This window comes from Lissotriton helveticus, chromosome 4_1 (assembly GCF_964261635.1).
Source record: "Lissotriton helveticus chromosome 4_1, aLisHel1.1, whole genome shotgun sequence".
Classification (NCBI taxonomy): domain Eukaryota; kingdom Metazoa; phylum Chordata; class Amphibia; order Caudata; family Salamandridae; genus Lissotriton; species Lissotriton helveticus.
Window position 1 is genome coordinate 79121245 of NC_136063.1, and position 144179 is coordinate 79265423.

Below are 144179 nucleotides of genomic sequence, written 5' to 3' on the forward strand. Positions count from 1 at the left end.
TAGCCAAAATATTTGGCTCCGCGTTGAGCAGCGAGATTGGTCTATATGAGGCACAGGACTCTCTAGGTTTCCCTTCTTTAGGTATGGTCACTATAGTTGCTAGACGTTGGTCTCGTGGCAACAGTCCCGCCTCATTGCTCTTTTCGAACATGTGTTTTAGGAGCTTACTGAGGGCTACCGGCTTTAGCATGAAGAGCTCTATTGGGAGGCAGTTGGGTCCTAGGGCTTTGCCCGGACGGAGGTCGGCTATGGCACGTTGAAGCTCAGTGACATCGAGTGGGTTCTCAAGGGCCGCTCGGTCCTCATCCGATAGGCAAGGCATAGGGATATCCGTCAGGAGTGCCACTGAGTCCTCCTCCGGGCGATCCGACTCCCGACTGTAAACCTGTTTATAATGTCGTGCAAATTCCGCCACTATCTCCCGGGGTTCAGTCACAACAGTCCCTGAGGCCGTTTGTATTTCCGGCACCACTCTACTGGCCTGTTGTTTTTTGTCGAGCCATGCTATAAGTTTCCCGGCCTTGTCGCCCTGGTCATATAGCCTTCCCATCTTGTGTCTGGCAACTGTTCGAGCTTCCTGCGTAACTAGTGCCCTATATTCTGTTGTTTTGAGCTGCAGTCTATGTTGTACGTCTGTGGCCCCATTTTCACGCGCTTCCCTCTCTAGCACCGCCAGATCTGCTTCCACTGTGGCTACTTGCTTTTCTCTGTCTTTCCGCTTACCAGCGATGGCCGACAACGCCTCCCCCCTGATCACGGTTTTAAAGGCCTCCCACAGGGTAACTGGGGAGTCCACCGACCCTACATTATTGTCAAAGTATTGGGTAATGGACTTAGCTAGCTTCCTCCTAGTCTCCTCATTCTTTAAATGCCAGGCGCTTATTGGTGCGACGCAGCCCTCACGTCGAGTCCCGAATGTTATATGTGTAAAAACCGGCGAGTGGTCAGATATGCCACGGGTTAGGTGTGATGCTTCTTGTATTGTTATGTCAGGTTGTAGTAGAGTGAGGATGTAATCCAGGCGGGAGAAGGAGCGATGTGGCCCGGAAAAGAAGGTGAAGTGACTATCAGCTGGGTGTAGTAGCCGCCAGACGTCTGTGAGCCCAAAGGCTTCCAAGAAGTCCGCCAGCCATTTCTGTCCTTGTGGTATGTCTCTGGGGGGATGTCTGTTCAGGGTCCCTGACACTACGGCGTTATAATCTCCTCCCATCACCAGTTGACCGTCGGGGAGGGAGAGTAGCAGTTTGCCCTGATCTGTGTATGCTTGAGTTTGGAGGCCAGGTGGGATGTATACAGAGAGCAGGTTCAGATGGTACCCTTCCCATCATCCGGTCACTACTGCAAAGCGGCCCTGAGGGTCTGACTCAGTGTGGTCTATGTGGAGGGGCAGTGAGCGGCGCAACAGGATCCCTACCCCCCTGGAGCCTGAGGTGAAGCCGGAGTGAGTTGCAAGGGTGTACCCCCATCTGTTGAGTGCCTGACAGGCGTTCCGCATCAGATGTGTTTCCTGCAGCAGGACTGCGTCCGGCTGGTACCTTTTAATAAATTGCAGGACTATGGTGCGTTTGAGACTATCCCCTAGCCCATTGACATTCCAGCTTAGAACCTTGAGGCTCTTCTCTCATCTCCTAGCCATAACCGTTGCTGTGTGACATGACTTGTACCTGCATTCTGGTGCCCGGGTCGACTCTGACACTGCAAATTACAAATGACCGTAAAACCGTCCCAACTCCCCTACCCTGCCAGCTACCCCCCCAACATTCATGTTTAATACACACATTAATCATTTCAGCAGTTGTAGAACCTCCGTTCCCCCCCCAACTTTGTGTACTTTACCCTCCCCCCCCTGTGAAACAGACCCCCCTACACTGCTCCCTGCTCTGTGGGTTCTCAAACTACCCACCACCCCAATCAGCAGAGCGCCTGTCGCCCAACCCCACCCCCGGAGAGAGGCAGGCCCCCTCCGAGAAAACTTCATGGGAAAACGTTGGCCGGCCCCCTCCTAGGCTGCCATCCCCGTGCTGCCCCAGTATGTTAATTCCTCAGGTCTGAACCACAGTTAAATACTGGTAGAAGTCTCAGAGTCCCAGGTCAGACAGGTGTGCTACCCAGCCTCATCAGCCCCAACGTTCCAAAGACTACATTATACGTTACTGTTCGAAGAGTCATGGCGCCAATGTCTGTGTCTTCATCTCGCTGTATTGTCCCTGGTCGAGTCCCAGCGGGGACTGTTTGACCTGGAACGCCAGGATCGCTGGCTATGTTCATCTCCTTCCTTTCTCCCAATCGCTGAACCAGGGGAGGAAGCCCCGGTGTCGATGTCTCGCCCTTCCTGTGCCACCGGTGCCGCGGCGTCCAACCACTCCTGGACTGCCGCTGGCGACGTGAAGAAGAGGGATTTGCCTCCTGAAATTATTTTCAGCTTAGCTGGAAAGAACATCATGTATTTGAATCCCCATTCACGAAGCTTCGCCTTGACCCCCTGGAAGGAGCGTCTTTCCTGCTGCACTTGCAGTGTGAAGTCAGGGATGAATCGGACTGTAGCCCCTTCGTATTGCAGGTCTCCCTGTTGTCTGGCGACCTGGAGGATCGCATCGCGGTCCCTATAGTTGAGCACTTTGGCGATGATTGTTCTCGGTGGGAGACCCGGTTTGGGTTTAGGGATCGGGGCTCGGTGGGCCCGTTCGATGGTGAAGATCTTCGATAGTCTCTTGGGCTTTAGGTGGCGGAGGATCAGATCTTCCAGAAACAGCTCCATGCTGTCCCCCTCCAGTCCTTCCGGTACACCTACCACGTGGATGTTGCTCCTTCGGGCCCTCCCTTCTGGTCCTCGAGCTTCAAAGCCATTTGTTGGTGTTGGTGAACGAGCTCGTTTACCCTGTCCTCCAGCCATTTTCCGGAGGCCTGTAGCGTCTTGATGTCTCTTTCATTGGTCTTGGACTGCTCAGTGGTTTTTCCCAGGTCTTTGCGTAACAAATTTACCTCGATGGAGATCTTGTCCATTTTTGTCTCGAGGTTGGTGCCCAAGGTCTGGATTGCGGTCATGATGGAAGTCAGGGAGGGTTCTGTTGGATCCTTACTGTCCTTCGCCACCCCCCCAAATTGCTCCTGCGTTCTTGCCACTGCATATTGGTCCAGCTTGTTAGTTTGGGTCACCGTTCCCCTTTGGGCCGCATGGCGGAGCAGGGCATTCTGGCGTCGGGCGTTCGCGCCTCCCGCTGGGGACAATGGCCGTCTGTGGGCCCGTGCCGGCTCAGGATCCGATTCCAAAGGTGGCCAGCGACCGCCATCGCCACGCGTCTCTCTCAGGGTATAGGTCCGGGCCTAGGTCCACCCACTGACGTCCCGCAGTGCCCTGGTTTGTATTTCACGCAGGTAGGCCACCCAGTGGTCGAGAAGCCCGAGCCTCAGATGTCCAGTAGTGCCCACTAGTGTTTCGGGCCCTCGTCCTCCACTGAGCACGGCCGCTTCCGCCCCGCAGCAGACCCTCTGGGGTTCTATACGCCACTCCAGTAATTTGCTTTGTGCCCAGCAGGACCCCTGCCCGATCTGACATTTACTGGCCTTGATTGTCAAGCCAGCCTGTTTCAGGGCCTGGAGAACAGCTTGTAAGTGACACAAATGGTCCTCCCAACTGCTGCTGAAGACGGCAATGTCATCCAGATAAGCAGCGGAGAAGACCTCCATCCCGGAGAGGACCTGGTTCATCAGCCGCTGAAAGGTGGCAGGGGCGTTCTTGAGCCCAAAGGGCATTACGCAGAAGTGGTAGTGGCCCTCAGGCGTGGAGAAGGCTGACCTTTCCTTTGCTCCATCTGTAAGGGAGATCTGCCAGTACCCTGAAGTGAGGTCAAAGGTACTCAAGTATTGGGCAGCTCCCAGCCGGTCAATAAGTTCATCCGCCCTAGGGATCGGATGAGCATCAGTTTTGGTCACTGAATTCAGTCCCCGGTAATCCACACAGAACCTTAGTTCTGGAGTGGTGCCCGGTGGGGTAGCTTTTGGTATCAGAACCACCGGACTGGACCAGGGGCTACTAGAAGGTTCAATTACTCCTAGCTCCAGCATTTTAGTGACTTCACTGTGGATGCTGGCCTTCACCTTATCTGACAGCCGGCAGGTCTTAGACTTCACTGGTGGGCTGTCTCCTGTGTCCACATCATGGGTACACAGGTGGGTCCTTCCCGGGATAAGGGAGAACAGCGAGGAGTACTGCACCAGGACCTGGCGGCAGTCCTCCCGCTGTTCAGGAGTTAGGGATGGAGAGAGAATCACTCCCTCCACCGACCCATCCTTTTCCTGAGACGAAAATAGATCAGGGAGAGGTTCACTTTCCTCTTCCTCTGCTCCATCAGTCACCATCATCAAGATGACCTCAGGCCTCTCATGGTGGGGTTTGAGGTGATTGGCATGGAGCACCCGATGGGGCTGTCTAGGGGTCTTAAGATCCACTAAGTAGGTGACCTTGCCCTTCTTCTCAATCACTTCAAAGGGGCCTGTCCAGCGATCCTGTAGAGCGCTCAACTCTCCAGGTTCCATCACCCACACTTTCTGGCCAGGCTCCAACTCCACAGGGTGAGCATTGTGGTCATACCGCTCCTTCATCACTGCTTGGCTGGTTTCCAAGTTGTCAGAAGCTTGCTTCCACAACTTAGCCATTTGGCTCCGGAAGGCCAGCATATAGCTCACCACATCCTGGGGAAGTTTCCTGGGAGTCTTTTCCCATCCGTCTTTCACCAGGCTGAGAGGTCCACGCACAGGGTGCCCATACAGAAGCTCGAAGGGGCTGAAGCCCACTCCCTTCTGTGGCACTTACCTGTAGGAAAACAACAGACTGGGTAGGAGGACGTCCCATTTCCTCCGCAGGCTCTCAGGCAGACTTCTGATCATGCCTTTCAAGGTTTTGTTGAACCTTTCCACTAGACCATTGGTCTGTGGGTGGTAAGGAGTGGTGAACCGGTAGGCAACCCCACACTCCTTCCACATAGCCCGCATGTAAGCTGACATGAAGTTGGTCCCCCTGTCGGACACAACTTCCTTGGGGAAACCCACTCGGGTAAAGATCCCCATCAGGGCCCTCGCCACTGCAGGTGCAGTAATGATCCTCAGAGGAATTGCCTCTGGGTATCGTGTGGCGTGATCCACCAGAACCAGGATGAACCTGTGACCAGTTGAAGGTGGTGGATTCAATGGCCCCACAATGTCGATGCCCACCCTTTAAAAGGGGGTGCTAACGACAGAAAGTGGTTCCAGGGGAGCTTCCAGCTTCACCCCTGTTTTCCCACTGGCTTGGCAAGACACACATGTCCGGCAGTAAGTGTCGGACGCCACCTTCATCTGAGGCCAATAAAAGTGGGGGACAAGCCGGGCAAAGGTCTTGTCCTGACCTAAGTGTCCTGCCAAGGGTATCTCATGAGCCAGTTCTAAAAGAAAGGCTCGGTAATGCTGAGGGACAACCAAGGCCCGTGACGAACCGTGCACTGGTGCCTTTGGCTAACTGTAGAGGAGACCATCCTCCCAGTAAATATGGTAGTTCCCCGTAACGTTACCTGCTGCCTGGGCTTCGGCCTGTCGCCTGAGTCCCTCATGGGTAGGGCACTCCATCTGGCCCTTACAAAACTCCTCCCTGGTAGGCCCTCCTTCCACATGCCACTCAGCAGGGATAGGTAGGTTCTCCAGGGAGATAACATCCCCCTCCGTGGACTCCTGGTCCACCACCGCAGGTGGCCTATCCGTCTCACGGGGCGTGGATGCCGAGGCAGGCTTCTCCTGTCCCCGCATCTTTCCCTTTCTGGCAGCTGGCTGTGCCTTTGTTCCAGGCTCCAGCCCAAGCGAACTACCCCTCCGGGTAGTCGCGGACCTTGTGCTAGCACAGGCCCAGTCAGGTGTACCCAGCATCTCAGAATGAGTCCGGTATTCCACCTCCTTCCAAGCATTGTGCTCCATATCATTCCCCAACAGACAATCAACTGGCACGGCAGGGCTTACGGCAACTCGAAGTAGACCACCAACCCCTTCCCACTCAAATGGAACCTCGGCCACTGGATAGTAGCCCATTCTGCCGTCAGCCATCGCGGCGGGGTGGAGTACATGTGGAATCACCTGCTCTGGAGACACCAGATGACTTCTTACCATAGTCATACTGGCTCCTGTATCTCTCAGAGCATCCCCTCTTTGGCCATTGATGGTGACCCATTGCCCATACTTAATAGCATTTGAGGACACCTGGATCTTAGGAACCATCTTCCGATCTCCCAGGGACACTAAGGTGACACCCGCCCACTCCCCCCCCCTTATCTAAAGGCAACACCTCCCTGAGCACTACACTAGCTACTCCCGGGGCTTTTCCTCCAGTGGGAGGGGGTGGTCTCTTTGGGCACTAGACATCACCTTTATAGTGCCGAACCCCATCACACTCATAGCAGCGGACAACCCTTGGCTGCTGACTATGGTCAGGATGAGGGTTTCTTGGCGGTTTATGTTTTGGGGGCCTCTTGAGAACTCCCTCTTTTTATCTCCCCCCTTTTTCTTCTGGGGAGCGCCCTGTCAGGTCCTTTGGGAATCACCTCCAGTCCCCTGTGAGGACACCCGGGTACTAGCCCAGATGTCCGCCTCCTCAGCAAGCTTCCGGGGGCTGGTCAGCTTGCTGTCCACCAGGTGTTGTCGCAGCTCGGGAAAACATTTCTCGAGTAGGTGCTCCTTGAGGATGAGGTCATACAACCCCTCATAGTCCCCTACCTCGCTGCCTTGCACCCAACCCTCTAGGGCCTTCTTTGCATAGTCTAGGAAATCCACCCAATTCTGTGTGCCTAGCTTGTGACTACTCCTAAACTTCTGTCTGTATTTTTCCGGAGTCAGCCCAAACTTTTTTATCAGCGCAACTTTCATGGTGGGGTAGTGGGTCTGCTCTTCCTGCCCTAGGGCCAAAAGGGTATCCCTTCCTGCAGGAGGCATGTATTTATACAAGCCACCCCCCCAGTGTCTTTCCAATATCCCATGGGCTCTTAAAGAGACCTCATAGGCAGCCAGCCACTTTGCAATGTCATCCCCTGCGCTGTAGCTGGCGACTACGTCCTTGGGTAAATAAGGTCTGGGTTCCCTGGTTAGGTCTTTGAATTCGCTGCCACCAACAGGAGCACTGGGAGTCCCTATTTGCAGGGCCTTGAGGTCTAACTCTCTGAGACTCAACTCATGAGCCATTCTCTTTTCCTCCCTCTCCTTTTCCAACCAAGCTAGCTCCCACTTCAACTGCCTTTTCTCTCTTCGGTCAGCTAATTCGGCTTCGGTCAAACTCCTTACAGAGACACTGCTGCCCTCCCTTGAAAGTGTCCTAGGACCTGTTAGTAGGTTCCCCACCTCAGGTTGGTACAGTCCATCCACTCCGATGACAGTGTCCCGATCCCCCTCTTCCTCCTCCTCCTTCCCATCTGGATGAGCTGCCACCCACGCTCTCAAGCTGGTTTGGAGTTCCCCCTTTTTAGCACCACGCTTGAAAAACACTCCCATACTTTGGCACAATTCCCTGAGTTGGGCCACAGTATAGGTCTCCAATTCTTCCAGATCAAATTCCATTTTGCCAATTAGGGTCAGGGACAGCCACTTGGAAGAAGATAAGAAAAGAGGGTAAACTGTGAGTTACCTCCGCCCACCACCAGGAGTAAATTTAGAAAAGCAAAAATATTAATTAGGGAGTCCGCTAGGAGAAAACTCCAGGTGTAGATCTGTGGAGTACACTAAGCCACTGCTAAGTAGACGCAAACACAAGCTCTAATCCCACCACTGTACACCAATTATGTTGGACCCCGGGGTTACCAGTCCACCTAGGGTAACCTGGCACAAGTAGTAAGGACTATACTCAGAGACCTTTGTGTTGTGATTGCGTCACACTTTTCACAGCAACCCAGCGCCCATCCACTAAAAATGACACCACACCAGATTAGAAAATATGGAATGCTTTATAAAAAATTTCTCAAGTTATCCTATTATGACCGTCAAGAATTGTTTAAATACATTAAGCACATCCACATTTGATTACCTGCATCATTAAGCACACGACATTACATTTAGTACCAGGTCTAGGTTTTCTAGGGGAGAATGAATTTAGTAATTTACTTAATGCTTTATATTTCAGGCAATACTTTTTGTGATTCAAATCAACCTTAGCAGGAAAACATTCTACTTCACTTTAAAGAAGCAAGTTTACACATTACCGCCGTCTGGAGACCATCTATGAATCTCTTTTCTAGTAAAATAAGAATATGCCAAGACACAGCAGTAGACAGTATAGTTCACTCCTGGTAAAATGTAAATGTAAATGTAAATGTCATGGTACTTATAGAGCGCACTGTCACCAGACGGTCACCTTGCGGTGTCGCGTATACGGCTTCCTGGCGCTGATACTCATACCGCTGTGGAACCCCTCCTGGCTTTCCCTGTGAAGTGTCCACTCCTGGCCACTCCCAGGGTAAAGCCAGGCATCCTTAGCGCTGTTGGGGCCGGTGTGGAGGCTAAGCAAGCTATTGCCCAGGGTTGCAGTGTGGGGCCCGTGATTAGAATAGGCACTGAGGCGAGAATTAACAGGTCCGAGGAAATTGAGCCCGAGACCCTGCCGAGGCGGGAATCGAACCCTGGTCCCTGGCCAGAACTCTGCATCAGGGTCTGCCGCTCTAAGCATTGAGCCACACTCCTCCACCAATAAGAACAGGCATCAATTTTCATCTGAAACAGGCAATAGAACTGGTCATGTGAATTGTTCTAGCTTTTGGTTGAACTTTGGATGAAAGCCAGCAATAGTTCTAGGTCTGGTAAGTCTCAATATAGTGGTTCTGTCACTCGAGCTCCCTGGGCTACACGACAGAGTTAACTCATATTCCAGAGATCAGACCGCCCACTAGGCCCTAAATCGTTCTCTCTGGGTTTATAACCCGCACCAGCCCCCAGACCCCTGCTTACTTGTGGCCGTAGGGCAATTTGTTTTTGTTTCAGTCATCTCAGGTGGCTGGAGTTAACTGAGCCGCCCCTAGAGCTTTAAGATGTAGCGTCTATTCCCTCACACGCACGGCCGTCTCACACACTGGGCCTGCGTGGGGAAAATACGCTCTAGTGATGATGCAGCCGCCTATGTTCTGGCCCTACCGAATGTCGAGGCCACCACTTTGCCTCCTTGAGAGCCGCGCTCTACTGGGCCTGCGCGGGAAATCAGCGGCCGCACTGCCGTGCCGCCGCCTCAGCGCCGCCGTCAGGATCCTCTTCAGATCTGCACGTTGTCAGGGACGCGTCATCGCTGCTCCGCCCCCTCTGCGCCGCCGAATCCCCCACCGCGACTGCGCTGCAGTCGGACGCCTCAGTGACCGGCCACAACACCGGCGCGCCTCCAATACCGAGGCCGAGAGTCGGGCAATTCCCCCACCTCAGCGGGTCCTCGCACCACCCGCCCCCGAAAGGAGGGAAGAAGGAGCGACCTTGGTGCAGCGCTTCCGCACACAGGTAGGAAGGGACAGGCCAGGGCAGGAGTGAGCACGTGAAGGAACCAGGGGGAGAGAAAAGGGGATCGGACTCTCACCGTCTCCCCCAGAGGTTGTCAAAGTTCCCAGTCAGCTCTTCCTCCCAATGGGGAAATTCAACTGATCGATCCGCTTGACGTGGGCCCAGCAGTCTCCCTTGTCCATCCAGTGAAAGGGTCAGTCCTTCCCTTTTTACTACGACTCTCTCAGTCAGAGTCCAAAAGGAGAAAATTTCGGGTAAGGCCAGATCTATGGCCAGAAGGGGGGAATTACAGAAATAAGGGAGCAACCCTCTAGAGAAGTCAACCCTCACAATGTTCTAACCCCCCCTGATGCCACAACCTGCACTCCCACCAACTCCTTGCTGAACAAAATGGCCTCCAAGGTTCTGGCCTTTTATACCCTAGGTCCAGTTCACCAGAATGGGCCATAAGGTTCTAGATTCCTCCCAGTGTAATCCTATGGCTCAGGTCCCTGAGGTAAAAATGTGGCAGTTACCAGCCACCATTTTGTGTCTCTGTATTCACTAATTCTGAAAAGTGCGACAAGGCCTCAAAAAGTTACGGAATGAGGTAGCACCTAACCCCAAGAACAACACCAAAAAGTCAAGTGGACATAAAGATGAAAGGAGTTGGAAGGCAAAAAGGGGACAAAAATAAATAAATAATAGGAGGGACCACCCAAAGGGCTGACAGGTCTAACACCAGCAGACGACTTTAAAACCGTTGTCCAATCGCTTGTCCTTTCCCGTATTGACTATGGTAACGCCACACTCGCAGGCACCCCTAAAGCCCACCTAGCACCGCTCAAATCTGTCCTCAACCTTGCCGCCAGACTTATCTCCGATTGTAAAAAATTGGACCACATCTCTCCGGTCCTAAAAACCTCAATTGGCTCCCAATAGAAGGTAGATCCACCTATAAGATTGAATGTATCACGCACAAAGCCCTTCACCTAAACACCCCCTCCTACCTGGCTGAGAAACTGCAAAAAGCTGGATGCTCCAGGTGCTTTTTCTGGGAACGCCCCCACAATCTGGAACTCTCTCCCCAAAGATCTTCGATGCAACCCCTCCTACCCTCTCTTCAAAAAAAGACTGAAAATACTCCTTCACAACAAATATTGGGGAACCTAACCTCACTGATGTCTGACTCTCTACACTCCTTGCTCCCTGATTCTCGCCTCCTCCTTAACCCCACTCCCCGTCTCTCATTCTGCATCTGCCCTTTTCTTCACTCCCTTCTCCCTCTGAACTTCAACACCCCCACCCACTATTGATCTCCATCGCCCCTAAACACCCAGCACATTCTATTACCCTATTTTATGTTTTTCATGCACTTTGTTTTACTTTATTGCAATTGTTTACCTATCTTGTAAAGCGCTCTGATACCCCCGGGTCCAGTAGCGCTATATAAAACCTTGGAAATAAATACGTAATAAATAGTTTTTAGATTGTATAATGGCACAACCTATTGTTTGCAGTGCTTAGAAACAGCAGACTTGAGGTATACTGCGCTATATAAAAAGAAAATGATAATTGTCAGAAAGGGTGGACAACGGACTGGAGGGATGCTTATGCTAACGGGCCTCATTTACATAAGACAGCAGCAGGCACCATCACACTATTTGAGTTGGTAGCTGAAAGGGAAAGCTTGCTGCCAACTCTTGACTTCCTCATCCCATCACTGGCTCACTCTGACGCCACAGTGTGGCCCCAGGGCTAAAAACCATCCAGCTGAGGCCATCCACCCATTTTGGGCTCCCAATTGAAGCAGCTGTCGTGTTGTGAGGATGACTTCATATCGGAGGGCGGAGGGCCTTGCACTGGCTCCCGTGCTAACTGGCAGACATTAGACAGCATGAGAGCAATGTTCAATTGGAGTTCTTCTCCTGGCTGCCCACCGGCACCGAACACGTTCGTTCACCAGCATCCAGAGTGCAGTGTCCGCACATCTGGACTCCACTTCTGAACCAGCAGCTCAGAACCCTGCTGTCAAACCCGTTCATTCACCAGCATCCAGAGTGCAGTGTCCGCACATCTGGACTCCACTTCTGAACCAGCAGCTTAGAACCCTTCTGCCAACTTAGGCTGCCGGCTGCTTTGACAGGGAACACACCTGGTGCACTAGCCGGGCACAACTAGGCCCCCAGCACCATTTGGCAATTGGTAGAATACAGTGAGAGAGCGCTCAGCTCATTTTCCTGCAGTTAGAGATATTGGGCCATATGTATAAAGCAAGATTGCAATCGCAAACGCTGAAATTCGCAATTTGGCTTAATGGTATGTTTTATGGCAAAACTGCCTCGCAAAATAAGGAATTGCAAAATTTGCGATTCCCTATTTTGCAATTGCATTTAAGGAATCGCAAATTGCGATTCCTTAAATGCAATGTAAGAAGCACCAAAAAAGTGCAATTTGGCCTTAAGGAATCGCTAACTTCAAGTTGGTGGTAATTTGCGATGTGGAGAACATACATGCCCTCAGGGCATGCATGTGCGCCAAATGTGCACCCATGCTTATTTCAGGGATGCAACAGGGTGTCCTTTTGACACCTTTGCACACTTGAAATTGCGTTCTCAATTTGCGATTCTCTAATTGCTAATCGCAAATTGAGAATGTCTTCCCATTCATTCCTATGGGCTTCCTGGCCTATAGGAATGAATGGGGGGGGGGGTTCCTTAATTGTGAATCACAATTTGCGATTCGCAATTAAGGAATATGCAGGATTCGCAATTTTTTTTGCAAAATCTACATACATCTCATTTTGCGATTCTTAATTAGCGATTCTCAAAAATTTGCTATTTGAGAATCGCAAAACCCAACATTGATACATATGGCCCATTGTCTATAAGCCCCAAAAAGGGTCACAAGAGCTACTAACGTAGCTTAGCAAGTTGACTGCCTTCGGCAGAGATGTGTGATTAGGGTGTCTGTATGGACTTGTTATCTTTAATGTCAATATTTACTGTTGTAAAGCGCTCTGATCCCTTTGGGTCTAGTTAGCGCTAAATAAAATCTCAAATAAATAAATGGTCAGGGTCTTGAAGAAACACTGATAAGGTTGAAAGTTCCAAAAACAACACATTAGCTCGCTGATAGGCAATAGCAATGAGGGCAAGCAGTTCTTTGAAAGACATTTTCATGCACACCATATAGGTTAGAGGCTAGCAGCGTCCTATAGTGTGCATCTATTCAAATAAATCAGTAATTTGGAAGCCATTTTTAGACACTTCCAGCCATCTGAAGAAAATAAAAGGAGTAGATGCTTTGGCATCAAAGCTAATAAATCCTTTATTGACATGATGATGCCTGAGAACTATATTTGCTTTCTTGTAGTGGAATCTTGGCAGCCGCTTCTGTAATGAAAGGTGTATATATTGTTGAATATGTGCAGCTCAGCACAACTTATGAATTTGGCAAGACCATCTGTGAGGAACATTTGATCAAGACAAAGGAGGGAAAAGCAGATGATGTGATCTGCACAACTGCATAGTATGGAGGCTCCTGAGGGATGAAGGGAGAATGTCACAGCAAAATAAGAATTTCTCCTTGCAAAGTGCCTCCTATTCGGATGGTCTTTTGGTGGCAGACCTGGTGTTGCGCAATCACACGAGGCGCTCCGGTTGTTTCCTTCTTGATGTTGTATTGTCCCAACCTCCTCACGAACTAGCCAACTTAGCAAGGATATAAACTCTTTATAAGCTAACTCGTCCACAAGGGAAAGGGGTAGTGGAGAGAGAAACAAAACAAAACACTGGTCTTCGTCCAGGTACAGTTTCTCTTTGAAGTGCTCTGGGCCTTGATCGTGCTTTTGCTGTCTGCAAGCATTCCTCTGTTTTTACAACAAAGTCAAAAGACTTTTACTAGAATGTCTCATGAACAACTCTCTCTTCTGATACAAGTATATGGAATATTTCACACCATTTATCAACAGGCCCATGCCTTCACTTCACTGGGTCTCAAGTACAGTCTGACTCTTGTCTTGGACTTCAGCCCTTTAAAACAATACAAAAAGATTATCTTGTCTTTTCCAACACAATGATCATGCTCAGGTTATTAGCAAGGTTAGTGATTACTTGCAAGCGTTAACTCAACAGTTCAACATGAACACATACCTGAAGACCCTGGAAGAAGAGTCTTCAACTGGGGTTCTATTCTGGAAAAGACAATAAAAAAAGGCACAAACACCCTACTAATCTGTACACTACTAAAAGAGTAATGGCTGACCTCTCTTAAACCTTTACAATGACTTTACTGAGAATACAGTGTTCACGCACACTGTACGTTGTAAATAATCACAATTCACAGTTGACTTGTCTGTGTTTCTTTATCTCTGCAAGCCTTAAATTGTCCGGTGCTTGTTTATTCTAATTGTCCCAGTGCCTATTTGCACATCTTATTAGCATAATATAACATTATTCACATGATTATGCCCCAACACTGTAACTTTTCATTTGCATTGACTTATGCTTGTTAAATTCAATTGCAGTTAAAATGTCCAAGGCTTATTTACTATTGCTGAAGTTAACATACAAGAACTGGATATGTAAGATTTCCGAATGTCTTTTTACAGTCTCATTCCTAGGCAAGGTAGTTGCTAAGCAACTCAAGGCTTACTGTCCTTATTTCCGTGTCTGCAGCTGCTGGCTGGGTTTCCTGTGAGGAGGGGCCGGTTCCGGTGACATCCGAGGTTCCTTAGACTGCAGACGAATCCAGACAGCCGCGCAGGATCAGGTAAGTGGGGAATAATACTCTAGGGGCTGGGAGAAGGGAAAGGGAGGCGTACGCGGGACTCAGGGGGACTGGAGAAGAACGGAGGAATAACCAGAAAAGGAGCTGGATCCAGAGCGCTTGTGGTGACGCGATGCAATGAAGCGAAGCACCGTCACGTTCACGAGCGCTCCCTTTTATAGTGTCGGCGAGCGGCAGTTGTTCATTTGCATGCACTGCACGCGGAGCCTGCCTCGTCAGTGCAATGCATGAAAATTGTACATTGGGCAACAATAAATAAAACAAGCATTGCTACCTGTAATTAATAAACTGTGCATTAAAAGAAACAAGCAAAAGGTACTCCAATACACATAACTTTATAGACAGCTTGAATGGTAAGTGGGAGGAGAAGATTTAACAAATAGCAGCGTGAGCTCCCTTAACAGTTCCTCCCCCCAAAAGGCTCACAGGATGAGGTTTGTCCGGATGTAGCGCATGGAATGACCTAATTAACTTTGGGGCATGCACATTACTTTCAGGTTCCCATGATCTTTCAGAAAGATTGTAACCCTTCCAGTCAATAAGGTAATAGAGACGACCTCGAACACGTTTTGAATCTAATATCTTTTTCACCTCATATTCAAGATGATCTCCAACTAGAACTGGAGGTGGAGGGTTGTCAGGTCGTGTTGTTGGGTCATGGGGTTTCAAGAGGGAAACATGGAAAACTGGGTGAATTGCATAATTTTCAGGAAGAATCAACCTAACAGAAACTGGATTCAGGACTTTCTCAATTGCAAATGGGCCAATATATCTTGGTTTTAGTTTTTTGGGACCCTCTAGTTGGATATTTCTAGTAGATAACCAGACTAATTGCCTCTCCTTATATGAGGGAGCTGATAACCTATGTTTGTCAGCTGAGGTTTTCATTCTTACTTTTTTCTTAGTCCAATTTTTCATAACTCGTTCCTGAATGTCTAACAATTTTGTCAATCTGTCAGTAACTGCCGGCATAGCTTGTTGTTTTTCTGGTATGATTACAGGAATGGATCGAGGGTGTTGACCAGTTAAAAAATAAAAGGGAGAACATCCTAATGCAGCATGTGAGGTGTTATTGTATGAAAATTCTGCCCATGGTAATACCTCGTCCCAGTTATTAGTCATGGTAGAAAATAAACAACGCAAACCCTGTTCTAGATACTGGTTTACTTTTTCAGTTTGGCCATCTGTCTGGGGATGGAAAGATGATGACAAGGCCAATTCAATTCCCAGTTGTTTACTGAGTTGCGTCCAAAATTTTGAAATAAATTGCGGGCCTCTGTCTGAAATAATTTTACTTGGGAGGCCATGAAGTTTTACAATATTGGCCAAGAAAACATCACTATATTCAGCTGCTGTTGGCATTTTACGCAATGGAATAAAGTGTCCCATTTTAGACAATAAATCTACCACAACTAGTATAGTAGTGAAACCATTCGATTTGGGCAAATCAGTAATAAAATCTAAACTAATTGTGTGCCATGGATGTGGAGGAATTACCATAGGTTGAAGCAATCCCGTTGGAGCTGTGTGTAGGGCTTTTTGACGTGTACATACCGGACAAGCTTTGATGTATTGTTGAACGTCTGAAGTCATTCAATCCCACAAGAAATATTGTTGACATAGTTCAAGAGTTTTGTTTACTCCTGGGTGAGCTGCCATAGCTAAATCATGAGTCCATTGCAATACTTGATTCTGTAATTCCTTTGTAGGAACAAAAAGTTTGTTCGTATGAAAGAAAAAACCCTCACTTGTCGTGTTATTTTTCTGTGATAACCATTGTTGTGGATCAAGAGTCCCAATTTGGTTCTTGATCAATTCAAGGAAAGTGTCTGAATGAATTTCAGCTATAATCCTTTATTTTGGAATGATACTTTGTGATTCTTTATTCTGATCCTGATGCTTGTTACAAACCAAACGTGATAAGGTATCAGATAACAGTTGTTTGTTTCCTGGACGATAAGTAATTAAGAAATCAAATTCACTAAAAAAAATGGCAACCACTGCATTTGTCTAGGAGTAAACGCTTTCACCGTAGAATAAAATTGCAAATTTTTGTGATCAGAATAAATGGTGATGGTGTGTTTAGCTCCTAAGAGATGGTGCCTCCATTCTTGGAACACATCTTTAATCGCCAACAATTCACGTTCGGCAATGGTGTAAATCTGTTCTGCTAACAGAAGTTTACGAGTATGAAAAGCTATTGGATGTAAATGCCCAGTTTCTGGATCTTTTTGCATTAATACACCACCTAGAGCGGTTTGTGAGGCATCCGCCTCAACAAAAAACGGTCTATCCGGATCAGGATGCACCAAAATGGGTGCTGAGGTGAATGCTTTCTTTAAACTGTTAAAAGCTTTTTCAGCCTCCTCTGTCCATTGGAACTTTTTCCCTTTCTTAAGTAAATGAGTGATTGGTGCTACAATTTCAGTAAATCGTGAGATGAACCGTCTGAAGAAATTCGCAAATCCCAAAATTCTTTGTGTATCTTTAATTGAGGTTGGTGCTGGCCAATTCAGAATTGCTTCCACCTTTTTTGGATCCATAAGAATCCCCTCAGGGGACAACCAGTATCCCACGAATTCCACGTTAGCTGTGTTTAACACACATGTTTCTAATTTCACATATAATGCATTGTCTCTTAATCTTTTCAGAACTGATCAGACATGCTGCACATGATCTTCAGTATTCTTTGAATATATTAAGATATCATCTATGTACACAATGCAACAGACATCCAAGAGATCATGTAATACTCCATTTATGAAGTATTGAAACGCAGCCGGACCAAACGGCATAACCGTATATTCAAAGAGCCCAAATTTTGTTCGGAAGGCAGTTTTCCACTCATCGCCCTCCTTAACGCAAATTAGGTGGTAAGCCCCTCTTAGATCTAACTTAGTGTAAACACTGGAGCCTTTAACCTGATTGAGTAGTACTGGAATTAATGGTAGTGGACATCTGTTTTTGATTGTCGCCTTATTCACAGCGCGATATTCGATGCACGCTATCAAGTCACCAGTCTTCTTAGCCACGAAGAAAAGTGGCGATGCGACTGGTGATGTGGAGTGGCGAATGAACCCTATTTCTAATAGGTCATCCAAATACGTTCTTAAGTATTCATTCTCGGATTCAGTCAGAGCATATATCCTACTACACGGTAACACTGCTCCGGGAATTAAATCAATTCGGCAATCGTAGACCCTGTGAGGAGGCAATTTTGTAGCCTTAACTGGGTCAAATACATCAGAAAAGACCTGGTACTCAGTAGGAATACATGTTATCTCAAGACCCACAGCTGCACAGAAAAGGGGCATCACTGGGTCTTTTGTTTCCTGATAATAATGCAGTTTACAATACGATGACCCTAGGGAGACTGTTCGTTTAATCCAATCGATTTTTGGATTGTGCAATTCAAGCCATGGAATGCCAAGAATCACCCCAAAGGTAGGGATATCGATGAGATCCAATACAGTGGTCTCGGTATGACCATTGTCTGCCACAATAGTTTTTTTTTTTTAAATCTTTTTATTGAGCAAAATAAGCAATCCACTTTTGCACATAAAAAAATCAAATAGGCCTCCAACAGGCCCCATATGTAACATTGTTCAGGTAACCAGCATTCGCGCAAAGGGATCACGGTAAGTGAGCATATCGCATTGCATATTTCCATTTCTGCTTTCAGTGACATCATAAACATAGCAATATGTGAAAGAAAATAAAGAAATAAAATAAACGCAAGAGACAAATCATAACTGTGAGCACATGAGAACATAGGAGCAGAACAATTAGCACAATAATTTGTTAAGTACAGGACAATAATCAAGAGTATGCAAGCATCACTATAGTCCGCTGCAGTTCAGGCCACTGCAGGTAGCACTAAAGAAGGAAGGTGTTACCAGTCGAGTAATAGGCACAAATTAGGTCGAGACATTCAGCACACAAGTTATTCCATTCACCACCATTGTCCGCTTCCGTGTGTGCGGTCTTGATGCAACATCTTTAAAAAAAAAAACAGCAAAGCGGATGGGAACAGCACCCTCCCACAAACCACCTCAGGCCACACCCTCAGGCACAATGGAGCCAATCACCTGGGTTTGCGCTTCCTTGGTAAGTTTCGCAACATATGAGCGATATGGCCCCCAAATGTCCAATGGCCGGGAAGCAGACGGAAGCTGTTCGCAGTATTCCACACTGTTAACGTTGCAATAGGCCAGGCTGCGGAGCCAAGCCTGTACGGTGGGGGGACGTCTAGCACACACTATCTCCCTTTTTGCCAATAGAAAGCCAATGGCAGCCAGTTTACGGAGTGGACGCTGGAAATTGACCACATAACCAAGCAGTGCAATTTCCAGAGTGGGTACCAATGTCAGGCCCAAAATGTCGCCCTGAGTCTTGTGCACCTGGAGCCAATATTCCTGCAAAAGCGGGCACGTCCAGGACAGGTGTGTGAAGTCAGCTTGTGGGGCCTTGCATTTGGGGCAGGAGTGCAGTTTGTTGGCATCTATCTTATGAGCAAGTGCCGGAGTGTGATAAACCCGCCTCAAAAAATTTAAAATGTATAAGCTTATGCCTGCTGTTAATTGACACTTTCCTAGTGGCAGTGCAGCATGCCGCCCATTGGTCGTCTGTAATCTGGGTGCCAAGGTCGTCTTCCCACGCGGTCCGCACCGCTGCATCCGAGAAAGGAAGCGAGGCCAGACAGAGTTTGTAGAGCTTCGAGACCACATGCGATCCTGTCTGATTCTGAATTATGAATGTGAGCATGTCAGCGTTTTCAGGGGGGAGTGGGAATGTGCGAAACTCAGCACGAAGCATGGATCTAACCCTAGTCAGTGTGAAAGAGTCCATAAACGTTCGATCCGTAAATCGCTGGTCTTCTGTTATGGAAAAAACATGGCCATCCGGGATGTGGCCAGATGGAATTTGGATAGTGTGCGTCGCACCACCGGCTCACCAGTGATCGGGAACTAGTGAGAGTTAGGCAGCGGAAGGGCAGGGGAATATAGCTTTTCGAGTCGCAGTAGCCGTCGCAGCTTTTCCCAGGCCCAGCACGTAGTGGAGACTGTTTGTATGTCTTGGGGGTCTCGGGGAGGATCGAAGCAAGGGCCACAGGAAGCGTCAGATCGGCCTCAGGTCTCAGATAAAGAATCCTGGCGTCCGGGTGAAAACAGGAGTAGGCATACGAGCACTGTGCAACTAGATAATAAAGGAAAAAATCGGGCACCCCGAAGCCGCCCCGCTCATAAGGAAGCGATAGTGTACGCCAGGCTACTCGGGGGTTTTTCCGCCCCATACTAAACGTAACAAGACGGATCGAAGTTGTGAAAAAAAGATCCTGGTAAGGGGGATAGGGATATTGTTAAATAAATACAAAAACCGAGGGAGTACGATCATTTTGATAATAGCAATCCGGCCAGCCATAGACAAGGGAAGTCGAAGCCAACGTTCCGTATTGTCTTCCAAAAAGTCTAGGGAACGGCCATAGTTTAAGCGGACGATAGATACCGTGTCCAAATGGACATGGATTCCCAGATATTTCACGGAGTCCGTGTTCCATTCAAGAGGGAAAGCACTCATCCATTGCGAGGTGGAGGGGGTTAGCGGAAAAATTACAGATTTGTGCAAATTTATGCGAAGGCCTGAGAATTCGCCAAATCGGGCTATCTCCAGCAACAAGGGGTCCGAATTGGTCTGAGGCGTCCGAACATATAAAATTGTGTTGTCCGCATATAAAGAGACGAGTAGAGGTCCAGTGCGAAACTGAAGTCCATGGTGGATGGGTTTCTCTTGAAAATGGCGCACCAGAGGGTCCATCGCAAGGATGAACAGCAGAGGGGATAAGGGGCATCCCTGACGGGTGCCCTGTGAGAGAGTGAAGTTCGCAGAGAGGGTGCCATTTAAACGGATCAGGGCAGTGGGGGCTGTGTACAGCAGTTCAACCGTCGCCACAAACAGCTCCGGCATACCCATACGCCTCATAACCGATAGAAAAAAGGGCCACTCCAAAGTGTCGAATGGCTTTTTGGCATCCAAAAACACCGCTGCAGCGGGGTTAGAAGGGTCGATTCTATGCAAAACCGAGAACAGTGTCCGCAGTTTGAGGGAGGTAGACCTGTGCGGAACAAAACCGGATTGGGCCGGTGAAATAATGGATTCCATCAGCAGTGACAGACGGATCGCAAGAACTTTAGCCAAAATCTTATCGTCCAAATTTAATAGGGACAGGGGCCTATAAGAGCTGCATAAGGAGGCGTCGCGGTCCGGCTTGGGAAGAAGCACAATTACCGCCTCCCGGAGCGTGGGAGGGAGAACGCCAGACTCAAGAGCCTCCGCGTAGACCTCAACCAGTTTTGGCACAAGTTCTTCTTTGTACTCCTTATAAAAATCAGCAGAGTAACCGTCAAGGCCAGGGGCCGAGGTGCCTCTCAATGAATCTATAGCCTCAACAATGCTATCCGGAGTTATGGGCATGGCTAGAAATTCCTGCATGTGTTTCTCGAGAAACACCATGGCAATCTCATTCAGATATGGGCCGGGGTTGCGCCGCTCATCCACAAGCGAGGAGGTGTATAAGGTTTTGTAGTATGACAAGAAAGTGTTGCATATAGCGGGAGTGGAGTAATGTCGTGTGCCCTAAGGTGTCCACAATGTCTGATATATAGGCCGCTTGGCGAGGAGGACGGAGCATCTGCGCTAACAGTTTGCCCGGTCATTCACCTTCACCATATTGACGTGCCGTGTAGTGTTTGCCCATGAGTCGCAGTTCCCTGTCTGCAGTGTCCCGGAACTCCAAAAGCAATGCCAGCCGTCTGGCCTCCCTGGATGTCGATGGGGATGCAAGTATTTCCCTTTCTAGTGCGGAAATATCGGTTTCAATGCGGGTCAAGGTGGAGCGGATCTCCCGCAGAGCCCCCACGTGTTTAGTAATACAAACCCCGTGAATGGTGGCTTTGAAACCCTCCCATAACGTGGCCCAGGAATCCACTGTGCCGCTGTTAATATCGAAGTACTCATCAATGGCGCCACGGATCTCCTCCTTAAAAACCGGATCTTGTAGGGCTCTACCAGGGAAGCGCCACTGTCTTTCATAGCCCCCCAGCCTAGGGACCAATAGATTTAAAACAATGGGGGAGTGGTCTGACAGCATACGCGGCAGGGTAGAGAGGCCGTCCACCCAACCAGCGATGCCAGGGGAGAGGAGCCAGTAGTCAATTCTAGTGCTAGTGTTGTGGAAGCCTGAGTGATGTGTATACTCTGGAGCAGTAGGATGCAGTCGAGCCTCTATATCAATGAGGGAAAAATGTGTACAAATTTCTGCAAGTACTGATCTGGCTTGACTCTTGCAGTCCGGGGAAGGGGAGGTACTGTCTCTACTCGGGTTCATTAACAGGTTAAAGTCTCCACCCATCACTAAAAGATCAATGTCAGAGTGAAGCAGCGTCAGTTGGAGGCCCTGAAAAAAGGCGGGAGAGTCTACGTTGGGACCATAAACCCCTACCAGTGCAATCTTGTACCCCATCAGCACTCCAGTGATCAGCACATACCGGCCCTCTTTGTCCGACTTACTACCAGTTAATACAAAGGGAACACGTCTGTGCACAAGTATTGCAACACCCCTGGCATATCTACTGTAATTCGAAAAAACTCTGTGTGCCCCCATCCCTGAGCCATCGAGGAAGCATCAGCCTGCGCCAAGTGAGTTTCTTGCAGAAAAAGGACATCAACCTTGTGTCGTGCCGCATAGTTCAGCACCTGTTTGCTCTTTCATGTGTTGTTCAAGCCGCGAACATTCCATGACATAAGCGTGAGTCTGGACAGGCCAGACTGCAGACCTAACCTGGCCATAGCGCCATCCCAAAAAAGAGGGACAATCAAGCTTGCATCGAACAGTCCGCTCCCATGAGTCCCACCAATACTCACAATCAAAAATGACCAAACAAAAAAAACATTCCCCACCCACCACCCGCCACCCAGCCTCCCAGTATCCCCAAAGAGGCAATCCCCAAACAAGCGCTGAGAGAAGTTACAAAACTGAAAAGGTAATGGTCATGCCATTAATCGAAAATGCAGCGAAAAAAACAAAACCCCAAAGAAGTAAGACAAAAAGGCGTTCGCCAAAGGGAGTAGCAACGCCACACCATGCGGGCATCCCGGTTAAAGCGACCTCAGTAGCGGTGACAATTGAACAAGTGTCAGAAAAGGCCACATCAAATCAGCAACACTGCAAGCAGGTCCCAAAAGTTAGCCAATAGAGAGAGTTCAGCCTTGGCCAGCCTCAGCAAATAAGTCTGCGCTGGACTGTGTGTCATTGCGGGCCGGTGAATGTGCTGCGGATCCTGAAGCTGATTGGTAGCCCTGCCGTCTGTAACCCAGACAAAAGTCCAGAGCCTCCGTGGGGGAGTAAAAGATGCGATATCTGCTGTTAACATCGACCTTCAATCTGGCCGGATACAGCATACCGTACTTTAAACCAAGATTACGAAGAGTTGCTTTGACCCCATTATATTTGCGGCGGACCTCCTGCACCATGAGCGTGAAATCTGTGAAGAAGGATAAGACGCTGCCCTGCCACCTCACCTCGCCGGCCTCGCAGGCAGCACGAAGCGCGGCATCGCGATCCCGGAAGTTCATGATCCTGGCGATTATGGGCCTTGGGGGTTGACCAGGGCGAGGCTTAGGACCCCGAGATCTATGCGCCCGTTCAACCACAAAGCCAGCCGTGAAGGTATCCTTGCCGAACAGTTCAATGAAGAGATGCTCAACAAAAGTGTCAAAACGGCCCGTCGCTGTCGTCTCCGCCACACCAAGAATTCGGATATTGTTGCGCCGACCACGTTCTTCCGAGTCCTCATTTTTCATGGCCACGTCCTTAAGTATTTTCTCAACTCGTTCCAGTCATTTAAGTGCTTTAGCGGCACCATCTTCCGCATCAGATATCCTGGATTCAGCCAAGTCCAGTCGCCGGTCGTGGGCCTGCACTTTGGTGCCCATATCCGCAATTTTCTGGTCTAGGTTGTCGAAGCCGGTATCAAGCGCCTTGAAGCCTGCTCGCATTTCACTCATCAAGGCAGCTACCACGGCGGCGGTGTCTCCCATGTCTGCGGAGCCGGTGGAGCCGGTAGCCCCGGTAGATGATCCTGGTGGAGGGTCTGTAACAATGGGGGGTGTCTTGTCAAAACTTAGTTTTCTCTGATTCGGGTCCCTCTTCCCCATGATCAAGCAGTGGGAATAGCGTTGACTCCAGTGAAAGAATGCGCTGCGGCCTATAGCGCAGAAGAATGTAGCAGTGCAGTACTAGGCCTCAGGCTGAAGCAAGTCGAACCAGGTCGCAATGTGTGGCGCCGGACTGGGCGGTGGAGTGACCAAGCGTTGGCGTGAGTAAGCATTCCTGCGTCCACCTCCGACAGCATCAGGGTACAGTGACCTCCGTGGCCCGCTGCTCCAAAGCCCGTCGGCGAAGCAGGTCTCACGGTGGGCAGAGCAGTGTGGGAGCGTCCCTCCCGCTGAGTCCAGCACAGGAGGGTAAGTGGGAGATGAGGATCCCCACGTGTAGTGCCCAGGCGGGGCCGTCAGCGGGCAAAAGGAAGCGCCCCGTGGCGCCGCAGCCGCTGCCGCCACCCACCCCCACCGCCGGGCGAATGGTCCCGCTCCCCGCCCCAGTCCCGCAAATCAAGGCCCTGGCTCCGGTGCGCACACAGGCCCGAGGGCCGCTGCTGCACCCCGGAAACCGGCGCCCCCACCCAAGAGCCCACGGAGGTCCAGCGGCAAGCGCGAGCGCCCACACACAGCGCGCGGAGGGGCGGCGGCCCGGTAGAAGAGCGCCACGGAGGTCCACGGGTCTGCTGCGATGTGTCAGCTTGACCCTTGGACCTCCGAGCCAGCGGTCAACTCCCCTTCACAACTTGGAAGAGGATCTCAAGGCCATTGAGCCTCAATCTTCACAGGCGATTAAAAACGACCTGCTCTCTGTGGACTGTCGTGCAGCACACCTTGTCTTGAAAAAGACCCAACGCGACCTTAGACAGAGGCGCAGAAGGGTTGAAACGTCGACATCTCACAACAAACCATTGATATCTAGGATTCCAAAACTTAAAGAAATTGCTTATCTCTAGACATCCATCAGGAATGGCCTTCGAAAAATTGATTGTGTATATATGTATATATTGAATGTATAGATTTGTAATCCCCACATCTGTCACCACTTGATCACTATTCACTACTGTCACTTTTTTTTGCACAAAAATGTATTTTGACAGTCGTCTACCTGTATTACATGAAATATTAGTGAATGACTTTAATTCATATAAATATGAGAATGAAATGAATAAGACCCCGAGTCATTAATTGTGGGGTTCTGACTTGTGTTGTCATTTGAGGGGGGTCCTCAACTACAATAATAGTATTCTTTGAATCACTCATGAATCGCAGCCTCACGCCAGTGGGTGTGAGTCTGTTAGGCCTGCAGTACTTTTTCCTTGCTTGCCCTTTATCCATGGGTGTGGTTATGTTTGTTAGGCCTGCGGTGCTTTCTTTTTTTTGCTTGCCTAACGGTGGAGTGAGGGATGGAGGCGGGTGTGCTGATTCTTTAAGAAGTCTTTAGCTTATGATTGATGTAAGAGTGTGGTTGATGTTGTGTATGGATACCGTTGTGTTTATTGTCATGGGTCTCTTTTATCATCCACTTCCCTTTTGGCTTATTCTTAGTGAGAGGACCAAGGCTCTCACTGACCTTTTGATATGTAAACTAAGCAAGGAAAAGGACTAAAAGCTTCCCTGGGCATTAAATATTTAGCACTTTAGAATATAATCTAAAGATTGTAGTGTAAATATGTAATCACTTTGATCATTTGGAGTGCTTACATTTTTTGTGTGTAATTCCAAATCAGTCTACTAATGGGTATATTTGTTTTATAACTTTAGCAGAAACGATTTTTGCAGGTTGTAAATTATCTATGTATTTCTGGGACATTTTAAGGACTGGATTGTTGACAAAGCTGATTGCCTTTGTCACTCAAGGTGTGCTACCGGTTACGACAGGTGACCAAAACACTTTCCTTTGTGTTCGCTTCTCTTAGGCATTTCCTGTTCCTTTGAAAATCTGTGGGCGAGTTTGGGTGCTTTAGGCACGTGTTATGGAAATTACTAAATCTCTTTCTGGCTTTTGTACAGGAACAACAAACATCTGTTGAATTTTGGTACTGGGTTGGGTGGCATGAGGTTTTTGCTTGTTTAATGCTCTCACATCGAAAGGGACATCTGCAGCATTGTACAATAGGCGGACAGGCAGTCCCAAAAGTAGTTGTACCTAAATCCAAACAAGGCTGAATTGTTTTCTGGGAAAACTAATTTATCTAGGCAGATGTGACTGAAAAAATATGCACTCGGTCTTGCATTCATGCGAGTTTAAGCTATTGGCATTGAAAAAACAAAAACATAATTACATAAATAAAAGGCATTGTCATTTACAATGCCAAAAGCTCAAACTTGTGTAAATGCGAGACCTATTGCATTGCAACTGCTTGTTTTTAACATTAACATGGCTTTTCTGTCTTTTTAGGCAACGCATGCGCTGTTCTGCAAGCCATGCTGTATTGGAGTATGTACTTGAAGGCCCGGCCACTCTCCGCCCATATTTGTCATTAGCTTGTGTCATTGTCCTTCCTAAATGCTGGCTACTGATTCGTTATTAGGCTTGTTACTCCCTCCTTGGTACCGCTTTTTCATTGGTAACCTCCCATGAGGACTGGCCCTTTTACTTTGGGTCTTACACTGTATGTCATATTTATTCTGTTAGCACTATTTTCTTTCATGAGTTTCTCTTACTGCGGGAGGGTCAAGCATTTGGAATGCAATAGCTCTTGCATTTGCGAGTTTCGGCTGTTGGCATTGTAAATGACAATGCCTTTTATTTATGTTTTAAAGGCCCAGAAATAAAAAAAGGCATTGTCATTTACAATGCCAATTGCTCAAACTTGCGTAAACGCGAGACCTATTGCATTGCTGTTTTCTTTATTGAGTCTCTCCAGTAGGCGGCGCCACGAGGAGCTTGCTTTCACTTTCGAAACAGCCGGGATAATGGCGGCAGTTTGCTTGTTGACCGTTTTTTTTTTGTGTGTGTATATTTTATATAGCGCGAACTCGACCAGAAGGTATTGGAGCGCTTTACATGAGCACCGTATTTACATTACACATTCAAGCACGGGGAGATTAAATGATTTGCCCAGAATCACAGGATGTGGACGCGACCTCAAGGCTCGAACCCTGGTTTCCAGCAACAGCGTCGGGCGCTTATGCCGATGGACCACATCCATGCTGAAAATTGTCCATTGTGAGACATTTAACAAAGGCGGCCGACCTGGGCACTTATCTGTTTATAATCCCCGGTTGTCGCCCACAGGAGATGATGTGTGAGCATTGTAGATAGTTTACGTGCAGCGTCGCAGCTGTCGGACCCGTGCGTGCCCGGGCTGCTCCCACCGCTCCTGCCCTTCCTCTCAAACTGGCTGTGAGAGGGCCTGGCAGGCACTGGTGCTGCCGCTGCCGCATGCGGCCTCACTCCTCATACACTTCCGGGCTGCAGCAGGCAGAGCCCATGCGGCACGCGCCCTCTGCCAAACTGAACACTCGCCCCTGCTTCCGCCTCTTGGAGCCGGACCCGGAAGCAGTACGGAGCTGGGCTCTGCCTGCTACCCGGAAGTGTATGTGCAGTGAGGCTGCGCGCGGCAGCAGCACCAGTGGCAGTGCCAGTTTGGGAGGAAGGGCACGGGCGGGGCCGATCCTCTGAGTGTCGGAGGAAGGACGGACAAGAGAGGGGGGACGGAGCGGCGCCAATCCTCTGAGTCTCGACCGGAGCGGCGGGAGCAGCCTGGGCGCGCACGGAGCGGTGCCAATCCCACGGTGAGTCATTCTGTGCCGGGGATGGCCTCGTATCACATCTAACTGGAAGGCCGGCGGCTGCCCCGAGCAGCGGAGCTCCTCAGAGCCGACATTACATTATCCCGGATTTACTGCAATGACAAATGGGCCGCTGCCCCCTCTTTGCACTTCCTGCCCCCTTTCACAGGATCAGCCGATCTGGTTCTTGCGCTCACCATTTCCCCAGACAACTTTCGGGCAGTAGCAGGATTCAGTTGCACAAAGCGTCATAAGGAAAGTAAACAAACACATCGAATACACAACAACGCAAGACTCGCAGGTGAGACGAGCTGCACTAAGAGCAATCAAATCCATAATTACCAAAGCTGTGCCATGCCCCCTACCTTAGTTGAGAGTGGTGTGTGTCTCCTTTTACTCCTTTGTCTTTTACCGTGAAATGAAAACCACTGCCAGTATTGAAAGCGAAGGTTGCCTGGCAGAAAATCCTAGACAGAGAAAGAGAGAGCCAGGGAGTCTGGTATCTAAGAACAGGGGCAAAGATTCATTGGGGTGTTGCACCTCCTTAATAAATATATTTTCTGATAAATTGTTGGGTACAGGTGCTTTCAGTTATGCATGGCAAGGTGTCTATCGGATTTCACCAGGAATTTTACATGCACACCCTTTCTCTGTTTTGAAAGTCGTCAAAAATGTTGGGTATTATGCAAAATATTTAGTTTTCTCTCTCTTAATACACCTACCAACCTGCATTCATTTCCCTTTCTTTCCACTAGCCTTTAAGCCCCTCTCTTGCACCCTGCTTATCATATAATGTATTTAACATTTTATGCCAGCGTGATTGTTGGACAAAATGAATCTCACTCATCAAGCCCCTCAAATCTTACTGACCAGGCTACGTCTCTGTCGAAGAACAATATTTGATTTACATAAAGGGGTGAGGGCAGGAGGGTAACATGAGGTAGAACACCCTGCTATTGCACTGTCATGGGAGCAAACGACAAAGTGCTTTGTCTCTCACCCTCTTATGTGTATTGTTTCAGCTTAGATAAGTTCTGAGCCGTGATGTGGCTTGGGCTTGCCTGACTGGTGGGCCTTTGGAAGCATGAGAGTGGCATGGGGTGCAAACTCCTGCTCAAAACGTTGATTTCCTGTGGCCTAGCAGGAGTAGGTGGATTCTGGGTCTTTGGGCTGAAAGCAGTGTTGGTTTTTCACAGTGCCCGTCAGTGTGTCAAAAAATGTGTTCAGAATACATGTTCATCCTATTCTTGATCCTAGCAGAATACACAGAGCAGTGGTCCTGTGTTCCAGTTGTGATTCTGTACAGATGTGTGTGCAGGAGGAACATTGTTGTCATAATATTAATATTGCGAACGTAATAGAAAATACAGTGCTCACAGGTGAATGAGAATTTAGTTTGTATGTTTAAGCCACACCCTTAATTGCATTGTCCACACCCTATTTTGTTCATCCCACTTAATGCCCTCCCCGTGACAACCCCTACCTAGACAGCCAAAACACATCTCTGTAGTTGTCACTGCCGTCTCTGTTTTGCAGTCTAGTGAGCCCCAGAGATACAGGGGTACGTAATGCCTTCTACAGTCACGGACATAGGGTGGTTGTATGTCTTGGGGCAGAACTGGATGCATGCGTGTGGCGACACATTGGTAGAAATTTGAGTACTGCACATTTTATGTTGATGTTATGCAGATCTGTAGAGTGCACTATCACCCGGGAGGATATCCTGGTGCTGCTGAACTGGTGTGATTATATCCAAACCTAGGGCCTAATGGGACTACTTGAAAAGCCATGTCTTCAGCTTCTTGCAGAATTTAAGGTAAGGAGATGTTAATCTCCTGGCCCTTATTATAGATGGCAAGTGCCTCTATATTAGGTTCTAGATCAAGTTATCTGACATCTGATGGTTGAGCACTAGCATTTCCTCTTCGTTCTTTGACCTCGTGCTATAAAAGCCGGACTCTCTCAGTAAACTCTGAGCCTGCCGTAAGTTTGTATGATCGCCTCTCCAATTAATCCCTTATTGCTTTCTCTGTGAACAGCTGTTCCCTTCCTCTTGCTCTGGGGATTTTGTGTTTAAAAAAAAAAATGTTTTGGGAAGTGCTGGTTTGTTTCACTCTGGTGCTAGACTCCTTTTTGTGGTGGTGGCTATGTCAATTCCACACCTATTCTTTGTTGATTCACATCTTGCTGTTTCGCGAAAAAGTACGTTTTTTCACCCTTAATTTCTCAATGGTGCATAAGAAGAAATCCCATATATTTCATACCTGCCTCTCTTAAGTGCCTCTTCATATACATAAACGAGCCCCCGTGCTGTTCCAGTACTTCCATATAACCGGGAAAGAGCCTCATTTTGCAATTTTCACCTATGAAATGTCCCGACCTCCTAGCACGTTGCAGCTGAATATTTGTCACAGTAGTTGAATATGCGCAGCTACATCAGTCGTGGGGAAGATCCCAGAGGGTGCTTTAACGCTGGAACGCTATTTGCTATTCCCAATACCTATGGGCCAGAGAGACCTGGTGCCACTGTCTTGTTTCAGCTATTCTTTCAAATGCTTGACAATATTTATTTCTTTTATGTTCTTTGGTAGACCAGTAACCCTTATGTTATGATGGGGACAGCCTCCCATGTCTTCTGCTCTGTATCCCAGATATATTTCCATTCTCTGTCAGTACAATTACTTGTTTTTGCAGGTAGGTTTTTAAAGTCAATAGTTTCTCCTGATTCCCCTTGACCCTATCTGCCAGTATGTTGGTTTTCACTAAGCAGTGACATGTTGTCAGGTACTAATACAATGCCTCCCCCTGGCTAGGGAGAAGCGACTCAAAGCACAACGTGGGGAGACACTGTGCTGTGTGACGCGTGTGTGTTGTGTGACGCGTCTGCTCGTTTTTTCACAGTGGGAACTCTTCGGAGCCCGCGTTTCGTTAACTTTCACAGTGATCCCCTGAAGAAGGGCAGAGCCCGAAGTGCATCGGGAATGGGAATTAATATAGCTGTGTACTTTACTCTGCACCTAAGCATGAAGCACCCAATGCTTATGAAATAACGCATTTTGAAATGTGGACACGCTTAATTAAAACGTGAAACCTTGAATCTCACCATTTGGAGTATATTTGTTTATGGAATAAGACCGGTGTGTCTCCCCACGTTGTGCTTTGAGTCGCTTCTCCCTAGCCAGGGGGAGGCATTGTATTAGTTCTTATTGAATTGTCGCTGTCAGGCCAGGCAACGACTTTCTCAGAGCACACCACAGATCATCACCTGTACGCCCCAGCCAGATTTACCCTGCAGCTGTGCGAGTTCCACAATCCACATGTTGTCAGGTACCCCACAAGACTCACCTGGGCTTGTGGAGTAATTCTGCAGAGACGACAGAGACCTCCGCCCCTGATCCCAACCAACCCCCGCGGGGAGTAACACCCGACAAGGATGGGATGGATCCAGGGATGGGGGCCAAACGAACAGGAGGAGTGGCCTTTGGTGGTAGGGACGTTGGGCAGGGTCTTGGCGCAACTGAGGGAACAAGAAAGACCCGATTAGGACTCAACACTAGGCTTGCGCCGAATACACCCCATAAAACACATGCAGACAGGAGCCCCTGTCCCTGGCACTCACCACTGGCTGTTGCTCGGGTGGGCTCAATGAAGATGGAAAAGCCGAAGTGTCCCGGAGCCTGGAGGCCTTGGCAAATGAAAACGAAATGGGGCGCTACTTCGCCGGAACCACCAAAGAACCAAAGGAAACAAGGAGGCGCTTCTGCGCCTGGGGTGGCAAACTGGAACTCCAGGGTAAGCGCTATAGCGCGGCCCGATGTAGAGAACTTCCACGCTGTAAGCGTGATGGCAAGTAGCAGTAGCGCTCCTGCGCGGCTGCCAAAACTAAATACGAACAAAGTACTGCAATGACAAGCGCTCCTGCGCGATTGCCTAACCTAATGCAAAATCAAAAGTGCAGAAATGTCAAAGCGCACCTGCGCTTCTGAATGTAAATGGCGGTAGCGCACCTGCGCCACGGCCAAGCATCCGAAGAAATGTAGAAAGGAACAATGGCACAATCCCGAGTACAGCAATGTCAAGCGCTCCTGCGCCGCTGTATCGTGATTATCAAAACACGGCAAGAAGTCACGTAACGCATGAGGCCCAGGAAGCGTTACCGTGACACGAAGTATTGCCGTCCATCCTGATGAGATGAAATGCCGAAGACTGGACCTCAGACGGCAGCTGGGCTCCGCATGTGCAGATGAATCAGAAGCACCGCTCCGGTGGGTTTCACGCATTTTAAGCGTGTTCCCCCGGAAGTGCTTGGTGAGGCAACGAGGTGGAGGACTAGACCGGGACACCACTTCCGGCCGGAAGTGAGTACCCGATGCCTGCATGTGTTCCGTGGGCGGCGCTCTGAACAGCAGAAAGCCGCCACCCGACACATGTCTACCACTGCAGAGTTAATTTGTTCCTTGGGTACTTTTGGTTTAGTTTGGGTGTTATCTCCTCTGTCCTATAGAGTTTGTGCTTGAACGGCTTGCCTCCTAGGGTCTCATTGGATGGTGCATTCGTTGGTACTGGGTTGTTATTAATCATCTGTACTTAATGTTGTGCCTCTTTTCCAGGTCCATGTCCTGGTGTGTTTGGGCTTGCTCAAGGGCACTTGTTAACCATACTCTGAATCTCACTCTATCTTTCCTTCGCTGTCTGGTATTTCCCTACTCTCTACCCAGCCAGGCAATGTACTTCCACCCTGATAATCTCTTCATTTTTACAGGGCTCTGTTTACTGGTCCACTGGACCAACTGCTGCGAGTTATGACGTGCTGAGTTGTTATTGCATTGCCAGCTATTACGCAATGTGGAGCTGCACTTCTTGGTACATGGTCCATTCTCAACAAGCTGGCATGGCATGGCCTCGTCGCATTCACTCACTGTTGTTTTTTGCAGCCCCAAAGTTTGCCTCTGCAGTCACCACTGACCCGTAGGAAGGTAAAAAACCAATGTGTTATAGTTGATGAGAAACTAACCGTTAAAGATCAAGTTTATCCGGTCAATTTTTCTTCTTTCTATACTCTTAAGACAATAAAGAAAATTGCTCACTACATTCCCTTTGACTTACCGAAGACAGTTGTCATTGCCCTAGACCTATCTAGACAACATTACTGCAGAGGCCTTTATCAAAAGTTGTTAAAGAGATCCTTGAACAAACTTCTAACATGCAAAATACTGCAGCGCGGATGCTTCTGAACATACCTAGATTGCAATCCGCATCCCAGGCTATAGGTAGGTTACATTGGCTCCCCATTCAGCAGTGAATTAACTTCAAGACCCATTGCATTGCATTTAAAATTCTCCATGGACTTGGCCATGACTATTTGAAAGAAAGCTTCAAATAGTATTTTCCTAGTAGAACGGTACGGTCTAGTTCATTCAGAAACTTGATTGTTCCCTCCTTGAAAAGTTCCTCTTTGGGAGGCAGGAGCTTTGTTATCTGCACTGCCTTAAAATGAAAGTCTTCCCTTTAAATCTGAAATCTGCTGCTGCTTTATTACCCATCAGGAAATCCTTACAAACCTGGCTATTTAGAAATTAATAGGGGCTCTCTGACCGTAGTTACTTACAGTGACAAGACACCTTACATTCACTTTCTCTACAAGTTCTCTCATCATCATCGTGAAATAATGTTCCTTATGGATATTTCACTGACTTACTCAGGCCAGAGTGCGATTGTGTTCTCTGCTGTGACCGAACTGTGATTGTTTTTTTCCCTTATCCCCTTGGTGTCATTTGCCACCAGACATCTCGCGCCAATGGCTGTATCTTTTGGTTTTTTGATAAAGTGGGGGCAGGAGAGGCCAGAACAAGGGGAGCAAAGAAAGGGAGCTCTAGGCTACAACCCACTTCAAAATGTCTTCTGGGCTTCTCCTTCAGCCTCTTGCTGAGGCGCCTCATCTCTTGGGGCCTTTCCCATACGCAAGTACCATCAGCTGATAATAGTTCATCAATTCTATCTCCCAAATTCTCAAGTAGCGGACCGAGCAGCACCTGCTGGGTCCACGGAGTCTGCACTTGTCTCAAAGAAATCCCAGGCCAGTTTTTTCCAATGTCTACTCTAGTTTCGGCTGGGAGTGTGAAAGGGTCTTGCGTGCTGTCACCTGTGTCCCACAATCTTTATTTACAAACTGTCTCAAGCTCTGTAAATTAGTCTTTTCCAGCCCATTAGCCACAAACTGAGCACTCAAGTGGATGCCCTGCACTCCAGCAGATACCCTTCTACCCCTGCATTCAGGTTTAGGGGCAGTATGTTGTGTCATATCACTTAGGGGTGACTTGTGGAAAGATGTCAAGGAAAATGTGTCTTACTCCATTTGACTTAAGCCAACCACCCCACAAATCCTGGCCACTTTATTGATGAAGTCCCTGTTCATCAGCATTCTCTGCCTTGTAGCTCCTTTGCCGAAATTGAGCTGGCACTTGTCCTTTACCGGAGTATAGTCTAGGTACAAAGAGGTGGCACAGCAGTGTAACTGGTTCCAGAGATGTAGACTGTAGCTATACATGATGGTGTTGGCATTCTCTTGTCATGGGGAGAGAACACTGAGCCTAGGCGGTAAATTCCGTTCCGCTCGCGGAGTTTGCGGAATTTCGCGTGCCGCGGAGAACGCAAAATTGTCCAAAATTCTGCGTTCCGCTGCTTCTCAGAATTTTTTGCTTGTTGGTGTTCTCAAAATGCATGTTCGCGAGATGTTTCTCCCCGAGCACGCAAACAGCGATCGCGAACAGGCGAACTTTGCATAGCGCGACTACGCAAATTCCGCCCACCATTAGAGAACACTACACTGTGACGTTTTCTTGCCATACGTCTTAGAAATTGTCCTGATTGTCCAGGTGGTATGATGTGATTTATTCTTCAAGGAATCTGCCATCACCACCACAGACTGAGCAGTACAAATCCCAGATTCAAAGACTGAACTGTGCTTGTGTGCCAGTATTTGTTGTCTCTATACTTTAAGATGGCACACTTGTAGAAAGGCTTCCACCAAATGTAAGCATCTGCCCCGATGTGCCACTGCTGACTCTGGGCCCAAGGAGACGCTGTGATAACCACATAGAAGCTCTCATTCTTTGCTTTGTTGGGGTGTTAATAGACAGCACTTCCCAAAGCTTTTGTCATTACAATGTGGTGTTTCCTGACTAGATTCAGTTCCTGTGGTCACTAATATGTGTATGTAGGAGCTGTACTGTACAATATAGGAGCTGCACTTGCGCAAACTGGACCTGCAGTAGCATTAAGGTGAGGTCTGGGTGGGGAGGAGGCAGTGATTCTCAATGTTCTATAAGTGTGAGCTCAGAGCATCATGGGAGGAGTCTTATCTAGGTCTTGAGGACTGGAGGATTAGTCAAATATCTCAGTGTCAAATTTGGCAGCTGTCTTTGTTTTCAACCACAAACTCATTCTGTGGTAGGCTCTTGCTTTGATCTGCTCTGCTTTCTGAAGACATTTCTGCATTTTTTGCCAGAAAATCTTACGTCCAGGCACTTATCACATCGAGATTAGACTATATGAATGCTTTGTATCTGGGACTGCCTGACTGCCTGGTTAAATAGACTCCAGGGGGTCCAGATTACGGACAAAACACAATGAAATTTTGATTAGGGTCAGAGGCCAAAGTTTAAAGACTACACGGGATATCTAGCCCCTCAAGACAATAACCGATATACAATATATATCCCGTGGTCTAATTGTGAAGAGCACTAATTACAAAAAACAAACCAAGACTTCTTCCAAAAAATACAATAAATTTGTATGGGTTCCCATCTCCACCTGATTTTTTCTTTATTCTTTGATTGGAATTGAACTGTATCGAAAATGCAGATATTGTGCAAATGTACATATGAAATGTTCTGATTTATGTCTTATGTAATGTTGTTGTGATTAAGTATAGTCATTTTAAGTATGTTCTTTTTTTGAATAAGTGTATGTATATGGCATGTCTTTTCGTATGAACTATTTTCTAACTAAAAAACAAATGATTTAAAAAGGTATAAATAAACAATACCAAACAAATCTTCAATTCAAGTTGATTTGTTACTCCAAATAAGGAGGTGTCATAAATTTCATGTATGGGCAGCACTATTTTTTTTCAAAAAGCACAAGGCTATTGGCATGTATTGACATGGCAAGCTTCTGAAGAGACCAGCCCCGCTGCAACACGACCATTGACCGTCAAATCATTGAAAACAATGGGGGACACCCAATAAGTCAAAGGACCTGGGTAATAGTATATAAAAGAAGGTGGTCCTAGACAAAAGTTCCAAAAGTCAATTGATGTAAATCTTAGTTTTTTAACAGACAGATTGAATCTGATACCAAAAAGGAGATGTATTACTTGCATATGATGCTATAAATGCAATGTAACCAACACAACAAAGAAAAACATTTGTATCGCAATTTTATTTACACATTCATAAAATGAAGAGAGGATAGAAAAGGGGTGCTCAAGTGGTAAGGAAAGGAAACTCAAGACACAAAATGTACAATAAGTCTATACAACATAAAGGCAATTTGTATTGCACAAGCAAAGCCTATCCATACAATTCTATGTACATTATTTCACAAGGGAGGGGGAATAATGGTAAAGGCTTTTAAAATTATAAAGGGGGGGGCGTAATCGTCGACGTTTCGACCCTGGCGCAATACGGGAAATTCACGACGTCTGCTGCGGGTCTTCTTCAGTTGGATAGCGCGATTTCCACTCAGTGAGAGACGGGACGTGCCTTGAACTCCCTGCAAACTGACTCGGCTGGAGTGTTTTCCGTTTCTTAAAGAACTCCACGGAGGAATTATTAAATATCTAACGACCGGACACAAGTACAGGTCCTCTAAACAGTGCTCCCTCCTTGAACAAACAGCTTTGTGTCGATCGTGTCATCTGCCAAGGAACCTTTCATTGCGCTATCCAACTAAAACTTCTCTTCTGATTGAAACACAACGGACTCACCAGTCAGAGGTGGCCCACCCATTGGATCTGGCCTGACACACCTCAATAAAATACGTGTGGTGCTCCTCTTCCCCCCCGCCTCCCCCTCCCCTTTTTACGTCCTGAAGAAGACCCGCAGCAGAGGTCGTGAATTTCCCGTATTGCGCCAGGGTCGAAACGTCGACGATTACGCCCCCCTTTATAATTTTAAAAGCCTTTACCATTATTCCCCCTCCCTTGTGAAATAATGTACATAGAATTGTATGGATAGGCTTTGCTTGTGCAATACAAATTGCCTTTATGTTGTATAGACTTATTGTAAATTTTGTGTCTTGAGTTTCCTTTCCTTACCACTTGAGCACCCCTTTTCTAGCCTCTCTTCATTTTATGAATGTGTAAATAAAATTGCGATACAAATGTTTTTCTTTGTTGTGTTGGTTACATTGCATTTATAGCATCATATGCAAGTAATACATCTCCTTTTTGGTATCAGATTCAATCTGTCTGTTAAAAAACTAAGATTTACATCAATTGACTTTTGGAACTTTTGTCTAGGACCACCTTCTTTTATATACATTGACCGTCAAAGGCATTTTATAATGTTTCTTTGAGCCACTTTCACACCCTGGTGTATGGCGTTGAAACTCTGATTAAGTGGGCTGTTCCCGGAGTTTGCAGCTATGGCCCAGCGAGGCGCAGTGAGGTAGACTAGAGTAAGCAGTGCAGCAGCAGTGGCCAGGATTGTCACTGGACTGGACAGGCCTGGCCGAGAGGTCTCCCTCAGGAGGCGGGCAGCAAGCGGTAACTGCATGGCGGTGCTTGGCGGCCTGGACCTGTCTGCCAGTGAAGCTGAGAGGTCAGAGAGATCCAGGGGTGCAGTACAGCCTCCGAGTGTGTGTCTTTAATTATTACATTAATTCCTGCAGTCTGTGCGCGTTTGCAGCTGCCTGCGGTCAGGGTGCCAGTCAGAATGTAGTAATGGCCCGACAGTGACCCGTTGTGTGCAAGAGCAAGCCTGCTAGATTCAGCCATGAGCCATCAGCATCAAGGAAATGAGGGTGAAAAAAAAGCCATTGTTTTTCTTAATTTGATGAAGTGCGGGAAAGTCGACATTCAATTGATCTTACTTCGTTTTATTTTAGTTATTTTAGTTATGTTCTGCTTTGTTCCCAGATTGAAATGTTTTTTTTCCAGTGGCCCTCTCCCTGTGCTAATCAATCAATCAATCACATGTTTGTTAAGCACCACTACTCACCCATATGGGTATCAAGGCGCTGGGGAGATGGGGAGGTGCAGGTTCCAGTCCATCAAAGAGGGGGTCTGTCGAAGAGCCAAGTTTTGAGGTTTCTCGTGAAGATGGGGAGTGATGTTGTCTGTCTGAGATGGAGCGGTAGGGCGTTCCAAGCTCTGGCCGCGGGGAAGGAGATGGAGCGGCCTCCCGATATGGTCTGTCTGACACGGGGGACTATGGCGTAGTAGACCTGGGCTGATTGTAGGGTCCTTTGTTGTGCGTGGAATTTGAGTTTGCTGTTCAGGTATGCTGGTCTGGTGCTTGTTTGAGGATCTAGAAGGTGATTCTAGTCTTGACGGGGAGCCACTGGAGTGTGCGCAGGTGCTGGGAGATGTGGCAGTGTCTTGACCGGTTGAGTACCAGTCTTGCAGCACCGTTCTGGATGTTTTGTAGCTTGCGGGTGAGGTTTTTGTTTTGTTTTTGTTTTGTTTGTTCAGGTGTAGAGTGCATTGCTGTAGTCAAGTCTGCTGGTGACGAGAGCGCGAGTGACGGTCTTTCTGTGTTCGAGGGGGATTCATTTGAAGGTCTTCTGTAGGAGGCGGAGGATGTGGAAGCAGGAGGACGAGACGAAGTTGATCTGGTGGTCCATTTTGAGCTTGGAGTCCAGGATGATTCCAAGGTTGCGTGCATGGTCAGTCAGGGTGGGTGGGCTTCTGAGGGCGGGGGGCTACCAGGTGTTTTTCCAGGCGTTGGGGTATGGGCCCATGACGAGTATTTCTGTTTTGTCGATGTTGAGTTGTCAGCAGCTGATTCATGAACTTCTTTGCACACTTTTTTCAATTAGAGTAGTAAATCAAAAATAAGGAAAAATGATGTGTATGATAATAAACTGAAATTCAGACAATTGTGTTATTTGAAACAATAAGTCATGAAATCATTTGAAATGTATCTACTGTCCAAGGAAGAACATACATGTGGTTCGTAAAATATTATTGAGATTGTTAATCTATTTATTATTGTTCATATATTTATTTAAAAAAAACATTTTCTATGTGAAAAAGATATAAGAATATTCAAAAGAAAATAAACTATTTATATGTCATGTACAGTAGTACTTATATCTTGACTATATGTACATCAAGCTATTCTAGAGTTTACATGCCAACCTCAGTTTAAATACACTGTGCCCGGTGTTTCTGTTTCCCAATGAGGCAGCTGCTTTTCATCCATTTGGCAACATGTTCCATGCCTTTTTAGGTCTCGGTCCTAGCGTCACACTGCGTAAGCAGAGTGGGCGGAGCCCGAGATTTAATGTTTTCCTACAGTGGGGCTTGAACCCGCCCCTCTTCTCGATTGGCTGGTCTCGTAAACGGAGGCCAGCCATTGGAGGAGAGGGGCGTCACTCTGTTCAAACCCCGTCTTTTTGGGACTGAGGGGTGTGTTTTTTGTGTTCTCTCCCTGACGTCATAGATCCAACACATGCCCCCCACCACGCTGCCTGCACGCTCAAGTCGGCTCCGATAGGTTTACAACTCCCCAAAGACACTACCGTTGGTCTCCCTTATGAACCAATCAGAGGACTGACTGGTGCGTGCAGGCAGCGTTAGCAGACAACAGGCATATGGATACCGCGTCATCCCTCTCACGGTGCCTCCCCCTCCCTCAGTCGGAGGTTGCCGCTGGATACCGCGTCACCCCTCTCACGGTGCCTCCCACTCCCTCAGTCGGAGCCTGCCGCAGTCCGAGATCTCCCTGATCGGCGCCCCGCGGACCAGCGATGTCTTCGAACTGTAAAGAAATCCATTGGACACTTTCAATTAAGAGCTCACTCGGCTTTTATTCAGTTACGCGCGCTGAGGCACATGCGCTGGTAATGTTTACTTTCAATTGCTGGCTTCGCGCTTGGCTGCACGCGCTGAAGCTCTCTCTCCTGCACTTTGGTTCACAGCAGGCTTTATTTGTTCTTTAGTGTTCACTCGCACTCGCGTTTATTTCTTTATTTTAACTTGAGTCGGTACTGTCACACGTTTATTTTCTGTTAAGGTGCTCCTCCTCGCACATACTCGGCAAATATTGTTTATTTAATAATTAGCTTAGCTCCAGGGTTAATGTAGGCATTATTTACTTTCAAAATGCAACTCCCTTACAATGTATTTCACAGCAGGTATCAATACTTTTTAAAACAGTCTCGCACTTGGGTTCAGACGGCTTTTCTTATCTTAAATTATTTCATGCATTAGAGCTCACACGCTCTGTTTACTTTCAACCCGGTTTTCCTTTTACGCTTGGCTGCGCATATTAGAGCTCACGTGCTGCCAAGTGTTTACTTTTAATTATACTGGCTTCTCCTCATGCTTGTTCAATGCATTTGCTGTAGTGTTCGGCCTCTGGATTTGAAGGGGCCGTGGCAGCGCCTGCCTGCTGTGGAGATGAGCCTGAACCTGTTTGCAAGCAGTGAGTTTGCGTTTCTTCTTCTTAAGGTGCAGTAGCAGGGAAGAGGACCCGTGCTTCAGTGAAGCTGAGTCGGAGGCCACGACTCCACAGGAGCTGAGAGCAGCTGCAGGCGGGCAGGGCAAGTATACTGCTGTGTGTAAGAGGGAGTTAATGGCTAAGCTGGAGCCGCAAACTTGGATGCTCATGTTAGTACCTACACCTGAATCTCGCCCTACATTGTCCTCTTGTTCCATTTCCCGCACCCCCTGCTTCAACTGTAAGCACCCCATATCTCTTGAGCCACCCATACATATTTATTATACTGCGATAGCGCTTAGAAGACTGTCGCTAGAGATGCAGAAGGATAAAAGGACAGAGCATTTCAGAAAAGGAAATTCTGCTGAGAAGAAAACAGACTTTTGGCAGCCGGGCTAGCCAGGGAGCAGCAAATGACACAGAAGAAGAAGAGAGGAGAGGAGGGGAGGGGAGGGGAGGGGACTTAAAGCTTCCCAGCGCTGGATGAGGACGTTGAAGCGTCTAGGGGAGTAGCATGTCCCAGGAATGTCCCTGTCACATCCTAAGGTCTTGAAATACTTGGTTCAAACTACACTGCAGGGGCGGATGTCATTCTTGGCTGACGGGGTTTGAATCTGCATGTGACCCTCAGCAGACGAGTGATGCTGATGAGGCATGCACTGAGCAGACCACCACAAATGGGTGATGAAACTTTTATCGATTTGACTGACCGCCACATAACTAAGTATCACTGCGGGGGAGATACTGTTAGGAAGTTCAGATTGACATATGTCAAACTTTCCAGAAGGCAGAGAAAAGGCCGAATGTGATGTGGGAGCTGTTTATCATTGGCAATTATAGAGCTTTCAAGGGGACAACTAGATAACCCGTGGGTGTGTTTAATCTGCTTCTAATTGAGCAAGGTCTGTGAGTTTTCACTGGAGAGGTGTAACAGTATGACCACAGACCAGTAAACCAGGGGAACGTGCAGCACTTGCTGACAAGTGGGAAGCAAACCAGGGCGTCGGAAGGGCAGGATAGTAGAGGCCTCTGTGACGGGAGCTCTTCACAGGCGGTCGAAGCTTTGGAGAATAGTCCAATGAATCCCCAGGTTGCAAGTCAGTGAATGAGGGAGGTTGCAGAGAGGCATGCTACACCTCACTTAGGTAAATTTGTTGCAACCGTGTGCCCAAAGGTCACTTGAATTGCTCCGGCACATACAATACATCAATACTACCGTTATTTATTTTACTTTTCAGTTTGGATCAGAATTGCCAGAGTGGTCCTTTGGAAGTAGTTTCAGGATCCGTGGATGGATGGATGGGCAGGCAGAAGAAGAATCCAGGCTAAAAATACATCCCAGTAGCCCAGATTACCTAAGACTCGTCTGGGCAAACAGCACCAAGTTGACTGGCATGCGCTATAATGGCAATAGTGAGACTATTGTTGATTCTCGCACTGTAGATCTGTCCAAGGTTTTACCTGGATTATACAACCATGGGGTCACTGTGACAGAGAATGGTTTTAAGTACCCAGCTGCTCACTAGATCTAAAGACGCATGACGTTACAACGCAGTTTTTACATCGCAACAACCATTACATAGCATGATTTTATAACGCATGCCATTACAACACATTTTTTAAAACTACCATTACAACGCATACCATTACAACACAAAATGGTTTTAGGGCAACAGTAGGGTAAGTGTTGATTAGTGTAGGGGTAAAAATTACTATTCCCACTCCGGTGAATGCAACAGTAGGGAAAGTGTTGGATAGTGAAGGGATAATAATTCCTACTCCCATCTACCTCAAAACCCATACCCACCCTTAAAACTTTCAAATCTCCATTACTAACTTTATAATGCGTTGTAATGGCATGCGTTGTAATGTTGTGCGTTGTAATAGCATGCATTGTAATAGCATGCGATGTAAAGGCAGTTGCGTTGTAACAGCAGTGCGTTGTAATGACTGCGTTGTAATGGATGTTTCCCGTTAAAGATAGGTGGAGACACCAGTGAGATCCCATTTGGGCTAACAGAAAGACCTCAGCATGGATTGCTTGCCGGGGAATGACCTTGGAGCTTGAGGTCCAGATGAGGCTGTGATTACAAGAGCACAGGCCACCAGGTGAGCAGACTTTAGGAGATTCCCCAGAGTTTGTTGCCACCCAGAGCCATTAATGTGCCAGTCTAGGCAGGGCAAATGTCCCTGTATTGCCATCTGAGCTACCTAGCTCTACGGATAGGGAGTCAGCCCTGCCAGCAGCAGACTATATAATGTACCTGGGAAGTCCAACAGAGTTCTAAATTATTCGGCGCTTGAGGTCACAGGGAAGCTTAATTAATGAAGGTTCAGCCAGCGTGTCCTATTCTGCATAAGATCTACCAGTTCTGCACTGCCACAAGGGACGTTGAAATGCATATCAGTTTCATAGGGAAGGTGAGTTGCTCTACAGTAAGCCTTCTAATTCAGAGCCTTGACCCAGGCAAAGATTGATAGTTCTCTGGGCGCACTGGAACTTTTTCATTCAACTGGGCCACAAGGTTCCTTTATCTGGACACCTACGGTAAAATCACTAATGAGTGGTTGTGCTCTCATTTTTACTGATCTGCTATAGGTGTACAAAATAAGCACTTTTGACTCTCATGTCTTACTTGCCAGATACATTGAAAGTCTACAAGACACACAAAAGCACCCCATATATCTTTGCAGGTGTTACTGCTACCTTTAGAGGATGCAGCGGTCGTTATAGTTGGGCACCTCAATTCTCCCAGTAGATAAAGTTTGGAGTAAGTTTACTCTGCGGGACCATGAAATAAGGTTCCTGGAAGCAATTCCATTGGCAAGCAGAATTCACCCAGTGTTTGCCAAGGCTTTGTTATGCATATTTTCAAGGGTTTTTATGCCCTAGAAGAGTGGTTTCTGAATATGGATTGAACTGCATTACCTAAAGGTTACGTGAAAGAGGCTTGTGTAGCTGACATGTTTTCTGCATCTTACCACCTCCAGGCCAACGGGCAGGTTGAGATGTTTAACAACATTCTCAAAAGTATGATGGGTCCTTACACACTTCCCTGCTAAATATCTCACTTCTCTCTCTCTCTTCAAGTTTATCGCTTTTCTTTTCTAGCTATGTTGAATTTGGGTCTTCTTGATCTCTTTGCTTAGAGGCTTCTTCACAGTGAATTCCTACGCAGTTCCTCTTGTCATACGCAGCCGGCCCTCCATGGTTGGTAGGTGATTTGCTGTGTAACGTCTGCATTGATAACCAACACCTGCACTTTCTATGCCTACCCTAAGCTATGCGGCCGGCCCTGCAAAGAGTTGTAGGCGATAAGCTGGTTTTCCTTTTGAAATAAAAACAGATTTAAATCAAAAAATTGTGATGGGTCCTTTTAACTGCTCATAAGGAGGAAATGGCATATCCTCCTGGCTTACCTAATTTTTGCATATTGGAACCTGCACAAAAGGGTCTGGGGTTTAGCTCGTTAGAGCTTCTGTATGGACACAGCCTGTGACATCTGTCAATGTCATCTGGATAAAAACACAGGCGTTCTGATTGACTATGTGTTAGTCTTCAGGCAAAAGATGACACAGCTGAAATAAAAGTAATCTTGACATGATTCAAGAACTTCTGAAGGAATGGTGCTATCAGAAATTGACACTGATTGCAGTTGATGTATTCTCGAGTCCTTGCGGAGTACCGGAAGGAGATGGGTGTGGGCTGACTGACTGTTTACAACCCTTGCCTCGTTTGTTCTTCTTTGGCAGGATCTGTCAAGCGTCCCTTTTAGTTGTTAGGTCTCGGCCTAGCATACACTGCATAGCAGTGTTGCGCAGCCGAGATTTAATGTTTTCCCTAGAGTGGGGCTTGAACCCGCCCCTCTTCTCCATTGGTTGACTTCCTAAACGGAGGCAGAGCCATTGGAGGAGAGGGGCGTCACTCCGTTCAAGCCCTGTCTTTTTGGGATAGAGGGGTGTGTTTTGGCTGTTCTTTTTCTCCCTGACGTCATCGGGAGAGAGCAGCCCCTCATCACGCTGCCTGCACGCCCAAGTCAGCTCTCTGATTGGTGTTCCTTATTAACCAATCAGAGGGCCGACTTGGGCGTGCAGGTATCGTGAGCAGACACATTGCGAAAATGGCGGCGGGAAGTCGAGAAGCTGCCGAGTCCTCCGGTGAGTGCTCTCTTTTCTTGCCTATCTTCCGTGATTGTGCCCGTGTTCTTGCCCCCCCCTCGCTGGTTGTGCTTGCTCTCCTGCCCCCCATCGTTGCTTGTGCTTGCTCTCCTTCCCCCCATCATTGCTTGTGCTTGCTCTCCTGCCCCCCCACGCTTCTTGTGCTTGCTCTGCTGCCCTCTCCTCGTTGGTTGTGGTTGCTCTCCTGCCCCCCCCCCCCTCGCTGGTTGTGCTTGCTCTCCTGCCCCCCCTCGCTTGTTGTGCTTGCTCTCCTGCCTCCCCCTCGCTTGTTGTGCTTGCTCTGCTGCAACCCCCCTCTCTGGTTGTGCTTGCTCTCTTGCCCCCCCCCCTCGTTGGTTGTGCTTGCTCTCCTGCCCCCCCTCGTTGGTTGTGCTTGCTCTCCTGACCCCCCCCCTCGCTGGTTGTGCTTGCTCTCTTGTCCCTCCCCCCTCGCTGGTTGTGCTTGCTCTCCTGCCCCCCTCGCTTGTTGTGCTTGCTCTCCTGCCCCCCCTCGCTGGTTGTGCTTGCTCTCCTGCCCCCCCCCGCTTGTTGTGCTTGCTCTCCTGCCCCCCTCGCTTGTTGTGCTTGCTCTCCTGCCCCCCCTCGCTTGTTGTGCTTGCTCTCCTGCCCCCCCTCGCTTGTTGTGCTTGCCCCCCTGCCCTCCTTGTTGTGCTTGCTCCCCTGCCCCCCCTCGCTGGTTGTGCTTGCCCTCCTGCCCCCCCCCTCGCTGGTTGTGCTTGCCCTCCTGCCCCGCTCGTTGGTTGTGCTTGCTCTCCTGCCCCCCCTCGTTGGTTGTGCTTGCTCTCCTGCCCCCCCTCACTGGTTGTGCCTACTCTCCTTCCCCCCTCGCTTGTTGTGCTTGCTCTCCTGCCCCCCCTTGTTGGTTGTGCTTGCTCTCCTGCCCCCCTCTCTGATTGTGCCTGCTCTCCTGCTCCCCCCCTTGCTGGTTGTGCTTGCTCTCCTGCTCCCCCCCTCGCTGGTTGTGCTTGCTCTCCTTCCCCCCCTCGCTGGTTGTGCTTGCTCTCCTGCCCCCCTCGCTTGTTGTGCTTGCCCTCCTGCCCCCCCGTTGGTTGTGCTTGCTCTCCTGTCCCCCGTTGGTTGTGCTTGCTCTCCTGCCCCCCGCTGGTTGTGTTTGCTCTCCTGCCCCCTGCTGGTTGTTCTTGCCCTCCTGCCCGATCCTCGCTTGTTGTGCTTGCTCTCCTGCCCCCCCGCTCGTTGGTTGTGTTTGCTCTCCTGCCCCCCCTCGCTGGTTATGCTTGCTCTCCTGCCCCCCCCTCGCTGGTTGTGCTTGCTTTCCTGCCCCACCCTCGTTGGTTGTGCTTGCTCTCCTGCCCCCCCCCCCCTGCTGGTTGTGCTTGCTCTCCTGCCCCCCGCTGGTTGTGCTTGCTCTCCTGCCCCCTACTCTCTTGTTGTGCTTGCTCTCCTGCCCCCCTCATTGGTTGTGCTTGCTCTCCTGCCACCCCCTCGCTGGTTATGCTTGCTCTCCTGCCCCCCTCGCTGGTTGTGCTTCCTCTCCTGCCCCCCCTCGCTGGTTGTGCTTGCTCTCCTGCCCCCCCCTCGCTGGTTGTTCTTGCTCTCCTGCCCCCCCAACCCCCTCGCTGGCTGTGCTTGCTCTCCTGCCCCCCCCCTCGCTGGTTGTGCTTGCTCTCCTGTCCCCCCCTAGTTGGTTGTGCTTGCTCTCCTGCCCCTCGTTCATTGTGCCTGCTCTCCTGCCCTGCTATCTGCATTGTAAATGACATTGGCATTTATTTATGTTTTAAAAACAAAAACATAAATAAAATAATGTCGTGAGCAATGCCAATAGCTCTAACTTCAAGAATGCCGAGACCATTGCATTGTAAATGCTTGTTGAAAGTTGTGTTTGGCTGCGTTGGGTTTGTTAGATAGGGAAAGGATGAGTTGGGTGTCACCTGTGTATGAAACCATGTTGAGTCCGTGGGTTCTGATGATGGGAGCAAGTGGAGCCATGTAGACTTTGAAGAGCGTTGGGCTGAGAGAGGACCCCTGGGGGACTCTTCATGTGGTTGGTGTAGTGTCCGAGAGGAACGGAGGGAGTCTGACCCACTGTGTTCTGACTGAGAGGAAAGAGTGGATCCAGTCGAGGGCCTTGTCCCGGATCCCTGCGTCGTGGAGTCTGCGTGTTAGGGTGCTGTGGGAAACTGTGCTTCACCACTGACCTCCAAGAATCCAGACGCACCTGCAGATGTCTTGAGAATCTATGGAAAAACAGCAAAACTACAGAATATCGGACCACCTACAAGAACACCATGATTGAATACTACCAACTCATCAGATCCACCAAAAGAACCATCATCCAGAATAAAATCCTCGCCAACTCCAGCAACTCAAAGGAATTCTTCAGCATCATTCAAGAATTCATCAAACCCACCAGCAAAGCCACAGACGTCAAACCCTCCGAGGACCTTTGCAACAAACCCGGCTCCTACTTACATCTGAAAGTCAAGTCCCTCTACGACAAATTCAACAAGCAGACACCGCAACCACTCCTTCCTCCAACGACGACAACCCGCCTACCATCTGTGCCTGGACCCCGGTCACCACCGAAGTCACGACCATGAAAAGCATCCACTTTGCAGCCCCCATAGAACCCTGCTCTCCGCACATCTTCCACAGTGCCGCCACCACCATAGCACCCGAGCTACAATGCACCATCAATGCCACCCTCCAATCCGGCACATTCCCAGAGGATTGGAAATGCGCAGAAGTCAAGCCCTTCCTCAAGAAGCCCATCGCAGACCAGACGGACCTCAAAAACTACCGACTCATCTCTCTCCTCCCCTTCGTGACCAAAGTCACTGAGAAGATCGCCAACGTCCAGCTAACGAACTTCATAGAAGAAACCCCCATGCTCGACCCTTCCCAATCCGGATTTGCAGTGATCACAGCATTGAGACCACCCTCCTCGCCACCAGAGACGACATCCGCACTCTCCTCGACCTAGGCCACTGCGGCCCTCATCTTACTAGATCTCTCTGCAGGCTTCAGCACCGTCTTCCACCGCACTCTCACTGACAGAATCACCAACACCGGCCTACATGGAACCACCCTCGACTGGCTCTGCTCCTTCCTCACCGGTAGAACCCAATGAATCGGACTCCCGCCCTTCCTCTCCAAACCCACATAGATCAACTATAGAGTACCCCAAGGATCATCACACAGCCCCAAGCTCTTTAACATCTACATGGCCCCCCTCGCTGCCATCTTTAGACAGCATGGACTCAGCATAGTATCCTACGCCGACGACACCCAGCTCATCCTCTCCCTCAGAAAGGATCCCCACACCACCAGACTCTGCTTCCAGGAAGGAATGAAAGACGCCGCATCCTGGATGAGCAGCGGCTGCCTAAAGCTCAACTAGGGGAAGACAGAAGCCCTCGTCCTTGGAACCACCCCATCTGCATGGGAGAACACCTGGTGGCCCACTGCGCTCGCAACCCCCCCACTCCCATGGACCACGCACGAAACCGTGGCGTCCTACTCAACGACTCTCCCCATGACCCAACAGATCAACAGTGTCACCTCCGCCTGCTTCAACACCCTCTGCATTCTTCGCAAGACCTTCAAATGGATTCCCAATGAATTCAGAAAGAACATCACCCACGCACTCATAACAAGTAGACTGCACTGCGGAAATGCCCTCTGCGCCGGAAGATACAAATCCCTGCTCCGCAAACTTCAGACCATCCAGAACACCGTGGCCAGACTTGCCCTCAACATCCCACGATATGAACACATCACCCAACACCTGAGAGTTGTCCACTGGCTCCCCGTCGAGAAGAGAGTAACCTTCAAGCTACTTACCCACACCTACAAATCCATCCACAACACTGTACCCCAATACCTAAACTAAAGTGTCTCCTTCCACGTACCCAAGAGAAACCTCCGCTCCGCCGACCATGCACTTGCTGAAACCCTGCGCATCCGCGGAGCCAGAGCTGGTGGAAGTGCCTTCTCCTACTATGCGGCAAAGACCTTCAGGAAGAGCCTCAAGGCCTGTCTCTTCGGCTGACTCGGAGCTACGTCCGCCTCCCCCCACCCCCATCGCCTTGAGAACCTCACGGGTAGGCAGTGCCCTTCAGAATTCCCTGATTGATTGCAACTGCTTGTGTAGTTTGAAAAAGATCATCCAGACACGGTACACGAATCTGGAGAAGAAGATAATTCTGATGAAAACAATGCTGAGAACGGGCGTGAGTCAGTCCCCTCGGAAACAACTTGGGTACCCTTGGACGAGTACCACCAGCTAGAAAAGTTGGCCAAGAAGCTGAGCTTAGAAGCCCGATTCGTGGACATAATAAGAAAAGGAAAAGAGATAGGCCTAGGACCTAACTCTAGTGGCAGTATACAAGTAAATAGGGAGAGGGAAGGGTATAATGACTCTTAACTGCCCAAAGGGACTGTCCCTAACTACACAGAGGGTGATGATATGACCAGATGGTTCACTGCATTTGAGACGGCCTGCCTAGGTAGAAAAAATAGCCAGAAAATATTGGGCTCTTCCCTTGTGGGAGCTATTCTGATGGAAAAGCAGAGATAGACTCTTGATATTACCTGAAAAAGATGCTGAGTCTTATGACCTCATGAAGGGTACCCAGATTGAGTGCTTTGGCTCACCACTGAGGAGTATAGGATAAGGTTCTAGGAGACTCGCAAAACAGTTAGTCCTGGATCAACGTTGTCAACTTTTCAGTGAAAACACTAACAGGTAACAATGTGAATGACTAGTGGTCAATGGGCGACTGTCCGAGGAGTTCCCCTTGGGGCGTGGCACTAGGCACGTGTTCCCCTTGTCACCGCTTCTATTCGCTTTGGTGCTCGAGCCGCTAGCGGCATGGATCAGGTGGGACCTCTCAGTATGGGGATTGCATTGGACGGAGAGGTGGGAAGACCGAATACCCCTCTATGTGGATGACGGCTTCCTGTTTATGGCTACCCCCGAATGTTCATTATCTGCCTACTAGACATCTGCGAATCATACGGCAGAGTGTCAGGCTACACCATTAACTGGACAAAGTCTGTGCTATCATACATATTTAAGGGTCCCCCCCCCCACTTCTCCCTCCAGGAGTTGAGATATCACTTGCAAAGGAGGGATTTAAATATCTCGGAATATACATCACGCCACACCCTACAGAATTTTACGAACACAATCTTCTGCTGCCACTGAGGAGACTCCGCAGCAATGTGAAATGGTGGCACTCTCTGCCACTGACACTACTAGGGAGAGCAGTCCTGTTCAAGATGTTGGCCCTGCCCAGATTTTTATACGCACTGCAGAGCACCCCAACACCGGTCCCAAACTCTTATTTCAGGTCGAGTGAGGCGGAGGTGGGACACCTCCTTTGGGAACGAAAGCCTCCACGGATAGCGCGACGTAAACTTATACGGAGTTGGTATGACGGGGGCAGCCCTTCCTAATGTCAAATTCTATTACTGGGCCTCACAGCTCATAGTGATTAATCAATGGCTTCACGCCGCACAAGATGAACCTGCATTACGTATGGACAGGCATACCCTCAGAACGGATGGTATTATGGGGGCACTGTATGACAAAAAACAGAAACAGGGATTGATGGGTCCAACAGCACACACTATACATGTTTGGATGGTGGCGCAGCGCACACTAGGATGGGAGGGAGTGCTCACAAAACTTACTCCACTCTGGAACTCTCCCAAGTTGGGTACAGTGCGCACCAGTAAAGGATTCTCTTGGTGGGACCAGATAGGCATATCCACGATAGGGGACCTGTGGAAAAAAGGGGAGGTGGTGACGTTTGCACAGATGCAGGTAACATATCAAATGGCAGGGACTGAGTATTTTAGATATGTCCAAATAAAACATGCACTCTAAAGCCCCGGCCCCGGGAACCGACCTCCCTGATGCCTCTCCACTACAGGACCGATTATTGACGGATCACCTCACCAAAAAGGCGACATCCAAAACATATCGCAAACTGATCAACAACCAGACTGACCCCACCCAGGATCTCAGGGAGAAATGGCAAGTTGAAATAGGCGATATGGACGAGCAGGACTGGCAGGAAGCCCTCGCCTCCCCTCGGGAGGTAGCAATCCCATCCAAGCTAAAGCTAGTGCAACTTAAAATATTGCATAGAACGTATTATACCAGGACCAAGCTATACAAGATAGGACGGGCTGAATCACCGCAGCTTCCCAAACTTTTCATGTTGGTGACACACCTTTTTGTGGAAAAAATTTCAGGGACACGGTAACGCGAGCAAGCGCAGCGAGCGAGCCCGAACTACCTAAGGGGGGTGGTTTGCTTGGTTAAATTGATGCACCGGCGGCACAAGGGACATGTAAATAGGCTTCTAACTGTTTAACACACAACCCCACACACACACAACCCCCTACACCCCCACACCCCCACACACACCCACACACACAACCCCCACACACAAAAACCCCCACACACACAACCCCACACACACACACAACCCCCCACACACATAACCCCACACACACACACACAACCCCACACACACACACACACACACACACAACCCCACACACACAACCACACATACACAACCACACATACACACAACCCCCCCCCACACACACACACAATATCCCACCCACACACAACCCCACATTCTTTTTTTTTTTTTACAACAGAAAGACAATACAACAGATAACACAAACCCCGTCCCTCCCTCCCCGGTCGAGCAGATCAGAAAAAACAAGCAAAAAAAAGAAAAAATAAATAAATTGCCCACTTGAAAGCCATTGAGAGCTATACAAAACAATACTGAAAAGGAAACTTTACAAGTTAAGTTGATGCATTAACATTCAATTTCGTTAAATTGCAGAGTTGAATTGCGGTTTAAGCAAAACAAACTGGTTACTAATATGTATATCATTGCATTTTAGACCATTCTATTAGGGGAGACCAGATTTTTTGTCCTTTAATCTGACTCTTCCTGCCTTTGTTTTTATATATCGCCATCTCTAAATTAAAAATAGCTAACAATCTTGCAAACCATTGTTGATATGATGGGGCTATAGGATCTAACCAAGCCGAGGCTATGCATATTCTCATTACGGCCATCGAGATAAAAATCAATTCGTGACCGGCTTTGTGGTTAGCAGGGTTTGTAACCCCCAGAACTACAGTTTCATCTGATAAATTAATCGTTATCCCAAGGATCAATGTCAAAAAACGTACAATATTTGTTTTAAGAGGAGTTAAAACGGGACAGGAAGAAAATATATGTATACAGTCCGCATTTTGTAGATTGCATCGAAAACAACATGTACCTCTCCCACTACCCCATTTGGATATTTTGTCCGGGGTATAATACATAAAAAACATATTTTATAAAATTGGGTTTGAAGTTTAGTAGACATGAGGAGACAACCCCACATTCTAATGTATTTTTTTTTCTATAGCGCGAACTCGACTCGAAGGTGTCAGAGCGCTTTACACGAGCACCAGTTGCGTTACATTCATTTTAGGCACCAGGAGATTAGGTGATTTGCCCAAAATCACAGAATCCCCTCTCACCAACAATGGTGTCATGATCTGGACAGTGCTATGATGGCTGAGAAATCAGTATTCATTAACAGAGGTTGTCCACAAAAATGGAAGAGGATGTGGGGCAGATGGAACGAATTTCGTGGGAACATATGCGCTCCTCAGCCGTAAGTCTCAGAACCAGATCTGAGCGACTGAAACTGCGATGGAAGGGCACTGGGGAATGACTTATAATGCTTCGTTGTTAAGTGGGTTGAGAACTTTGGCTGAGCGCTTTTGTCTATTTGTAACGTTTTCTAGGGCCAAAAGACTGATAATAGCTGAACTTTTTGGTATCGTCATGCACTTTATTGTAATCGGCTGTGATATAATGTTAACTTAAATAAAAACATATTTTAAAAAAAACAACAATGTGAATGACTATGAAGGGCTTTACATTTAATCACGAAAGAGCATATCTTAAGTAATTGCTACAATGAGAAGTTACTGCAGCATCTGGTAGATGTAGGTTTACTTTCTCCTTTACAGTGGGAACGAAGGCAAAGCACTGGGTCAAAACCAGGGTGATCAGAGTTACCACTGGTGGGGTAACTAAAATATAGAAGGCAAAAGTGTCTTTCTCCCCCAAAACCTTTTCAGGAGGTTGAAGCAAGAGACTCTTCGCAGCTCAACAGTTGGTACCAGGGTAAGAACTGGAATCCCAAGAAAGCTTGGTGCCAGGACTGTAGGTCCTTAGGACACTGAACTAGTGACCCGTCTGTAAAAACAAGAAACCAATCCTCTGGTTCACCTGCAGTACCTGCATTTGCCAATCTCCAGACGGGATCTCAGGAGAGCACTGGCTAGGCCAGAGAGCTTGATGAAGCAACTTTAGTAGGGGAGGTGGATTTAGCCACTCTGGCTGAGTATGGCCCCCTAACATGCAATGAGCAGCATCCTATTGTTAATGGGGTTAGGGTGGGAGGGTTGAGAGACACTTGTGCCAGCGTCACCATGGTGACCCAGAATCTAGTGACACCCCTATCAGTACATGCCTGGAAGCTCCTATCCAATCACCAGCGCTGACAATGTGACTACAAACCATCCCATGGCGATGGTGTCCTTTGACTGGGGGGAAGAGGTACTGGTAAGAAAGAGGTAGCAGTCTCTCCGACACTCCTATTTGAATGTTTGCTTGGTAACAATTTTGAGACCTCACCCTGGGCTGAGGCAGAACTAAGGATCCATGCCGAAGTCTTTGGATCACGCACTGGGTGTGTGCAAAAACCCGAGCACAGTGCTGAGTTCAGAACAAAAAAGAGATGTTGGAGCCTATGGAAGGTGCTCAAATCCCCAACAGAAAAGTCACAATGTCTGGTGAAACAGCCCCAAAACAGACTCCCAACCTCTCTGCAGGAGATGGAGCCTTATCAGGCGGAGTTCTTGGGTCAAGGGGGACCTTCTAGGTAAGATCTGTGCCAGGGGCAGAGAACCTGTCCCACTCTTGAAAGCCTGCAACAGCAAGCTGCTGCACAGGAAAGTGCTGATATTAATGGTTCCCACAAAACCTATTGGGAGGATGGAATCCTTTACACCGAGGCCAGAAACCTAAAACCCAGTTCCATTTGGCGAGTGGATAGGCCTCATGTGTTTAGAGACTTCCTCCTAACATTGGCCCTCAATATCCCACTGGCTGGATACCTTGACCAGACCAAAACGTAGAGCAGGCTTGACGGCCACTTCTACTGCCCATTGATATACCAGAAGGTGAAGGAGTTCTGCAACTCCTGCCTCACCTGTCAACCCAGTGGCAAGGCAGGTGGGCACTCAAAGCTCCCCTTAATTCCACTTCCAGAAGTTTGGGTTCGCGGGGCCCTCCAACAGCATCAGGAAATAGTTATATCCTGGTGGTAATGGATCATGTCACCAGATATCCTGAGGCTATACCCCTTAAGACTACCACTGCCCCCTTGGTATTTTTACCGGAGTGGGCTTCCCTAAGGAGGTAGTATACGACAAAAGTACCATCTTTATGTCTGGTGACCTGAAACACATGTGAAGGGAGTATGGAGTGACCTACCGGTTCACTATCCTTACCATCCCCAGTGTAATGGCCTTGTTAAACGATTAAACTAGACTTTGAAATGTATGATTAAACAGCGCCCTGAAACCACCGGAGATGGGATGTTCTGCTACCATGCCTGCTTTTGCCTACAGGACTGTGTCACAGAAGGAAGGGGTGTTTTCCCCATTCAAGGTTTTGTTTGGTCATCCTGTTAGGGGGCCATTGTAGCTCGTAAAGGAGGGATGGCGGCGTCCTCTCATCCAGCCCAAACAGGACATAGTGGACTATGTGCTGAGCCTTGAGCTCTCGGATGGAGGAGTACTTGGAAAAAGCAAACAAAAACCGTGAGGCCAACAAAGAGCCCCGGAAGCTTTGGTATAACCAAAAGGCTGCTGTGGTCGAGTTCGAACCAGGGCAGAAGGTATGAGTGTTGGGGCCTATGGCTCCTAGGGCTCTCCAAGATAAGTGGGGTGGGCCCTATCCCATCCTAGAGAGAATAAGGAAGGTCACCTATGTAGTTGACTTTAGCAGTTGCAGGAACCCCAAGAGGTTCATCCATGTGAACTGCCTTACACCCTATTACAACAGGGCAAATGTGACCTTGCTCATGGTTACAGATGAGGACCAGGAAGCAGAAAGTGAACCTCTCCCAGACCTCATGTCCAACATCCCAAAAGAAGGGCCAGTCAAAGGAGGGGTCTTGTTAGACGCCCTCACTGCCCAATGGCAGACTGATTGCAGGTAAGTCTTCAATCAGTTTGCTGAGCTGATCTCCTTGACCCCCTGGTCAGACTAGCTGGCGTACACACGACGTAAACACTGGCGAAAGCCTTCCTTTCAAACACTAAATGTACAGGCAGTCTGATCACGTCAAGGAGAGCATCAAAGCTGAAGAAAGCAAGATACTGAAATTGGAAGTCATAGAGCCACCTGAGAGCCCCTGAGCCAGCCCAGTCGTCTTAGTCCCCAAGCATCATACCCAGGGTGGTAAAAAAGAGATGGGGTTCTACGTGGACTATAGGGGTCTCAATGCTGTGACCAGAGCCGATGCTCACCCAATTCCTAGGACTGAAGAGTTAATTGTTAGGTTGGGAGCGGCCAACTATCTGAGTACCTTTGATCTCACATCAGGGTTCTGTCAGATAGGGTTGACTCCAGGAGCCAAAAAAACCTGTATTTTCGACCTGTATTATCAGTTCACTGCGATGCCCTTTTGTTGAAAGTCAAACTGTGTGCCCGGTGCACCCCCATGTTTTGCTGACTGGTTCTGGTGGAAACTGACCCTGACTGTCCCTGTTACCATAGCCCAGGCCAGTATTGTGTGAAAACACTGTGAAAAAACACCCATACATAAAGGTAAGGTATTCCTATAATTGACTTACCCTATAGGTCCCTAGTAGATAACAGGGCAGGGTGAATTAAAACTACCTTTAAGTCGTCCCTAGTATATAATAGGGCATGGCAGTTTGGAGGCCAGCAGCCCTTGTTGCACTTGCATGGGTGCACTGCTGAAAGCCTGAAGTCAGTTGAAAAGCAGCCCTGTGTTGCAGCACTGCTTTTTAAATGTACATTTTGCCCAAACTCTAATTTGGTACCAATGTCAAGTAAAATGTGATAATCTACAATATTTTGGCATATCATGTTCCCCCAGGGTCTCCCCTAGGTGTCCCAGGGGCGGAGGGTCAGGTAATTATAAGGAGGACCTTTATAAAAGATTTTTCTATGTCCTGGGGATAGAGAAATTGCACATTTCATGTTCCCCATTGTAGTTTATGAACTCATAACTATCGTTAGGGATTAAATCAAAACACCATTCAAGGACTTAGGAGACTTTTATTGATACATCCAACAATGTGCCATTGTTTATTTTTATCCTAGTCTACAGAAAAAAGTTATAAGATTTCCTTGTCTGTAAGCTAAAATTCATTCTTCCTACCCTTCTCCCTGATTGGTCAGTGTTAATAGGATTAGGCATGCTGCTTTGATGAAATTATAAGTGGTTCACCCGCATAGAGGCTTATGTTAGAGAGAGCTCTGCTGCCCCGGAATCCCAGATCAGGGGGAGGGGTTGTAAAGCATGGATCTTCAAAAGGGACTAGGACAGGCAGGAAAGCCCAGCCCCATCTCCCCATCAGCCTCTCTGACCTAGGCAGGTGGCAGGGTTAAGACCAGAATTTGCAGATGTTAGGGGGAGGAGAGTTATGGAAATGAGCCATACTGATGGTTTGTTTAAGTAGTTCTTGCTCCTCTGCTGAGATTTCAGCCATATTGCATTTTGGAGGAATAGTGAATTCCTAGAGAAGATTATGCCACACCTTGGAGGAAGTGATCATCCTCTGGGGTGTTGCTGTGCACATCATTGGACAGGAGTGCTCTCTTGCTTGACCCCAGAGAACACTGAATAAATATGTGAGATGTGCTGTACCTCTTAGATCTTCTGCTTGAAACTTAGAGAGGGAGGGACAATGCTTTAAATGTGCCCTGCACTCTGACTGACTACGCCTCCTGCACAGCCTGGAACTACAGCCCTAAAGGACTCTAGAGTGGAGTCCCTGCAAGCCACAGGTTAACAGAGCTCATCTGGATCTTCACTACCAAGATTCTCCAGCCTGGAGCATGCCCAGTGGATATTTTATTGTTTGTCCAGATAGATTGTGAGAACTGAAGTCCCAAATTTTCAAGGACCATCTTGGAGAATCCAGACCCTTGGATTGTGTTTTGGACACTTTGTACCCCCAGAGGTTTGGAGATGTTTGGGGCAACTTTGGGAAAAAGCTCTATAGGGGGACAGACGCAACCGGGACTGCCAAGCGGCCACTCTCAACTGTGTGCGGCCTGCCCTACTGATTTGTCCCGCTGAAAAACTCTGAAGGTGTGACTTTCAGAGTTTGACCGGGTGCTCACAAAAACTGAAGCTGGCGAACCCTCTCCGAATCCGGACTGGTGAGGAGCATTGAGGGACCCCGTCAGAAAAAGCACCAGAAATGTTTCTAAGTCCAAAGGTATAATTTTGACTGGGGCCTCCCGCTTGGTGTAGCCATGCAGGGCTCCATCGCGGTGGGCCTGCAACTTTGACTTTGGACCGGTCAAACATGACCAGATGGCCCAAAGTGACATTGTGTTTCTATGAGCTATAAAGTGTTTATTCTTTAAAAATTGGTATCTCTGGTTCTCTACATTGGATTTATGTCGTTTTGGTGTCATTTCAAAGATTAAAATAGTTCCTATGTTTATAAATTGGTATGGGATTTTTATTGTGTGCTGTCTTAATTATTTACTGAATTGGTGTTTTTTAAATACTTAACATACCTGTCTCCTAAGTGAAGCCTACCTGCTCACAGCCAAACTATCCAGCATAGGAATAATTTATTGAGACCTATTCTGAGCCCTATATTGTGTCGGTGTCCTTATTGCCAGTGGTAGTTGCTCATTTACCACTAGTAATAGCCCATTTATCAACATTTGGGGCCAGGTGTAGGTCGCCCAATACCGGTCGGTAACGGCCGAAATTACCGAATTTTGGCCGTTACCGACCGGTATTAGGCTACTGAGATGTAGGTGGCCTACATTGCAAATTCGGTAATATACCGATTCGGTATTTTAAGGAATCGGTAAATTACTGATTCCTTAAAATACCGAATCTGTAAATTACCGAATTTGCAATGTAGGGAGCACTCAAATTAGTGCTTTTCCCATTTTAGGATTCGTTATTTACCACCAACTATAAGTTGGTGGTAAATATAGAATAGCTTAGAAAATGCAAATCTGTGCATTTTCAACTGTGCCATCTGGCAGACATACATGCCCTTAGGGCATATATGTGTGCCACATCTGCACACAAGCATGATTCAGCGGTGCAACAGGGTGTCAAAGTGACACCCTGGCACCCTTGAATGTTTTCCCCATTTTACCGAATTGATATTTACCGTTTCTGTATTTGCCATTCATTCCAATGGGCCTCCAGGCCCATAGGAATTACTGGCAATTACCGAATTGGTAAATACAGATTCGGTAATACTTACCGAATATTTACCTACATTGCATTTACCGATTCTAAAATACCGAATTGGTAAAATTTGGCATTTTAGATTCGGTAAATTTCAATTACCTACATCTAGCCCTGCAGCAGTGTGGATGAGGACTTGTGTTTAAAGGTACACCTTTCAATGTAGTGAATTTCGATTTAAAAAATCCTCTATATTGCCTTAGAACAAAACATTAGAGTTTTGATTTTTTTGAATTTGGACTAACCTGATTTATAATTTATTGTTTTGATTTTTCCAAAATTTGAACATGGAGCTAGACCTGGCTAAACTTATCAAACTCCCAGTGGTTCACCTTAGGGTTCCGTATAAGGAGAGGGGGGCTACCTGCTACTGATAGGATTAGAAAGCCAGAGTTTGTAGAGACCCTGCTGATCTTGGCAGTGACTCATCTAGGTGAGATCACCTCTGAAGCAGAGGATGTTCCCAGGAGTAGGGTGAAGATGATAATTCCTCGATTGCTTCGAGCACCCAATTGGTGGGAGGACAGCTGGGTCCCCCAGACAGGGACCCCTGATGTCTTTAAGAGAAAGGAAGCTAGCCCTAGAAGAGAAGAAATATGATTTAGCTAGGGAGCAGTGGTAGGAGAAGAAATCAGGAAGAGATGGTGGCAGTGAAAATGATGAAGAGACTGAAATGTCCAGGAGTGGTGGCTTTGACCACAAGCTTCCCAAGGGTCTAGTGCCCAGGTACACAGAGGGGGATGACATTGATAAATGGCTGACTGCATTTGAGAGTGCCCTTGAGATGTAGGGGACCCCCCCATGTATCAGGCTTCAATCTTGTTGGAATTTATTCCAGTAGCTGGGAGATATAGGCTCCTCAACCTGCAGGGGGAAAAGGCAATTCTACTCTCACATGAGGCAGTGCTTAGTCAAGGAGTTTGGTCTGACTCCAGAGCAGTACAGGGTGAACTTCAGAGACACCCAGAAAGTGAGCACACAGTCCTTGGTGAACTTTTCAGACATTTCAGTGAAAGCACTAGAAGGCTGGATTGTTGGTAACAATGTGAACATATATGAGGGATTGTATACTTTGTTGTTGAGAGTACACATTTGGACTCCTTGTGCTGAAGAGACAATACACCAGTACCCAGTGGGCTCTATGACAGACACATAGAGAGCTGGGGGAAGCAGCTTATGAGTGGGTAGAACCTGGGTTCTCAAAAAGCACCCCGGGGGTGACCAGAAGAAAGGAGGACAGGTCACTCCTCAGGGTAAAGAATGTCAAAAACTAAAGGAGTCCTCCAATGACCCACAAAAACCTGAACAAGTAAGGGGACCTGAGCAAACCCATATTCAAGGGGGAGTGTATCAGGGGAAAGAATGGTAGGTTATTTGATCCCCTAAAGGTGGGTAAGTGCTTTTAATGTAATCAACCGGGGCATAAAAAGGGAGGGGCTGGCTGCACAAAAAAGCCCCCCACTAGTGGGTCGTCCCCCGGTATGGGGGTGGATAGTGCCCCAGAGAGGGGCAGGGAAATGGCAGAGGCAACCTTAGTGTCCCTGGGTGGGGTGAATATTGTAACCCTGGCTGCCTTTCCTCCAAACATGGATAAGTACAGGCAGACGTCTAAAAGTTAATGAGATTAAGGTTGAGGCTCTAAGAGACAAAGGGGCTAGTGTGACTATGGTCGTGGAGAAGCTGGTGCCTCGGAGAGGTTGCTACCTGGCGAGTTTCACCAGGTGACCAATGCAGACAGCACTAGCAAACTCCACTCTATAGCTGTGGTGGATTTGCAATGGGGAGGTGTGACAGGCCTTATGAAGCTAGCTGTGTCTTCTTTACTCCTAATCCAGTGTTTACTGTGCAATGATCTCAAAGCATCTGAGTGGTCAGAGGTAGAGAGAGGGCTCCATATGAGAATATTGTATGTGCTGTGACTAGGCCACAGACTATCCAGAAGGGAAATCTGGGATCCTTAGACCGTGGAACAATGGACCAAGCATCCCAGGATAAGGGTACTGGTTCTGGTGAGCTAGCCCAGGGAACTCCATAGGCGCAGGAGGAATATAACCCTGTTGGGGAGGATCTGACCTCTGAGGAAGGGATTCCATCCCTGCCAGATCTGTCATACTTGCCAGAAGTAACTGGAGCCTATGGACCCTCCAGAGAGGAGAGTTGTCATGGACAGAAAGACTGTCCCAACCTTGAACGCTTGAGGCGGATTGCCTCTAAGCAAGAGGAGTGGGATTTCACCAAATATACTGGGAAGATGGACTGCTTTATACTGAGTCCAGAAACCTCAAGGAAGGGGCCACCAGAAGGTTGATGGTGCCCCAGAAGTACAACGAGTTCATTCTGGCCATGGGACATGATATCCCCTTTGCAGGACATTTGGGACAGACTAAGACATAGAACCAGGTGCTGAACCATTTCTACTGGCCCCATATGCTTGAGGGAGTAAAGGAGTTCTGTAGCTCCTGTGTCACCTGTCAGGCCAGTGGTAAGGAAGGGGGCAAGACCAATGCTTACTCGATATCACGGGCAGTGGTTAGGACTCCCTGTGAGAGGGTGTGGATTGACATTGTTTTTTGAAGAAATATGTTTTTATTTTTTTGATAGAACAACAAAATTCTCAGCAGGTGCATCTAGATTATTGTTCATGGATTAAAAGAAGTTAAATTTACAATTAGCAAGGATACAGAGTTTGCGCCATTATGCTCCTTCTTCACGGACCCTGTAATATCTTCTACCCCTTGTGTTAGGTATCACTCGGGTCCCTCTGCTGCGTGTGGATCTAGAGTAATGGGCCCTTCTCCTACGCTCCTTTTTATATGCAATCTAGTACATCTATGTCTCCCTCCTCTATCTCTAGGTTGTAATAGCTCAGCCATGGCTGCCAAACTTTCTGAAACTTTATCGTGCACCCCCTTGCTTCATATACCGTTTTTCGGCACCCATATACATATCCTTTCCGGTCCGCCACTCTTTCGTGGTGGGAAGTTCTGATCTCCCCCAGTATCTAGCTATATCACGCTTCGCTACTACAAGGCCTAAGTTACTCAGCAGAAGCTGGTATCTAGGGATGTCTACGTCCGTGTGGATGCCTAGCAGAATATATTTAGGGTCCATCGGGATTTTTGTGTGTAGTATGTTATTCAAATCTCGCACTATCCGTGTCCTGTATCTCTTTATTGGTTAGCACTTCCATAGAGTGTGGATGAAAGATCCGCGTTCTATTTTGCACCACAAGCAATCCGCCAACTGCGCTCTATCCATTGCATGTAATTTTGCCCTATCGTAATACACCCTGTGCAAAATTTTAAACTGTACCAGTCTTAACGGAGCTCAATCGCCACCTCTCTGGGGTGCATTAGGGCTGTCTCCCAGTCTGTGTCCTCCAATGTGCCTACTAGGCCCTCCCATTTGCCTCGATGTGTTAAAAGAGTATCAGGCATATTACTTAACAAGGTTTTATAAGTCCAGGAGACTACTTTCTCTTTTATCTCTTCCTGTAGTAAACGGCCTTCTAATGGGGTATATTCAGGGAGATCCGCAATGTAGGAGTTTTGTGCTTGCCACGCGTGTCTGAGTTAAATATATTTATAATTATGTATGAAACGCATTAGTATCTGCATTAACTGCTGGAAACGTAAGCCACGAGTAGAAAAGCTCAAACAGGTGTGCTGTGTCTGCACTCACAACAAAAACCACTGCCGTGCCTTCCAAAGTAACGTTGAAATCCTGCAAATGATTGCGTACAGCCAAACGACTGTGCTGCGTGATATCAAAGGCCATAATGCCACAGAAAGCAAAAAGAACAATGCAATGTAATATAGCACAACTGGGTAGTAAATCAATAGAAACCGTTTATAAATTATCAAGCTTGAAAAGACCTATTTAACAATAGGTAGGTTTATCTGTTACCACTGTCAACCGGAAGCAATAGTGAGGGGGTTGTGGACTGATATAAGCACTACTCAAGAGTCTCACAATAAGACCACAACGTTAGGTGTGCCATGTCGCAAGGATTCTGCTCCTACACAGAACTGTGCACAGAGACACAGGACCTCAGTGAATTGTGGTGTACCAAATAACTCACCTTAGTACCTAGAAACCCTAACCAGCTCGCATCAGTGTCACATTAGCTCTTCGTCCTATAGCAAAGGAACCAATGATTAGACAACCCAGAACATGCGACTTAGATTATACTCAGGAATGGTGGGAAGCAAGAACACTCTTTTGTTATTCTCTCATACCAGTCCACAACAGGAGTAACAAGCATTTGCAATGCAATAGGTCTCGCATTAGGAAAGTTTGAGCTATTGGTATTGCAAATGACAATTTTTTTTATTTATGTTTAGTTTTTGAAAATAGGTAAATTAATAGCTTTTGTCATTTACAATGTCAATAGTTATAACTTTCGCACATGTGACTCCTATAGCATTGTAATGCAATATGTGTTGTATTTACATGACTTACATGTATTGATATTACAAATAACAATGTGGAGAGTGAGGGTAGGGTGAGGGTGTGTGAGGGTGACGGGGTTGAGGGTGAGGGTGAGAGGGTGTGTGAGGGTGAGAGGGTGTGTGAGGGTGAGAGGGTGTGTGAGGGTGAGAGGGTGGGTGAGAGGGTGTGTGAGAGTGTAAGGGGGTGTGTGAAGGTGTGTGAGAGTAAGTGTGAGGGGGTGTGAGGGTGAGGGGTTGTGAGGGTGAGGGGTGTGAGGGTGAGGGTGTGTGAGGGTGTGTAAGGGTGATTGTGTGAGGGGGTGTGAAGGTAAGTGAGGGGGAGGTGAGGGTGAGGGTGTGTGAGGGTGAGGGCGGTGAGGGTGAGGGGTGTGAGGGTAAGGGGGTGAGAGGGTGTATGAGGGTGAGAGGGTGTGTGAGAGTGAGGGGGTGTGAGGGTGAGAGGGTGTGTGAGGGTAGGGGTGTGTGGGTGTGAGAGGGGTGTGAGGGGGAGAGGGTGTGAGGGTGAGTGTGAGTGAGGGTGTGAGGGTGAGTGGAGGTGTGTGAGGGTGTGGGTGTGAGTGTGAGGGGTTGTGTGAGGGTGAGGGTGTCAGTGTGAGGGGGTCTGAGGGTGTGTGGGCGTGTGAGGGTGGGAGGGAGTGTGGGGGTGTGATGGGGTGAGAGGGTGTGTGAGGGTGAGAGGGTGGGTGAAAGGATATGTGAGGGTGAGGGGGTGAGAGGGTGTGTGAGGGTAAGGGTGAGGGGGTAGGGGGTGTGAGGAGGTGTGAGGGTGAAGGGGTGTGTGAGGGTGAGGGGTTCTGAGGGTGTGTGAGGAGGTGTGAGGGTGAGGGGGTGTGTGAGGGTGAGGGGGTTTGAGGGTGTGTGGGGGTGTGAGGGTGAGGGGGTGTGAGGGTGAGAGGGTGGGTGAGGGGGTGTGATGGTGAGGAGGTGTGGTGGTGAAGTTGTGATGGTGTGAGGGTGGCTAAGGGGGTGTGAGGGTGAGGGTGTGTGAGGAGGTGTGAGGGTGTGGGGATGTGAGGGTGAGAGGGTTGTGAGGGGGAGGGTTGTGAGGGTGAGGGTGAGTGAGGGTGTGTGAGGGTGAGGGGGTGTGTGAGGGTGAGGAGATGTGAGGGTCTGAAGTAAATGGTGGCAGGGCAGACATCATAAGACAGAGAATAGAGGCTGCATGGGTCAGTTTCAGAATCATGAGGGGCAGGGGCAGCACAGTCTGCGAGGGATCAATGTGTCTAGAGGCAAAGCATAGCGAATGTAGAATTGCAACTAGCAAGTCGAGTGTTTTCAAGCTGTGTCCCTAAAGAGATGGCAACACAGCAACAGCATTTGAGGAGCAAGGCTACTGTAAACAAGCACGGTAGGCTTTCAATTTCGTCCAGAAAAAAAACGAGAAAGGTGCATAGAAAGCCGAACAAAACACGGCTTCCCCGCAAAATGGATGCAAAAAAACCCAAGCTATCGGCATTTCTGTGGCGGGGAGCGGGAGTGCATTTCTTTGATGTCTGACGGGGGCAGGGGAGCGGCTTGGGAGCGGATTCCTTTAAAGTCTGATGCAGAGGCTCAGACCAATGGTGGTGTGGGAGTGGCTTCCTTTGAAGTCTGATGCCGAGGCCGATGGTGTTTGATGTGCACGCGCCTGGCTCATACGCCTGCCTCACACGAACTGTACGCGATCCGCAGGCTAGGTAGACTTTTCTAACTGCTTACTGTAATCTCGCCTATTCAATAGAATAGTCAAGACCTTAAAAGGGGGGATGCAAGCATCAAGAAAGCCTCAATACTTACAAATTGAGTTCATAAAAAGCCATGGGATGATGCCTAAAGAGCACAAAGTATGCACAGAAGGGAAAAGGGAGTGCAAGCAAAGCCGCATAAGTAACACCGAGTTTTAAGTGTCCAAGCACATGCAACTGACAAAAACAGGGCAGGGGGAGAAAGGAGGGGTGATTGAAAGCAAAAGTTTGAGTGTCTACCATTTATTGCAGCATTATACTGCTACGTGTACTTTGTATACCTTTGTAACCTGCACAGATGTCACTTTTTCCTCCTATAATTGTACCGTTTGCTACCTCTTGTATTTTGTTTGCTCACAATTGTCACTTTTGCCTCATGTAACTTAATGTTTGCTGTTGTACTTTGTTCACTTGTAATCTTCTCCTCATGTATCATAACTGTTCCTTTTGTGAAGCGCTCTGACACCTTCGGGTAAGTCCGCGCTATATAAAAACGCATAAATAAATAAATAAAATAAAGGTTACGAGAAGGGCTGGAGAAAAGGGGAGGGCTGCCTCTGCTTTCAGTCTCTGCACACTTCAGCAAACAAGCTGTCGCCGTTCCTCCCCACACAGCACTGGAGGGAGGGGGAGGAACAGCAGAAAGAGTGGGGTGGGGTGGAGGGAGGGAGGGAAAGAGAAGACACGCATGATGGGTATGTGCAAAAGCTTGCTGAACTCTCCCTGAACCTTCCCATAACACATCCCCAAGAAGATGACAAACGTCTTTACGACATCCAGAAAACAGGCTATCCTGTCCAGAGGGGCAGTGGGAAGCCAGCGTTTACTATGAACACATACGCTACCCAGTGGAAAGGAGGGGCGGGGCTTAGAGTCCCTCTTAGAAATCTTGGATTTACAAGATCTCTCGGAGAGGCGGAGCAGGGCTCTGCCCTGCCACGCCCAGCCCGAGACCTAATAACAACTGCTGCCACCTGACCTGTGGGATATGCTAGGCGATGATCAGAAACAAACAAAGCTACACTTTTTCAAAATTATGATTTTGCTATGTGAAGGTCCCTGTGTCTCACTCTGTAACTGAACATGTGAGGGAGGAGACAGAACAGGCAAAAATAGAGGGGGAAGTACCACAAGAGAGAGAGGATGCTACAAAGAGTCACGAGTGGGAGGGAGGAGAGAGAGTTGTGAGTGTTAGGAAGTGTCTGCATGGTGAGCAAAGTGCAGCTGTGAGATAGAGATGAAAGTGTGAGGTCATAAAGACAATGATGAGGAAAGGTGATCAAGAGAGATTGGAGAGAAACGTGTGAGACCAGGGCCCGTATTACAGAAGGACCCCGGGGGCGCAAAGGACATATGCACCCGCTTTGTGTGCCCCCAGTGGCCCTTTGGTATTACAGAAGGGCCCGCAGACGCTTGTGCCACCTCTTCTGTAATCCAGATAGCACTTGTGCATATGATGCACCAGTACTATCTCAAGAGGTTGTGCCCTCATTTGCATGGGGGCCTCGCCCTATGCAAATGAGGAAATCTCTTTAACTCTGCACCTGCACAGTATAATGGATGCGGGCCCAGAGGTAAAGAAGCAGTTAGGAGGCGCACTGACAGTGTGCCACAACAAGGTGGCATACTGTCAGTGCACCACCTGATGGCAGCAAAGTCAAGGGGGTCCTATGGACCCTCCAGACATCCCCAGCAGACAGGTGCAGCCATTCCCTGCACCCACCTGCAAGGGGATCTCTCTCCTGTCTTTAAGGTGCAGGCGGGTGCCGCCTGAAGGTGCAGGTGGCTGCCACCTCCACTGTGAAACATGAAGCGGCTTTAAAGCAGCTGCCCCGTATTTCACTTGAATGCCCCCAGGGAAGCAAGAGTTTGCAGTTACCCTAAGGGCGGTGCATTCAACCTCATAGGGTGCAATTTCCCTTTTGCGCCCTGTGCACCTGTTTGAAGGTGTGCCATCGCGCAAACAGGGAAAGTGAGCCCTATATGCAATAGGGTCCTAGGAAGAGGAGAGGGAGAGAGAAAAAAGACAAACAGGCAATGAAAAGGTGGGTGTGTAAAAAGCACAAATGAGAAAGTAAGGAGAAAATAGAGAAAGGGGGTGAAAGAGAGAGAGATTGAAAAGAGACAGGTAAGAAAAAGAGCAGTCCGAGAAAGGGGAAAGATGAACAGTGGATATGTGACCTTAAGATACTGAGAGGACAATAAAGACAAAACAATGTGTGTGTGATACGGAGGGAAGTAACAAAGGAAACACTAATTGTGTGTGAGAGAGCACATGAACAAGAGAGTGATACAAATGAGGCTAAAGAGTGACAGGCAAGCAAGAGCGGAAAGTTGACCAGCGAAGGAGTGTAACAGGACAATACAGAGTGACAGATGATACACAAGAAGAGATGTAATCAGGAGACCTACTTTAGAGAGCGAGAGATAGGTGTTGAAGATACAGGAAGATGAGTCAGCACAGACACAGGTTATGAGACAGGTGAAATAGACAAGGAAGAGACACAAGATGACAAGAGTTAGTAGGCAGACAGTCGGGAGGAGTAGGACAGAAAGTATCAGGGGACCAGAAAATAGACATGACACTAACGCTCTGCTGTTGCTATTGAGATAGCAGTATCCATTAGAAATGTATGCTTTAAAAAGGCGGGAGTATATACAGCACTGGAAGAAAGACACACCATCTTAAAAAAGAGATGACAAAAGCGGTCCAGGATGAATAAGCAACCGTCACAAAGGCTAAATGAGTCTGTAATGTCTGATTCCCTTGGAGTACAGTACTCTCCCTCCAAAGCCTGCGAGTCTATGGGTCTATGTATCTCGTGGAATAGCCCAGCTCTTTGAGGCCTTGTGATGGTAGAGAGTGGTGGACAAGACCAGATGAGGTATGGTGGGGTACCCTAAGGTTGTGTAACGCGATGGGGCATTGGCAGAGCCAATAGGTCTCAAAGGCGAAACCTACTGGCACTGCCAGTGCTTGTTTTTGTTGTGTTTTCTGGTATTTGTAGTCATGATGTTATAATGGGATAAATATGGCGATAGGCCCAGAATGGAAACCAAAAACCTGAACTGAATGAGCTACTCGACCCCCTGGGAACTCTGCAGTACCTGATCTAACAGAAGAAATTAAATTGCACGTAACTGCTAACAGGAGTCGAAGCCACCCTTGCGCACTCCTGCACCGGGCATACCGAAATTAAAGACAGACACTTTTGATCTTCAAGAGGCCGTAGCTTTTTATTATTTCTATTTTAAATGCTAAAATCCAAAGATATTCGCGAGTAAAGACACTGCAGTTGACACAAAATTAACGTTTTATGGGAAGCAAATTGAGTGATGCAACACACGTCATCAGTCACATAAAAATCTCAGACGAAGGTTGTACACAACATGAAATCACTTGCCAATTCCGGAACACTTAAATTAATTAAACGGATCAGAAACAGTTATGCACAAATGTAAATAGTACACATATCCTTCAGTGCAATATATGAATTTGTACAGAAAATACATATATGCGACCAACTCCGGGTAGGGCTAAGGAGCCAGACTGCCTTCAGGTGAGGTAACTCTCCAGCCAGCCTCCTACCCACATCAAAGCTAAAACCGACCCAGTTCGAAGATCACACGGGGCATGGTTAAACTTCCCCATTTTAGTTTGTTCTCAACTTTCCTCCTGGCTATAAACCTATCCAAACTTGACAGGGGACAGGGTGGGTGGGAAAATCATTGACGCCTAGGACACCCAGTTGTTATAAAAAAAATTATTAAAAAAGCTGCTGCCTTTTCCCCCCAGGAAGGCTTTTTCTCTTGAGGTTAACCTTTATGCTTGCAGCATTGGTGGAAGCATTACTGCAGCTGCACTGTGAGGAAAGGGTTACTCGTCAGGACCTTTATCTTGCTGAGAACGTCACCAGCGCTCTGAAAAGGAGGCTCTCTGGTGCCAAGGCGAGCTCAGCTCTAACAATACCCTGGCAGTTTCAGCCCTCTCTTCGTGCCAGGCGGATTCGACTCTGCCACGGTGTTCCAGACCAACCACGCGCCGTCCATCACACTGCCTCACCTCACATCAACCAGGCCTATAAACATGCCTCCTGGTTGCCTCCAGCAGACACGCCCATGTTTTCACAGGGCTTCCCATGCAATGCGAACAGCTCTCCCCAGCGAGGGGAGGGAAACTGGATGTGCGCGCTGGCAGCCTCCAGGGACAGGAGATGTGCACACGCACGGTGTGCACATCTCCTGTCCGCGTGTGCCACCTATTGTCTCCCTTCCAGCACCAAAGCCACAGCAATAGAGTCTTCGCTAGCGAAGCAGCTCCGCTGCATTCGTAGCGAGACCTAAAAAGGAGACACGGAAAGGTTAAAATGTTTATTTTAACGACGTGCCCTTAGATGCAGTATCTTTGCTAACATAAGAAGACATGTTATTAGAAATAATGTGATCAGCATTTTTACATTTCCAGAAAACACAAAAGGAGAAATCACATTACAACGATGGTGAAAATAGATACTGTAGCGCCTAGTGATTGACCCTCCTTAGCTAGGAACTATGTTTTATAAACTAAAGAAGGTCTCTTAGTCTTGTTTGGGAGACCCATTACCTCTAAGCTCAGCCAGAGTGAATCACATCAGGATCAGCAAAGGCTCTCTACAATCACTGGAAACTGTAAATCTTCCAAGTGTGTGAAATCATGGCTGCAGTGTAATAATGAAGACGCCAAGATCTCGGCGGGCCTGCAGCTGCCATTTGTTGTGTATAAGACCGTTAGCCGATCAGTACGAACAATAGTTACTATGTTATGATAACCTTGATGGCTTCAGCACTCACTGTGCAGACTAGGGTCACGATGTAAATCTAGGGACGTTGAAAACAAGCTTTTCTCATGTAAAGCATTTCATGCAGCCTAACTTACAACAACAATTATATGTAGTCTCGTGTGCAAAAAGCGGCATAAAGGTAAAATTGCGTTTAAACTTTTGATAAGCTCATGCTAACATAACAGGGAACACAAACTAGGCTCAGGCCTCACTACAGTACTCTTAACTGGACCCGAAACCTGGGGCTGTCTGGGCGGAAGCTTGAGCTAGGGTATTACAAAAGGGTGATTTTCAAGACTCATATGGCAGTTTATAAGGTTTTTACCTCTGTTCGCAAACTCTTAGGTATTGGTAGATTGAGTTTTTATACCCCAACGAGAAATAATGAGAATCTACCTGAGATTTTTAGCGACCGTTATTCGGCAACTTTGATGAAGACTGGGATAAATAAACTCGGAATCTTCTTCTTCCCTGTTGGAATTATATCATTTAGTAATTTAAGAAGTAATTTTAGCCTTAGCCACAGAGAGCTTATTAAATATTTAAATATTAGGACTTTTTAACAGGGGGAGGGCCCTCCGGGTTTGTAAATGTGAACTCATGGAGGAATTGATCTACAGGAACCCTCCTCAAATAGGGACTATTTAAGATATCCTCAATAGCCAGATGGCAGATGATCTGGGCAAATATTCTTGGAAATGATAAGTGAAAATAGGATCAAAACACACAATCTGATTTACTTTACATGAATCTTCAGGCACAGTTTTTTCAAACCTGTTTATTTTTATATCTTACTCCGAATAAAATTGCCAAATGGAGGGAAGGCAAAAGCACTTGGTGCCCCCTTTGCTCTGAATACGGGGAAGACTTAGTGCATATGTTTGCCATCTGTGTTCTTTCACCATTGCTGGAGGAAATGTGTGGCTGTTTTAGAGCTACTTCGTCCCTGAATTTAACCTGAAACCCCTCAGTGACATTATTAGGGTAGATGACTCCTTTAGAAGAAAGGTGGGGGGTGCCTTGATTTGTATTGCTATGGCCAACCTTAGGCTTTGTAGTGCCTCGGCATGGTTGGATGCTAACCCCCCTACCTCTCACCAATGGCTGGCTTGATTGTTATCGATTCACAATCTGGAAAGAGCGATTTGCTATGCTATGCTATGCTATGGGCACTTATAATGCGCGCAGCTGCTCCAGCAAAGGAGCGTCCCGGCGCAAGACAAGGTAGAACACAACACCGCTAAAAGCAAAGACAGAAGAGAGGAACAGCTGCGGGGCAGAATTAAAATAGGAAAGTTTTAATGGCCTTACGAAACAACAGAAGGTCCTCCAACAAACGGATCTCTACCGGAAGGGAATTCCAGATAGCCGCAGCTCTCACTCGAAAAGATCGGCCCCCAGCTCGGCAAAGCTTGAACCGGGGGACCACAGCGAGAGCCTGGCCCAAGGATCTGAGAGAGCGTGTCGGAACATACAAAGATAAGAGGTTGGTGAGGATCTGGGGGGCAGAACCTTTCAGGATTTTGAAGGCCAGACATAAGACCTTGAAATGGATTCTCATCTTAACCGGCAGCCAGTGCAAGGATCGTAAGGTGTTAGAGATGGGGCAAAACCTGGGCAGGCCAACTATCGCTCTGGCTGCAGCATTTTGGACGCGCTGCAGGCGAGTGATTTCTGCCTGGTTGGCCCCCACCAGGAGAGAGCTGGCATAGTCAAGCCGGGACATCACCGTCACCTGAATCACCAGTTACCTGGTCAGGGCATCAAAGAATTTGAGGACCGGTCTTAAGCCTCGAAGAACACCAAAGCAACAAGCCGCAGTTCTCTTTGTGTGGCCAGCAAAGTTGAGGGTAGGGTCCAGCCAGACTCCCAGGTTTCTTAATTCCGACACCGGAGTCGGAGAAGGCCCCAGTTCAGAAGGCCACCACCTGTCCCCCCAGAGTTCCGCTCTCTCACCGACAATCATGATTTCAGTCTTTTTTGCGTTAAGTTGGAGACAGTTGGCAGTCATCCAGCTGGCCACTGCCCTCAGTCCACTCTGAAACCTAGGGGCATCCCGCTCCGCATCCCCACTGATAGTAACCGCTAGCTGAGTGTCGTCGGCATATGAGACAATAGTCATGCCCCACTGATTGACGACATCAGCCAGCGGTCTCACGTATAGATTGAATAACGTGGGACTCAGCGAGGATCCCTGCGGAACCCCCATGGCCAGAGGATGGAATTTGGACTGGTGAGGTGGGATGGCCACGCAAAAAGAGCGATTGTCGAGAAAGGAGCGGAACCACTGCAGAGCAAGCCCACCAATGCCAATCTCCTCCAAGCGGTGCAGCAGAATGCGGTGAGAGACGGTGTCAAAGGCGGCGCTGAGGTCTAATAATACAAGCGCCGCCGTCTGACCCACATCCAACACCGCCCGCAAATGCTCCACCATGGCGAGAAGGGCTGTCTCCGTGCTGTGGCCAGCACGGAAGCCGTTCTGCGTGGGGTCCAGGACATTGGCCCGAGTAAGATGGTCTGAGAGGGCCAGATTAACGTGGGCCTCCGCAACTTTCGCCGGCCAAGGAAGCAATGAAATAGGGCGGTAGTTCTCGGGTTTTAATGGGTCCAACGAAGGCTTCTTCAGGATTGGAGAAACCACCGCCTGCTTCCATTTGGTTGGAACCAAGCCCGAGGCCAGCGAGCGGTTAATCAGGGAACACACCGTTGAGCGTCCCAGAAAAGACTGGTCTCTAAAAAGGGCAGGTCTTAACGGATCCGAAGGAGAGCCGGACTTAATTTGCTGGGCCAATTTGTTGAACCCCTCAGGTAGTAACGTGGGAAAAGAGTGCAGGATGGTATGGCCTTGAGTGCAATCTAGGGCTCCCGGAGATGACCCAACACTAGGGAAGGCCTGATACATAACCTGGACTTTCTCCAGAAAAAAGGATGCCAGGGCCTCGCAATGGGAGATGGTACAAGCTGCCGGGGAAGAGGTCCTTTTCGCCAAGAGGTCTTTAAGGACTTTAAAGTTTTGGACGGGTTCGGACTGTTGCGGAATTCCGAGGAATAGAACGCCGCGCGAGCTCTGCAGATGGCTCGATGGTAGAGCTTAACGGAAGCAAGATACGCGGCTTTCTTATCGATCTCATAGGACTTCCGCCATTCTCTTTCCGCCCGTCTGCAAGTACCTTTTAGAGCACGTAAGGCACTATCATACCAGGGACTCGACTCTCTAGAGCTCAATTTGCTCAAAGTAATGGGGATCAGAGAGTCAAGCGCCCTGGAGATCCACCGGCAGAAATGATCGTAGCCCGTTTCCACGTTGTCTAGAGGGCCTAACGGCTCTTCCACCAGGATACGGTGCAGGTCCTCCAGCCTGAGTTTATTCCAGTGCCGCCTAGGAACCAGTCTGGCAGGTGGAATAAAAGGGGTCTCAGGCAGAGGGTACCGGATGGACACAAGGAAATGATCCATCCACCCTAATGGGGAAATGGTCAAAACATTAGCTTCAGCTAGATTTGTTAAAAAAGGGTCCAAAATGTGACCCCCTACATTGGTAGGCTGGGATACTTGTTGAAATAGCTAAAGGGCCTCTAGATCAGCTAGAATGCTGCTAACGGCCGGGATGTTCTGGTTGTCGAAGTGAAGATTCAGATCTCCCAAGATGGAAAAATTGGCACAGCCCACAGCTAACACGCTGACGGCGTCTGGGAAAGCTTCTCTAAACGCTACATCGCTACCCGGAGGTCGGTAGACAACCATCCCAGAGAGCGAAAACTGGGGGCTGATTAAGATCTTAAAAGAAGCACTTTCACAGCCAGCGATGTTGAGACCATTCCAATTACAGGTGAAACTGGACCTGACTATGAGGGCAATGCCACCGCTCTAGTAGGCCGGTTCAAAGTGTAGATGGAGTACTCAGGGGGACAGGCCAAGTTGATAATGGCCACATCCGCCTCCTGAAGCCAGGTTTCCGTGATGGCAAATATATCGGGAGACTCGTCCTTGATGAGGTCATAGATGGCTTGATGGTGTTTCACCAGGGACCTGGCATTCAGATTCAACACCCGAAGCGTACGCGTGGAGCAGTTGCTCCGAGGGACAGATGTAGTATCCCTCTGGCGAGAGGGCACGGGGGAATCAAGCAACCACCTCTTGCAGGCACAATGGTAGGGGCCGCATAGAGGATGGATTGGTGCCAGGTCACACCTCGGGACGGTCTGCCTAATAGACCGGAGTGTCTCTCTAGAGTAGGTGAGCATCGCTATACCAGGAAAGGAGCTTACCAAAGAAAAGCCCGCTGCGCCCCGCGCGTCCTTAGCGCGGACGGGCGCAGACGGGCAGGACTCCGGCAACGCGACGGCGGGAGCGACTTTAAGTAGGCGTCCCGTGATGCTGCCCGAGCGCTACAACGCTCAAAATGGCGCGCGCCGATGGTCCGTGTCCTCACACAAGATGGCGCCCACAGAACACCAGCCCCGGGAACCGGATCCACCCAAGTGGCGGTGGGTTAACAAATTATGTGCAGTGAGGGGGCTCCCAGTTAAAAACAAGGTAAAGGCAGAACAGAAAAAAGAACATAAATAGCAAACGAGGAAGTTTAAAATGACGCGCGAGCCCAGCAGCAATCAACGCAGCCGCGTAGGTACCTTGTCCAGGCTGCCTAGAAGCCAGGGACCGCCTTAAGTAGGCGTCCCGCGATGCTGCCCGAGCGCTACAACGCTCAAAATGGCGCTCGCCGATGGTCCGTGTCCTCACACAAGATGGCGCCCACAGAACACCAGCCCCGGGAACCGGATCCACCCAAGTGGCGGTGGGTTAACAAATTATGTGCAGTGAGGGGGCTCCCAGTTAAAAACAAGGTAAAGGCAGAACAGAAAAAAGAACATAAATAGCAAACGAGGAAGTTTAAAATGACGCGCGAGCGCAGCAGCAATCAACGCATCCGCGTAGGTACCTTGTTCAGCACTAAGAAAGGAAACCGAGGCAAGAAAAAGGGATTGGACATATGGGATCGCTTGACCAACTGGGTATACCATACAACCATGTAAAAAGAGAGAAAACATAAGTACGAATGGTACCCTTGGGGCAAATCAGGATAAAAAAGCATATTTGCACTTTGCACTTGCCATTTATGAGCTCATCTTGTTTGTCTTTGTTTACTAGAGGAATTCTGCCACGATTGTATACATTTATATTTAAAACTGGTGTGTTTTATATTTGAATGTAAGACATCATGGTTTAAGCATTTTTTTAATGTATTAGGTTAAAATGTCATTGTTTTTGTGGTGCGTGGGCTGAGGGGGGGAGGGTGATGAATTGTTTTGACAAATGCACTTTGGTTGTATACTTTCTTAAAATGGCCATAAAAGAATCTAAATGAAAACATGGATATCAAGGTGCATTGGTTTCTATTAATCCTGCCCTAATGATCTTGGGTTTTTAGAAAGTACCAAGACAAGCGAAGTGATAATGGCAGAGACAGTTTTTTAATTTTTTACGATGGCTATTGCTCCACTCTGTATCACCTTGCAATGGCTAAGCGTCAACCCTCCCACATTTAGTAGTTGGAGGGCTAGGATATTAGACATCTGTGACATAGAAACTCCTCTATATAATTTGAAACGGCGAAGGAAAAAAGCCATAGGACGAAAGATTTGGAGCCCCGATTACTACATGGCTGAACAAGGCAGTTCCAGCGAGGGTTAAAGTGAGAGTCTCCCCCGGGCAGTCTATCCACTGGCTGACCCAGCAAGCCCCAGTCTTCTACAAATAGTAAAAATCTGCCTCCTGCATGTAACATGATATGATTTTGCAGGAGACACATTAACTTTGATTCAAAACTGTGACTATACAAATCACAGATCTCTCCAGCAAATATGTAAACCTCTAAAATGATCTTACCATAATTATTGTTTCCTGAGATTTATGGGCACATAAAGCTCTCTGCAACAGGCGCCCCTAACCCCATAACATTTTAAAATATAGACTTTGCAACCAATTAAGCAGAACAGAATATTTGCCAAGTTACTCCTTGTGTCAATTTGTCTGTGGTAAAGATTTTGAAAAATAAATGTAGAAATTAAGGCCCATATTTTGCATTGGGTTGTGTAAGTTTTTTGGCACATCCCGAGGCAAATTCTCATTTGTTAAATAAAGGTAATTTGCTCAAATGTACTCCATATATACCTGAAAACATATGTGTGAGGTCTTAAGATCTGATGTCACTTTCTGTGATGTCACTTCCTGTGAGGTTATGTGTTGTAATGCTCCTTCCTGTGATGCTCCTTCCTGTGATGCCACTTACGATGTCACACACTTATATTCTGTGCCATGATGTCACTTGCATTCTATCTGAAGTGGTTAGCCCACCCCCCCCCCCCCCCATTTTCTTTGTTAGGTCAAGCATAGCGCAGCGCGAATGCGCAGCTCAAGGAAAACGGCCTCTTGGAATCACTCTTGACGTCTCTGCAGCCTCAATGCTCATCTAACCTCATTGCAGCTGCAGTACTCCTCTGATCTCCCTGCACCCTCAGCCTCTCTGAGCTCCCCTCAGTCCTCCTCTGATCTCCCCCCAGCATCAGTGTTCCTCTGAGCTCCCTGCAGCCCCAGAGCTCCTCTGAGCTCTCTGCAGCATCAGAGGAGCACTGAACAATGGAAACTCTAGGAGAGAAATTGGTTGATAGTTTCCTGGCCGAACTGCATCACGTGAGGTAAGTTTTCAAAAGAGGGATGACTTTGGCGTATTTCCATAAGTCATGGGAGAGAAGAGACATCCCTGATAGATGGGGCACCAACTCCATAGGGAATTGTGGCTGGATATTACTGAAGAGAAAGATGAGGCATAACTGAGAATGGGGCGAGGACTCAGATTGTGAATGCGGTTAGTCATTGCAGAACGTCTCACATATACAAAAGTGTTAATTTGACACAGACAAGTGCATACATTGTATTAATCCGGTAATGTACCTATGCAATCACTATATGCATTGTGTTTTTTTTCTAATCACCTCACAATGGAAGTTACCTTTGAAATCACTTGCACATCTAGTGTTAACTTTAAATTGTATTGAATCATAAAGCGCCTCAACTTAAGACTAGGCCTGATGTGGGTTAAAGAAATACCACCTGGAAAAACATTTGTTGTTTGAGACTGAGCAGGGATATGTGAGCACTCTTGATTTGCAGTTAAGTGGCAGAGGTCATCCTCGCTGTGCGCTGCACGTCTACCAGGGCTGATTACTGGGCACATTGTGCCTCTTGGTGTGCTGAGGAGGATGATGATTTCTGCCCCTACACCTCAGGGCACCAGTCTTGTCAAACCCTTCATGGTTGTAGATCTGAGCTTTCTCTGGAAAGTGCTTTTTTCCCTGTGGAATGCATAGAGAGCCGGGAAAGAATTATTGGTTTTTTAAGAAGGTTTGCATAAAGAGTGAGGGACTTTGTGGCAAAATGGTTGTGTAGAAAATGTATGAATGAAAGGTTATCTGGGGTTAGTCTAGGGCCGTTTTTTGTGTGTTCAGGACCAGGTATCTATTTTGTGTCTCAAAAATCCCCTCTCTGAATAAAATTTGACCAGGCAGGAGGGAGGTCGTCAGGCACTCCCAGTCATGCTCAGTCTTGGGAAGGTAACTCTTTGCCCAGCAGTCATTTCTATGGTGACCATGCTCAGTGGTCCCTGGCAGAGTTGAGTATCACCCTCCCATATCCCCCTGAACCTTTATCACACCTATTAACCCATCCCTATTCCCTTGGACCAACATGGTGTTATGGGGGGAACACCTTCAGGAAAAGATTGCTGGTGGGTGTGAGTGGGTCTCTTGTGGGGTATAACTTACTTTGCAAGGCTGGGGAGGATCTCATGGTCCTGGATTCGTTTCTGGCGATAGAAGGATGTTGTCTACCCTTCCTCACAGTACCAGACCTTGGCTGTTTTGGATCCCACATGTTCTCTGCGAGGTAGGGCTGTCTGTTTTGAGATCATAAATAATTCTTGGCTTTGTACTCCCATGTATGCTTGTGTGAATTATGATTTGCTGCAGTGTGTCTTTTACTAGTAGTGGGTTACTTAATATAGAATATATTCCCCCAGAGACCAGTTGTCTGTTATCTGTTGGTTGAAGTGTGCTTCCTTACCCAGTTAGAGTCAATGAGTACAAGAAGAGAAAGATTCTACTGCAGAATCTCTGTACGGATTTTTGAAACGGTATGACGCACCCTCACATTGCTGTTTATGAGAGATAACAAACTTGTGTTAGGACATTGTAGGTATGCAATGTTATGAAACAGCTCCTTAGATTTCAAATACTGCTCATTTGCTCAGAGAAGTAATCCAATATTACTTGCATTATGAAAGTTTACTTCACAAAGCCAATAAGATTCTAGGGCGGTTCCAGTGGTGCTTCCAGGGATCTGGCATTTGGAGTCTGAGTCAGTGGAGGGACCGTTCACACACACACACACACACACACACATACACGTGTTACCATCCTTGTGGGGACTATGTGTGAATACCTGCCTTGTGGGGACTTACCTTTCCCAATGTTTTTAAAACACACAACTAACAGAAAAATGTTAAGAAAAAATTCATGATACAGGATCCTGCTTCAAATTTGCAAATATATTGTTATTTAATCGTGCGCACAGCACCATCCTTGTGGGGACTTGAACACGTGCTACCATCCTTGTGGGGACCTAGTCCGTAACACTATTTGTGATTGAATACAGTCGAAGGCACATGGCTAAATGTTTATTTTAGCAACAATATACACAAACAACATTGTAATATATTCATATATGAATTGCTGCATATATAACAGGGGTATACATTAAAGGCAGATTATCTTAATGTGTCCGAAAATATCATATCATGCTTAACGAAAGACACTTAAAGCTGCATTTAACCTATTTATTAGTGCTTAAAATCTTAGGAGATAAGGGAACTAACACATAAAGAAATTAACATATGGAACAAAGGAATATGGTCAAGTGGAATCCAGAGCTTGAGTAGCTACTTACATTTTTACCAAAATAGATGTTTAAGTCCCCACAGAGATACTGAAATAGTGAAGTAGTGTGTACATTCAAAGCTTGAATCCCATTATAAAGGGTGTGAACGATGTTCAAGTACACACAGAGGTTGTGTGTAAATATAGAAATGCTCAAGTCCCCACAGAGATAGTGTGTTATCATAGAGATGTTCAAGTCCCCACAGAGATGGTGTGTTATTATAGTGATGTTCAAGTCCCCACAGAGATAGTGTGTTATCATAGCGATGTTTAAGTCCCCACAGAGATAGTGCATGAAGGTGATTGTGTTTAAGTCCTCATTAAAATAGGGCCCGATTCACAAAGGTAGACAAAAAGTCTAACTTTACTACTTTTCAGTATTCACAAAAACCCCATAAAGAGAATGTTAAGCTGATGATGTTCAGGTCGAAGCAAACAAAATGAGATGATGGACGGAGTGGTGAAACCTTTCAGTCACTCAGCCCCAGTCACAGATCTGGGTTGAATCCATCATCGCTCTTTAGATCAATTCGCCACCCCAGTTCAGCCCCAGCTATATGCAAATCAGTCTTGGCCCTGTACCTCATGGGAGCAGTCCAGCCCGAACTGCGAAGCCAGGTCTTCCCTGGATCGAAAACATGCATCCTGGGACCGGTTCTGGGATAACACCCCCTCATCAGCAGGCTAGCTTGAACCCAGTGGCAAAATGAGCAAGGGACCCACATCTGGGTCCCAACTTAGGGCGAACAAAACAAACACAAAGAGATGATGGACTGAGTGCTGAAACTTTTCAGTCTCTCACCCCCACTCACAGATCTGGGTTAAATCCATAATCGGTCTTTAGATCACTTTGCCACGCCAGTTGAGACCCAGTTATATGCAAATCCGTCTTGACCCTGTGCCTCATGGCACCCCTTGTGCTTCAAGTCGAAACAGAAGTTGTGTTTAGTTACTTGAATGCTCAAGTCCCCACAGAGATAGTATGTTTTTATAGTGATGTTCAAGTATTATAGTTTTTTTTAAGTCCATACAAATACAGAGTGGTATTATAGTGATGTTTAAGTCCCCACAGAGATAGTGCACAAAGATGATTGTGTTTAAGTCCTCATTAAAATAGGGCCTGGTTCAAAATGGTTAACTTAGACAAAAAATCTAACTTTTGTACTTTTACGTTTCAACAATGTAAACTTAGACCAAAAGTCTAACTTTACTACTTTTCAGTATTCACAAAGCCCCATACAGAGAATGCAAAGCTGGAGATGCTCAAGCCAAAACAGAGCTTGTGTGTAATTAAATGAATGTTCAAGTCCCCACAGAGATGGTGTGTGACTATAGTATTACGACGGTCACCAAATAGAATGTGTGTGATTATAGACATGCCCAGGTCCCCACAGAGATATTGTGTTATTATAGACACGCCCAGGTCCCCACAGAGATAGTGTGTGATTATAGACATGGCCAGGTCCCCACAGAGATAGTGTGTGATCATAGACATGGCCAGGTCCCCACAGAGATAGTGTGTGATTATAGAGATTGAGGTCCCCACAGAGATAGTGTGTGATTATAGACATGCCCAGGTACCCACAGAGATAGTGTGTGATTATTGACCTGCCCAGGTCCCCTTAGAGATAGTGTGTGATTATAGACATGCCCAGGTCCCCACAGAGATAGTGTGTGGTTATAGAGATGTCTTGGTCCCCACAGAGATGCTGTGTGACTATTGTATTACCACGGTTGACAAAGAGAATGTGTGTGATTACAGACATGCCCAGGTCCCCACAGAAATAGAGTATGATTAAAGACATGCCCAGTTCCTCGCAGAGATAGTGTGTTTATAGACATGCGCAGGTCCCCACAGAGATAGCGTGTGATTAAACGGATGCACAGGGACAGCACACAGAGATAGTGCATGATTGTACTCATGTACAAGTCCTCCCAAATATATTTTGTGATTACAGTGACAATTCAGTCCCCACAGTGATAATGTGTGATTACCGTCATATTCAAGTCTCCACAGTGATGTGTGTAATGATAGGTATGTTGAAAAACCCATACCGATCGTATTAATACAGATCGCATTAGTCAGTGCCAGAAAGGTGTTTCATGGGTGGAGTTTGGGTGTTCCCATGCATCCACCCATATATTCTGGCACATTCCCAGATTTACCACGACAAGTAAACCCGGGGATGCATTAACATTGTATGCCTTCTTGATAGGGGCGCAACAAGGAGAAATATCTTTATTTCTCTTTGTTTGTTCAGAATACAGCACACTTAGAAAGAGGAAAATGCATCTAAGGATTGCCTCTTTTCAGGAAGGTGTCCCTTCCTCAATAAAAACAATCTTTCCTGCAACACAGGCACCCTTTCACTACGGCACAAAGGTGCCTGAGTTGGCACTAGGTAGCACATAAAATAATCCCGGTTTTATGGTATTTATTTTTTGACATTTCCGTCTGTATTTATCCAAATTTATAAATATGCACTCATGCTTGAATGTCTACTAGGTTTTCAGTGCTGTAAACACCCGCAGAAGAGAAATTAATGCACTTTTAAGAAAATATATATCAACCTTGTGCATATCTACTGCTGTTAAAGCCTCTTTACTAAAATTCCTTTCTTTTTTTGCTCCCTTACCTATCAATCTACACAGATATGCGCCTGGCAGTCATGGCAGACAGTATTTAGAATTACTCAAAAAGTAACACAATGTCTGGTTTTATCCACATTTAAAAATAAATACAGACAAGAAAATAAATGTTTTCAGTCTGTATTTATCTGTTAAAATCGGTAAAAACAGTAAACCGGTAGCCTTACACATAATGCAACAGCACGGTGAGAAAGCAGCAATGCGCAAAGTATTTATAAATATGACCCATTCCTGCCCTCTCCATTTGATGCAGTGCAGCATGTTGTCTTGCTGCTTTGCGCTACGTCAAATCTTGGTAAATTTGACCCTAACTCTGAAAGTTGGAATCTTCACCGTGACTTCGTCCAACGGCTCAACGAAAACGACGTCTCCTCTTTGGAAACCCTTGGCTGCCTTGCCCAGCTGAGCTTTAACTTAAAAAATTCTGCTAAATTCGAAGGTAAATGGAGACGCAGCCCAATCAACTTCTTGTATCCAAACTGTGGTCCACGATGAGATGCCCACAGTTGGTGGTTTGAACATTTAGGCACTCTTTTTCACTTTAAAATTTACAAATTCATAACTCTCATTCTACTGATAAAACATAAATATAAACTTAAGATAATATTCGTCCCATTTCAGACATTTCTCCATTACCATTACCTGGTGGACTATTGTTAATGTGTTTTTGACATGATTCTTGAACAGCCAACCTGTCAATGATCTTTCTTCTCATGCATCAAACAATTTGGAGATACTTTGACAGACTGCACACAACTGGCTTCACTAATGTGTTTTCTCAATAGCCTTAATGCCTCTGCTTGTTGCCTCAACCCCACGTAATGGCAAATCCATATTATCCCCTTCCTCCTGGGATTTTTTATATGCTGCACAAAGGAATAGAAGATGAACCATTCTTTCATCTGGCAAATTACATGCGGGCATGGAGCTGGACAGGCGGTATATGTTCTACCGTTTGGAACAAAAACCACAGAGTAAAAGAGCTCTGTCTGAATTTTACACATAACTAACTAGCTACAAGGAGAGTAATAAAGTAAAAATAGCGTTAATGAGAACCAGTACATTTAAAATACAGGAAGGCTACAGTTAGGAACTTCTGAGTCAGGAATTAGTCATTTGTTTCTTTGGCACAGTATTCAATGTGTTTTTGGATAGTGTTCTTTAGATAGTGGTTGGAAGTTCATCCTGTCTTTGTATTTCACTTCAAAGTCAAGTAATGTTAGCATTGACCACACACTTCTAAAGCACAGGATTTTACATTGGTAAGAAATACCAAGTGTTACACCACTTTACCACCTTTTGATTTGAAATCTAGCCACAAAGAGAACATGATCGCCTATTTAAAAAAAGAACTATAGAACTTCCCGGTGACCCTATTCCATTAACTCTGCAACTTAGGTTGTCAATAGCCTTTTATTTTGCAATAAACACTCCCATCATTGATAATAAAACTCAACTTGGATCGAAAAGTCCCCAGTAATTATCAGCTCATACCATGTTATCCCAAACTGAGCTAGATCATTGAGAACCCAGTAGGATCACCACTCCAAGTGTACTGCAACCAATACCAGTTATAAAATACCTCAGTGTGGATTCCACCCAACGCTTGGACAGTATTACTGACTATTAGTGAATTTTCAGAATGATAACAGACAGAGGGGCATATGTACAAGCCCCTTTCGCCACCACAATATCACTTTTTCTGACGTTGTGGTGGCGTTAGGGGCTTAGCCTTATTTACCAGGCAGCATTAAGCCACTTACCGTGGCTTAACGCTGCCTGGTAAATAAGGTCCCCTTTCATGCTATTTTTAGTGTGAAAGGTTTGGGCAGTGTGTGTTGGGGCGTTCCACCACAACACCCATTGATTTTGACGCTGCCCCCTATGTACAAGGGCAGCGTACATAGGAGGCAGCACCAAAATTAATACTAGGGAAAACCTGGTCTTAACTTGGCAAAATGAGGAGAAATGCATTATTTCTCCTCGGTTTTGCATTTTCCATGTGTGCTGCCTTGTGTAGGTCCCCCTTCTTGTACTTGAACAATCTGTAAAATAATGTCAAATATGAGGTGCTGAACAAAATAAAATGTGTGCAGCACCAGTAGTGACTATTACAGAAACACGGATGTGATAGGAACTTGCAGAACATAAGGACACTCACCAATGGAGATAAAGAGACTGCCTCAGATCTGCAAAATGTTTTTGTCTAGCACCGAAGGCACTGTTAAAAGCAATTGGGGCACATTTATGATAGGCTTGCATTGCGTTTGCACCACGCAACATTGTACATGTATGACACAAACTTCTAAGTCAGATTTTTGAAGCCATGGAAAGCCACATTGCATGGCCCTGAGTGGCTCCAAAAACCTGAAGTAACGCAAATTGCGAATTGCTGCATTGCGTTACTCTGCCCTGGGAAGGCGTTGCATGGATGTTCCCATGCAACTCCCATGGTTTTGATGCATCACCAGATTTACCAAAACTGGTAAACCTGGGAATGCACCAAAATATTATGCCTTTCCAGGGGCGGCACGACAAGGGGAAATATCTCTATTAAATAGGGGAGGGGGGAGGGAAGCGCAACTGCGAGGCGGGACCTGGAAAACTGGCAGGGGCCGTGGGGGCAATGGTGGCAGGCGGGAAAACTGTGATGCTAGAGAGCGTAAGGAAAAAAAACTACACTACTTGTTGCACAGCTAAGGGCAGAGGGCCTCTATAAGATATTCAAATTATTTTTCAAAAAAGTTCATCATTTACCAAATGATTTATTAGTGTTCACTTAGCCTGGATTGTTCATGCAGTCTCAGTGTTAATGTACATCACATTTCTTTCTAGTTCATAAATCTAACACAAAATAATATATTCAGTCTAAGAGTTCTTATATTCACTCAATTCGATTGTATCACATGAAATAGTTTAGATTGTATCGAAACTCAAAAAATACCCAATGCATTTTGGGTTCTGACCGAACCCTTCATCAGGGGACAAGTGTTAAAACACATTTATAACAGTACAAAATTTCTTGATGACCGTTGTGTGGTTGTTGACTGGATCTACAACACAAAAACAGCAAAGTCTTAATATTTCACATGTCATTAGGCTACGTACAATGCCTACAGTTTCTGTTGATTAAAGATAGAACTGGGGAATACCACCGCAGAAATCAAAGGGTGACGGGAAGAAAACGAAAAGGAGAAAGGTAAATAGGATTCCACACCCGTGCAAAGGCAAACAGCATGATGGGAAAATATAACTAGGGATGCCTAACTCACAAAGAGTGATGTGATTGTTTCTATGTTAATAGAATGTGTAGTCTGAGAGGAGATGCCCCGTGTACAGTCATTGTGACCTGAGTGTACTATACGTGATGTGGATACTCAAAAAATGTACCCGGTCTGCAGCCAGTGCAAACATAAAAACAAGTCTGCGTTCTAATTAGCTCTTACCAATCGTTCTGTTCAAAATACTCGAGGTAATTGGTGTAAAACCACAATGAAAGCCTCTGAATGAAACGGCGAATGTCCTGTAATAAATGGACAATGAATATGTGAATGTGCCTAAGTGTATAAACACTCTCAAAAGGTGCTCACAAGCTGACAAAATTCATACCTGACGGTTCTGAAAACAGCCGCTCGAATTCGGCTCTACTCCTTCAATGGTGCTCTGCAATTAATCAGCCATAAAGAAAGAAGTCAGTTCACACCCTGCCCTTCGTACGCTTGTGTGTCGATATTGAACAGTGAAGTTCCAAGATAAACACTCACCGAAATACTCGAAACGCCACCTTCATAACCTCTGTTCAAAAGCCCAAAACACTGATGTGGTCACATGATCGCTAAAGTTACGCGTGACTATTTCAGGGTTCTGCCTCAAAGCCAAGAACATCAACGATGGACTGTGTTTGCCACAATACTAAAAACGGACTACTAATCGATGCTGTAAAATGCTCAGATACTCAAAAAGCCGAAGTTCTAGTGTAATGTGGGTTGAAAACGGCCTCCATCCGATACTCAAGAGTTAATATGTAGAGTTCCAAATAACCACGGGCAAACGTTTAGAAAAACAGGAGCACGTAAAAGATAGTGACAAGTGAAATAAACGAAATGAAATAAAATAGAAAAGTCAGAAGACAGTGACAATACTTTGTGCAAATAACATAGATACATATGAATTCAAGAACCAGGAAAGATCAAAGAAAAAAAAAATAAAGAAAAAAAGCTTGAAAGCAACACAGTGAAAGGTTGGAAGAGGATTTAAAGACGCAGTGTATTCCCTCACACTCTAACCAGTATGATATTAAAACAAATGTTTACAAAAAGCATAATAAATCGTAATGGTCATTCAGACCTCCTGGTATCACAGTTCCTAGGACCTTTATCCAATGGGTTTCCCTACGTGCTAAAACTGTATTTAGGTCTGTGCCTGAACCTGATTGGATACATTCCAAAACCGTAAATCGCAATTGGGGAATAGTGTGAGGTGTTTCTATCTAGTGTTTTGCAAGTGATAAATTAGTGTTTTTAATGCGGATGCGGCTTTTATGTTCCACTATCCGTGTCTTAACCTTCCTGCTAGTTCTGCCCACTTATACTAGTCCGCATGGGCATTTTATGGCATACACCACCCCTTCTGTGTTGCAATCTGATGTATGTCGCAACTCTATATTTTTACCTGTGTGAGGGTGTGTTAAGTTCTTACCCATCATGACGTTACCACATTGTCCGCAATTGTAGCATTTCATCATGCCTTTGTGCCTAATACGAGACGTTTCTTTGGCAGGTTTTAAAAGTTCTCTTAAACTGCTTGCCCTCGTGTGTGCAAACAATGGAGTGCCTTGAAATACTTGTTGGAAATCGGGTTTATTTTCAATCAATTCCCAGCGGTTTCTGATGATTGACTTAATTGCTGGTGCCTGAACCGAATGTTTATCCTCGATACCCAGAAAATATATTGAAGGAGGCTCAACATATAGTCTCTCAGAAATCGCGTGAAGATCTTTTGAGAACAAAAATCAAATCACCAATGAAACGAGAAGTATGTGTCATTAAACATTCGATTCAGGCACCAGCAATTAAGAAATTGCATGCACAAAAGTTTTTTTATCCTATAGCACATTTAATTGTTGATACGTGCGGCTCTGCCGGAGTATTTGGTAATAACAATGTAGGTACTCTTTGTATGAATGAAGTTTCCCTATTAGAGCGAACTTGCGGTCACTCACTGTTAAAATTAAGACAATAAACTCATATGGAAAATGTAAAGCGGTACTTAGGTTTCAAGGAAATAGGAGACCACAGACTTTCACGAGTTGGGAAAACACTGGGCTGTACCCCTCACACCAGCTTGACCTAGTGACGGGTCCTAATAAACTCCTGGAGTACACATCTTCTTTTACATCCAGTGATTATACGCTGGCTAGTTTTAGGGGCACATTATTAAGGGAGACCTCCTATGCCCCTATGGAGTCTAGCATCAGGAACCCTTGTAAAACATGGTATAGGACATTCCCAGGAGATTATATTGATACCCAACTCCCCACAGAAATAGCATTTAATTATACTCACTCTTCTGGCCTTGTAGACATAGTGTATGATTATATTGATGTTCAAGTACCTGCAGAGATAGTGTGTGATTATTGTAATATTACAGTTACTGCATACATTGTGTGTGATGATAGTTACGTTGGATCCATATGTGATAGTATGTCTTGAGAATGATGCTCAGGTAGCCCCCCATTTTAGTGTGTTATTATAGTCATGTTCAACTTCTCTAAGAGATAGTGACTTAAAGTCTTGTAAAGGTCCCCACAGATAAATTGTTTGATTTTAGTCATGTCCAAGTCCCCAATGAAATAGAGTATTATGATAGTCATGTTAAATTCCAGGTAGAAATAGTCCACACAAATATACCATTTAGTAAAGTTACTCTCATGTCCCACTAGAGATCGTGTGGGGTTATATTCATGATAAAGTACCCCGAGACGTAGTATGTGATTATAATTATGTTCAAATGCCCACAGAGATGGTGTGATTATAGGCTGGTTCAAGTCCTCACATAGAGAGTGTTGTACTAGTCATATTCAAGTCCTCGTAGAGACACTGTATTAAAATAGTTAAACTTAAGTCCCTGCATTGATACTATGTTTTTATAATGATGGCCAGATCTCAGCACAGATAGTGTGTCATTATATTCATGCTTAGGTCCTGTAGAGATATTGTGTGGTTATAGTGAAACTCAGGTTCCCATAGTGATAGTGAAGATTAGAAGGATGTCACATCCTCATAGAAATAATTATTATAGACCTCTGGAGAAATAGTGTGATGACTGTCAAATTCAAGCCTGTGTTTGGATAATCTTTTTTGAAAGACATGTTGAAGACCTTATAGAGATGGTGCATGATGATAGCCATGCTTAAGTCCCCACAAAGATAGTGTGTGATTATATTGATGCCAAGGTCCCACAGAGATAGTGTGTGATTATAGTGATGTCCAGGTCCCACAGAGATAGTGTGGGATTATAGGGATTCCAGGCCCCCACAGAGACAGCGATCTGACTATAGGGATATCCAGGTCCCACAAAGATGGTAAATGCCAGTCCAAACTTGCTGAACAATCTTTGGCCATCATAAGGCAAATCAAACAATTGCTAAAGAACATCTTCTGAACAACATGCCATCAGAGAATGTTTAGGCAAACTTACAGCAGATCTAGTCTTATCTTGTCACATTTGCTCTGCATTTAAAGACAGAGGTCAAATTTCATGCTCTGTCTTACGAGGGAGCTTGGTGTTTACTTTTCTTTTTCTGACATAAAAGTTGTAGGATTTATGTGACAATCATGCTGGATACTAGATGTAAGAAAGTTTTTTTTTCTAGCACACAACAACGTTTAAATTAACGTCGCAAGTATTCCTGACTATTGCAGAATTAACTACATTTAAATGAAGGACATTTTATGTTAATTCTAAAGTGTTTTGGAAACAAATACTTTAATATGATCAAAACAAATCGATACACTAGGTGATGGCATTTCCACACAACATTGCTTGTGCACTGCCTAACTCTATTTGTAAAATGTCTGTGAAAATGTAATGGACATTTCAATTGAAATTTTGTTGTCTGTAATGGCAGGGCGCTACCATACCATGCATACTCCATTCTGTTCTTCACCACTCCATGTCAATGCACTTTACTGTGCACCACTCCACTTTACACAACTCCATGCCACTGCACTCTGTGCCACTGCACTCTACTCCACTTTGCACCCCTTCACTTTATGCCACTGCACTCAATGCCACTTCACTCTACGCCTCTCTACACTATTATGCACAACTATACTCTATACAAATGCACTCAACGCCACTCTGCTCAACACCACTGCAGTCTTCGCCACTGCCCTCTACACCACTCCAGTCTAGCTCACTCCAATCTACTCTTCACAGCTCCACTCTATGCCACTCCACTCTACACCACTCTGCTATAATGCACTCTGCCACTGCACATAATGATAATATACTTCATCCCAATGCCCTTTACTCTGTAACACACAACTCAACGCCCTATGCACTCTACACCAGTCCACTACACTTTACGCTGCTGCACTTTACCCTGCACCACTTCACTCTACGCAACTTTACTTTACTCTGAAATAATCTATTCTATGCCACTGCACTCTAGTACTCTACTCCAGGCCACTACACTCTATGCCACTCTACTCATATCCATTGCACTCTACACCACTGCACTCTTTGCCAATGCACTCCACTCTGCACCACTGTACTCTATGCCAATGCACTGTACGCCACTCTACACCACTGCACTCTATGACACTACTCTGCACTACTGCACTCTATGCCAATGAACTCTATGACACTATACTTTGCATGTCAGGAATTTACATCACTCCACTCTACGCCACTGCACTCTAGGCCACTGCACTCTATGCCACTCTATGCAACCGCACTCTCTGCCACTCTACTCTTCACCACTACATTACATTCTGCTCTGCACCACTGCACTCTACTATGCACCACTCTAATGTACGCCACTGCATTGTATGATGTTTCATTGCACTCCAGTAAATTCTATGCTGCTGCACTCTATGCCACTGCACCGTACCCTACACAACTCCACTCTACATCTCTTCAATCTGCTCTACCCCGCTGCACGATATGCCACTGCACTATACGCCTCTCAACTTCACTCTGTGCCTCTACACTCTATGGCACTTCACTTTACTCTGAAACAATCTAGTCGACATCACTTTACTCTATGCCACTGCACTCTACGTCACCCTACTCCACTCTTTCCCACTGCACTCTATGCCAATGACTCTACGTCACTGCACTCTAAACCACTGCACTCTATTCTACCCCATTGTGTTCTATGCCACTCTACTCTATGCCACTGCATGCCACTCTACACCACTGCACTCTGCGACTTTTTACCCTGCACCACTCCACTCAATGTCACTTAACTCTATTCTGAAACAATCTACTCTATGCCACTGCAATCTATGCCACTTTACTCACCTCTGCTCCACTATACTCTATGCCACTTCACTTTACTAAAAGAATCTACTCTATGCCACTGAACTCTATACCACTGCGATATATGCCTCTTTACTCCACTCAGTGCCACTCTGCCACTGCACCACTTCACTCAATGTCACTTCACTCTATTCTGAAACCAACTACTCTACGCCACTGGACTATATGCCACTGCAATCTATGCCACTTTACTCCACTCTGCACCACTATACTCTATGCCACTTCAATTTACTCAAAAAAACTACTCTATGCCACTGAACTCTATACCACTGTAAGCTATGCCACTTTACTCCACTCAGTGCCACTCTGCCACTGCACATTATGCCATTCTACTCTAAACCATTGAACTCTATGCTACTACATTCTATGACAATGAACTCTACATCACTGTACACTAAACCACTGCACTCTACTCTGCCCACTGTACTCTATGCCACTCTACTCTATGTCACTGCACTCTATGCAAATGCACCCTGAGCTACTCTACACCATTGCACTCTACGGCAGTCTACTCTGCAACACTGCACTCTCTGCCACTAAACTCAACTACAATCTACTCTGCACTACTGACAATGCACTCTACATTTCTCTTCTCTGCATCCCTACACTCTGCACCACTGAACTCTGCATCACTACACTGCACAGCACTCTCTGCCACTCTACTCTATGTCACTCTAATCTACACCACTGCACTCTATGCCATTGCACTCCATGCCACACCGGCCCACTCTCCATGCACCAATACATGCTTCTATGCATCAGTCTAATCTATGCCACTGCATTGCATGACACTGAATTGTATGCCATTAAATTATAAACTGGTGAAGTCTACACCACTGCACTATATGTCACTGCATTCGAGGCCCCTCCACTCTCCTCTGCATCACTCGGCTATGCACCACTGCGCTCAATGCCACTGCACTCTACACCACTCTACTCAACATTCTTTGCCACTGCATTCTCAACCATTCTACACCACCGCACTCTTCTCCACTGAACTCTATGGGCCAGATGTAGGTCGGCAAATACCGTCGGTAACGGCCGATTTCGGCCGTTACCGACCGGTATTTGCAAATGGAGATGTAGGGGCCTTAAAATTTACAGATTCGGTATATTTACCGAATCGGTAAATTAATATGTAGGTGGCACTGAAAACAGTGCCACAGGCCCTTACCGATTCGTTATTTACCATGTAATACTATTGCATGGTAAATAACGAATACCTGTGTACATGCACATCTGTGCATGTACACCTGTGCCATGTGGCACACATACATGCCCTAAGGGCATGCATGTGTGCCACATGGCACACAAGCCACAAACAGGGGTGCAACAGGGTGTCAAAGTGACACCCTGTCCCCCTTGGCAATTCGGTAATTTTACCGATTCTGTAATTACCGAATCGGTATTTGCCATTGAATCCTATGGGCTTCAAGGCCCATAGGAATCAATGACAAATACCGATTCTGTAATTACAGAATCGGTAAATACCGAATCCTACCGATTCGGTATTTTTTACCGAAAAATTACCTACATTAGATTTACAGATTCATGAATACCGATTCGGCAAAATTCGGTATTTATGAATCGGTAAATCTAATTTACCTACATTGGGCCCCTATGCCTCTCTATTCTACACTACTGCATTTTAGGCCAATGCACTCTATACCACTCAATTCTAACATAACGTAATGTATATTTGTAACGCGCACATTCACCCAGAAGGGCCTCTTGGTGCTGAATAACAGATGTTTATTGTTAACCAACTCAATGGTACTCATTTTATCGACCTAAGGATGAAAGTCAGAGTAGGCCTGCAAGGATTTGAACCTGTGACCATGTGGTCAAACACAAGCCCCTACAGTAGACGCATAAGTCAGACACGGCCTCTCCATTTTACTCCACTCTATGCCACTGCACTCTGCAACACTCGACTCTACGCTACTCCACTCTATGCCACTGCACTCTACAGCCCTATATTCTACTCTGCAACACTCCACCCTGCACTACTCCACCCTGCACCACTCCACCATGCACCACTGCATTCTACTGTTCAACACTCTACTCTATGCCACTTCCTTATACGACACTGCATGGTATGCTGCTGAAAACCATGCCTCTGTACTCTACGCCACTGCACTCTATGCCACTATACCCTGCAACATTCTATACCTATGCATTCCACACCGCCTCACTCTACGCTACCCCTCTAGTGTACACCTCTCTATGTGACTCCACTCTGCTGCTCCAATACATGACACTATGCCACAACCCTCTACTCCACTGTTCACCATTCCACTCTACGACCCTTCAGTCCACTCTTTCTACATCACTAACTTTTAGACATGATAAACCGCAGCTATTCTTGTGTACAACATGGTTAAAATACATAGGCAAAGCCAATCACTCTTGCATAGGTAAGACCTATTGGCTTTGCTAATACTTGGTTTGTGTTGTCTTACTTTTCCAGCATGTCTTTCCATGTCAACCTTCCCTTATCTCCTTCTCATGACTCCTCATGTTTTTTCCAGGGTTTGAATGCAACTAATCAGAAAAAAGAAGTTCTGTTGCTTTTTTGAAATTTGTAGTTGCATATAGCGCAAACTCTACCCGAAAGTATTTAAGTGCTTTGTTTGAGCACCAATTACATTACACAAAGTCACGTTCGCACAGGGAGGTTAGGTTATTTGCCCAGAATCATAAGAAGTTGAGCCGATACCAAGAGACCTCTAACATGGTTGCCAGCTCCAAAGTCGGTAGATTTGGTCATAATAACACCACCGCCAATCTCCATATACTTTCCTCTCCCCTTATCCTGGTGCCACGTAATTATTTTGCATTTGCTGAAGCTCGGACATATAATTTTGCATGTCCAGTACATTTCTATCATAGAAACCATGATGTGATAGGGACTTGGAGAGTAGAACAGTTAAGAAGGGAGATAAAGAGACTGCGCAAAATATTTTTGTCTAGTGCTGAATGCACGTATAGAACCCATGTTTTCAGGAGCAAAAGTGTTAGCAATCTAAACGTTCCTGTCACAATTTATTAGGGCCCCCAAGTATTTTTCAATCGTAAATTAGTTAGTGTAAAATAAAAACAATGCTAGCTAACAGCGGCATCGCAGCATTTTACATGTAGCCAAAAAGGTCCTAGCCTGAGAAATATACTTTTTGTCATGAGACAGTCTTGCCATAGTCTTTTATAAAAAGATGCCATTGATATCCTTGTGTTGGTCTCCGAAGTATACTTTCACACAATGAAAGATTGAGAAGTTAAAGTGATGCATTTCAAATGTTCGTTTTTTAGAGTCAGCTTTTATGTTCTGTCCAATCCATTGAATCCACTCCTCCAGACTACAGTCTGGGATGCAGGGTTGCCCCGGGATGTGCACGCCCTGGCTCAGGGTGTGAAGTGGCAAGGTCGGAATGAAGCTGAGCGCCTCCAGCTCTCAGCCCTTTGTTATGCTGAACCTGGGAGCGCGCCCATTCACACCTGATCCACGGCCGTAGTCAGGACAAAGGCAGACAGAGGAGGCTCTGGCCTCTGCATCAACCTGACTGTGGGGGAGGGCTACCGCGAAGGATGGGGCACTCGGAAGAAGGACGCGCCTCTCGTCCTCTGTCATGAATGATTCACACATTCTCTGCATGTTCTCTAGTTGGCAGAAATAACAGGGACAGGGGCACAGAAACTTTCATTCCCTTGTTCTTGAAAGCGTGCATTTGAGCCCAGATATTTTTACTTTGGAATCTATTGTGAAAATCCATTCGTAAATCTAAGGCACATTTAAGAATACAATTAAAAATCAAATCGCTAAATTATATTCACATTCCTAGTAAATGCAATAAGTGTAATTTCGAATCGCATTTAGAATAATATTTTGTCTATCCGTATTAGTGAGAAAGAATTTTTGAAGCTTGAACTAGTCTGTATATGTGTGGGCTTTCCCCCCCATTTTCAATTTTATAGCTAGAAGTTTGTGAATATTTTATGTGGCTGTGACATTGTTTCTCAGCATTGTATTGTTTTATTTTTCACATTCTGAAACTCGTAGTTTTATTTTTACCCTGACAGATATAGTATTACGACATCACAGTGAGAAAAGCAGATGAGATGAGAGCTGAATGTAGTATTACTTGATAACTATATGCATGTATGTTTATACATATGTTTGTTTATATGGATGGATGGATGTATGCATTTGTTAGTATGAATGTGTCTATGTATGTATACTTGTATGTATGTATGTATGTATGTTTGTATATATGTAGCACAAATCGTGCCAGAGGCAACAGGGTAAAATATGAAAGGTCACAGACACAGTAATGGCGGAATTGTTAGTATGATTTTAGGGCGGGCTGCTTTGCATAGGGAGGTAAAGGGGACTTTCCAAAAGCATTTTGTTGAAGTATAATCGAGTGCTGTCAAATATTTACACCTTTCTTAGTGAAGAAGAGGATGATAGCATTGCACTTGTCTATTGAATGTGGTATTTATCTGCCTGGTAGGGTTTTGGTGAAATGGTTAATTGTCTTGAAGAGCATTCTACTTTTGTTTGCTGCATATTTATTAGTATTGATGCGAATGTGTGGATTTTAGCAGAGTGAGTTAGTTGATAGGCCAGATTTTCTTCCATTTTTTCTTGTTAATAAATGCTGATCGATGTCGATCTACGTGGAGTACCAGGGTGCTTATGATTTGGTTACATACTTATGTGCTTTCATTAGTCCATGGATGTCTGCATAGTTTTGTAGTGAAGTCTTCAAGATGGGTCTTAAAGTGGTAAGCTGAGGGCTTAGGTTTTAATGGCCCAAGAGATATATTCAAACTGTAGCTTGACAAGAGGCACCATTGCCCTGCAGGTGCTTGGTGGTGTTCAGGTAGAAGAAGAGGATTTGGACCTAGGGCCTACCATGATCCCCGGTAGAGGACAAACCAGGGAGTGCTTTAAAGCAATGCCTTGCTCTGTCCAATTTACTGGAACCAGGTCAAAAGATGCAGTTTGCTGGGAATGGTAGCTCTAAGCCTAATGGAGAACTATGGCTTTGTTAGCAGACTTTTGCAGAGTCTGACTGGTGGGAAACAATTTAAATAATGCAGGGTTTGTAGAATTTGTGGTCTGGAGCCAGGGTTGGACCGGAACGAAAAATTGGTCTAGGTACAAAAATAAAAAGTGTCCCCTATCAGTGAACCAGATAACCCCCACACTTGCAAATCAGGCCAGTCTGAACTTGCAAAGACATGCTGTTTGGGTATTTGGCAAAATATGGGAGACTGCATGCATTTGTGTTTGCTGCAGCCAATGCTTGCTGTAATATCGGGGAAATCAACAGTAAAAACTAGCCCAGCTGGCCATAAAACAGGCTCACATACCAAATTGTCAAGCAAGTCCATAGGGTGGCATTGCCTGATTGCCATCCATAATTGAGAAGGCTATTCCACAAGAGGGGCATTACAACTGAGAAGCATCTGTCTCCTGTGAACTGCAATTGGATTTGGGAGTATGGAGGAGGTTGAAGTTGATGAAATGCAAGGGTCTGGCTGGGGCATACTTTTGCATTATGAGCTGCTGGTGAAAGGCAGCTGAACCATATTTACATTTGAAGGTAAGGAAACTTTCCTAAACATTTTAACGACATCTCAGGGACAGGCCGATGCATTTTAGATTTGCCCAAATAAAAATCATGTTTGGTTTTGAAGCTGGTGATATAAGTGGTTCTGGCATGTTTGAGCGAAGTGCAGGAAAACAGACGGATTCCCGTTAATGGATTTTCTTTTTTAGCAGTTTCAGCACTTTTGAGTACTACATATTGTGTATATACTTTTAGATACCTTTAGGCGGCGGAACATGAATCAGCAGTAAGGGAAATTGTGGAGTCTATGGGGTTCATGATGAATTGAAGGGAATTAGTGGTGATGACTGGCGAGAGACTTTTCTCCAGAATGTATTTGAATCAATCTGACTTGATTTCTTTCTTGGAGCAGAAATAGGAGGTGGGGTGTTCATTAGTGATTGTGCTGGGTACATGGAGGACTATATTGAAGAAAATAGTTGTCAAAGATAGTGCGATGGTCATACCAAATGGCAGGGATGATATTATGTACATGGTGAACTATGATGTCAAACAATGGCCTTTAATTTAAAGGAATGCAGTGATTGCTATTTCTAGGCTATTGAGATGGCATTTGCCAAAGAACTCTTTGAAGGATGGGATAGTTTGGTCTGTGGCCTGAAGTTGAATCCTCTATGGATAGCAGGTGACTGGAAGTGAGGAATAAGTTGATTAAGAGAGAAGTCTTCAAATAAGTATTGTGCGGGACTAGGTGGGTAAGAGTAAGTTCGTATTTTGATGGAAAGGTTGGGAAGGTCTTTCCAAGGATTCAAAAGAGTTTCTGTCACAGATAGTAAGCTTGAGAATTTGAATATTACTCTTATGGATAACGAGTGAGACATGCACTCTACCTTTAGTTCTGTTGGTGAGTTTGAGGGAGTAATTCTGTGGGCTAATGTGGTTAAATGTTGGAAGGGAGAAGGTAGTGACTCAGGTTTGAGTGGCAATGGGATAGTCTAAAGCCAGGCTGATAATCAAGTTGAGTTGGTGAGGTTCTAGGAATGTCTGGTGACATTTCTAGCATTAATAAGGCAATCCTGTACATTTTATAAGTTTCGCGCACATTTAGTTTTACACTCACAATTGCTAGAGAAATGGTGAGAGTTTGGAATCCCTTGATTTTTTGGGGAGATTATAATGATTTCAGGGCTGGTAAAGTTGTAATAATAAAATGGTGCAGCTGTTCTGGCGGGTATTTCATAATCAAAGATATAGTATTCAGATATGGTAGTTGTACATATAAGTAATCAATGGACTCTATATGTCTATGTCACTGGAAAAGGGTGCTGGTTGCAGACCTTTCTAGGCCAAAACATTTAGTGGCAGGAGAAGGTAGTCATGTGACCAGCTAGGATTTTCTCTTCCCATCAGGCTGCTTAGAGACTGCTGATCCCAGCCCTTGCAGTTAATTGGCGGTCTTGGTATGTATTTCTAATGGGCCAATTAGACCCACCTTGCTTTTCTTCCATAATTTGCTTTCTAGGGCTGAAGGCTACTCAAGCTGTGCCTTCCGAAAGCACTGCCTCTTCTGCTTCTTTTCAATGGCCCAAGGCTCTCCAGTATACCTACATGGCTGTTCAGGCACTGTTGTACTGCAGGTTTCGCAACCAAAAAATGATTTGCCAACCCCAACTGACAACTGCAGCAAGTCTCCATCCTTTTCGCAATTCAAACAAGTTTCATCCACACAAATCTATGACCTCATTCTCATCATCAAATCAGGTTCCCCTACAGATCCTTGCCCAGCCTCGGTATCAAAACGTTTTCCCGACCAACTATCCCCTAAACTCACAGACATCTGTAATGCCATGTTCAACACTCGTATCTACCCAGCAACCTGGAAAAAGGCAACCATCAAACCTCTGCTGAAGAAACAGCATCTCGACCCACCAGACACAAAAAATTACAGAACCATCACGAGCCTCCCCTTTCAAGCAAAAACTTTTGAAAAAATAATAAACAATCTCCTGGATGAAACACAGTTTGGCTTCAGGAAAGGCCACAGCCCAGAAACCGCCCTTATCAAAGCTGCAGACAAGATTAGAGCCACCCGAGACCAAGGTTCTTATACTGCTGAATTTGTCAACAGCTTTCGACACGGTTGATCACGTCACCCTGATCGACCGTGTCTCAAATATGGGCATTAAACTCAAAGCCAAAGATTTACTGGAGTCGTTCTTGGCCAACCGCACTCAGCTAGTGAGTCTCGGCGAATATAACTCCCCGTCTTTTACGCTCCCATGTGGTGTGCCACAAGGATCATCCTGGAGTCCGACACTGTTTAATATGTATGTGTCGGACCTGGCCAAGGTCATCAAAGCCCATGGGATGGGGTTGCCATCTTACGCTGATGACACGCAGCTGGTGCTCGCATTTAACAACGATGGAGGAGCAATTGTGGGCAGTTTTCAATTTGGTATCCTCGCCATCAGTGCCTGGATGGCCAAAAACTGCCTCAAGTTAAACTCTGAAAAAACGGAGATTATGATCTTTGGCAATCTACAGCCAACATGTTCCCCCACTTGGTGGCATACCACCCTGGGTCCTCCACCCCCACACAGTACCGAAAGTAAGAAACTTGGGCGTCATGTTTGATGATAAACAAACTTTTTCAGCTCATGCCAATGCCATCGTCTCGTCCTCCTTCTACACTCTTAGAATGATCGAGAAACTTCTATACTTCCTTCCACCAAGCGCAGGAAAAACCCTGATTAGCACCCTTCTTATGTCTAAAATTGATTATTGCAACGGCCTGCTCCTGAATGTCTAGAAAAAGATCACTAACAAACTACAGATGGTACAGAATGCTGCTGTGAGGTTAATTACAGGTACCCCCAAGTACAAATCCATCTCCTTGGTGATGCAAAACTTGCACTGGCTTCCAATCACAAGTCTCATAAAATTCAAGGCCCTATGCATTGTCTTCAAGGCCATTCATAACACAGGTCTGGACTTTCTAAAGAAAGCCTTTTGCGCCCACCTACCTAGCAGAAACCTACCATCCTCAGCCGCCAATCTCATCATGATCCCACGCACAAACAAGGTCTCCTGGGGAGACAAACGATTGACTGTTGCCACGGCCAGACTGTGGTACACCCTCCCATAGCAAATTAAATCCTGTACATCGCTGCCGGCTTTCAGGAAGCTACTAAATACCTGCCGGCTTTCAGGAAGCTAATAAATACCAATGAGCAGCACACCACTTCACTACTGCCTCTCCCGTCTACAGGGCCAAGACACCGACGGGTATTTGCGCGCTCTACAAATTGCTTCAATAAATAAATAGAAAACTTTATAAATAAATAAATGGTGAAGAAACAGAAGCCACTTCTCACATACTTCTGCTAATGTCTCACTCCCACTAGTGCTGTGCTTGTGTCACTCCCTTTTGAAGCTCTTTACATGAGCACCAGTTAAGTCATGTACTATTTCTTTAGGCACAGGGAAATTAAGTGACTTGACTAGAATCACAGGATGTCAAGCTAACGTCAAGAAATGCATTTGAAGTTTGCAGCTCTAGCATAAAGCCACATCCTCTCCACCCTTCCGATTTGAAGACCTTCACACTCATAAGGCAGGTGGTTGAGCACAGCCTATGCTACTGCAGTATGTTGTAGTTAAACTAGTATGATCTTGGAAGGCAAACTATATTTAAATGCACAGGAAGGGCAAATTGAAGTGGACATCAACATGAGGGTGCCCATTTTACAGCATAACTTTACACCTTAGCTAAAGCACTAAGTCCAAACAGTAATAAGTGTGGGTGCCAATGCAGTAGTGAGGGCACTATGAGCCCAAATGCAAGCTAGGGATTTGGTCTACTATACACCTCCCATTTTTTGGCTTTTAAAACATTCCCACTAATTAGGGTGAACAAAGACTCTGTGCCTCTGCACCTACTTCACTACGGTTAATATATATCAGAGTCTGCATTTTATAATTGAATAAGGCCAAGGAGGCTCTGACAACTTCTTTATATACTGTGATCACTAGTGGCAGCGTCAATCATTTTTCTTTTCCCCACCCCCTCCGTTGATAGTGTTGACCCCTCACACGCCCCCACCCTACTGCCAGCAATAAAAATAAATGTCATTATGTGGTCTGTTTTGGTTGCATCATAGTGCTTTAAAAACATGTAATCTAAATTTCATCCATGCGGCAGAGCAGGCATGCTGCTGTACAACAGGGCAAAAAAACTCTGTCAAAGCCAGTAGCTGTCTCGTAGGTGATACCTGTTGGATTTGCCAATGCTTGTTATATGACTGTTCTTCACCCCTCTATGGGAATGAAGCTGATTTAATTTGTAAAGCATTAGGAACAGTTTGAAAATTAAGCAATTCAATTAAATGTAATTTCAACTTATGGCAATATTTGAATATATTTTTTAGGAATGTCACTAATGTTCTAAGAACATGCTTTTTCTGTTAAAATTAAACTTCCCATTGCTGTGGGCATGACATTACTGCAGTTCGGCATCTGAGAGAGCATAGCTGTTAGCACAATGCAACTCTAGGCACTCTCTCATCTAGCCATCAACTTAAGAACGTATTCCAAAGTGCATATTAATATGTAATCAAATTTGTAAAAAACGATCAGATCAGTTTATATTGTATCATGTTTTAATGCACCATCATTCTTTGATTGCAGATGAGGGTCATACCACAATAGTGATGTAATCTGGGATTCAAATCGTATCCAAATTGCTTGTAACAATGTTAAACAATTTTTAAACTCAAATAGTCTGAATTCAAAACTTTCATGTAAATACAGTTTTACTTTATTAAATGGGGAAAATGTTAATTTGCATGAAAAATATGTTTTAACCCCGGGTTTTGCAGCTTTTCCTTTGAAATATCTGTGCTTTCTGCTGCTAACTTGGGTTCCTGGTGAACAAAGTGTGTTTAAAATGCAAAGTGTGTTTAAGACTGCAGTACCGCCTCCTGTCTATGGGGGCAGAGGGAGCAAAAATATAAACACACTTTCTGAAACACAGGTCCCCACAAGGCAATTTTTTTAAAAGTTGTAAAAATTGACACAGATGTTCCTGAAGCCATTTTTTATCATTTAAAGGACATTACCTTGTGGGGACCTGGGTTCAGGTCCCCACAGTGCAATCAAGTCCCCACAGCGTGAGTGTGTTATCACACCCAAGTCCCCACAAGGATAGTAACACAAACCCACACACACACACACACACACACACACAACTAGTCCTAGAAGATACTTATCTGTCTTGGGTGTACTAGTGCTGTAGCTGGGCTAGCAACCAGTTAAGTGTCATCTTAAGGGGCACACGTGTTTTCAAAACTGAACAGTCTGATCAGTACTGATCTGATTGGCAGAGGCACCAACTGGATCGCCTAGCTCACCAGTTTCAATCAGAAATGTGTACTTTACATTTATCCTCTGTTGGACCTGGCCTCGTGGCGTGGTTCCCCCCTGTTCCTCAGCACCCCGTTAGTGTAGCCTTGCACCCAGAGTTCCCTGCGCAGCACCTTGTTAGCGTAGCCTGCACCCAGAGTTCCCTGGTCGTCCTGCTCCCTGTACGCCCAGACCCCGTAACCGACGACCAGTCCCGCTTGTCCCGTCCCACTCCCGGCTCCGAGCGCCTAGAACCTGCATGCCCCACAAGGCCCGGCAGCCATTTTCCCTTCCCGAGATCCCTGACTCCCTGGGCCTAGCGTGACCCCGGCCCCAGCGAAACTTAGACTCCAAGGCGTGCCAGTCCCGGATGGGGGGTAAAGGGCCCCCCGAGTGAGATAAGCCAGGGAGTTTCGATGGCACCTCCGGCCTCCCCTGAGAGACTGGTATCTGTCACACCTTTGGCCTCCCCCTTTGGGCCAGTTTCGATTGCACCTCTGGCCTCCCCGAGTGCTGGCTCCAGACCCTGCTGGGCATCTGGGAATTCCCGGGCGCATCTTCAAAGGATCAAAGAGCCAACCGCCGGACCTCCCCAACGACCAACCCCCAAAGGCATGAGGCCTCCGCCTGCGAGGGTCCGGACATCAAAGGGCCACTGGACTATATCAAGGCCCGCACCACAACTAGCGGGCAGTTGTATCCTGGACAAGAAAGCCCTGCTGATCTGATCGCGGCTGACCCTAAGGAGAACTGAACCTTTGAATCGCTGAGCCCTGCTGACGCTGTCGCGGCTCCTTCTCGTAACACGGAAGTGAACCATCGGAGCCCTGCTGACGCTGTCGCGGCTCGTCCTCTCAAAGACCGAACTAAGACCTCGGAGCCCTACTGACGCTGTCGCGGCTCGAGCTTGAACTCAAAACCATCTGAGCCCTACTGACGCTGTCGCGGCTCCTCAAGAACATCTCCGGATCGAGCCCTGCTGACCTCGTCGCGGCTCGAGGAGTACTCTGGTCCGGCTGGACCATCGACGCTACCATCACGACCTGAGTCGACTCTACGTGAGTGAAGCAGCTAGTACGACCATCATCTCCCGTATCCCCCGGCTTGAGGATTGAGAGCTGTGCGCAAGGTACGCTTCGTACGGGCCTAAAGACTAAGACTGTCCCGCTTCCCGCTTCTCGAATTCCTAAAGACTTTACGATCCCTCGATCGCTTGTAAATAAGAGTGCTGATTTCTTTTTACTGTTGATAAAGAACTTGTTACTGATAACCTACGGTGTGGTGTCCGTTCGTAAGTGTGGTGTGAGCTCAGTGTGTACGATCCTCGACTCAAAGTCCTTCCCGGTGGGGACCTCACGATAAGACTCGGCAATATCTGTGGGAGAGGTGGGTCCTGGGGTGGTCGGGTGAGCACAACCTGGCCCTCTGGGATCGCCCTTCTAACATCTTCTAACTGTGTCATTAAACCTAGATACCTTGAGTGCAGACCCTGTTGCTTTCTCCTCCCTCCTTCTCTGCCTTTCCCTTTCAAAATACCTACTTCCTCATCCAGTTTCTCTGTTGATGAAAGCAGATACCTGATTTCCTTCCCACCCTCACAGAGATTTGTTTCTCATTCACAGAATCAAAGAACCTGATGAATAGACCTGCAGCAACCCAACCATCAGAGAATCCCTTGGCAGCATCACCAGATGATCAACCGTATCAGTGTGTAGAGCCTCATCCGGAGGTTGGACCTGGATACACACCCTACGATATACGTTCGGAGGAGAAACACAGGCGTAGTGTGTGGAAAAAGCTCATGCAGAGCTCATCTTTAAGAACAGTTTAAAAAGATGCACACAGAGATCATCTCTTTGAGTATACAGAACGTGAAAACCTTTGGTTCACTCAGGACTCCCACAATTGTAATTCTAATGCGAAATTGGAGCAGTTAATGTGAATATCCTGAGGATGGGTCATACCAGTGTAAGGAGTGTGAAAAACGCGTGACCCCCAGAATATTTCTGTTGAAATATCAGCAAACGCTTACAGGGGAGAAAATCTAGCTGTATATGGAATGTGGATAAACCTGCAATGAGGGCTCTTCTCTTCAAAGGCATCAAATAGTTCATTCTGAGGATAGGTCGTACCAGTATACGGATTGTGTTCAAAGCTCCGCTGAACCAAAGAAGCTGTTGAGAGACTAGATAGTCCATAAAGGGGATGAACGCTATAATTGTACGGAACGTGGGGAAAGCTTCACTGAGAAAGGCTCACTGGTGAAACAACAGATAATCCATGCTGGTGAGAAACACTATAACTGTAATGAATGTGAGAAACACTTCGCTGAGAAGAAATCACTGTTACCATATAGCCCATACTGGTTAGAAACCATGCGACTGTACAGAAAGTGCAAAAAGATTCATTAAAAAGGGCACACTGAAGAAGCATAAAATAACGTAAGCTGGCGAGGAACCCTATCAGTGTACTGAACGTGAGAAAATCTTCACTTGGAATAGCATACAGTACATTCATATAAGTACCCATACTGGTCAGAAGCCCTATCACTGTACAGAATGTAGGAAATGCTTCAGTGAGACCCGCACACTGATGATGCATCAGACAAGCCATTCCGCCGATAAACCCTATCAGTGTACAGAATGTGGGAAAAGCTTCATTAAGACATACAGTGTGTTGAAACACCAGAGTCCATACTGGAGAGAAACCCTTCCACTGCACCGACAGTCGAAAAAGAGTTACTCAGAAGATCACACTGTTCGATCATCAGAGAATCCATACTGGTGAGAAACCCTATAATTGCACTGAAGCGGGAAAAGCTTTACTATGAAAAGCAAATCGTTAATACATCAGCAAATCCACACTGGTAAGAAACCCTATCAGTGTACAGAATGCGAAAAAAGCTTTACTGTGAAAAGCAATTTGTTGACTCATCAGAGAATCCACACTGGTGAGAAACCGTATCAGTGTACAGAATGCGGGAAAAGCTTTACTCAGAAAGGCGATTTGTTGTATCATCAGAGAATCCACACTGGTGAGAAACCCTATCAGTGTACAGTAAGCGAGAAAAGCTTTACTGTGAAAAGCAATTTGTTGAATCATCAGAGAATACACACTGGTGAGAAACCGTATCAGTGTACGGAATGCGGAAAAAGCTTTACTCAGAAAGGCGATTTGTTGAATCATCAGAGAATCCACCCTGGTGAGAAACCCTATCAGTGTACAGAATGCGAGAAAAGCTTTACTGTGAAAAGCAGTTTGTTGAATCATCAGAGAATCCACACTGGTGAGAAGCCGTATCAGTGTACAGGATGCGTGAAAAGCTTTACTCAGAAAGGCGGTTTGTTGAATCATCAGAGAATCCACACTGGTGAGAAACCCAATCAGTGTACAGAATGCGGGAAAAGCTTTACTCAGAAAGGCAATTTGTTGAATCATCACAGAATCCACACTGGTGAGAAACCCTATCAGTGTACTGAATGTGGGAAAAGCTTTACTGAGAAGGGGGCTCTGTTGACCCATCAGAGAATTCACACTGGTGAGAAACCCTATCAGTGTACTGAATGCAGGAAAAGCTTTAATAACATGAGTAAGCTGTTGAACCATCAGAGAACCCATACTGGTGAGACACCCTATCAGTGTACAGAATGCAGGAAAAGCTTTACTCAGAAAAGCAGTTTGGTAAGGCATCAGAGAATCCACGCTGGTGAGAAACCCTATCATTGCACAGAATGCGAGAAAAGCTTTACTGTGAAAAGCAGTTTGGTAATGCATCAGAGAATCCACACTGGTGAGAAACCCCATCAGTGTATAGAATGTGGGAAAAGCTTTACTTTGAAGGGTATGCTGTTGAATCATCAGAGAATGCACACTGGTGAGAAACCCTATCAATGTACAGAAGGCGGGAAAAGCTTTACTCTGAAAAGCAGTTTCGTAATGCATCAGAGAATCCACACTGGTGAGAAACCCTATCAGTGTACAGAATGCGGGAAAAGCTTTACTGAGAAGGGTACACTGTTGAGGCATCAGAGAATCCATACTGGTGATAAACCCTATCATTGCACAGAATGCGGGAAATGCTTTGCTTCGAATAGCAGTTTGTTAATACATCAGAGAATCCACACTGGTGAGAAACCCTATCAGTGTACAGAAAGCGAGAAAACCTTTACTGTGAAAAGCAGTTTGTTGAATCATCAGAGAATCCACACTGGTGAGAAACCCTATCATTGCACAGAATGCGAGAAAAGCTTTACTGTGAAAAGCAGTTTGGTAATGCATCAGAGAATCCACACTGGTGAGAAACCCCATCAGTGTATAGAATGTGGGAAAAGCTTTACTTTGAAGGGTATGCTGTTGAATCATCAGAGAATGCACACTGGTGAGAAACCCTATCAATGTACAGAATGCGGGAAAAGCTTTACTCTGAAAAGCAGTTTGGTAATGCATCAGAGAATCCACACTGGTGAGAAACCCTATCAGTGTACAGAATGCGGGAAAAGCTTTACTGAGAAGGGTACACTGTTGAGGCATCAGAGAATCCATACTGGTGATGAACCCTATCATTGCACAGAATGCGGGAAATGCTTTGCTTCGAATAGCAGTTTGTTAATACATCAGAGAATCCACACTGGTGAGAAACCCTATCAGTGTACAGAAAGCGAGAAAAGCTTTACTGTGAAAAGCAGTTTGTTGAATCATCAGAGAATGCACCCTGGTGAGAAACCCTATCAATGTACCGAATCGGGAAAAGCTTTACTCAGAAAAGCATTTTGGTACTGCATCATAGAATCCACACTGGTGAGAAACCCTATCAGTGTACAGAATGCGGGAAAAGGTGTAGTTACACGAGTACACTGTTGAACCATCAGAGAATCCATACTGGTGAGAAACCCTATCATTGCACAGAATGTGGGAAAAGCTTTACTCTGAAACCCAATTTAATACATCAGAGAATTCACACTGGTGAGAAACCCTATCATTGCACAGAAAGCGGGAAATGCTTTACTCTGAAAAGTAATTTCTTAATACATCAGATAATCCTTATTGGTGAGAAACCCTATCAGTGTACAGAAAGCAGGAAAAGCTTTACTGAGAAGGGTACTCAACCCATCAGAGAATCCATACTGGTGAGAAACCCTATCATTGCACAGAACGCGGGAAAAGCTTTACTCTGAAAAGCAATTTCTTACTACATCAGAGAATTTGCACTGGTGAGAGACCCTATCTGTGTACAGAATGTGGGAAAAGCTTTACTGAGAAGGCTACTCAGTCGAAGCATCATTGAATCCATACTGGTGAGAAACCGCATTGGTGTTCTGAATGTGGGAGAGGCTTCACTAAGAAGCAAGCTGACTTAAGACATCAAATAAACCACACAGGTGAGAAACTATATCCATGCACAGAATGTGGGGAACGCTTTACTGATAAGAAATCACTGTCAGAGAACCCATACTGATGAGAAACCTTTTCATTGTTCTGAATCTAGAAAAAGCTTAAAGGTAAAGATTATCTTCGCCATGGTATCAGATCAAGAGCTTTTTTAAAGTCCGTTTTACCCCATTCACTTCCTTTCTAAGATTCCCTCGCCATGACAACTGTTTGTTCTTTTTTAAAAATACTACTTGTATTATGAATTTATATGCACACATGTAGACCCACACCTTTGAAAATTAATGTGCAATAACAGGTTATTTGCAACAACAAAGCAAGATTCAAATGTTTCTTACTGTGACAAAAATCCATGTTAGAAGATCTGTAACATGCAATATGCTGTTTATTATCATTGTTATTTATTTAAAGATTTATTTTTATTTCATGAGTAGGTGAAATGCTATACTGTTCTGTTATTGTAGTAAAAGAACAAAAGCAATGCTTAATTATGTAGTTAATTGTGCGAGAGAGTCTTTTTGCAGGCTCCCCATATACTTTTTGCTCTAATGTTGCTGGAGTTAGTGCTGTGTAATGACTGTGCAGTGCCTGTGGAACCTGCATTCCAGGCCTCGGTGCATGTACTCTGACCCTTAAAAGTATATGTTTAATTGGATTATCTCCAATTGGTATAAGTTTACTGATACATTGGTCCCTAATGTATGACACCCGATGTACCGGGGTCCATAAGTTGAGTGTTCCTCATGTACTGCAACACTTATTGTGCAACCACAAGTGTGACCAAGTGTAACATCTCTCTCACACATGCCAATGCAGGCTGGAAGAGCAGTTTTAAAACTGCTAACTCGACTGCCATTACAACCTGTGGCAAAGCCAAACCTTCCTTTTTAACATTTGTAATTCACATCTAAGGTAGGTCTAACAAGCCTTAAAGGCAGGTTCCATTATATTAAAGAGAAAGATATTGAATATAGTTTACATGTCCTCACAACAAAAACCCTGCATTGTCGTTTTCACTGTATTAAGACTTGTAGCCCCATTGGTTAGTATGGAGTTACACACTTACAACTCAGTATTGCTAACTTTCAAATAGGACTACTAAAGTTGAAGCTTTTAGGTATCAAAAGAATCATTGCATTAAATCTAACTTAATGCGCAAGTTGAGTTTAATGTAACTATTTTGGCAATTTTTAGAAAGTTGTCACTTTGTTACCCAAAACTTTCCAGTAATCATCTTTGGTTGCACACAACTGCTGTCCTCGAGACAGCCTACTACCCTCCTAGGGAGAGGTGAAAACAACTCTCAGGAAGGGAAACTAAGGACCTGCCCAGCGGAAGAGGTTTGATCTTCTGGCAGGACGGCCAGAGGGGGTGTGAACACCGAAGGCGAGCTTGAAAGATGAAGCTACTGTTGTGTGTTTCTTGCTTGGCCCATTGTCGCTTTCCCTGTTAGCCTAACTGTGGACGTTGTAGGACACTTTTCTTTTGCACACCTTTACTACAAAACATGCTTGCCTTTGTGTCACATTGTATTTTCACACAGAACCTGCACATGTTTTCACATTTTATTCATTTTCCTGTGATTTAGTCTGAACACACTAGACAAGGTCAGACAACAATGCCCCTTGTTATTCTCTGTGGTCAGTCACTAGCAATTAGACATAACAAGAGAATGCAGCTGCTGTTAGTGAGCACACATATCTGTCACATAACTGAGGACGGGGTTCTGTAAAGACACACACTGAGGGAAGGTCCTGAAAAAAGAGTGCTGCGTCAGCTGAGATGTAGAACAACCACCAATGTATACTACGATACGGGGTCCGCCACTAATTCCGGAGATCTATAATATATAATCATTTAGCTTCAGTAGAAAGAGGGGGGTAGGATAAACTGTCTTATAACAGGACAGGCCTTTTGATGGTATGTTTGTTAACCATGCACACATATTGCATCTTAGAGCATAACCGCTTAAATAAATATTATAAACTACCTTTGTGTCTCTTGTTTATCTTATTGTTGACAGTACGAATGAGAGCAAACGGGTGTGTCCTGTTACCGCTATCCCTGACAGGGTTGAGTGTGTTGTGTTCTGGAGTGCCAACTAACTTGTTTCTCTGCTTGCTCCACCTTTGAAGGGCAATTGGTAGTCACTTTAGGAAGCGTATGCTCTTTTGTTTAGACAGACAAGCTAGTTTCTCGGGCACAGAGGGGAAAAGCTGCTGTCAAACTTTTTTCAAGGGGAGTGTAGCCTCCAGGTAACCACGCCTATTGGATGGGCTAGAGCACTCCACACACAGAAAGGTCCAGCCATGTTGGGAGTGGGTAGAATTGTGTACTCTGGGATATCTAAATACCACATGTAAGATTTGTTTTTTGGGGTGAGTGGGGTGTTAACCCTTCTCAAACAACCACCACAATCCTTGTCAGGTGAACCACAAAAGGCCACAGACTTACCTGTGCCTAAACCTCTGGTTGCATAGTAGAAAAGCTGTCAGGCTTAACTTAGAGGCACTGTGTTGGATATTTATGCAGCACACAAACAGTAATAGAGTGAACACACTACACAAAAAAATCCCACACAATAAATAGAATAACATTTAAAAAATAAAGTGACCCAAAGTAAATTGAAGCAGTAGAACCGTAATTATGCATTTTCAACGTTTAAGATGGAAAATAGCACCAAAAAGAACTAAGCGCCCACGACTGGTGTCTAGGCGCAACAGACCAGGGCGGTGGAGCCCGGTTCGGCTACATGGACTGGATTGGGCCCATCCCGGGTTACCTTCAGATCTAGAAGATATTTAAAGAAAAAAGTAAGGCAGGTGTTGTACTCCAAGGTGCCCTGCCCCACATTGTCGCCTTGGAGCAGCTTGACAAAGTCGCAGTGAAGATTTCTACGCTCTGACTTGTCAATTTTTCATAAGTCGAAAATCTCTATATTGATAAAGCTGCAGGTTGCAGCTGACCAGGGCTTCTGAAGGCCGGATACCCCTTCTGAGAGGGCCAGCTGAACAGGATTTGCTGCAAAAAAAATAAGGAGCTGAAGCTATCGCACTATCAGGTCGACCCATGATGCACCTTGGACGGTTCGGCAAGCAGGTAGGTGCCGGTCTCCAGTTAGTTCACAGGCCACTTTTTGGTGGAAAATTTTGTAAGTCACTTGTTTTAAGGTTAGGTTTGTACAGCACCTTTAGCACCACATCCAAGGATCCAGGACAGGTTGGAGACCTCTTAGGGGCCAGTACTCACTCCAGGCAGGGTTCAGGTGCTGGTTCAAGGTTGTTGTGTTCCTGTAGGTCAGAATAGGAGGCCACCCAACTAGCCCTTGAGTCTCTCTGGTCGTCCTATGTTCAAGCAGCAAGGCAGTGAAGTGAATAGTGGGTCTGAGGGTCCAATATTTATACCTGGGTCAGGCATTTGAAGTGGGAGAGACTAGTAGGTCTTTCTACATCTGGCTCAGAAAATTTCTCCCATTCCCCTGCCCAGGCTCCAAGAGCTCTAGGGTGACAAAAATTGGTGCTGGTATCAAGTTCTGTGCGAGTGTACTTGAGGTAGCCCATTGAAATGTAAGTCAGCCAGGGAACAGCTCTGCCACATCAATCCTTCTAGCACCTAGTCCCCTCTTTGTCTCACTGTCTGGGAGAAATACAAAAATGCCTCTCTATTGACAGTCATGTTACCCAGAACGCAGACTGCAGGCACCAAATGGATAGAAAATGAAAATGCCAACTTTCTAAAAGTGGTACTTTCAGAACTATGAATTACGAATCTTTAGAGACCACACCTGACATATCTACCTATTCTCAAACAAAAGGTATCACTTATTTGATGTAATAAGGTAGACCGTTATCCTATGGGAAACATAGGTATCGCATTAGTGAAAAAACAATCTTACAGTTTTTATCTACCAGGACATGTAAAACTTTTGAGTACATGTCCCACTTTCTAAATCCAATGCCCCTTACCCTATGGTATCTTTAGGACATGCCTTAGGGGTGAGATATGTTTTCAAATGGAAGCTTTAGTCTTGGGAAAAGGCTCATTTTGGCAACGCATTTGCAGTTTAAAACTGCACACATGCTGCAATGTCAGGACTGAGACATGTTTTAGAGGGTTATGTAAGTGAGTCGCACAATAAGTGCTGCAGGCCCAGTAGTAGCATTTCATTTATAGGCCCTGGGTACACGTAGTACCACTTTACTAGGGAACTATGAGTAAATTAAATGTGCCAATTGGTTCAAACCAGTTTTAACCGTGTTTTAAGTTGTGAGCACTTGGGCATTGGTTAGTAGCGATAAAGTACACAGTGTCTTAAGTCCAACAAAAATGAATTTTTAGGAAACTGGAGGGGAGCAGGCAAAACATTTGGTGGAAGAGCACACTAAAGGGTGTCTGGTCTTATTGCAAGGATCCTGCTCATACACACAACTGTGCACAGAGACCTAGGACATCGGTGAATTGTGGTGTACCAGAAACTTACCTCAGTACCTAGAAAAACCCCAACCAGCTAGCATAAGTGTCCCATTAGTTCTTCGTCCTATAGCAAAGCAACCAATGATTAGACAACCAAGAACATGCGACTTAGAGCAAACTCAGGAATGGTGGGAAGTGAGAACACTCTTTCGTTATACTCTCATACCAGTTCAGAACAGGAGTAACCAAGAGACACGGTAAGGTTAAAATATTTATTTTAACAATGTGATCTCAGGTGCAGTATCTTAGCAAACATAAGCAGACATATGATTAGAAATAATATGGTCAGCATTGTTACAATTCCATAAAACACAAAAGGAGAAAGCATATTATAATGCTGGTGAAAACAGGTAGTATAGCACCTAGTTATAACACCCTCCCTATATAGGAACTATGTTTATAAACTAAAGAAGGTCTCTTAGGCTTGTTTGGGGGACCCCATTACCTTTCCGCTCAGTAAGAGTAAATCACATCTGGATCAGCAAAAGCTCTCTGCATCCCTGGAAACGGAAAATGTTCCAAGTGTGTGTAATCATGGCAACTGTGGAATAATAAAGGTGCCAGAATCTCAGTTGGCTCACAGCTGCCAAATTGTTGTGTCTAAAAGCATTACTCGATCATGTCGAACAGCATCTACCGTGTTATGATAACCTTGACGGCTTCAGCACTCACTGGGCAGACTAGGGGCACAATGTAAGTCTAGAGATGTCAAAAACAAACCTTTTCTGATGTGTAGACCTTCACGAAGCCTAACTTACAAAAACCGTTATGTGCAGTGTTGTGTGCAAAAGCGGCAAAAGGTAAAATGGCGTTTAAACTTCTAATAAGCCATGCTAACATAACATGCATTCAAAAGAGGCCTTAGGCCACACTACACCCTCCCTTGATCAGAGAGCTCGCATTAAAGGGGGGAAATTTCATATAATGCAGAGTTCAAGTTCGAATGAGACGGAGCCAAGTACAGAACTTTTGCCAATCTTGATAATTAGGTGTAATAATCCGAATTAAAAAGTAACCAAGTAAGTGAAAAACATCCATGGATGGCCATGTTATGATTAAACCTCAAAAAAATGAAATGCTAAAAACATTTAATCAGTAGTGGAAAGAGGAGAATTTCTTTTTTTTGCACGAGTTCAGTACTTGTCTATGAAGTAGGAAAAAAAATGCCACTTCAGTCCAACAGCGTACATGCACAGTATGTCGCAACCGCCTTCAATAGGAAGTCGTTGTTACCATCCGTGAACATTTCAGCCATCTAATTTAGCAATGGAAAGGAACACACATGTTCTTCAACAGCCGGAGCCTCTAGTACCATCAGAGGACAACTCTGTTATTCTTCCAGATAACTACGTTCCAAGAAGTCAAGTGCCGCAGACCATATATTACAATTGCCTAGGACCCCATGAGCTGCTGCGCAGGCCATAATCCCGATACCAGAACAGTCTAGTTCATGAGCAACTAAGGGACTCATTAGTAGATCATAATCCAGGTTAGGAGACACCGTATTGCAGAGACACAAATCCAGGGCCCATTGAAAACTGCAATCCAGGCAGTGGAAAACGTGCTGCATGCATGTAAAGTATGAAAACGGGATGGATAGACTATACGCCACACTCAAAGTAGCCAGAGGTAGCGATCATAGTATTCAAGCATCTGGTTACAAAGCTTGAGCTGCCGGGGCTGGTTGTCGAGGGGCACACGATGTGCAACCATTTTTCAGCAAGAAAACTAACAGTAGTATGCCGGCTCCCAAAACAAGAACTAACGGGAAACCGCCAAATAGGCTGCAAAAAATAGAATGAAAACACACCGGTATCACACCAAATATAGTTTGGAATTAGGTCACAAGGCCAGAACTTACTACTTTAAAAAAGTGTGCCAAACCCGTGGTGGAAGAGGCATTAAAAATCGTGTGAATCGAAGCACCGAAATGCAGGGTTAGGTCTGTAATTAACAAGGCATGCACCTCAGTTCGAGTGTTAGCAACGTGAAGGACAAATGTTTAACGCGCAGATGTTAGGGCGACTTCTTTCTGTGACAAAAGAGCCCTTATTCGACTCATCTTGTTAAACTCTGCTTTCAAGGTCGGAATAGAAAGCCATATGGATACATCGAGCCTCCCATGTGGAGGAGGAAACAGAACATTCTTATAGCAAACAACACGTTGGGAAACAGTAACGATGTACGGAATTCCCGCAAGCAATGAACATCCGCCGTTTGTTTCGCCTGTTGGAGGGGGATCACGCTGATGCTCCTGATCCCATGATCCTCTCGATTGACCTAGAGAAGGCCTTTGACAGCTTGGAGTGGATCTACCTCCGCAGGGTCCTTGAGCGATTTTGTCTGGGAGAGGGGTTCGTCCGATGGACCACGATATTATATGCCTCGGCGGTGGCCAGGGTTAAGTCGGGCTCGCTGATTTCTCAGCGCTACCCCATGGAACGGGGCACGAGACAGGGCTGCTCGCTGTCTCCGCTGTTGCTCGCCCTTGCTGTGGAGCCGCTGGCTATATCGATCCGCACGGGGACCCATTATAGAGGATTGCAGTCCTTGTCGGGACACCAGTATATTTCACTATATGCTGACGACCTCCTGCTTTTCCTCGATAACGCAGGGACGGCCTTAGCCGGGGCGGATGCAGTGCTCACAGCTTTCGGAGAGGTGTCAGGACTACGAGTAAACTGGGCTAAAACTTGCCTGTTCCCGGTCCGCAGAGATGAACCTCAGCCGGACACTCCCAGGGCGATCAGATGGGAGCCTGTTTGTTTTAAGTATCTGGGGGTGCACATTTATCATCACCCTGCTGACACCCTTGAGGGCAACATCTCTAGAAGTGTCCGGGCGTTAAAAGGTAGCATGTCCTTTTGGTCCACCTTACCCCTCTCGATAGCGGGACGGATTGCGCTGCTGAAGATGGTGGCGCTCCCCCGGCTTTTGTACTACTTTAGGACACTTCCGATCTGGATCCCCCGATCTAGCTTTCGGAACCTAGACTCTTTGATCGTGGCGTTCCTCTGGGGCTCGGGTCGCCGCAGAGTTGCGCTCAAGACCCTGCTGAGACCGAAGGTGGAAGGGGGGTTGGCGGTACCCGACTTTGAAACGTACTATTTTGGCTGCCCAACTGCAGACTTATACTCAGGAGGTGGCCCGGAAGAGTCACGGGGTTGTGGCATACCCAGGCATGTATTATCCTATATCGCACTGCAACAGAGGCTTGATTCGAAGGACCTCACCCAGGAGGAACGCACCATACGGTCGTGCTGGAACCGAGTGCACCGCAGGCTGGGAAAGTCACGCCCTATGCCCCGGAGATCCCGTTGGGGATGCTCACTGCATTACCGCATGGCGGTGACTGGTCGCGGCTGAGAGTTTGGGAGGAGGTGGGCAAACAGCTCCTGGATGACCTCTATGAGGACAGGAGGCTGTTGCCTTTTCATGCACTTCTGCACCGATTTGACATTCCCCGGGGCGATTTTTTGCTCCACGCAGCGGTCACAAGGGCACTCCAGGCGCACTGGAAAACTGGTCATGAGGTGTGGTAAATAAAATATTACCCTGGCATAATTTCTAGGCATTAACAATTAGCATGTATCAAATGAGAGGCAGAGAGTCCGTGGTGTCCAAGTTAAAAGGGCTTTATTCCAATAACTCGAGTTAAGGGAGAATCTGTTCCATCACCACTGAGGTTCAGGAAGGGTCTTCTAACATTTAATAACAATGAACAACATATATAGATTTTACTCCTTGTACATAGGGAGGAGCGCTTCAGGCAGAGCAAGACAGAAAATGAGATAAGAGCATGTAGGCGTGCATGAGGGTGTACACTTGATGAGTCATAGGAAGGTGATAGGTAGGTGTCATAGGTGGGTGGTACACAGAGGAGGAGTTTGCATGACAGGTTGGAACTTTGCCCTACTTGTGCACGCAATTTGGTCATGACGTGCAATTGACGTGTAACTGGGAGGAGAGCTGACTTTCAGTCTAGTAGAGAGATCTTTAGTGTCAAGGCGACCAGCACGTCTGGTACTAACTGATATCTTAAGTCAGGGGATGTATTATCTGAAGCAAAGGTTGCTCATCTCTAAAAAGACAGAAAGGGCATATATTTCTTCGTTCATTACATGGGGCTGTGAGCTTTCTGCAGATGCAAGCACTGTGATTTACTTTAATGGAGACAGAGAGGCTAGGCCCTATCTTCCGCGGACGGGTTCTGTTTACCTTTTTCACCGGGCATGCAGATAACTGTTAAGCAAAAAATACTGCCTTGGCAACCCTTGCTGGGCTTCTCTCGGCTGAGCTAGAAGCATGCGAGGTCAGAGATACGTAACTGCAGCCTTCAGTGTGTCAGGAGTCATGAAAAACCCTTAATTCAGAAAGTGGTTCATTACGATATTTATTTAAAAGTGCACAATGCAAAATACATGGGCCTTCATGTTAGCTTAACTTTTGGGAAACTTGATGACAGGCACCTTAATCCAGGACGTGATTGCAGAGGCCTTGTGATTCAGGCCACTAAGAGAAATATGCATGGGTGCCATGCACATACATGTAACATAGGGTACACGCAGGGGGCATCTTGGTTAGGCAAAATTTCATTTTCCTCATTCCCTCCTTGTCCCCTACGTAACCCTTCAGGATACATCTATATTCATGAGACCGTATAGTTGATCATACAGCATCATTTGTTCGTCCTTAACCCTTTGTATACTTGGATGTGGAACACATGCAGTTGCACACAGGCCGCAAATGGCCGGGCCACACTGCAGACAGAGACAGCAACCAAATATCATAAGTAGGATCACTCCTAGGAAGGACAACACTTTCCATCCCCAAGCAGATATCACACCCCAGAGCCAACTGGACCAAGTCCATGTGCCTGGGTCTTGATGTATGTCATGAGCAATCTTGTGGAGCCTTGTTATCGCTGCATACACAGATGGCGCGTTATTTGGGATGAAAATGCAACAACTATATCGGATCACTCTACAAGCTCCGCCCCTATCCGCCAAGATGACGTCTAGAACGAGGCGATTTTGAAGAACGACAAGTCTAATGGCAGACTGCTCCTGGGTCAAGTTCGCCAGGGCAGATGCAGTTATATTTACAACTGTTTCAAGAGTCCTTGTTAACTTGCGTATCAGTTTACTGTTTTGGACGGGACCTATGAAGAAAAAGAATCCTTTGTTGAAATCTGTATATTGCTCCCAAGCTGTTTCAGTCTGATCAATCCCTGCGGAATCTGTCTCCCTCTTTTGTCTAACATGTTCTAGTCGTGAATCTCTATGATAATTGGATGGGGCTAGAAAAACGGGTGGAAGCAGGAACGCTATATAACATGTCCCACCCCAGTCTAAGGGCAGAAGTACATAGGCTGTCTGACCGCAAATGAAATAGGTATGGCATGATGTTTTGAAAGAAGAATGTCCTTTATCGTTAAACTCTACTACAGTGTTACACTCGCTGTGTGAGAACTAAAAAATTTGAGAAGGGTCAAAGGAGATATATTTAAAGACCTAGCATCCCATCTCCAACAACAGTCACTTATATACCAAAATGGATGAAAAGGTCTAGAACGTGTGGTAACACAAGAAGACTACAAAAAAGCGGATACTAGAGTGGCAGTTGGCCGAGATATTCCCATCAAACCACCCTAATTTGGCGGAGTTTCATCATATGGGATATTTGTAGTAGCACCCGACTCTACCGCCCAAACCATCAGCTGATGGTGCGGGAGTGGATGTAGATCTTAAACTCGTGCCAAACTTACACTCATAGAGTGGTGATAAAAGTGTCTGTGCAGTGCTGTGGTGAAAGAATGTTAAAATTAGCGACTCAGACAAGAGCACATTTAATAAAGAAAGTCCGAGTGTTAAAGTTAAAAACACGCCAGGTAGTTGGAGCTAATGACTACACTATGGCGCTGTGCAGGTGGTCAACATGTTTCAGCCCAATAGACGTGTCGTCAGGCTTTCGTCAGGCTTTCGTCAGGACCAAAGATTTAAAGCTACTGCCACAAAAAGTGAGTTATAACAAAGTGAAGGGAGAACATAAATAAAATGCAATCAGCTACCATGAACTTGGAGCCCCAATGTCCATATGTAGAAGAGAAGATATTTTCCTTTCACAATCCAAGCTTTGCAAGGAAGTGGACCTCACCTCACCCGGCAACCGCTCGGGAATATGAGGCCCCGCTCTGTCCGTCGGTACCTCTCTCAGGCGTCCGAGAGGAAGTGTCCCATGAGTACTGAGCCTTTCTTACTAACACATAAATCACCTTTTGCTGGTAGGACTGAAATAAACGGTGGACCTGTATTTTGCTTGGGCTGAACATTTAACATTATAAAGTTAACGGATGCATTTCCTTGCTCATACTCTTCATTTTCTAGATCAGTGCCTTTCCTTTGGGGAAACCCGTCTTTGTCTGGAAAACATGCTTCATTCATTACTTTATTCAGGTTTCCATATATCCAGCCACCTGGATAAGCTATGTACTTTCTATCTATTGAGGTCATTAAAGCAAACCATGCTCCACATGACCCATTGTGTGAGAAAGGTAGAGGATAGAATGGCAAAACTCCCTCCGTTTTCTGATAAGGGGGCAGTTGGCCACATACCCAGCAATCAGTTGCATTGCTGGTCTGGTGAGAATGGTGTAACATACGAATAAATGTATTGTTACGTAGTGCAAGTCGATATGACAATTCATGAGGTGGCAATTCACTAAATGTATGCTCTATGGTGCTGTTACTGGAAGAGTGTATATGTGAGGAAATAGGAAAGAAAACATGTAGCAATAAACTGACACAGATTATACCAATGCACAGAATAAAAAGAATGATCAAAGTAACTATACATCTACTGCGTAATAGCTTGCAGTATTTAGCTTTCATTTGGGTTTTCTTGCTATTCTTGTCTGTGATCTTATACATGTCAGAAATCTAGTCTAACCGATTCACCACCGGGTGGGCTTAAACAATTAAACTACGTCTGACTTACTAGATCTTAACTTAGACCTACACTCCTGCTGTGGAGTCTTTTCTAGCAAAGGCGGCGCAAAGTCTGTATTGTCCTTAATTTTTTCAAAAGTTCCAGATTGTCCAAAGTACTTTTTGCAATGCTGAAGATGAATCCACCCTTTGCGTCCCTCGACCTTGATTGCAGTCCTCGTGGTCAGTAGCACTAACTTCGGCAGCTTCCAACGTGGCTCAAGGGGGCTTGATCGATCAAAATTTCGGACACAAACAAAATCCCCAGGTGATATGGCGTGTTCCTTGACCTGGGTGTTGTCAGGGAAGGCGGCAGCAACCTGTGAACGACAAGAGAGTAGTGCAGACATCAAGGAAGCCAGGTAATCTGTCAGCATGTTACTGTCAACATCAGTTATTCTTTTAGGCATAGGCGTACCCCACATATTTGGTGGTCTACCGAAGACTACTTCATACGGAGATAGACCTGTTCTGGAATGGGCTACCATACGCATGTAAAAGAGGGCAACCGGCAAGGCTACCATCCAATCCACGCCTTTTTCTGCACAAATCTTAGCTAGTTTTGTTTTGATTGTCTGGTTATGTCTTTCTACAAGGCCCGCTGCTTCTGGGTGTCGCACACAATGGAACTTCCAGGTATATCCTAACAGAAGAGACACTTGTTTCATTAATTCAGAGGAGAATGGCTGACCGTTGTCTGAATATATGACCTGAGGCAATCCATACCTGGGGAAGTACTCGCGCACTAATTGCCTGGCTGTTGTCACAGCAGTATAATCTGGAACTGGATATGCTTCTGTCCATCTGGATAGTGCACACACAATTACCAAGACATACTTGTAACCTCTACATCTGTCCATTTGGATATAATCCATCTGGAGAACCTCAAAAGGGTGGTCAGGAGGATGAAATCCGCCTTGTTCCACCGGAATGCCTTTACCTGGATTGAACTGGCAACAGATCATACATGTTCGTACTTTCTGTTTCGCTGCTGCACGCAGGTGCTTGTTAAACCAAATATTCTGTAAGCTGTCTAGCATTGCTTTTTCTCCTAAGTGTGCTGGACTATGAGCTGTGTTTATGATTACTTGTACCATAGAATCTGGGAGAAACCATGTGCTTTTTCCCTTAGTCAGCCAACCTTGGTCAGTCTGGACCCCTCCTTGTTCAGTCCATCTCTTTATCTCATCTGCAGTGGCATGTGTCTGTATGTCGAATACATCTTGAGTGGGATCCCTGACTGTCATACATGTTGTCAGTAATGGTACCTCTGTCCTTGTCGTGTCTGTTGGTGTCTGGGCTGTCTGGGCTGTAAGTTTAGCTGTTCGGTCTGCCAGGTCATTACCCTGGGAAATGGTGTCTGTAACTTTGGTGTGAGCTTTGCACTTCAGGATAGAAATGGCTGTAGGTAAATGTATTGCTTCCAACAGGGCTTGAATGAGCTGGCCGTGCTGAATCTTGGTCCCATGGGAGGTCAAGAAACCTCTCTCCCTCCAAAGTACCCCGAAATCATGAACAACGCCAAAAGCATATTGTGAGTCAGTATAAATGTTCACTTTCAAGTGCTTAGCTCTTATGCAGTCTTGTGTCAGAGCGATGAGCTCTGCTGCTTGTGCTGACAGTGTGTCTATTTTCTGTGTCTCTATGACTTCTGTAGCAGTGGTCACAGCATAGGCTGCTACTAATTCTCCTGCACTCGTTCTCATGCATGATCCATCTACATAGAGCGTTAAGTCTGGGTCTGGAAGTGCAATATCTGTCAGGTCTTGTCTTGGTTTCGTCACTATATTCATTATTTCCACACAGTCATGTGGTGGTGCATTTACTGTACTTGAGGGCAAAAGTGTTGCAGGATTCAGAATATTACAACGTCTGATCTCTATGTGTGGTTGAAATAATGTCAGTTCATATCCTGTCAGTCTTGCTACAGTCAAATGTTGTGTTTGTGTCCTGTTTAAGAGAACCTCCACTGCATGTGGAACCTGTACTGTCAGAGGGTGTCCTAGCACTATCGAGTCACTTTGTCTTATGGCTAGGGCTGTTGCTGCAACTGATTTCAGGCACGCAGGCAGAGCCTGGGCCACTGGATCTAGTGTACTAGAAAAGTAAGCGCAAGGCTTGTGTTTTCCTGCTTGATCTTGTGTGAGGACAGATAACGCTGTTCCATCTCGTTCAGTTACGAAAAGCATAAAAGGTTTACTGTAACATGGAGTCGCTAAAACTGGCGCTTGACATAATGCTCTTTTTAATTCCTCAAATGCCACGGTGTGTTCTTGTGTCCAAGGGAGTACAGACGAAGTGGCTGCCTCCTGTGTAGTTAACTGTATGAGTGGTTTGGCTAGATATGCATACTGGGGAATCCATTGCCTACAGTAAGAAGTGAGGCCAATAAAAGCACGTACCTCCTTCTGTGTCTTGGGCTGTGAAAGGTTAGCAATGAGCTGTATACGTGCTTGTGTTAGCTGTTTTCCTGAAAATCCCAGGGATACAGTCTGTGAGCCCGAGAGAGGTGCCCCCGGAACCTCGTCATGGCTGATGGTAGTTCTGCTCGCCCCTGTGTCAATCAGAAATTTTCGGTCTTGTCCTAATACACGACTATGTACATAAGGACCCTCTTGATCTACAGGTACCTCAATAAGGGGCAAGCCAACTTCCCTCTCGAGGCTGTTTCATGAGAACTGTTGATATTCTGGATAGTCTGACTGTGTGTACTGACACATTTGTGGTGTGGCATTAACAGGCGGTGGTGGAGGATAATTCGCTACTGTCTGTTGCGTGTTCTGTGGCGTGTTATTCTGTCTGGGAGTGTACTGTCGTTCTTTTGTCTTGCCTGTAGCTATATTGTGTTTCAGAATAGTGCAGTCTTTTACAAAGTGACCTGGTTGTTTGCAGTAATTACAGTTCCCTTTGACAGGTGTCGTGTTATGTTTGTTTGAATTCGCCGGTACCGTTTGGGCAACCAGCACTTTCATGCTTGTCTCTTTCATGCGTCTCTTTTCATGATCCTGCTCTTCTCTAATCCTGTTCTGGTGATACTGTAACATCTGTAACATTTGTGAAGGGCTGTTTGCTTGCCAAGTACTCTCAACTTTCAGTGCTCTATTCTTGATCTGGGGCAAGGAATTCTCAACTAATTTGCTCACAAAAAGATGTGGAAATGACTCGCTACCAGGCTTAAGGCCACTATTAATAGTAAAACATTTCTCAAATCTAGAATAGAAATCACTTGTGTCCTCTTCCTGTTTCTGTTTACAGGCTGAAATAGCATCCCAGTCTTCCTTTTTAGTGATCAATAATCTCGGCAAAACTTGTATCAGGAATTCAGGTAGTTCTCTAGCTCTTTCCCCAAGACCAACTCCAGGGAGCCTGCCTTTTTCTTCTGTTTCCAATGCATTCCAACTTAACTTTTTCTCGCCTACTTCCCAGTCTTTTTCCTTAAGCTTTTCATAAATCCCTGCAGGTAACAGTACTTTTAATAACTTCAGAATGTCAGCGTACGTATAATCTCCTATGCGGAGGATGTCTTTTAATTCTCGGTGAAACCCCCCTGGGTCTTTATCATGACAAGGCAACATCTTTTTCATTTCCAGAATCTCTAATTTCTTTAAGGGGGTGTAAACATACACCCGTTGTAACTCATTGGCCGCATTCTTGACGGGATGAACCTCTCGTAGGGGGTTCTGTCTGTCTATGTGTATGTTATGTCTACCGTGGTGTGAGACTGGAGGCATGCATGTAGTCAGAGAATCTATGTACTTATGTCGTTGATCCAGAATAACATTAATTAATTCGGTACCTAAACCTGTCCATCTGTCTAGTAAAATGTCGTCTAGTAATTTATGCAAGTGACCAGGATCAGAATATTGACTCTCATACAACGTTATCAAGTGTTGGACCATGTAAATACCAGCCAAACGCTGTTCGTTCGGTGGAAGGCTTAAGAAAGTCTGAGCCACTATATCACTGCTGTATATATTGGAATTGGACACCCACTGGGTGGCTGACCGGGCCAACTCTATTTCGTGTTGTGTGGGAGGTCGCTCGCTCCCTATCCATTGTTTCAGTGCTTTTTCAGTAGCCTGGAATAGAGCTTCAAGGGAATACCTTTCTTTTATAGCAGGCCCTTGTTTACGGTAATCAAGGCACTTGGGTCTGTCAAACTGTCGCGCTTTTCCTACATAATTAATCTTGCCTTTCGGATCCTAACGATCCTCTACCTCTTCCGCTGATGACTCGCCCTTCTCGTCAGACTCTTTTCTGTGTCTTTCTATTATTTCCTTTCGTATTTTCTTGTACATGGCATCTATCTGTCCCTGTTTATCATGTCTACCGGCATCTATGTGCTCGCTCCATTCTATCAAACCTTGTTTTACATCTCCGTCTCCTTCGTCTTGTTCCCTGATCAGGCAGTTAATAATAAAACGTAGGATATGGTTCTTAACCCCTACCTTTCTTTGTGCCATGGCTTGTGCTATACTATCTGGTCCCTCCCCCGTTCTAATGAAACGGTACATTTTATCTAGGTGTTCTTTCATGTCTGGTAATGTCTCTAGATATGCAACGGCTTGTCTTAGCCTACGTGAAATCACGACCATTGAACCTTTTCCTGGTTCTGGATCATATACACAAAATGGAATGGCTACATCTACAGTAGGCACCCCTCCCACTGCCCCGTGACCTACGTCATCTTTTACTAGCTGCTGCTGAAGTTGCTGGAGCTGATCTGCTGGTGGGGGTGGAGGGAAACCTGCATTAACGTAGTCCGGTGCGGACTCGTCTAAATACGAGGAAATGAACGCCTCTGATGCTGTCGGATTTACTCTACGTTCTCTATATGGTACAGGTGGTGGCGTTCGCGACCTACTGGGTCTCTCTGAGGTGGTCACTCTAGCTAGTTCTTCAGCCAGGACGGGATAAATACCAGTAATGACGGCATTTCTTTCTCTATCAGTCTGTTCTGTTTTGACCCGTTCCCCCTCCTCCCGTAGTTCTTTTTCTTTGGCTTTTTCCCCTGCTTGTCTAGTTCTATCTGCTTTATTCAATTCTTTCTCTGTTCTCCTATGTGACTCTTTGCGCCACAATTCAATGGCATCCTTCTGAGAGGGTCTTGACTTCTTTTTCCATAGCGCCTCCTCTACTCTCATAATGCATTCAGGATCCCATGTTCCCGAAATTGGCCATCTATACTTTTCCTCCAGGTCCTTTGTATAGTCTACCCATAAATCTAAAAACAAAATGGCGTCTAATCCATGCTTATTATACATATAATGACCAGGTGTGTCTCTAGGCGGGATGTTAACTGACTCTTCTAGTATACCTTTTCTGGTCCCTATCTGACGCAACTTTGAAAACAGTGGCATGTTTGAAACCAATATTCACAAAAATAGACTGAAACAATCAACAATCATTCACACACAAACAAATATTAAACACTAAAACAGTTACAACCGAAACTGATACAGAGAGCTAAACATGTACTTGAAAAACTTTATGCACTGAAATACAGTACAGCCATACCGGTCTCAGAAATGAGACACGTCTTTACCGTGCCCACGTTTACGTGGATACATCGAGCCTCCCATGTGGAGGAGGAAACAGAACATTCTTATAGCAAACAACACGTTGGGAAACAGTAACGATGTACGGAATTCCCGCAAGCAATGAACATCCGCCGTTTGTTTCGCCTGTTGGAGGGGGATCACGCTGATGCTCCTGATCCCATGATCCTCTCGATTGACATAGAGAAGGCCTTTGACAGCTTGGAGTGGATCTACCTCCGCAGGGTCCTTGAGCGATTTGGTCTGGGAGAGGGGTTCGTCCGATGGACCACGATATTATATGCCTCGGCGGTGGCCAGGGTTAAGTCGGGCTCGCTGATTTCTCAGCGCTACCCCGTGGAACGGGGCACGAGACAGGGCTGCTCGCTGTCTCCGCTGTTATTCGCCCTTGCTGTGGAGCCGCTGGCTATATCGATCCGCACGGGGACCCATTATAGAGGATTGCAGTCCTTGTCGGGACACCAGTATATTTCACTATATGCTGACGACCTCCTGCTTTTCCTCGATAACGCAGGGACGGCCTTAGCCGGGGCGGATGCAGTGCTCACAGCTTTCGGAGAGGTGTCAGGACTACGAGTAAACTGGGCTAAAACTTGCCTGTTCCCGGTCCGCAGAGATGAACCTCAGCCGGACACTCCCAGGGCGATCAGATGGGAGCCTGTTTGTTTTAAGTATCTGGGGGTGCACATTTATCATCACCCTGCTGACACCCTTGAGGGCTGCAAAAAACACAGTTGATGGACAGAATGTAGAACAATGTCATACATTCTCCCCAGTACAAGGATCTGGGCCTAAATCCATCGTTTATTTGCACTCCACACCCCCCTGGGTTAGACACTGGCTATATGCAAATCAGCTCTGACCCTGTGCCTCATGGGAACAGTCCAGTCCGAACTACCAAGCCATGTCTTTCCCAGACCGGAATCAAGCATCCAAGGACCGGTTTCTGGCTATCAGCCTTCATCAGCCTGGATAGCTTGACTCCAGTGGTGTGGAGAGCCTGGGACTCACGTCTGAGCATACCCAGCCCCCTTGAGGGCAACATCTCTAGAAGTGTCCGGGCGTTAAAAGGTAGCATGTCCTTTTGGTCCACCTTACCCCTCTCGATAGCGGGACGGATTGCGCTGCTGAAGATGGTGGCGCTCCCCCGGCTTTTGTACTACTTTAGGACACTTCCGATCTGGATCCCCCGATCTAGCTTTCGGAACCTAGACTCTTTGATCGTGGCGTTCCTCTGGGGCTCGGGTCGCCGCAGAGTTGCGCTCAAGACCCTGCTGAGACCGAAGGTGGAAGGGGGGTTGGCGGTACCCGACTTTGAAACGTACTATTTGGCTGCCCAACTGCAGACTTATACTCAGGAGGTGGCGCGGGAGTTTCGCGGCCCGGAAGAGTCACGGGGTTGTGGCATACCCAGGCATGTATTATCCTATATCGCACTGCAACAGAGGCTTGATTCGAAGGACCTCACCCAGGAGGAACGCACCATACGGTCGTGCTGGAACCGAGTGCACCGCAGGCTGGGAAAGTCACGCCCTATGCCCCGGAGATCCCGTTGGGGATGCTCACTGCATTACCGCATGGCGGTGACTGGTCGCGGCTGAGAGTTTGGGAGGAGGTGGGCAAACAGCTCCTGGATGACCTCTATGAGGACGGGAGGCTGTTGCCTTTTCATGCACTTCTGGACCGATTTGACATTCCCCGGGGCGATTTTTTGCTCCACGCGGCGGTCACAAGGGCACTCCAGGCGCACTGGAAAACTGGTCATGAGGAACCACGGTTGTCAGCGGCGTGTCAGTACGTCATGATGTCTGCAGGGACGGTTAAAGCAGTAACGTGCCTGTATTCCAAGATGGTCAATGAGAGATTGGCCCCCCTGGAAGTGCTCAAGACCCGTTGGGAAACAGACATAGGGAAGGATATCCCGGAGACCACGTGGGCCCAGCTGCTGCGCCGAGCCTGGAGGGGCACGCGTAGTGCTCGATTCCAGCTGGTCCACTTCTATATATTGCATCGGGCCTATTTGACCCCGGAGAAAATACAGAAATATTTCGCCTCGGAGTCGGCAGCCTGCCCTCGATGCAGGACGCTTGGAGCGGACCTTATTCACATGTTATGGTCCTGCCCCGCGCTGACCTCCTACTGGTTGTTTGTAGGGGACACGCTTACCGAGGTAACTGGAAGATCCCTGCAGATTGATGCGGCGGTGGGGATTCTACACTGGTTTCCACATACCCCCAAAAATAAAATTTATAGTAAGTTTATCGACTTAGGGTTGCTCCTGGCTAAGCGGGAAATAACCAGACATTGGAAGGCGCGGGTTGGTCCAACGGGCACTAAATGGCGCAATGAACTTCTCAAGTGGGCGGGGAGCGAGAGCACATTGCGATACCAGCTGGCGAGGCGGCGACAGGACGAGCGAGCACTAGAGGCAGCTCAGGCTTGGGAGACATTGGTGCAGGCCCTACGCGACCACGACACGCATACTGACTCTGATAGTGTTGCTGAGGAACTGCCTAGGTCCCAGTAGAATGACATTAGCGGGATACTCCCAATGGAAAGGACACTGTCTCTTATCACTAGCTCTTTAACCGTATACTAAATTACCGATGGCGGGATGGGAGGGGGGAGGTGGAAAGAGGGAAGGGGAGCAACATTCGCTTCCGCCAAGCACCGGAGAACTATACCATTGGGGACTTGGGACCTAATCCTCTGGGGGGGTGAGACTGTTTGGGAGGGAAAGGGAGTTTTTCTTTTTAGGTTGTTTAGAAACACAGAGGAGACCTATTCATTCTCACCTGTTTGCATTGATGGAACACTGAGCTATCCTCTAATGATCCGATGCAAATGCCGCCCGACCTCCGGGTTGTGGGCTAAATGGCCGTGTATGGATGTTGTACTACTGCCAGTGAATTTGTTATGAACCATCGGGCAGGTGCCTATTATATGATTACATTTGTTTCTGCAATAAAAATATATTTACAAAAAAAAAAAAATGAAGTCATTCAGGTCAACAGTGTCAGTTAATTTGGATAAATGTAATTTCACTGACGATAAAGTGGAGTGCCTAAGCCAACTTTGGCACAGCTTGCCAACAGAATAGGTAGTGACAGAATGGCCACTCTCAAAACGGGGATCTACTCTAACCTCTGTATAGCCAGGGGTCAGACCTAGAAAACGGTGCTGGCAGGAATTTGCACTTTTTTGCCACAATAGCCAACTTTCAGGATTCAACCCAGAAATGTTAAAGGACGTGTTCTTCATCAGGGACTGTAAATCAGTGAGAGAAGCACTGGTGTAATTATTACAATGGGGTTATTCACCCAAATCAGGAAATGAAGGGGCGTTTCATTTTTTTAGAAGTAGCCAATCCAAAGCAGGTGTTTGTGAAATAGACAAATTCAGAAACAACATATGGTTCGGGATGAGACATGCATGATGCAAAGCCTCGGTGCCTTGCCAACTTTTAGAACCCCAAACAGATTTAAGATCAATTGTATCTCTCCACAGTTCATATTCCCCAATAGCCAATTGATCAATAAAGGACTTTGAATACAGCAATTTTGTGTGGGTAAGCCTAACCTTGGAGGACGACTTCTCCGTCATCTTAAAGTACAATGCATCCGGGTTTGATGGATTAAAATCAGTAAAATAAGAAAACTTTTTCAAAAGAGTTTTGGAGCTGCCTTCAACAGGTGCAGGACAATGTTCCCACTGTGAAAGTGATTTCCAAAATGTTGGTAACAAAATAAGTCACCATAGTTCGCAGACTCTAGGTATAAATCTTCAGCATCAAAAGCAGGATAATATTTCAAATCCGAAAACAAAGCCTCTACGGCTTGGGCGTCCCAATCATCAGAGCGGATATTTTGTTTAACAACATCCCCCATAGAAACACAGAGTACATTGGGAACATTAATAACCTCTGTGGGCCCATGTATCTGAAACTTTACACCATCCCATCTAAAACGGGTCAAGCAGTTATATTCACAAATGTCTGGTCCCTTTTCATGATGTGTGAAGAGGAGTGGGGAGCCAAAGTTCCATCAAGTAGTCTAATTGTAGTTCTTTCTTGAACGTAGTGCCCATTCACCAAACTAAAAAAATACACCACAAATCCGATTTAAAAAATATTGAAAATAACACCAGCCAAATGTAAGTCCAACGGGGAATCAAAAAATGTTTATTAAACCAGGTAAAAAAATCAAAACTTTTGAAGGGGACTTTGATTGGGTCGAGCCAGTGTCAAATGAAAAATGTGATTATTTGCCACACGGGTCTCCAAATAAGTTAGGGGGGTAAGTATATTCAGTATCATTAAGAGGATCACCAGCAGTTGGATTTAATAAAGGATTCGCAACTGTATTCATTACAATGGCAACATCAGGCCCGATGGCAGGATCCGAGGCCAAAACAGTGTCGCACCATTGCTGGACACGAGACCGCAGGTGTCATACTATGAAGAATCGGCCACCCTGTGTAGTTTGACATTGTCAATGGAAATGTACCTGTTCCCTTTTCGTCCAGGAAGAGGAGGTAAAATTACTTTTCTTGTCCCCTGCACGCCAAGCACAGGAACTGGAGATTGATAGGAGGGACCGAATTCTTTCTTGTTTTCGATCTTTCGGACCAGTTCACCAACTTGGACTAGCCAGCCGACTACTGAAATCTGCAATGCAGCATCAGATGTGGATGGCAAATGTTCCTTTGCAAGACTGTCTCTGGTCTTTTGTAGGTTCTGTGAAACATTAGAATGTTCATCTACTTCAATGGATGCGGCAGCCGCCGCCATGTCTAGACCCTCAAGGTCCGGAACAAACATTTTGATGCCAAAGAGAATTTTGTTTGGGGTCCGCCCACCCAGAGACCTTCTAGGGAGATTATTTAGTGCACGTTGTGTGCTATTGAGGTGGGTTGGCCAGTACCTAATACCTTAGCTGTCAAGGATTGCTTTAAGTCACGGTTCATTCTGTCTCCAACACTATTACCCTCAGGTCGTTATGGAGACGAAAATTTGACCTGGACCCCCAATGAACTCATGGCATCCTTGTATGCCTTACAGGCAAACGCTGGACCCTGGTCTGAATGGAAGGTACCACACGCAAAAATTCCCACAAAGACACGCAAATCCCTTAGGACAGTTCTGGAATCAGCACTGCGTTGAGGCCACAACCACACAAAACGTGTGCACAAATCAACTGCAACTAAGATGTAGTTATACGCAGTATCAGATGAGAAAGGACCGCAGTGATCTAAATAAACACACGGAAGCGGTTTATTAGATATGTACAACTGAGTTTAGGGCGGGCGTGCAGCATTGGAAGGTTTAATTTGCTGAAAAATGCCACATTGAAGGATATAATCATGCGTCTATTTGTACAAACCCCGCCACCAATAACGTTGCTGGAGAAGAGATACAATAGCTGACACGCCGGCATACGATGAGGCCATCCCAGTGTGGGCTGCTGTAATCAAAGTCTGCCTGTGGTCCGGGTTGGGTATTAACCTGTCACCAACGTCTTTAATTCTCACATAAGGAACTTTATCAGGACTTAAATGATAAGAGTACTTAGAAGGGAAACCTCTAGGGTAATTACCTCCCTTCTCTGTTACGGCAATAGCTACCAAGATGTGATCATTAATCTTACTTTTGGATTGTGTACCTGCTGCTACTGCATATGGTGCAACTGCTGTCTTCGCGGATTCATCCGCGGGACAATTGCCAACAGCGTGAATGCTGACACGCTGGTGACCCAGAGTATGATTTACCAACACGAGTGGCAGCCGTTCTTTAAGTTCAGCCACTCAATCCCAGATCATTTTATGTATTATTGTGTGTACCTTGGAGTCACGATAATCATTTTGAGTCCAAAAGGGTAGATTGTCATTGTATGATTGAACACAGTAGTAAGAGTCACTTACAATAAGAGTAGTCACACTGGGATCTGCGTACTCCAATGCAAGCATCAGAGCACGAAGCTCTGCCAATTGAGCGGTACAGTCCCCTAATGTCTATGTATGCACGACATCGAACTTTAATTCACCATCCACCATAGTACCTACCACAATTGCGCAGGCCGAAGAATATGCGTGCTTTGAGCCCATAGCCGCTTGCGTCGGTGTAAATGATACAACGGAAATCCTCAAGTGGGTGCATGGTCAGAGGAGCAGGATGAACGAATTCGTACTGCAAGAACTCGAGTCTGCAGGGAGGAATCAAAAATGAATGGGACATCCAGGGATATCAAGGATGTTGGCCATTGTATCCACCGCAGGTGCAAAGCTTTGGAATTTGGTACACTGGCTTTCGTCAGTGCCTCCAAGGCAGGATACGGAGTAACAACCAAAATGCATTTTCCCTGCGACAATGCACGCTCCTTAAGAATCGCCATTTGCACTGCTGTCAAAACTTTTTCCACACTAGAATACCGCAACTTAGCCGATGTACAAGTGTGATTTGTAAGCGATAGGGACTGTGTCACCCTCGTTAAAAGTGAGGTACGTGAAACCCACCGCCCCTTGTACGGTTCTTATCGCCAGGTTGGTGTGGTTATCACAAGTCAACAAGAATTTAGATTCTAGAAGATCAGCCTGCAAAGATTGCAAGATGGCTGAATGTTCAGGCAGCCAGCACGATTTGGAGAAAGTAGGTTGAATCAAGGCGTAAAGTGGCTTGATACGCTGGGCATAATCAGGAATGTAGGTACGCCTGAAATTCAAAATGCCCAGTAATGATTGTAGTTTTTTCAGTGTTGTGGGAGCGCGCAACTGTGCATTTCTCCAGGAAGTGAGGAGCTAATCCTTGTCCCTCATTGTTGAGCTCGTAGCCAAGGAACAACACTGTGTACTCTGCAATGTGTGACTTTGCAAAGTTAAATTTGTAACCAGAGTCCGCAAAGTGACAAATTATGCTGTCTCCGCAACACAGATGCGGCCATAATTCGTCGTCCGTGAGATCGATGTCATCCACATACGAACATGCATCTGGGTCTAGTTTCTCCAAGAGAGAGACTATGCGGGCAGCAAAGACACCAGGACTGTTCTGATAGCCCATCGCCAAACGACAAAAGTGGTGTTGTTTACCACCACAGGTAAAAGCTGTCCATTGACTACTAAAGGAGGACAGGTTGTGGGCAAAAAACCCGTTGGATATGCCAAGTGTGGTCTTAAACCTTTTACGCAAGAGACTATCCACAAGAGCGGAACTGTGAGTATTTTGGATTGCACATGTACGACAATGAGAATTTAAGTAGCAGTAATCCAATACCAAACGGTACGAGCCATCTGGTTTGGTCACAGTAAAAAGAGGGTCATTCATCGAAGACACACATGTTGCAATCACATCTTGATATTCCATTTGCTCAAGGATCTCAGCCACGGGAGCCTTTGCTTCACGTCGCGTGGGGTATTGGGGTTGAGGCTGTAGCATTGACCGTAAGGGTATCTCATGTCTGGGGGGAAATTTGTCCCAACCAGAATGAGTACGGTACAAAGCAGGCGCAAGCGCTTCAGCCCAATCTTCTGCAAAATGCATGGCTTGCTCCTTCGGCACTGTGTGCGCAAAAGCAGGGAGGATTACCTCCTCCCCTTGCGGAGCTGCTAATACAAATGGTGGGGGCCAGTCGACCTCCGCCAACAAAATGTCATAGGTAGTAGTTAGATTTTCCCAAAATACTCCTTTTATGTAACTTGTATGTCACCTTCAGTTAAAAAGACAATTTCAAATAGTCTTTCAGGCAGAGCTGCTCTAGCGTCAGCCGTCTCAACTACTACACATTTGTCAGTCACTGTCATCTTCAGTAGTGGACGCAGGGCCTCTCGCATAATGGGTAATCTCCGCCGCGCTGTCCAACAGCGTCAGCGCCCATGTCTGATTCTGAAGCTGCGTTCTCACTATCCGTGGCATATCTCGCTGTTAACAGCAGCAACTTTCTTCTTCTGAAACTGGGGTCTCGGATGTAAAGAGTCATCCTGCTTGCCTTTACCGTCAGTCTTGTGGGGGCTTCGCACCCCTCCTCCAGCCGCCGTCTCAAGTCTGATTAGGACCTTGGGGGCGATCATCTTTGTCAGACTTCACCACCTGCGTTTGCTTTTGCGCTGTCTTGGCAAAAGGCTTAACACGGTATGAGCCGTCCGGCTTAGTCACAGTAAAAAGAGGGTTATTCATCGGATGGGGTATTGGGGTTGAGGCTGTGGCATAGACCGTAAGGGAATCTCATGACTGGGTGAGAATTTATCCCAGCCACAATGTGTACGGTACAAAGCCGGCGCAAGCGCCTTAGCCCAATCTTCTGCAAAACGCAGAGCCTGCTCCTTCGGGACAGAGTGCGTGAAACTAGGGAGGATCACCTGGTCCCCTTAAGGAGCGGCAAAGACAAAAGGTGGGGGCCAATCGACCTCTGCCAGTAAAATGTCATATGTCATAGTCAGATTTTCCCCAAAAAAACTTTTATAGTACGCTGTATGTCACCTTCAATTAAAAGGTCAATTTCAAAAAGCCTATCGGGGGAGCCACTCTAGTGTCAGTGCCTCTCGCACTATGGTAATTTCCGCCACGCTGGCCAGCAGCTTCAGTGCCCAGGTCGGATTCCGAAGATGCGTTCTCACTATCTGTGGCATATCTCGCTGTTAAAGCTGCAACTTTCTTCTTTTGAAACTGAGGCCTTTGACGTGGTGAGTCGTCCTGCTTGCCTTTTCCGTCAGCCTTTACGAGGCTGCTCACAGCTCTGTTAGGCACCTTGTCCTCTGCCGCCGCCTCCTCCACCGGTGGGCGAAACTGGTGTTTTGTAAAGAGCGAGGAGAACGTTGTTCAGGAACCTGAAATCTATCAGGTGACTTAATAGTAGTGCAGTCGCGCAACTCATAAGTACGCTCAGTAGAGACTGGTGTAAGTGAAGCAGGACGGGACCCCTGTTTCTATTGCTGTTTCCCCTGTTTTTTATTCTTACTCCAATTTTGTTTTGGAACTTTCTGGCAATCATCTTTATCAGAAGATAACCAGACCCCTTATCACTGACACCGCAGATGCATAAAGGGTCCTTAATTCTGCAGCTGTACACCGCGCCACATTAGGGTACGGAGTATAACCAACTAAAGCAGTCCAAAAAGCACCTGCAATTGACAACGGTCCTTGTCTGACCGCCGTCATACTGTGGGGAAGGATGCCATTAAACCAAACGGCATGCTGCCAAACTGAAATTGGAACTTCCTGTGTCCAATACGGAGCGTAGTCTGCAGGCACGACAGCTGGAGTTTACGTGTGAAAAACACTAGTATTAGCATCAACCGCAGGAAACGTGGAAACATTACCCGTGAGTAAAACAACTCAAACGGGTAAGCTGTGTCGGCAGATACTACAAAAACCACTGTCATGCCTTCTAAAGAGACTTGGAAATCCTGCAAATTATTTTTTTTTTAAATGTATCTTATTGAGTTTCAAAAAGATTTACAACAACAAGACTCCACACTGCGTAAGCACATTATGCATTATTCTCACATTCAGCATATAACCATCAGAATCTTAGAGTAAAAGTACAAAGACCCAATGAATGACTTACAACATGTAGGTCACTTTAGTTGGCGTAATAAATTTAGGTGAGTGGACGTTGACTCATCATGGTGTAAGGAGCGTCTGCAGAGTAGAAATCACAAGGGCAGTCTATGCAAGGGAATATGGGAGGGTGTCCTTCTAACATGATTTACAACAAGGGGTGGTGATGGACAGAGTCTCTGAATTAAGCAGAGTACTCTCACCCAGTCAAGAGATCAGGGCTAGATCCAACACCGTTTTTTAGCTCATTGCACCATCCCAGTTTCAGAACCTGGCTGTATGCAAATTAGTCTGTCCCTGGCCCAGTGCATCATGGGAACAGGGCAGACCAGACTACAAAAGCCAATTCTTACACTGGGAAGGAAACAAGCTTCCGGGGACCGGTTTCTGCCATTTCAGGCGTCTTCGGCCCGGCTTGCTTGAATCCTGATGGTGCAATGAGCAAGGGACTCACATCTGAGTATACCCTTCCACGCTTAGGGTGGACAAAATAATTTACAACAAGGGGTGGTGATGGACAGAGTCTCTGAATTAAGCAGAGTACTCTCACCCAGTCAAGAGATCAGGGCTAGATCCAACACCGTTTTTTAGCTCATTGCACCATCCCAGTTTCAGAACCTGGCTGTATGCAAATTAGTCTGTCCCTGGCCCAGTGCATCATGGGAACAGGGCAGACCAGACTACAAAAGCCAATTCTTACACTGGGAAGGAAACAAGCTTCCGGGGACCGGTTTCTGCCATTTCAGGCGTCTTCGGCCCGGCTTGCTTGAATCCTGATGGTGCAATGAGCAAGGGACTCACATCTGAGTATACCCTTCCACGCTTAGGGTGGACAAAATAATTTACAACAAGGGGTGGTGATGGACAGAGTCTCTGAATTAAGCAGAGTACTCTCACCCAGTCAAGAGATCAGGGCTAGATCCAACACCGTTTTTTAGCTCATTGCACCATCCCAGTTTCAGAACCTGGCTGTATGCAAATTAGTCTGTCCCTGGCCCAGTGCATCATGGGAACAGGGCAGACCAGACTACAAAAGCCAATTCTTACACTGGGAAGGAAACAAGCTTCCGGGGACCGGTTTCTGCCATTTCAGGCGTCTTCGGCCCGGCTTGCTTGAATCCTGATGGTGCAATGAGCAAGGGACTCACATCTGAGTATACCCTTCCACGCTTAGGGTGGACAAAATAATTTACAACAAGGGGTGGTGATGGACAGAGTCTCTGAATTAAGCAGAGTACTCTCACCCAGTCAAGAGATCAGGGCTAGATCCAACACCGTTTTTTAGCTCATTGCACCATCCCAGTTTCAGAACCTGGCTGTATGCAAATTAGTCTGTCCCTGGCCCAGTGCATCATGGGAACAGGGCAGACCAGACTACAAAAGCCAATTCTTACACTGGGAAGGAAACAAGCTTCCGGGGACCGGTTTCTGCCATTTCAGGCGTCTTCGGCCCGGCTTGCTTGAATCCTGATGGTGCAATGAGCAAGGGACTCACATCTGAGTATACCCTTCCACGCTTAGGGTGGACAAAATAATTTACAACAAGGGGTGGTGATGGACAGAGTCTCTGAATTAAGCAGAGTACTCTCACCCAGTCAAGAGATCAGGGCTAGATCCAACACCATTTTTTAGCTCATTGCACCATCCCAGTTTCAGAACCTGGCTGTATGCAAATTAGTCTGTCCCTGGCCCAGTGCATCATGGGAACAGGGCAGACCAGACTACAAAAGCCAATTCTTACACTGGGAAGGAAACAAGCTTCCGGGGACCGGTTTCTGCCATTTCAGGCGCCAGAAACCGGTCCCCGGTAGCTTGTCTCCTTTCTGGTGAAGAATTGGCTTGGTAGTTTGGTCTGCCCTGTTCCCATGATGCACTGGGCCAGGGACAGACTAATTTGCATATAGCCAGGTTCTGAGCTGGGATGGGGCAGTGAGATAAATAACGGTGATGGATCAAGCCCTGATCTTTGGACTGGGTAAGAGTGGTCTGCTTAATTCAGACACTCTGTTCATCACCACCCCCTTTTCTGTATCGTTTTTGGCCACTATAGGTGTGGCAGGGTATACTCAGACATGAGTCCCTTTCTCACTGCTCCATCAGGATTCAAGCAAGCCGGGCCGAAGAGGCTGAAATGCCAGAAACCGGTCCCCGGTAGCTTGTCTCCTTTCTGGTGAAGAATTGGCTTGGTAGTTTGGTCTGCCCTGTTCCCATGATGCACTGGGCCAGGGACAGACTAATTTGCATATAGCCAGGTTCTGAGCTGGGATGGGGCAGTGAGATAAATAACGGTGATGGATCAAGCCCTGATCTTTGGACTGGGTAAGAGTGGTCTGCTTAATTCAGACACTCTGTTCATCACCACCCCCTTTTCTGTATCGTTTTTGGCCACTATAGGTGTGGCAGGGTATACTCAGACATGAGTCCCTTTCTCACTGCTCCATCAGGATTCAAGCAAGCCGGGCCGAAGAGGCTGAAATGCCAGAAACCGGTCCCCGGTAGCTTGTCTCCTTTCTGGTGAAGAATTGGCTTGGTAGTTTGGTCTGCCCTGTTCCCATGATGCACTGGGCCAGGGACAGACTAATTTGCATATAGCCAGGTTCTGAGCTGGGATGGGGCAGTGAGATAAATAACGGTGATGGATCAAGCCCTGATCTTTGGACTGGGTAAGAGTGGTCTGCTTAATTCAGACACTCTGTTCATCACCACCCCCTTTTCTGTATCGTTTTTGGCCACTATAGGTGTGGCAGGGTATACTCAGACATGAGTCCCTTTCTCACTGCTCCATCAGGATTCAAGCAAGCCGGGCCGAAGAGGCTGAAATGCCAGAAACCGGTCCCCGGTAGCTTGTCTCCTTTCTGGTGAAGAATTGGCTTGGTAGTTTGGTCTGCCCTGTTCCCATGATGCACTGGGCCAGGGACAGACTAATTTGCATATAGCCAGGTTCTGAGCTGGGATGGGGCAGTGAGATAAATAACGGTGATGGATCAAGCCCTGATCTTTGGACTGGGTAAGAGTGGTCTGCTTAATTCAGACACTCTGTTCATCACCACCCCCTTTTCTGTATCGTCCTTCTAACATGTACATTCTGACCTTATGTGTGTGAGGGTGAACCAGTAGTGTCGCTAGCAGATGTGTACTGGTAAGCGTTATACAATTCCCAGAAGTTTTTGGACCTAATGCGTGGAGTGAGAAGCTCGCTAAAGATCTCTGCATGGAGCAGTATGTCATATCGTTCTTCCATTGTTCAAGCGTAAGCAGGGGGCCCGAAATCAGTTAATAGCAACCCTGCACTTGCCCATCAGCATTCCCATGTCTATTAGCCTACGGACCCCTTTTGGAATGTGCTTGGAGTAACCCAACAGTGCCAGTGCCGGGTCCAGATCAAGGGTCAGCTTCGTGATCAGTCCCACTTCCCTGAAAACCAATACCCAGAAGGCTGCGATTCCAGGACACATCCAAGCAAGATGGATGAAATCAGCCAGCCCTGCCCTGCAATGATCACAAGTCGCACTCTCCCGTAGACCGTACCTGTGCAACCTTTCCGGTGTGTAGTATACCCTATTTAGGTATTTGAAATGTACCAGGCAGTGTCGGCCATTGAGTGTGATCCGCTTTGTGCTTGAACAACAATAGGACTACATACTATCCTCTATTTCCATGTTTAAGTCCCTTTGCCATTCTAAGTGTGCTTTGGTGTAATAATTAGCTCTATATGACATGGATAAGTTATAAATTGTCGCCACTATGCGCTTCGGGGATTTCGCCTTTACAATGAGCGTCAGGGCTACCAGTTCAGGTGGTTCTAAATAGTCGTCCCCTAAAAGTTCTTTGCCTGCATGTCATGTTCTGTGAAATTGGAATCTCGTCAACATGGTAAGTTCCGGTTTATCAGTGTCGAAGTCCTCCCACTTTTTAGCAACTCCGCCATCAAAAAACTCCCCTGCCACACGAACACCCAACGCCTGAAGAGCCTGTGTAACCCTTTTCTCTTTGCAGGGGGGGCAACCATATACACCAGTCCAATAAAGCTCATGGAGAATATAGTACCGAGCCAGACTGTGCATGTAATAAATGGTGCCAGGCATGCATCGTGGCATTTACAGAGTCTAATATACAAGTTTTACGATCTGCATCCTGGAACAACAGAGCGGGGAGTGGAAGCGGAGCTGCCACCTCCGATTCTATGCGAAGGTGTGGTATATCTGGGAGTCCATGCATCCAATAGTATGCATGCGAACACTGTGCAGCCCTGTAATATAAATCAAAATCTGGCGTGCCAATTCCCCCCCATTGAATAGGGAAGTACTAAATTCTTCCATTTCACACGCGGCTGCTTATCGCCCAAGCTAATCGGACCCTCAGTAAGGTGAGTCGATCAAAAAAGGCCTGTGGCAGAACCATGGGAATATTAGTAAATAAGAACATAAGAATTCATGATGAATATTCTGCCAAGGAGGGATAGCAGCAAATTTATCCACTTCTCAACTTCGTCTTCCAGCTTACTAAAGGTCTTCCCATAATTTTCTTTAAATACCGTTTCAGAATCCGTGTGTATTTTAATTCCCAAATATCTGACCGCGTCTGTGGTCCATTGCAGAGGGTAATCAAGCTCAAAGCGAGGGGTATTCGGCGTGAGCGGAAAGATAATAGACTTTGACCAATTGACATGCAATCCTGAAAGCCCACCAAATCGCACCACCTCCCGGAGCACCGCTGAAAAGTTAGATTCTGGGTGCCTGATGTATAGGAGAGTGTCAGATTTTTTTTCACAACAAACTTTATTTGCAGGATCGGGCAAGTAATACGCGTGGCTCCCCACAATCAGGAGAACACCACCAAGCATTTTGGTACACTTTCAGCATAGGACCAAGCGTCCAATCGAGGAGTCAAGAGAAAGCATTTATAAAAGAACACAACTATACCCTCCCCCACCCCTACCAACCCCAACTACCCAGCCCTCCAACACCCTCTCCTGTGCCCCACCCTAACCCCGTGCACGTGTGTACAATCGGCTTCGGTGTTTAATCGTGACATGATATTCGTGGCATATTGCAGGGACTTGCATACATCAGGGGGCTAAAGATCTTCCTCCAGTTCCGCCGGAGGGTCCAGTGTCAACCCCCTATAATCAGCCCACCTTTTCCACACCTTAAAGTGTTTGCGGGGGCACCCTCGTGCTTCAAAGATTGGTCGCTCTAGACCCATACAAAAGTCCATTCCGGCTCTCCATGCACTCAGGGGGGGGCCCTCACATCCTTCCAAGCCCGAGCCAAGTCCCTTTTGGCCACTACTAGCCCCAGGAGCAACAAATGACGTTTGTGTATGTTACCACCAACCCCCCTCTAGGATGTGGAGTAGGCCCAGGCGAGGAGTGCAAGGAAGAGTCCAACCCAGCACCTCAGATAGGCAGCCCCACACACCCCTCCAGAAGCCAACCAGCCTAGGGCACGACCATACCGTGTGGAGCAAAGTGCCCACCGCAACACCACAGCGCAAACATTCCGGGGATCCAATCAAGCCCGCTTTCCACAGACGCTCACGGGTGTAGTAGACTCTATGGAGAAATTTGAATTGGATTAGTCTAAACCGTATGGCGATGGCTGCCCCCCTAGGGGATTCCAGGGCCTCTCTCCAATCATCGTCATCAAGGGGGCCAATATCGGCTTCCCAAGTCGTCTTTAATGGAAGAAGGGTGGAGGAACAATGAGTGACCATCGTCTGATATATACGAGAGACTTTCTTATCCCTCAGGTCACCCATAAAGACTTTCGCCTCAATTGGACTAAATTCAGGAAGCGAGTCAATGTTGGCAATACTGGGCATTAGTGCGTGTCTGAATTGTAGGTACCTAAAAAATTGGGACTGGGGCATATTAAATTCGGTGCTAAGCGCCTGAAAGGACTTGAGCGTTGTCCCGGACATCACATGTCCCAGCTGTGAGATCCCGATCGCGTCCCAACCATCAAATCCCGATAAGGCCGACAGTTCGGGTAGCAGGCCGTTATGACACAGCGGTGTCTCCGCGGTCAGTCGACCCCACCAGCCCATACGGCGCAAGGCCTGTCGCCATATAGCAAAGACGAGTCTTGTGACCCTCGGCAGCCTCCGGCGCAAACGGGCTGAGTAGAGGATTGTGTGGAGCGTATTGTCGCCCATCATTGTGCGTTCCAGGGCATAGGCCGGATCCCCGCCGTCGCCATACCACCATTCGTTCAGGATTAGCAGATGAGTGGCTTGGTAATAGGACAGTAGATCCGAGACGGCCAGGCCTCCGCAGTAAGCGGACAAGAAGCATGTACGTAGTGCCACTCTGGCCGCCCCTCCAGCCCATAGAAAGCGGCCCAAGACTGAGTTGACCTGTCGGAACCACCGGGGTGCAATTGGACAGGGATGATTCTGCAATTGGTAGAGGAGACGCGGGAGCGCGACCATCTTAAAAATCGCAGATCTGCCAAATATAGACAGGGGCATCCGAGACCAAGCTTTGACATCAGTCTGAACTCGGTCCCAAACGGGCACTATGTTGCGTTCCCAGGCAATGTTCGCTGACTCCGACAGGAACACCCCCAGATATTTCAGACCGTTCGTAGCCACCTGCAGTCCCGATGTCCAGGGACCCGTGATGGTGTCCCCCTTCAGCACCCAGAGCGAAGATTTACGCAGGTTCAGATAAAGGCCCGAGACTTCCCCAAAGATTCGCATGATTTCCAGTACGCGCGGTCCCGAGCGCTGCAAATCGGTAAGAAAGAAAAGGACATCGTCCGCATAAAGCGCAATTCTATCCGATAAGTTGTCGTTCCATACAAAGCCCCGCATTTGTGCATCTATACGCACCCAGGCAGCCAGTGGCTCCATGACCAGAGCGAATAAGTAGGGGGAGAGCGGGCACCCCTGTCGGGTCCCTCGTCCAATGCGAAACGTCACCGACACCGCTCCTGCAACACGCACAGAGGCCGTAATGTCCGTGTATAGTAGCCTGATATAGGACAAGAATACCGGGCCTAGGTTGAGACGGGGCAAAAGTGCAAAAAGGTATGTCCAACTGACGGAGTCAAAGGCTTTGTTAATATCAGCTAGCAACAGAGCCGCTTGTTCTCCTGTGACTCCCATGGCGTCAATTGCCGCCTGTACGCGTCGGATGTTATGCCGCGTCGCTCTATGAGGCATGAACCCGGCCTGGTCTGGATGCACTAGGTCTGTTATATGTGGGGATAATCGATTCGCCAGGGCCTTAGCCAGGACCTTAGCCTCAATATTGAGTAAAGAAATGGGGCGATACGAGTCGTGTCTCTCCGGGGGCCTACCTGGTTTCTGAAATACTATGATTTCGGCATGTCGCCAGTCTCGGGGCAGTGTGCCCTGCTCACGCGCCGTCTCGAGTGCACGGTGGTAATGGGACCCCAGTTGTATATGAAACTTCTTGTAAAACTCACTCGCGTAGCCACTGGGGCCAGGGACCTTCCCGGTATTAAGTTGTCCCAGGGCATCGCCCAATTGCTCAACAGTGAGAGGTGCATCGAGGGCCCCTCTGGTCTCGTCCGACACCGCCTTAGGGGGCATGTCATCGATAAAGTTAGCCACTTCATCAGCCGATAAATGGTCGCACGGGGCGTACTGAGTTGCGAAGTATGTGGCAAAGCTCGCTGCTAGCTCGGCTGGGTCCGTAAGGACCTCCCCGTCGTCGGACGTGAGGCCCGGCAGTGTAAGCGGCTGGAGGTTATGTTGGCAGAGTCTATGAAGCATTGTACATGACTTGTCCCCCCATTGGTATATTCTACTGCGTGTGGCTAGCCACGCCTGTTTTGCCTCATCGAGGAGGACAGATGCATAGGCTTGTTGAGCCTGGAGAAGCAGCCGCAGCCCGGCTTCATCGCCCCCCACCCGGTTCCGCTGTTCCAAAGTTTCCACCTGTGTTGCCGCTTCCGTGATCATTTCCCGACGCTTCCGACGGGCCGCGGTACACCACGCGATGTCCACCCCTCGTATAGTGGGCTTCATGGCCTCCCATACCACCCCTGCGTCAATGTCTCTGACTAGGTTTTCTCACCAATATAGGTCTATCGCTTCACGCAAGTGCTTCACATAGGCGGTGTGAGAAGTTGGCCTGATATGCAGTGCTCACTATTCTAGTGATCACTATGTATCAGTCCAAACAACCCTTATTGATGATTGGTTGTAAGTCAACCTTATAGACCAGCTATCCTAGTAGCATGGATACGAGCAGTCTAAGGCTAAGACTCTAGAGGGCGTGTTAAGCCAGCTGTTTTACCATCACATTACCCCTTGAACACCAAGTGAAAGGACACCACACAAGTTGTTATGAAAATAAACAGATATTTATTTATAACAAGACTACCCTGAACTCTTTATGAGTCAGGGAGCTAAGCACACAACAAAACTCTTACGAAAATACTTTAAGTCGCACAATTTACACAAATGCCCTAGGGGCACGAAAAAACCATATACTCAGTAAGTGGAATGCGAACTTGCTAGCAGGTAAGTAATACTTTTCTAGACTCAGGAATCGCTAGGCCTACAATTCTAAACACTGGGGATAGATGCAGGAGGCCTGTGGACGTCGTGTGCAGAGTGGGAACTCACGCGTAAGGCGGGAAAAGGTCTATGGAGGCTAGCAGTTGCAAAGTTACTGTTCTCGGGCGAACCCGACTGGGTGGGTCGAAAACGGGAGTGGATCCGAACACTTAGGGTGTTGGACTATGCTGGAGCACCGGAGTACTCAGTTTACCTAGCCCAGGGGCTGCGGCTGCATAGGGCTGAAGTTGCGTCGGAAACCCACGTTGAAGAACCAGGAGCCTGAAGAAAGAAGTTGCTGGCAGGCGGCCAGTGAAGAAAGTTCGTGGAGATCCAAGCCTGGATCAGGGAAGAAGAAACCTGTAAGCAGAGGGGACCAAGTTCTGAATCACTAGCCAGTGATTTAGGTGGGCACCAGGATGGCACCGGACGAAGTCACCTCAGCCAGGTGAGTGGGCGCTGCTGGGCTCTGCAGTCTCTCGGACCAGGAGGCGTTGTCGGCGACCAGGGTGGAGGTGCGAGCTGTCCCACGAAGGTACTTGCTGTCGACGTCGCTGGACCCAGGATTGGGGCAACAAGTCTTGGCAAATGCAAGGCCCACGCGGTGGACCTAAAATGGCGTCTTGAGTGGACCAGGAGGGTCCAAGGTGCTTCTCTGAAGAAGGGAAGCAAGGGCCAGTCTGGAGCAACCAGACCAGCGGTGTTTGTCATTGAAGTTCGTCGTCAGAGGGCCACTAGCCACCGGGCAAGTGACCAGGACAACGCGGTGAACAGCCAAGAGCAGAAGGGCCCCACGCAGATCTCGTGGATGCAGGGGGGCTGAACTTCGGTGCTGGAGCTGCTCAGGGTCGGGGCTTCTCTTACCCCAAAGCACTCAGTCGAGGGTCACTCGGGAGTCGTGCTGGGCAAGCGTCGTGCAGTCTTGAAGATGGCCGGTCCCTCGAGGTCTCGTCACACCCACGAATCTCAGCGTGACTGATGATGTAGGTAGAGGTCAGAGGTGCCAGGTGAGGAAAAGTAGAAAATGACTCACTCTCCCCACCAGGGATCTATCCAGAAGTTTGCATAATAAAGCAGCAAAGGAATTGACAGGCAATCTGTAAAATTAAAAGACATCTTTATTATAATTAATTATGAGGCTTCGTCGTCCAACCGTAGTTTTACAATTGAAAGAGGGAGCCTGCCTGAGCTTTCTCAGGCAGGCCTTTTATACAAAAAGTTTGCCCCTAGGCTCACATTCTTGCTGTGACACACATCATTGTAGGTCGCTCCCATGGTACCATAACAAAGCAGGCTATAATTATGAATTCCATTCTACTTGCCCAAACTGACCAACCCATCTTCCATCATGAACATATGTCAAACTTCACATATTTTCCTGTGCAGGCCGGAGAAGCTCACAATAGAACTGGTTTCCTCCCCATCATATAAACAGTCACCTCCCCATTGTAAAAGCCCAGAAGCAGAGAAACAGAGCCAGGTGTGGAAGATAGAAATGTAGGATAAGGGGTGCTTATGGGTCATAAACAGGCATGGCTACTGTATTCGGCCTTCTAATCTTGCTCAGGCCAATGTACACAACAAGTTGCTCAGATCTTTAATATAGATTGACTAGAGGGCATGGACTGGTTTGGTGAGGCCAACATCACGTAGGCAGATTCAGCCTGTTCAGGTCAAATGGGAATTAGGAAGAACTCAAGCTAAGGAATACGTGTCCTTTAAGAATCATTGGCTCATGTATATGCCTATGTAAAGGGCAACACCTAAAATGGACGCTGTTCACAACATGGGTGCCTGTGGGCTCAGAATGAATTTGCCAATAACTCCTGCATGCATCATTGTATTGTGATGAAAATACACACACATATAAAACTTGCCATTTTCGTTTCTCTGATATCAAAATCAAAGCAGAATAATGATATTTTAAACACAGGTTCAGATTTCAAAGAACCTCAGACGCCCCTTTTGCCCTTACATAGGCAATAACCTATACTCATGCTAAATCTGGGTCCAGATCTATATTTTATAAAAATCCTCAAGATGTTACTGAAGCATAATCCTATTACCTAGCGTCTCTCTCTCGGGACAGGTCTCCCTACACACGCGGTAGAACAAAGGCCATATATGGCAGGACAAAAATAGGGAGTGCCTCTATCTGTAGTATGTGGTACAAGGCCACATACCCAACAATAAGTGATGTCCAACTACTAACTGGTGTTGATGAAAACGATACAAAAGGAATTATCAGTAAACTCTGATCTCCTAACTATCCGTGTTCGGGAAACATCTGGAAAGATGCAAAGAAGTAGAAGAAAGACATAGGTGTGGGAGGTGGGTGCAGATGTGAATTGGGCAGAGAAAAACAAACAAACAATCCTACCCATAAAAGACAACGCCATGTTTAAAACACACTAGAAAACACGTCATTAGGAACATATAAACAAAGCAGTGACCGCTATTACAAATGAATCATAATTTTCCACAACCCTAAGCAAACGTAAATCCTAAAATTATCTAGTACATTTTAGGTATTCTTATGCATTTCTGTAGTTCATCATATGTTCAAGTGAAACAGTGGTGACTCTCATTAATGCTCTGAGGTGAAAAGGGGGTACTCTTTCACAGAAAATGGACGTTATTCTGCTTCAACTCAAGGGAATAGTACTTTAAAATAATGCTAGCAAAGCTGCAAAAATTAGTTTCCAAACTCCAATTCTAGACAAGCTCACAGAAAATACCCAGAGTCCGTCAAAGCCTCTACTGGTAGGCTTCTATTGTCCATCAAATCCGCTTCCAGTGTCTTCTTCGCGTTGGGCCTCTCCATTCAGGCTCTTCATGACTCAGTATCCGTTGGAGTGCCCTCTTGGCAAACACTCATAGCTCAATTACAAAGTCTCAATGTCTCAAGGCAGTGCACCAGTGTCTCTTCTTCGTGGCAGATACTACAGATGATGCGCCCTTCATTGATCAAGAGCACAAAGCATTTCATGCAGATCCAAGCACTACTGAAAAACAAGCCAGCAAGATCAGCAGCACTTTCAGACTCCAACACTCATTATTTAGTGTCAGAGGACGCTCAAGCTGCTCTCTCACGGGCACCAGAATGTAGTGCCTTTTTCCAAACTCATATTCTCAGGTGCACTGCCTTTCCGCTGGAGCAAAGAAAAAGAGGTGTGTGTGGGGAAAGGCCAAAAACTCAGGCCAAGGGGGGTCAGGGGACCGCGCGCTGTCAGAGGTTCAAGCACATGACAGTTTGAACAAGTTGAACAAAGTAGATGACAGTTCTGCCATCAGAAGCAGGGATCCTCCGCATCTTTGCACTGAACTTCTGAGGCAAAACAGAAAATCAGCTCCTTTTTTTTTTTCTTCTCTTTTTACAACGCCTTCTGATGAAACAAATGGCTTGCTTAGGAGGTACCACTGAAGGCACGCTGATGATCGCTGTCCATGCTGATGACCGCTGCCCACGCTGCTGATTGCTGTTCACGCTGCTGATTGCTGTCAGGAATTGCAAGGCCAAGAAGTCTGTAGTCGTCTGCCATGTTTACTGATGGGGACCAGACTTTTTCTTGATCACCGGTCTGCAGGATAACATTCTTCCTTTTTGACTCTGGAAGATTCCCGCAGAACCTAGTGATATAGGAAGTGTAACACAATTGTTAGTTTCCTTCAAGTCAGATATAAAAACAGTTCATGGGTTGGCTTTTTTGGCAAGAGGACTGCAAGCAAGTGGCCTGTAATCTGCAAAGGAGTGGCAATACGTCATGGGAACCTAAATGGATGCCCTCACACAGTGGCATTATCTAATGGGATACATTATTTAATGGGGTAAATACATATTCTCCTTAATGATGAAGCCTAGGTGTTCCTAAACTCCTTATCTAGAACATCTCAAATAGAGAAATGACATAATGCACATTATCAAGGACATGAAGAAAAGTCCCGTTTTAAAAACAATGTGCATCAGGTGCGCTATGTAATACAAAGGCTACTGAT

General features: G+C 46.6%; 1 pseudogene across 1 annotated transcript; it reads left to right on the forward strand.

Moving 5' to 3' along the window:
• The first annotated feature begins 27023 nt into the window (after positions 1–27023).
• LOC144828359 (uncharacterized) lies at positions 27024–107069 on the forward strand (annotated as a pseudogene). The gene is made up of 3 exons (XR_013610433.1): positions 27024–27448; positions 39827–39985; positions 101322–107069. The product of XR_013610433.1 is annotated as an uncharacterized LOC144828359 (transcript).
• The last annotated feature ends 37110 nt before the right edge of the window (positions 107070–144179 follow it).